Below are 144,179 nucleotides of genomic sequence, written 5' to 3'. Positions count from 1 at the left end.
TATTATTAGGACAGCAATGCTTCAATTTTAAAAAAAACCTAATAGACTTTACCTAAACGATTAAAATAAATCTAACTTCTAAATAAAATAATTAAGTAACATTTAATTAATTATTTAACATATGTTTTATCATGCAATTTTAAGTAAATTTTATTTGATTTTAGTAGGTAAGTTTTACTTATAAAAAAGCAGTAAATTTTACTTAAAAAAAGTTTGTGCAAATTGTTACGAGGATTTACAAGTAAATTTTACAAGTTGTTTTTTTCAGTGTATGTTTTTTTGTTGGATTAAAATGATACTCAGGATTAAAGGAAGATATTTAATCAGAAAACGGAGTCCGTGAATTGTTTTGTCCGACGGACACAGGGCGAGTGGATTGTTTTGTCGGTTACGGAGCGAGTGAAACTGAAACTAAATGCACACTCACACATACTATGGAGTCCATGAAGGCCAATGTAAACATCTAAGATATATATGAACATTTCTCAGATTTATTGCTTTTGTGGACTACAAATGCAAGTTAATGTCATACTGGGATTGCTTGGCAAAGATAATTTACAAACATGAGACCGGATGGATTACACTGTAAAAAATAAATTGTTGGCTCAATGAATTATTTTTTAGTAACTAGTTCCACAGAAATTTTACGTTCACTCAATTTCTGACTCCAAAGTGTTACCTGGATTGATGTTTTTTAGTTGGCCCAATCTTGACTCAAATATAAAAAAGTATGTTTGCTCAACTAGCTTTATAGTTCATTCAACTAAAATGTTTTAATCAGTTGAATCTTTAAAAACTTACAGCAAAGACTCTGTCAATTAAAATTTAAGTATTTACTCAATGTTTTATGTGTTACTTCAATTAATACTTATTATTTGGGAATTTTTAATAAACTTTTTAAAATTATTTATCAAATAATTTATGCTGGTGTTGTTAACAAATAATGAACTTCAGTCACATAAAAACAAAAGCTTTATTCACTTATCATACAGACTGAACATACAGAATTAAGTCTTTTATAAATAGAAGGCAAAACAGTCCAAAAGCATTCCAAAGTCAGTCAGAACATCTTCAGAGCCATTTAGAAGAACTTCTTTCACCATGTATCCATTTGGTCTGCCTTTCCATCATCACCGCTCTGGTTTGATAAACAGAGGAATATAATACATACATAAATACATAGGGATGTAACGGTATTATAAATTTCGTGGTATTGCGGTAGAAGATTTTCCCGGTAACACCGTGGTCACATGATCGGTAAAACGTGAGGTCTTCCGGGCAACACGTGTAGTTTTATTCCGGCCAAGTAAAGCGAGTGGAGGGACGCGGGAACTACAATTCCCATAATCCCATGCGTGCTACTCTGACACCTCTCTACAAGTGGAGCGGCAGGAGAAAAGGAAAGGGGGAGTTAGACAGAAAGAGAGAGTCGAGGAAACTCATGTGGAAGACACACGACAGCAAGGAGGCGGTTTGGCAACAGCTGATCTGTGACTGGAGAGTGCATGGTAGGAGGTGGAGTAGATTCCGGAAGTGATCCGGAAATGGAGGATGAAATGTTTGAAGGGGATGATGGCGGGAATGGAAATAATGAATGGAGTGTTGTAGAAAAACGGAAAAGAAAGAAAAATAGCGCATCTGAAAGCGATAGTGATAATGGACCTCGTCTGACAAGAAAAAGGAAAGAGGAGTATAAGGTAGTAATGAAATTTGTAAACGGATCTTTCAGTGTTGTTAACCCGCTGAAGTTATCCAAAACAATAAAGGAAGTGATAGGACTGGTTGAAAGTGTTAAGAAGTTAAGAGATGGTAGATTGCTTATATATTGTAAAGATAGGGTGCAACAAAAAAGGGCTATAGGAGTTAAGTCAATCATGGATCAAAATGTAATTTGTTCAATACAGGAGGAAAAGAAATGGGTTAAAGGAGTAATAACAGGGATCCCTACAGAGGTAACAGTGGAAAAGATTAAAAAAGGTCTTACTGGAGCTAAAGTGATTGATGTAAAAAGGCTAAAATGTAATCGAAACAATGAAAGGGGAGACAGCCTCTCCGTAATGATTCATTTTGATGAGGAAAGACTGCCAAATAAAGTCATGTTGGGATATATGAGTTTCTCAGTAAGGCTTTTTGTACCCCCACCTTTGAGATGTTATAAATGCCAAAAGTTCGGGCATGTAGCGGCGGTATGCAGAGGCAAACAGAGGTGTGCGAGATGCGGTGGAGAGCATGAATATGGAAAATGTGGGCAAGAAATTAACCCCAAATGTTGTAACTGTGGAGGGGATCACAGTGCGGGGTATGGAGGGTGCAAGGTGAGGAAACATGCGGCTCAAGTACAGAGTGTCAGGATTCAGGAGGGATTGTCATACTCTGAGGCTATTAAAAAAGTAGGACAGAATTTGGAACCAGGAGACAAAAGTAAAGAAAGCATGCAACGAAAGACAGAAATGGCAATGGAAAGTACAAAAGAGAAAGTTGGGATTAAGGATAATGTTGCATTTGTTACTTTTATGGCTGAAGTAGTTAATTGTTCGGCACAAACTGAAAGTCGGACAGAAAGAATTAAAATTATAATCAAAGCAGCAGAAAAGTACCTAGAGATCGAAGGTATTTCAGTGGATATGATTAACGAGAAATTAAAGATGCAAACTACATACACTCAACCAGGATGTGGTGCTATATAATGGTGTTGTTAATACTTCAGTGGAATGCTAGAAGTTTAATAGCTAATGGCCAAGAGTTTAAAAAGTTCATCTCTGATTTAGAAAATAAACCTGATATAATATGTGTACAAGAAACCTGGCTCAAACCTCAATTAAATTTTATATTACAAGGGTATGGGGTAATTCGGAAAGATAGGAAACAAGGTAATGGAGGTGGGGTAGCTACGTTTGTAAAGGATGGTGTGGGATACAGGAATGTTGAAGAGAATTTAGATAAAGAGGTGGTAATGATGGAAGTTTGGGAAGGGAACCACAGTACTAAAGTTATAAATTTTTATAATCCATGTGAAAAGTTAAGTAAGGAAGTATTGGAGAGTATAAGAGGTAATATAAATCAGAAAGTAATATGGTGTGGTGATTTCAATGCTCATAATACTTTGTGGGGGAGTATTAAGACAGATTTCAATGGGCAGATTGTTGAAGACATGTTAGATTGGGGACGGTTAGTGTGTGTTAATAATGGATGTTGTACAAGAATAGATGTATCTCATGGACGTAGGTCAGTTTTAGATATTACCCTAATGTCAGAAAATCTAGCAAGAATATGTGAATGGAATGTAAATAAACAAAGCACAATGGGAAGTGACCATTATCCTATATGGTGTAAATTTGGTATGGACATTACCCAAACTTTGCTGGACAGAGTACCAAGATGGAAATTTAAGGCAGCTAACTGGGAACTATTTACAGAATTGTGTCATAATAGGATGTGTGAAATGATTTTAGGTAATAATGGCGTTGAAGAGTTAAATAAGGAAATAAGTGAAGTCTTAAGAACTACGGCAGAGGAAGCAATAGGGAAAATAAAGAAAACCTTAAATAGTAAGAAAGCAGTACCATGGTGGAATGAAGAATGTAGTAAAGCAGTAAGGGAAAGAAATAAAGCGATGAAGAAAGCCAGAAAATCTATTTTGTTTAGTGAGTACATTAACTTTAAGAAAGCACAAGCAGTAGTAAGGAGAGAAGTAAGAAAAGCTAAAAGAAATTACTGGAGAGAGTTTTGCAATAGAATAGGGGAGGATATTGAAATTAATGAAATTTGGAATATGATAAGGAAGATGGGAGGGATTCAGAAAAACAGCAATGTACCAGTTTTAGTAAATAATGGAAAAATAGCAATAAAGGATAGTGATAAAGCAGAGATGTTAGTGGAAACTTTTGTTAAGGTGCACAGTAATGAAAATATGTCAGAGAATATGAGGAGGTATAGAGAACAGAAAGTTAGGGAGAATTCTCACATATATGTTAAGAAGAAGTCTTCAGGAAGTTTGGTAGATACAGAGTTTAATCTATATGAGTTAAAGAGAGCACTTGTGGGGGTCAAGCGTACTTCTCCAGGCAAGGACGACATATGTTATGAGATGATAATGCATTTATCTGATTTATGCTTAAATATGATTCTAAGACTTTTTAACAAAATATGGGAAACTGGGAATTTACCTGCAGATTGGAAACATGGGGTGGTAATACCAATAGCCAAACCAGGAAAAGACCACTCTCAGCCAATTAATTATAGACCTATTGCGCTGACGTCAAATTTATGTAAAGTTATGGAACGGATGGTTATGAACAGATTGACCTATGTAACTGAAAGTAGGAATGTTTTCTCTGCATGTCAAAGTGGATTTAGGAAAGGGAGAAATACGATGGATTCAATATTATGTTTGGAAACTGAAATTCGAAAAGCTCAAGTTAATAAAGAAGTGTTAGTGGGAGTGTTTTTTGATGTAGAAAAAGCCTATGATATGCTGTGGAAAGAGGGGCTCTTAATGAAACTGGAAAGCTTGGGAATTGACGGAAGAATGTATAACTGGATTATGGGTTTTTTATTTGGAAGAACGATTCAAGTACGGGTAGGAACTGCTTTTTCTCAGATTCTTCCAATTGAGAATGGAACTCCCCAGGGAAGTGTGAGCAGTCCTATTCTTTTTAATTTAATGATTAATGACATTTACCATAATGTAGATTCTGGAATTGGAAGGTCTTTGTATGCTGATGACGGAGCACTATGGAAAAGGGGGCGAAATGTTTCGTTTGTAGAAAATAAAATGCAAAAAGCAGTGAATGAGGTGGAAGAATGGGCAAATAACTGGGGTTTCCGATTTTCTGTGGCAAAAACACAAGTGGTTTGTTTTTCGAAAAAGAAGAATAGTCCAAGATTGAATATTAAAATGTATGGGTATAAGCTGGAACAAGTAAATGTTATAAGGTTTTGGGGTTTGTGGATGGATTCTAAATTAAATTTTAGAATTCACATTCAGAAATTGATAGATAAATGCAAAAAAGGAATAAATGTGTTAAGGTGCTTGTCAGGAGCTGATTGGGGGGCAACGTGTCAGTCATTAAAAAGAATTTACTATGCTGTGGTTAGGTCAAACATTGATTATGGATGTTTAGTATACAGTTCTGCGAACAAAACAATACTTAAAAAGATTGAGGTTGTTCAAAATCAAGCTTTGCGAATATGTTGTGGTGCATTTAGATCATCCCGATAGTTTCACTACAAGTTGAAATGGGAGAACTGCCTATAGAAATGCGTAGGCTCCAGCTGAGACAAAGGTATTTGTACGGTGTAAAGGGACATCAGGAAAATCATCCAGTTAGAGCACTTTTGAAAGATTGTTGGGAGTATGAATATAAAGAAATAACTAGTTTCGGTTGGGTGGTAAGGAAAGAGATAAACAATTTGGAGTTGAAAGATCATGTAATAGCTCCTTCTGTTGCTATATCAGCAATTCCCCCTTGGTTGTTTCAAATGCCTTCAATAGATTTACAAATTCACAAAATATTGGAAAATTTGGAGATGAGCTTACCAACTGAGCTGGTAGTTCAACAGTATATTACACAAGAGTATTATGCTGTACTACAGGTATTCACTGATGGCTCTAAGGATCCAGAGTCTGAAAGAACGGCAGCAGCAGTATATATTCCTGCTTTTAAGACAAACATTGCAAAAAGACTATCAGATCAAGTGTCAGTTTTTACTACCGAACTTTTAGCTATTATAATAGCTCTACAATGGATTGAAGAAGTCCAACCAGAAAGAACTGTGATATGTAGTGACTCAATGGCTGCTCTCACTAGTCTAAAAAGTGGAAAATCAGAATCAAGGCAAGACTTAATATTTGAAATACTACAAAGTCTGTTTAGAATCAGGCAGTTAAGGATGGAGGTACATTTCCTTTGGGTGCCTGCTCATGTGGGTGTGGATGGTAATGAAGTAGTAGATTTGCTAGCAAAGAAAGCTTTAGATCATGCACAAATAGATATTAAGGTAGCTTTGAGTAAAACAGAATTCAAGAGCGTGATTTCATTTGAAGTAAATAAGAAATGGCAAAAGATGTGGAATAATGAAACTAAAGGAAGACATCTCTTTCAGATACAGGAGAATGTTGGAAATGGGAGGAAGTGGTATGGAAATAGAAAGAAGGATGTCATTATCTCAAGACTAAGAATTGGACATACAGCATTAAACTATAGTCTATTTAAAATAGGTAAACATGAATCGGGAGAATGTGACAAGTGTGGAGAATTAGAAACAGTAATACATATTATTAAGGAGTGTTCTGCATATGAAAGGGAGAGATTTCAATTAATACAAGAATTACGATGTATGGGAGTTGAACATTTTTCTTTAAAAGTATTGTTAGGAAATGAGGGTAGGCAATCAAGAATTCAAGAAGTGTTATTTAAATATTTGAAAAACATAGGAATAATAAACAGAATTTAGGTTTTAAATAATTTTATTTTATTATTATTTTTTTTTATTATTATTATTATTATTATTATTTTTTTTTTTTTTGCATTTCTTTCTTCCAAATCTATGCTCACTCCACACTCCAGATCAGTAGGTGGCGGTAATGCACCTTTTTCGTTGGTTTGCCAAACCGCCATAAAACACCAGAAGAAGAAGAAGAAGAAGTGGAGCGGCAATGGCGGAAGCAAAAGAAACACGAATTTTAAATCTGGTGTGTCGAAAAAGTTCGCGTTCGCTGTGACAAGAAACGAGGAAGGCCAAAATGTGATGGACATTCAAAACGAGTGAGTAAATCCGTGAATGAGCAGAGTGTGTATGCCGTTTCGCAATTAGAAGGTTGCAGCCTCCTTAGGTGGCATATGCAGGCTGCATCCGTCATTAAACGCCCGGTGTATTTAAGTTAACTGAGTATTACATTCGCAAGTCATAAGCGTGTTACAATAATATACGATTAAATAAGAATAATAGTCAACTTGAAAAATGTTAATATTTTGAAATAAGACGGTCTTCATTACGTATGCAGCTTACAAATGCGACCCATAGAGGCTGCAGACTTCCGATTGGGAAACGCGCCCCTGTATTAAGTGAGCTGACCTCAGCTCTTGGTCCAGCTACAATAAGTAAGCTATTTTCATTTTTTACTGGGTTGTTTTTGTTTTCAGGAATTGACCCATCTTAAAACCCATCATCTTTTCTTGATTCTACAATCACAACCGTTGCTTTCATAGAAGTACCAAGCATTAGCATTAATTTTAATAATAATAAAAACTAGGTAAATTGAGGGAGTCACTCAATTCTTAAAACCTGACTGATTAGGAGTTGTTTAAAGTCGACAAACTAAACCGAAACTTAATTTTTTTGTCCTTTTTATGAAAATTGTAAACACTTCACTACACTTTGTACATTACTAGCAGAAACACTTATGGCAGTTTTTCGAAGTCTTCATTTGTTTTTTCCTTCCTGCAAAGTTTCAATAATTACCGTATCGTGGGCATCATACCGAAATACTACCGTACCGTGAATTTTTGATACCGTTACATCCCTACTACATGTTTAATATAATAAAGCTTGACTGTGAAAGACTTTATACCCTAAAATTGCCAAATTTCCCTCAGACATCACACGTAATTGAATTAAACACTATTGGGCAGTTTTCTCGTACAGGGCTTATCACTGACTAAAATACTGACATCTCTTAACATATGAGTGTTATTGTTTTGTCTCAAAATGCACGCCAGTATTGTATTTTATAAGGTTTGTTTGTAAAAATGTCCCAATTATAATTAAGACGCAGTCCTAAACCCTGTCCGGTAATCTTAACTAAAATAGCTCCACTTTAACTCGGACACATAACATAACCCACCTTTATATAACTTATATCTTTACAAAAACGTCGAGTATTTGCGTCTTTGCCAATTACTATAGTCTAAAATTAACATTTATTTACAAACACTTACCTGACGTGAACTTGTGGAAACGGCTGATGACTTGTGTCGTTGTGGGAAACAGTGAGTGATGCCAGCTGTTTGCGTGCGGATTGATCTCGGATGAAATGACCTGTGATCCAGATCCTTCCGAGTTAAGACATTTTAAATTAAAAACTCACGCACATACTGTACATACACACACGTGCACACGGCGCACACACGGGTATATTTAGAAGTTTTATTTAAGATTGTTATGACATTGGGACTATTTCTCCACCCGCTCCTTCAGCTCTGAAGTTCAAATTCGCATGCAGTCCGGTTATAACAAATGTAAAAGATATGAAACATCACTCAACATCGATATCAATTAAGTGCAATTCTAAAATATGATTTAAAACATAACCCTTTCATTATTTAGTATGAGAAATTAAAATGAATTAAATCACGTCTAAATGCCACAGAGATATCAGAGCCAGCAGTCGATTTCTGATGGGCTTGCCGAGGAGAGGCTGCGCTGGGCGGGTTGTGAGTGCTTGAGCGACGGTGATTTTCTGGAGCTCATCTCCGTCCGAAAGTTTTCGAGCACATTTTTAAATAGACGCTATCTTTATTAACCGACCGCAGATTTAAACTTAAAGCACATACATTCACGCCTGAACAACTCTTACAATTACATTTTGTGACCAAATAACAGTAATATTATGAGCATTTTGTTGTCAGGAAACATAGCTGTCATAAGTCCACATATTGACCAGATTTGTCTTAATTAGTTCAGTCAACATAGCCATTCTGAATGTTGACTGGATTTGAAAATAACCTTTCATTTAATATTTTAAACACAGATTTATCTAGACTTAAAATAATATGTCTTCTCAACTAGCTCAAACAAAAAAATTGGTTAAACTTGTATATTTTTGCCCGTTCAACATTTCATTAATTGGATTTTTTACAGTGTATGACTTGCACACAATTTTTAAACAAAAGTTAGATTTAGATTTTTCATGTTCATTCTATATGCACTGTCAGCCATGATGAAGTTTACTGATTCATTGCGCCGCCCACCACGGTCCTGCGACGTTAAATCAGAAATGTCTTGTCTGTAAGTGTTATTATTTTTACAAAATAGAGTAACAAACTCATTTAAATTTCAGTACTTTGTAACGCGTTACTCCCATCACTGCTTAAATGTAATATTTGCTTCCAAGTTTCATCCTTACCTTCTCAGCCCCCTACTCAAACAATTGATCTATGTTTGATCATGATGGCAACGAAATGCGATTTATCGCGTTTACACTGTGACCTGTACATTTTTCTCTGGAGCTGAAGCTTTTCTTTGACCTTCTCTAGTTTTGAAGTTTTACGTATAAATTACGTCAAATGTCTATAATAATAATGTGCATAAAGTTTGTGCTCTTATATACAGTACAGAAACTACAAGCAGGTTTAAATCTTCATTTTAACGTAGGGGTGTAACGGTACGCAAAAATCACGGTTCGGTGTGTACCCCGGTTTTGAAGCCACGGTTCGGTTCATTTTCGGTACAGTAAGGGAAAAATGCAAACATTAAACTGCAGGTTGTTTATTACTATAAACTTTTTTTTACAATTTCTTTACACTTTTTTAAACACTTTTTATTAAAATATAATACAGGGCTCGAAATTGCGACCATTTTGGTCGCATATGCGACCGAAATTTAATCTGTGCGACCTTAAAATATATTTGGGAGCATTTGTGCGACTGCCCATTTTGTTGTGACGCGAGTTGATTGTGATCCTGCGTGCTGGCGCTGTCCCAGGTTCAGTGTTCTCTCCAACGATACATAACCAATCAAATTTCACCATTAAGTTCTTGCGTTTAATGAAGACCGCAGATTGGCTAATATGAGCGTCAGTCATTCCTTGTTGCCGTGAACGCGGAAATGTGAAAAGACGAACGCGTCGCGAGCATAGAGACAGAGCGCCGTTATGCAAATTTGAAAACCACGCCCACCGGGGGGGAAATCAATCCAACCGTCTCCATTGACTTTGTATTGCGAGAAGCCGCCTCCTTGTCATTTCTGGCTTTAAACAAAAAACTGAATAATGCCTAAAAGCTGCTGTGTGACAATATGTACAGCTAACAAGCCAAATAACCCAGAAATAAGTTTTTAATAAGCTGTCGAGCCGTAAAACCCAGTCTTTAAGGAGAATAAAGTGGATCGCCGACTACGTTTCCCCCTAGTGGACGCAGTTCTACTAATAGAAGTACTATGAAAAGTTGCCTGTATCAATTTTTGTGTCTTTAAACGCTCGTTTTTTGGGGTCCACAGCTTATAAAAACTTATTTACAGATTAAACTTAAAAACAGAATAATACCTAAAAGCTGCTGTGTGACAAGGTGTACATCTAACACGCCAAAAAAAATAAATAAATAATTTTTTATAAGCTGTCGACTTCAAAAAACGAGCATTTAGACACAGAAATGGAAACAGGCAACCCCCCACAGCACTCCCATTAGTAAAACTGCGCCCAATAGGGGGAAACGTAATCGGCGATCCACTTTATTCTCCCTAAAGGCTGGGCTTTACGGCTCGACAGCGTATAAAAACTTATTTCTGTGTTCTTTGGCTTGTTAGCTGTACATATTGTCACACAGCAGCTTTTAGGCATTATTCAGTTTTTTGTTATAAGCCAGAAATGACAAGGAGGCGGCCTTTTGCAATACAAAGTCAATGGAGACTGTTGGATTGCTTTCCCCCCCGGTGGGCGTGGTTTTCAGGTTGTGACGCGCTGCGCTCTGTCTCTATGACGAGAGCGAGCCGATTACAGCCAAGGTTACTGTATTTTTTGACGACGATCCGGATTCAAATGTAACTCCACCACCGGAAAATACGAGTTGACGTTAAACCTTTCAGAGAGAGTGGCTTAAAGATTTCGAGTTTCTCCGCTATGAAAATGTAACTTACAGTGTTTACTGTAAATCCTGTAAAACGGCGTTAATGGCGGAATCAAAACATTTTAAGCGCCAGACGTACCTTGCTTAAACATGGCGAAAGTGCCAAAAACACAAGACGTGTCATGACAAATGTGTTTATTATTGATGGAGACACCGACCTGTCTGTCAGTGTGTTTGATGGTGTATGTGCGCATGTGCTGGTGAATGGACATTCGACAAACATCCTTGTGGTCCATGTTGCTGTGGAATACGACAATGCTGATGGTATGTTTTTATTGTATTTTTTAAAACATTGCCTATTTAGTAGTAAAAGCATCCTGGTAATGCAGTTATCAATACAAATATATATTAGCCTTCTATATTAGGGTCACTTTTGTAATGTCACAATTAATCAGTGTTTTACGTGTTTGCTAGATTTTCTATGCAATCTTAATCATGTTACCTGTAATTGTTAAATTATTATTGCTGCTGTACTATTTCAACAGCATTTGGGTATTAATTTAGGAATTTATGCAGCAAAAAATAAAATAAAATAGAAGACAAACTTTTAAATGCTGGCCATAGGATGTGTAAAGCCCGGTGGTGGTGTTTTATTTTTAATAAAATAAATCTATTAACATTTACATTGTAGTTGTGGTGCTTTTTAATTTTTGGATGGATGCGCCTAAATTTTTGCTGGTGCTCCTAACTCTTTAAAGTTGGGAGCACCAGTGCTACCAAATAAAAAAGTTCATTTTGAGCCCTGTAATATATAAAATGAAAAAAATAATAAATAAAATACTACTGCAAAGTTCTTTTTTACATTATTTTATAACAGTAGGTAACTCTTTTCTTAACCTTCTCCTAAAATTGTTCTACTTAAACCTTGCACTAAACTAACAAATTAAATTCCTGAATACATTTATGAACAATTAGCCTACATTTTTGCCACCAAAAATGTTCTGTTTTGATTTATTTTGGATTGTTTAACTCACAGTATTGAATTGCTATGTACCATCTCTGTATAAAAATAATATTACTGCTCTATGTGTAACTGCATAGCAAGCAACATGATGATATACTTATTATACACTCATATTGAGATTAGTGAGTTGCATACATAGCCATCTTTGATCTTTTGCACGTTTCTCCTAATTTTTGCTTGTGTCGTTAATGTAACCTGTGACTTAAACTTACGAACCCCTCTGCAGCTGAGTAACATCTGAGTTACAGCTCTTCTCTGTCCCGACCAGCTGATCGCACTGTGACAATGATATGATTGACGTGAGGTGCAGATGAAAAATCTGATCACGCATTCCTTATTCTCGCTGTCACAGAAAGCGCGTCTCATGATTGCGTAGCAGCGAAAGACGTGCATCCTCTCACGCACTTTTGAAAAAACAAAACAGCGCGTTGACACGCGTTTAACATGCGCTTTTAGACACGACAAGTAAACGTTTACATCAATAATCAAACAAATATACAACTAAGTAAATAAAAATCTTTTTGCGGGCCGAATTATGTTATATGTTTGACAGAACACTTGCGCTGAACGCGGAGACTTCCGCCACTTAATATGTTCGTGTGGAAACGCACATATTATGTTCCGCACAGGCGCACACAAAAGATTGCATCCTGCCTTTCGGTGCACGTGTGCACCGTGCCGAAAGCCCTGAACCCGAAACGGTCCGGTACGAATACACGAACCGTTACACCCCTAGTTTTAACATTTCAGAAAAATTTTTATGTGCAGCACTATTCACCGATCAGCGATAACATGATGACCACCTGCCTAGTATTGTGTAGGTCCCCCTTTTGCCACCAAAACACCCCTGTCGAAGCGTGGACTCCACTAGACCTTTCTATCAGAACCAGCATTCACTTTATCAGCAATTTCAGCTACAGTAACTCGTCTGTTGGATCGGACCACATAGGCCCAGTGGCGGATTTAGCAAATTGGGGGCCCTAGGCGAAGGTATTTTTTACTCCAAAATTAAGATGGAAAGCAGAGGTCACACAAACGTCAATGGGGCAAAAACAGCCACGAACAGTAAATGAGGAAAAAATTATTTAAATCTGATGCTGCCCAAAAACTAGCAATGCATCAAAGCCAATGTTGTTACTAATCTTTCACATACCCAAGACTGTGATAAAAGGTTTAAAAAATCCAGTCTACAATCACTTTACATTAAAACTATGTTTTCTTTGATGTTTTTCTCACAAACATAACAAAAGGGTTGTGAATTTTACCACAGTGTATTGTTGAGTTTTTGAAAAATGTTCAAAGCATTTTCCCAAAATATGTGTCAACATAAGATTTTTCACCAAATATCATTCCATATGCTGAAAGTTGTGGCCAAATTAAGACTCAACAGCAACCCATAGTGGCGGAAACATCCCCAACATAACATCAGCAGGGCTCCAGACTAACATTTGAGAGAGGTTGCACTGGCGCTTGGTGGCGCTGGGCCTCAATTTGGTGGCACCAGTCACTGGGTGGTGTAAAAACAAAAAATAAACACTAAAACTAAGTCCAAACATGTTTAATGCATTAATGATTCATTAAAACCTAAGTCCAAACAAGTTTAATGCATTAACAAATTAATTACAAATACAAATAATTGTATTCTTTATATACATTAATTATTTTTTTTTACTTTACCATACTTATTATTTTAACATATATTTGCCTTACTGTAAACCATTAAACTTACAATCAACTTTTTATTACTTTGTTGTAAAAGCTTTAGGTTACTTTAACACAGACTTGAGTAAAGAAATCACATTCTTGTGCTGTAATCACTACAAAATGTCTCCATGCACTCTGATATCATTTGGCCAGGACTTGTAATCTAAGGTACTGAGCACAATGTATTACGTTTTTTCTGACTTCTAGCGTGAATACGCAGTGTACAGCGCTATTTTTAGGCTTTCATTGATTAAACTAAAGCAGCTGATCACCGCCTCTTTTATTAGTGTCATTTTGCGAGCGTGTGGAGGTTGTGGGGAGATTATTTCATCAACTGCGCGGAAATATCAGAGAAAGCTCTTACATACACATAAAAAAAACACTGTGCAGCATCGGTAATTACAACACCGGACTCTGACATCACATAATATTAGTTCGCGTTATTTTAAACCCGTCATTTCTCCCTAAAACGAAAGCAGAGGCTCTCCCCCGCAGTCTAGACCACCCCTCAAAACAATCAGGGCAGAAGCGGTCGAAAGTGGACAAAAGAGACGGGTTTAGAGAGGTGATATGCACCTGAGCTGTTGTATAAAGGTGGGGGAGCGGGCAACAACAGGAAGAGTGACTGAATGCGTCGCAGACGTAATCGCCTGCACATTATATTAATATAATTGTTTTTAAATTTCACAGTCCAGCCAGTGCGACATTTAATAAAAAATAGTCGCATAGGCAGGGAAAATACTCGCAAAATGCGACTATTTACTCGCAGTCTGGAGCCCTGTAGGGTTACATTAGTTTTTTTTCTGTAGTAGCATTATTTACTTCACCACAAAATAATTTTTATCAATGTAGGGCTATTACATGCCGGTTGACTTACCAAAGCCCCATTTTCGCGTTTATATTTGTCTTTAAGTCTCTGTTTGTGTACTTTCCCAGTCCCCGTGTCACTTTGTGTTTATCTTTCGCGCCACAGCGCGCACCGTTATGGACTAGTCCATTTCATTGTGTAAGACGCCACCCAATTGGCCCAACGTCGAAGTCCAATGCGTGGTGAAGGGATCACGTGTTCTTTCCTTCCGTAGCGCTTCTAGAAGAATAATTCCATTTATTTAATTTATTCCTTTGACCTCTGTGGTTAAATTATAATCTGACTCCAATTTAATATAGTAATAATTTAGTGTATTATTCCAATTATCTGTTGATCATAATTTAGATATTGATTATTTACAAATTCCCATAGTCTTAGTTATTCGTTCATTAGGGACCCGGTATCGCACAGAGTATACGCCGGCCGTTGCGTATATCTCACGGACACAAAATTGTCAGTCTGATCTTAGTCAGAGGTTGCCGGGAAAACTAATATTTTTATGTCTGGCCGCTCCATGCTTGCTCCGATCATAAAAATAGTTACTTTAGTTTAGCTCTCATGCAACTTGCTAAGGCAGGTGATAGACATAAATCTGAGAGTTTTAATGAATGTGCCCCATGCTCCATTCAACATCAAAACACTAATGTGATCATATCCTGACAGAATAATCTTGTGGTAATACCAGACTCCTTCTAATCTACTAGTCATAATAATTTATGAAAGAATTAAAATAAATCAATACAATTTCTGAAGAATTAAAAAGAATCAATAACAATTTATTATACCAGGCAGGTTCCAGCTTAAAGAATATAATATAATACAGAATATGATTCAATTTCAATTAAAATGATCAACAGTTGCAAAAGTTACAAAGTCATACCTGGCAATTGACACTCTGGCTACAGAGTACTTCTAGCTTTCAACAAGATGGCGCCGATGTTCATGGCATGCCGTCGGTCTTGGAGGCTAGTACTTGTATTGTTTGTTATTTATTGTTCTATTTTGGAAGAAACACGATCGGCAGTATTAATATACGACAGGTCAACTATCCTAAGTTTGCAGATCAGGTCAAAAAATCTGCTGGGAAATGGCTCAAATGGCTCATATTACCCCCCTCCCCCGCTCCTATCGTCGATACCTGGTTTCTTACGGCGGTGGCCGTGTTCGTTACCGGTGAAGAGACAGAAGAGGAAACGCGGAAAACGGGGTGGCTATGCTGCAAGGCTAAAGTCCTACCTGGCTGTGCGGTCTGGTGCGTGGCCTTTAGATCGTCGGGAGAGGTTTTTGGCCAGAAACTATTCTGTTCGCTGGCGTTCTCTGGATTTATTATACGAGTGGAGTGATTCCCAGGTTCCAGCGACGATAACCTCTGGAGTTCATGGGTCTCCACGTATTTACCATCGAGGAGTGTGCCTCAGCCATCTTCGTACTTTTCCTCGGGCGCAGCAGTCGGAGGATCAGATGGATAACTCCGTTCGATTAAGGATGGGTCTGTTAAATTCAAGATCGGTAGTAAATAAGACTTTTATACTAAATGACTTTTTTATTGCGCGTGAGTTGGATTGTTTATTTATCACGGAAACTTGGCTTACTGCCAATGACTCAAGCCCTCTTGCTGAACTTTTACCTACAAATTGCTTATGTTTAAACTCACCTCGCTTAACCGGCAGGGGTGGCGGATTACTTTCTATTTTTAAAGACAAATTCGCTTATCATCAAATAGCGTAATATAACTACAGAAGTTTTGAGCTACAGTTATTCACACTTGAACTGAAAAACCCTCTGTTGATTGCCGTGTTATATCGCCCTCCTAAATATAATGCAGACTTCCTAAATGAGTTTTCAGATTTGTTGGGTGAACTGCTACCAAAATACGATAAACTGTTAATTCTTGGAGACTTTAATATACATGTGTGTTGCACTGTAGACTCTTTAGCAAAAGAGTTTCTGATGTTGATAAATGCTTTCGATCTTGATCAACATATAAATGTACCTACCCATCAAGGTGGACACACTCTCGATCTTGTGCTATCACATGGGATTTCTCTTTATGACCTGGAGGTAGTGGATAACGGGTTTTCTGATAATAAATGTGTTATGTTTTCTATTCCTTCGCCGTCAAACTCTGTCATTTTTAAAAGACAGGTTCGTAAATCACGATTGATAAACTCTACTACAAGTACAGTTTTCTCATCAGCCTTCTGTGATATTATGCAAGTTGTGGATATAAATCAGTATGAATTAAGTGCAGGGGAGCTTTTGTCAGAGTTCAATTCTACGTGTGTGAATGTTTTAAACACAGTTGCTCCAGTAAAGGTTTTAAAATCAAATGTAAGGGCCGAGCCGTGGATTGATGACAATGTTCGCTCCTTGAGGCAGCTCTGCAGAAGAGCAGAGCGTAGATGGAAGAAAGATAAACTTCATGTGTCTTTAGAAATATTAAGGGAGTCACTGTTAAAATACCAAAAGGCATTGAGAGCAGCAAGATCCAGCTATTTTACAAAACTTATTTCAAATAACTACCATAGACCAAGAACTCTTTTTACGGCTTTTAACTCTATTATAAATCCACCCAGTTATGAGCATCCTGCAGTATCAAAAGCTCTGTGTAACGACTTTCTTACATTTTTTGTCAATAAGATTAGTGACATTAGATCGGGTATTTTCTGTCTTTCTATTGACCCTTCTATCTCTATAGCTTGTGTGACAGAATTCAAGAAGTTTGAACCTATTTCGCTCTCTCATCTACAAGAAATAGTAGGTCAGCTAAAGTTGTCAGGTTCCATTATGGATGCCATTCCCTCATTTTTTTTAAAACAAGTATTTGATGCAGTGGGACCTTATCTTTTAAATATAATAAATCGATGTCTGGAAACCTGTACAGTACCAGAAGAGCTGAAACATGCAATAGTGCGGCCACTTCTAAAGAAACCAAATTTAGACTTAAATGTTTTGGCAAACTTTAGACCTGTTTCAAATTTACCTTTTATTTCAAAGATTTTAGAGAAAACAGTGTTGCAACAACTGCAGAGTTTTTTGGATAAAAATAAGGTTTTTGAGATTTTTCAATCAGGTTTTAAAAAGTATCATTCCACAGAGACTGCACTCCTGAAGGTCCTAAATGATGTTTTAATATCTGTTGACTCTGGGGTTAGTACCATACTTGTACTGCTTGATTTGAGTGCGGCGTTCGATACAATAGACCATTCTATCCTTCTTGCCCGCTTAGAGCATTGTGCGGGTATTAAAGGTGCTGCTCTAGAATGGTTTAAATCTTATTTGTCAAATAGGAAGTTTACTGTTAACATTGGGGAATATTCGTCAGAGGCGGCCGCTCTAACATGTGGTGTTCCTCAGGGATCTATTTTAGCTCCTATCCTCTTTACATTATATATGCTCCCATTAGGATCCATTTTTAGGAAACATGGGTTGTCATTTCATTGCTATGCAGATTACACCCAAGTTTATTTACCCCTTAAACGTAATACTGATGGCTTGGAAACACTTAGGGTTTGCTTATCTGAAGTGAAAGACTGGTTATCATTAAACCTCCTGAATTTTAATGAAAATAAAACTGAAACAATAGTTTTTGGTGCTATAAACTCCCCTAATCAAATAACATTAGGTAATTTAACTATACCTGCAAAGCCTTGGGTCAAGAACCTGGGCTTTGTTTTTGATGATGGCTTAAAATTTAATAAGCAAATAAACACAGTGGTTAAATCATGTTTCTTCCAGTTATGTCTTTTAGCTAAAGTTAAACCTGTTTTATCTTTTAATAATTTTGAAAGATTAATTCACGCATTTTTAACATCAAGACTTGATTATTGTAACTCACTGTATTTTGGGATAAGTCAAACAGCATTCTCCCGATTACAGACTGTACAAAATGCGGCGGCAAGACTTCTGACAGGAACAAAAAACGAGACCATATTACTCCTGTACTACGCTCTCTGCACTGGTTACCTGTACGGTACCGGGTTGATTTTAAAATTCTCCTCTTAGTATTTAAATCTCTTAATGGTATGGCCCCTCCTTATCTCTCCGATTTGTTGACTGAACACTATCCAGTCATGTCTCTTCGGTCAGCCAATCAGAGACTGCTACGTATTCCGAAAACAAAACTGAAAAATAAGGGAGATCGTGCTTTCTCGATAGCTGCCCCCAGACTGTGGAATGCGTTGCCTGTTAGTATCCGCTTTTCTCCTTCCATATCGGTTTTTAAGGTTAGGTTGAAAACTCACCTTTTTGGATTAGCATATGGTCCAGGATGAAATATGTTGTATATTGATCTTGTGTTTGTATGGTGTTTTACAGTTGTGATTCTTTTTTTATTTATTATGTATAATTTTTTAGAGTTTTTATTGATGTGAAGCACACTGGTCAACTAGTGTTGTATGTAGTAGTGCTATAGAAATAAAGTGACATTGACATTGACATTGACATTCTATCATGAATATAATACACCCAAAATGGTGTAGGAAGATTCTTGTTAAAGGTTTCTTCCATGATGTTTGAATACAAACAGAGTGTGGAAGCTCCTGGTTACAGGATGCCTCCATAAAGTTTGAATACACACAGAGTGTGGGAGCTTCTGAGTACAGAATGGCTCCCAGAACATTTTGCCAGGCCACCTTTTATACACAGCTTGAGACAAAGGCATAAAAACCCAGTTTGACCTGTACCAAGTGATACTAAAGTACACCTGGTCAAAATCCAGTTTGACCTGTACCAAGTGATACTAAAGCACACCTGGTCAAAATCCAGTTTGACCTGTACCAAGTGATACTAAAGCACACCTGGTCAAAATAGCCAGAAGTATCTGGCAAAACCCCACCTCTACAAGAAATGCATATTTTATCCTAAGTTCTAAAACCATGATCCATCTTATCTTAGACTTATAGAAATGAGACCTTTTTACTCATCGCACCATGACCTTTAAAATGAAGCCAAACATGAATATAAAATTGCAATCTCAGAACCACAAAATATGTATACATTACATCATATATTTCAGCAGAAACTCAGTGATATGAGCCTAAAGGCTAACAGTGCAAAAGCCTTTGTGATGAAGAGATTAGGAGCACCAAGAATTTCATGTCTGTAACCAGTTCCACCTAAGAGTCAAATTTGGGTTAGCAACACCACCTGAGGTTTAATTGTTTTACAGTGTCTCTTCATTAATAAACTTAAAGTTTATTATATTCCAGCTGTACTACAATTGTGAAAGAAGGGGGTGTAAGTGTTTAGTGACAGAACATGAACTGGACATTTTAACTACTATTTCAAAGTTTCAACGTATTTCTTAAGAATATTAATACAATTTACAATGCTTTTGAAGTGTTCGTGATGATAAGGGTTTTATTTATTTATGTAGGCTATTTATTAGGTTGGTTTGGGGCCCCCCTAATTTGACCGCTGGTGGGGGGCCCCAGGCGGCCGCCTACCTATGCCTCTATTGGCGCTTTTCCATTGCATAGTACCCCACGGTTTGGTTTAGTTTGGGTCGGGTCAGCTTACTTTTGGGAGCTTTTCCATTGGGATCACTTCGTAGTACCCGATACTTTTTTTCGTACCACCTCGGTTGGGGTTCCAAGCGACCCGAGCTGATACCAAACGTGACGCGTAAACACTGTAGTTCACTGATTGGTCTGAGAGAATCGTCATCGGCGCCGTCATCCTATTATGTAAAATATTAGCTTTAGCTTAAGCTTGCTGCTAGCTTGCGCTGTCTCGAGCAAACATGTTGTCATCTGTGCTCTGTTTTAAGTTTCCAAACACCCTTTTAGCGATTAAAAACATCCACAGGTTGTGAATCAGGAACACATAAAAGTTTTTTCCAGACTTGCAGTTTGTGGCGGCACATTCGCGACGTGCACGTCAGTATTATTTATGCTTTAATGCAACTTCATTGAGGCTCAGCGGAGCGCCGTCGACAGACGCCACGGGTGTTTGAACAGAAACTGTTATGTGAGACAGAGGTAATTATAAACGCGATGTGCAAAGTAAACTTCTATTTGTGGTGGCCAATTTTAATTTTGTGGCGGCACATTCGCGACGTGCACGTCAGTATTATTTATGCTTTAATGCAACTTCATTGAGGCTCAGCGGAGCCGTCGACTGACGCCACGGGTGTTTGAACAGAAACTGTCATGTGAGACATAGGTAGTTATAAACGCGATGTGCAAAGTAAACATCTATTTGTGGTGGCCAATTTTAATTTTGTGGCGGACTGATAAATAAATAAATGTATGGGAATGTACAAGGACGCTCTCTCTTGTATGATGTCACAGCCGTATGCAGCGCAAATATAACGACACGCCTATAATTCCTCCCACTGCGAAGTGATACTAAACTCAATGGAAAAGCTAACCACGCCAAAGTGAGGTGAGCTGACCCGACCCAAACCAAACCAAACCGCGGGGCACCACGCAATGGAAAAGCGCCATATGGTAAGACCGCCTCTGCATAGGCCAGCTGTTGCTCCCCACGTGCATCAATGAACCTTGGCAGCCCATGACCCTGTTGTCGGTTTACCACTTTTCCTTCCTTGGACCACTTTTGATAGATACTGACCACTGCAGACCAGGAACAGCCCACAGGAGCTGCAGTTTTGGAGATGCTCTGACCGATTCATCTAGCCATCACAATTTGGCCCTTGTCAAAGTAGCATAGATCCTTACATTCTTCCTGCTTCTAACACATCATCTTTGAGGACAACTTTGAGCAGGAAAAATGGGCCAGGGTAAGAATCTGTGTGACTTTGACAAGGGCCCAATTGTGATGGCTAGACGAATGGGTCAGAGCATCTCCAAAACTGCAGCTCTTGTGGGGTGTTCCCGGTATGCAGTGGATCAGTACCTATCAAAAGTGATGAACCGGTGACACAGGGCCAAGGCTCATTGAGCGAAGACGAGTTACTATAGATGAAATTGCTGAGGAGGTGAATGATGGTTTTGGTGGACGGATCTGGTGGAGTCCATGCCTTGACGGGTCAGGGCTGTTTTGGTGGCGAGGGGGGGACCTACACAGCAGGCACGTGCACACATAGACATCAAAGGCAGCTTGAGCACCTGCCCTTTTTATTCCTGAAGAGAAAGTGCCCTTTTTTTCTGGGGTGCTTTTTTATTTTTTAAAAATAATATGATCTTTATTCACAACTGATGTATGTCTGTTTCTTGTGTTTTTTTACTTATTACTTATTTAATTTAATCTGAATTTATTCAGGAATCATTTAAATGAGATTTAAACTCTTATAAAAAGAAAAATAGCGCTATTTGTGGTACACAAACGGTTAACAGATGAGTCCCGCCTCCAAAACTCACATTGCTAATATGATTGGCTTTACCTTTCCTTAGTCCCGCCTCTCTAACCTACTTCGCTTTATGATTGGTTGTCTATACAGTACTCGAGTATCGTAGGCTGCATTTGCACTTGTAAGAAGCCAAAGCTCAGCCTGAACGAGACGCGATGTGCATGATTAGGCAGCAGCAGGCTACCGGTAAGTGTGTGAGGAAGCATTTTTATATTAACAGTTTGATGCACAAAATATGGGACACGTTGTTACACATAACGATTCAGGGACATTGTTTTCCACGACAATCCCATATTAAGCTGAAGAGTTGCAAACTTGTAACCGTATAGTGTATGTAAGTAACCTGGTAATACCATCCTCTGCTATTTTGCTTCGCTTCATAGACAGAGTCTGGCTGGGCATAATTGACAATCGTTTTCCTTCTCGTGGGAGGGGCTTGTTTGAAGTTTAAAATCATTGGTCTAAACGTAAGCCAATCACACATAACATTTGGATACGATGTGCTTTATGCGCCGGATCAGCCGCATCGAATCTCTGCTGTAAAATACACGTATGATGTGAAACCAACCCATCGAGCGAAATACCAGAGTTAACATGGCTATGAACGACTTTAGCAGATTATGTAAAGTAAATCGGGCCAGAGCTAGTTGAACACTATCCTTACGGTGGCTTTCCACTCACGTCTAACGGGAGGAACACCCCTCTCTCCTCTCAAACTCTTCCACCAGACAACCATAACCATATGTAAATTAAATCTTCCTACCTTATTTTCTGGTTAATCAGGAATGTCACCAAAGAATGCTTGCCCACGCGTCCTCCACCATTAACTGTGAACAATATAATTCCCTTCCATGATTTCTCGATCGTTGTGCACGTCAAGCTGTGCTGCACACAGTTTCTCGCTGACGATCGGTAAAGTTGATAAATTAAACTTTTCCAAAAACTTGTCGGGAGTAGGGCAACAACATAATCTCCATTCAAATGTTTAACAAACACTTTTCTTGTTCGGGTTTAAGTTGGCAAGTGCCGGTTCTCCACAACAGAGCAAATAGCTTTCTGTGTCTCCATGTCCACAACAACCGTGATTCGGCGTTTAGCGTCTACGTCACGGCTCTCAGCCCGCCCTCTGTTCGTTGATTGGACGGTCGTTTTGAGACCGGGGGAAAACGGTTTGAATGGGAGGTATCTCAGACTGAGTACAGAAGCGTAATGAAATTTAGCGGAAGTACGAAGTCTGACGTAGTCAGGCTAGTATGTAAGCACACTGCTCATAAAATAATAAAGCACAAACAATAAAATAATTGCTAACTGCAGTAGTAAGCTTTTTTTGCATTTTTTTTGTAATGGCTGTTAAATAAGTAGCCTATAATGTGTTATACTGGAGTGCTGGAGTAGATTGGGAAGAAATCTGATGGTTTAGTATTTTACTTGCCCAGTCTGAATTTTCACTGACATCACAAAAAAGTAAAATATAAACTACAAATAAAATAGGCCTAATCTATATTTGTTGTTTCTGACATGTGTAACTCTAATAAATATGAAATCTAAGATAGATTAAAGGTGCCAAAGAATGTATTGCCATAATATGTTAAATTGTTCTTTGACAATAACATAGAAGGTATGTGGCTTTATGAAGTGCAAAAATTATCCAGAAAGTTTTTACATGTCTATTTACAACCCTATAATTTGTTATTTGAATTAAATGGTCTATTTTGCCCTATTTAAAAGGGTTATGAATAATAATGTTGAGCTCTGCTCTGATTGGCTTTGCTCTGAGGCTCATGCCAGAAGCTCACATTAGTAAACAGACCTTATATGTTGAGCCCTTATCAGACAAAAATACAGATTTTGAGTAACAACTAATTGTTAACTAATAGAACTTCAGCTAAACGTTAGCATATAGCATTTATTGGCATGTAGCGCTAACTCAGGAGTCACAACTTTGTTTTTAGCATTTTAACCAATTTGTAATTAATGTGTAATGTAATGTTTTCATGTAATGTATATATACTTTTTTGTTTAAAAAAAGAAAAAAAAATACATAATTATGAAAAGTGCCCTTTATTTCACTTGAGCCCCTGCCCCTCAAAATGTCTGTGCACGTCCCTGCTACACAATATTAGGCAGGTGGTCATAATATTATGGCTGATCAGTGTATGACTTTCACCAGTTTAACAGCTAAATTGTTTTCACAATTACTTGCATGTACTAGAAACGGAAATGTGAATGTGGGCAATAACACGTTACATAACTACATCTAAATGTAAAATACTTTTCCATGACTCATTATTACTATTTACACCCTCCTTGAACACGTGGATTGGGTGAAAATGACTATGTAATACAAAATAAACAAAAAAGAAACGAAGAAATGCTTTACTGGATAGAAAAAAGGGAGTTTTTATGAGATGTGTTTTGATGTCCAGTCCCACTAAATAACCCTGGAATGTTTTATGTTTAACAAAAACCTCACCTATCACAGCAAAAGTGTCTGTGCAATAAATACAAAAGAATGGATTTAGGTATTGATATTAGACATATGCTATACCAACAATTTTTCACAAACATTTTTTTGCAATCTTCCCTTGTTGTTAGCAGTGTTATTACAGTTTTTCTCAGTCGCTTTGGTACATTTCTCGAATCATACTCACAATTTGCAAAACAGTAAGTGCATTTCTCAAAACAATTTGTACAAATAGTAAAACATCATGGATAACCTGCAAAAGCCACTCTTTTACTCAAAATACTTAGTTCATCTCTCAAAATTAAATACCTGTGTCAATGAACATGTCAGTGCCATCAGAATGACAAGTCCTTGTTTTATTGTGTACGGATAAGACAGTCAAATTGTTTAGTCATTTTGTCAATATAACAGTTTACTCTAAAGTGATGTTCTGATGTAAACTATGACTAAAGTTTTGACGACAAGTATTGTAAATTGTAAGTTACACCGCTTAGTGTAAGTTATGTAGGAGTTTGATTGCAAGAGACTGGACAAGATTTACATTTACGCTTTTACTGTTTGTACTGCAATTCGTTGAAAGACCATGTCATTGCCATACAGAAAGATAAAGACAGCACTGCAAGCACTGCATAGCATAAAGAGAAAAAAAAAACAAAAGTAGAAATGTGAACATGATAGATGTCTGAAAGATGTCTAACCATAGCCCAAGAATAGATGATGCATATACTTTTAGAACATGTAAAAGAAATGAAAGCAAACACCTTGAACCATGGCCGTAGCCAGGGTTTGAAAATTACCGAGGTCCACGGTGGGGTGTTAAGGGTTAACAAATGCTATCCCAGGTGGAAAAAGTGCACTTTAATAAAATACACTTTTAAGTACACTTAGTAAATGTACTATTTTTGTGCACTCCTTTTGAGGCTTATATATCACATTGTTTTTGGTACTTCTTAAAATTAAGTGAAGAATATCTAAAGGGCTTTTCACACCTGAAATTGTTAACCCTGGGTTATTCTTAACCCAGGGTTAACGGAATCCTGGGTTATTTTTTTCATGTTTCACACTGTTCAAACTTAACCAGGGGTTAAGAGATAACCCTGGGTATTCATAATTTGACGTTTCACACTGTGCATTCCTAAACCCTGGGTCAGGAGTCTCCAACCCAGTTTCAACACACCTGTCTGTAATTATCAAGCCTTGATTAGCTACTTCAGCTGTGTTTAATTAGGGTCATAACATTCTAACCCTGCTTCGTTTCACACTGCATGCGTTTGGCACCACAATGTGGGGTTAACACCACAAATGCGGTGCTAACCATGCTCCAGAGCAGGGTTTCATAACCCTGGGTAAAAAGCGGTGCTAACACCGCTTTCAAATTACAGGTGTGAAACGCTCCTTAACCCAGGGTTAAAAGCGGAGTTTAGAATGAAGATAACCCAGGGTTAAGCGCAGTGTGAAAACCCCTTAAGTGTTATTTTGAGATATCATTTATTTCAATAAAATCTAGTTGGTACTGGTATTCTTACTTTTTCAGGTTAACTGAAGTACTGCTCAAGTAGAACTTTACTTTTAATAAGTATATTTGTAGCATAACTTTACATAACTTACAAATGTACTTGCTAGTATTTAAGTGGTTTAAGTACATTGAAGCATATTTTTACCTGGGATCTAAAATATTCTGTTTTAACCTTTTTACACTTTGGGTAAACACTCTCTGTTTTGGAGGATGGACTGGGACTGCTGGATTATTTATTACTTTTTCATGCAACAATGTTTATTTTTGTGATCATTTTAATAAGCAATATTATATAACAAAAATGTTACAAGATTTTAAACAAGAACTACTTGTTTAGTGCTCTTATTGTTTTCAGCATGACTTCGTTAAAGGTTAACTTCTAAATTAAATTAAATAACAGAATTGTTAATGCTTATGTTTTGTTGAGATTAGCTTTACCGTTTTACACTACGTGTTTTAACATATTTGGCATATTTTATTTAAACCCAATTCTTCTACGTCTTTGTACCAGAGTTATTTTCTGTTTTTCGATAGTGTTGTTGATACTGTTGATACTCTTACAGACACAATTATGATGATTACTGCTTTTCTCTTACCGGATGTAGTATCAGCAATAACCTGCTCACGCTGAATGATGCGTCTTATTTCATAACTTTCAGTTTCCATGTTACCAGATATTACAGTTGTTCTCAGTCGCTTTGGTACATTTCTCAGATCAGAATTGAAATTCTCAAAACTGCTTGTTCAATTCTCACATCATTGTGTCACTTTTGCACATCAAAAAAGCAGTTTCTCATTTCTTTGAACAAGTTGCAAATGCTTTGGTACATCCATGCAAATGATTATGTACAATTCTCTGCTTTTTCCTACATTATCAGTTGCTTATGTCATGTTGATCAAAATGTATTATAATGGGTCTCTGTTGAATAGTCTCACCCCCCACAACATTTAGGCATCAGTTCATAGTATAAGTCTTTACATGCAAAATGGTTGAACATGTTGTCAAAATAAAGGATAAGGTCAAACATATTTTTATACATTTCCATTAGACATTTTTTCTAAATCTGTCCTGAATTGGTAAATTGCTCCTATATGTGAATCTTGACTTTCTCTAAAAGACAGGAACGTCCCCAGCAAGCAAAAACCGAGACGTTGAAATGACTGCTAACTATTGACCCAATATAGTCTGGCTATGAGTAACCCACTTCTACCCTAAATAACCTTGAATTTGATTACATGCCATTTTTGCCAAAAGAACTAGAAGATGTATGATATTCCAACATGTAAGCAAAGTGTGTTCAAGGTGTTTGCTTTCATTTCTTTTACATGTTCTAAAAGTATATGCATCATCTATTCTTGGGCTATGGTAAGACATCTTTTAGACATCTATCATGTTCACATTTCTACTTTTGTTTTTTTTCTCTTTATGCTATGCAGTGCTTGCAGCGCTGTCTTTATCTTTCTTTATGGCAATGACATGGGCTGCGTTTCCCGATAACGTTCTCCCTTAGCGCGCTACGAAGACTCTTAAGTTAAACCTTAACTACAGGTTTACCTTTTCTAGGCGTGTTTCCCGAACTGTACCTTAGCGGGTTTCTTAAGGTATACTTTCTTACGTACGACGTTACCAGGTGCTGTCCATGGCGATGGTGCTGAATAGGTTGATATCGATTGCTCGACAATCAATTGTTCACTTTATGTAATAGGTACTTCGCTGCATTACGAGAGAGCGGTGTTATTTATTAAAGAAACATTTCAGAAATAGTTCAAGTTACATTTATTAGGAATATCTGGTAAAAATATTTCAAATTGCAAACAACTAAATATAAACCTTGTGTAACAAGGTAGCAAGAAAGAAGGGCGGGGGAATGTGAAAGCGATCTCTAATCCCAGTACAGATTGATAATAAGCCGCACTTATTTAAAGGACAGGCGAAGGCGCAGGGCAGCTGGGGTCCTGTTAGCATTTGCATGTTGCTCAGCTTGTGGCCGTGTGGGATCGGGAGTCCCCGTGTATCTTTCTATGTATGAGACGGTAAGCGTTTATTACGGATACTGTTTAATTGCCCTTTTAGGTATGTGTGTTGGATGTATGCTTATCTGGTTTAAAAGTGCCCGGATAGGGGTTTTTGGTTACTTACCTGTGTGAATGCAAGTTCTGGTGTGGATGTAGCCATTAGTATTATGATAAAGCGTAGGCATCTGTGAATGAATGCACCATATCGGATGAATTTGTACAAGTGGTGATGAGTATTTTATTGTGTCTTAGAATGTGATAGTTTGAAGCTCAGGACCATCGTGTATATGAATTTTGCTCTGCTAAGGTATGTTTTGTTTATTTCTTTTGTTTGTGTTATTGGGATGTTTTATGTATGAAAATGATTTATTTCATGTAGAATGTGGGTGTTTGATGTTCTGGACCGTCAGGTGTCTGGTTGGTTTCGCCCTGTTAAGGTATGTTTATTTTTTAGTTTTGTTTATTTGAATGTGACTAGCACTCATGAAATTATCTATTTTGTTATAGGTTGTTGGATGATAGTGACTAGTCGCTGTTCTCTTTAGTTTTTTTGTTATTTACTTTACTTATAAAACTGACTGCTCCCAGTTATGAATGTTTGTTAATTCCCTAGCCAGCTTGTGTTTTGTTTTCTTTTGAATCATTTAGGTTGAGTTATTTGGTTTGATTGCTGGCTAGGGGATTTTATTATTTTCTTTTTTCTTCCTTTTTATAAGTGTATTTTTTGGGTTTTCCCCTTATACCCTTTGGTTATACCTCTCGGGTAGCTTCCCACCATTTTATGTGGGTAATCCGTGGCAGGGATATATAAGAGCCATAATGTATTTGTGCCTCATGGTGTGGTATATTGATTTGATTTGAGTGGGTATCACTAATGATTTATGGTGGCTTTATCTGGTTAAGGTTGCTGTGGTTTGAAGTGTGCAGTGTAATTACTCCTCCCTGTGGTAATCTCTACTATTCCTTGCCCGTTGATGTATACCCGCTGACGGTGGCTACCCTTGTGGGCTGTTTCCGGTCCGGGTGGATGACCCAATTTATTTTAATACTTTGTTAAATAAAGTATAATGTATTTTTCTACTATTTTATGCTTGCTGTAGTGACTTTTTGTATGCATCTCCATTCAGCTCCATTAGGGGTGCTACACTTTGGCGTAGTCGGCAGGATTGATTATTTTGTGTTTTGGGGAGCAGTTCAGTTGTTCTTTTGTTGTTTTTTTTTGTTTTGAACCTAGAGAACAGCGGCTAGAAGGATCAGTCTCTTCTGCATCGTCGTCTGGTGGTCGCTTGGTGCGCTTTCAGAATGGATGACGAGTTGCAACGACTACGGGCCCAAGTGGAGCAGCTTACGTTGGAAAATCAAAGACTTTTGGGCCCAAGTCAAGGCGGGGATGCAGGGGAGGGACAAGCTAGTGGGGGGGAGGGACAAGCTAGTGGGGGGGAGGTTGCCTCCTCCCGTAGAGAACAAGCTGTGTATCTTCCCAGAGAACGTAAATGTCCCAAGTTTTCTGGATCTTCAGTCGCCGGGGCACTGTCTGTGGAAGAATGGATTGAGGAGGCTCAGAGTTGTATCAGGTCAAGGTACATGTCTGAATGGGATAAAGCTCTCTTTCTTTTTGATCACTTAGAAGGGGAGGCCCGTAATGAAATTAAATATCGGCCTCGGGGGGTAAGGGAAAATTCACAACAAATCTTTGATGTTTTAAAAGAAGTGTATGGATGTTCAAAATCATATGTGTATTGGCAGCAAAAGTTTTTTGATCGGAAGCAGAGGGATGGGGAGTCATTATATGAGTTTTCACATGCCCTTTTGGCTTTAATGGAAAGGGTGGAGCAGTGCAAGCCAGGTGCTATACCCAATACCGAGACTGTTGTGAGAGATCAATTTTGTGAAAATGTGCGTGACCATATGCTTCGCAGGGAGCTGAAAAAGCTGGTACGAAGTAGCGAGACTATGTCGCTCTTAGAGATACGACAGGAGGCCATTCAGTGGGTTGATGAAGGACAACCTAACAGAGATAAGCAGGTACGCCCTACCCCATATACTTATGAGACGCATGTTACACCTAGTTGTGAAGCCCTTTGTGTTCAGCCTCCTACAGAGCTGACAGAACTTAAGAATATAGTCCTGAAACAACAAGCGCAGTTGGATTTGTTGGTGAAGCACCTGGCTCCTGCTGCTAATAAACCTTCTGGTCAGAATAACCGATTTAAACGTGCACCTGATGGTAGACCAATCTGTATTAAATGTAATCGACCTGGGCATATTGCTCGCTACTGTAATACTGTTCTTGATACTCTTGAGGGGGAACTAGTTCGAGAACCCTCTAGGTTGCCGGAAAACTTGTAACCCCCAGCGTATTGAGCCATACGCTGGGAGGGAAGGTAGAGGGCTCCTGTGCAGATTCTTCTGTTTACGATCGGTTAGTAGGACCATGTCCTGCTTTAAGTGTGAAGATGGATAATGTAAATGTCCCATGTCTATTGGACACCGGTTCTATGGTCACAACAGTGACCGAGAGTTTTTTCAATAAATATCTTTCTCATATAAAAAAGCAGGATTGTGAGTGGCTTGGGTTAAAAGCTGCTAATGGACTTGATATCCCTTATATAGGTTATGTGGAATTAGATGTGAATGTTTTAAATCAGTGCATTCCAAGACGGGGTATCTTGATTGTAAAAGATCCTATAAATGCAACATTACAAACTCGTAAGATGATCACTCCAGGTATTTTGGGGATGAATGTTCTGAGAGAGTGTTATCAGAGTCTTTTTGATCAATATGGGGCTAGTTTATTCCGGACCCCGCTAATACAATCGGCCACTCCAGGGTTTCGGCGTGCACTTCGGCAGTGCGAGAAAACTGAGGCGGTTCTTAATTCAACAACTGCATTTAAGGTAAAAGTTTTAGGAGATCATCCTGTTTGTATTGCTGCTGGAACTCTTTCTATGGTACCTGTGACATGCCCCCAGCTCCCCTTAGTAGAATTTTTGTTAGAGCCTTTGGGCCCAGAGGAGGGTACACTCCCTGAGGGGTTACTTGTTTCTCCAGCCCTTCTACAAGCAGAGTATGGTACATTATATGCTCCTATTACTAATGTTAGTTCTTTGGATGTTTGGCTTTTTCCACGGAGAGTAGTCGGTACAGTACAGGTGGCTTCAGTGGAGGTAGAGGCCCCAGACTCTCTGGCCTTTTCGGTTAATCAGACTACCTCAGAACGTGTGGCTTTTATAGCCACTCAACAGGTTTCGATAGACAACACTGTAGAAAGCTTGAAGTTTCCTTCATTTGAAGGGTTAACCGAAGAACAAGTTATGCAAGCAAAGGCTCTGCTTCTTAAGTACTCTCATTTGTTTTCTAAAGAAGAGGGAGACATAGGGTGTACTGAGCTGATTGTCCATGAGATTCCATTACAGGATGATATTCCTGTTCGCCAGCCTTACCGTCGCCTTCCTCCATCACAGTATGAGTTAGTAAAAAAACACATTAAACAGCTGTTGGATAGTCAAATTGTTAGGGAAAGTAGTAGTCCTTACTCTTCCCCTATTGTTGTTGTGACTAAGAAAGATGGAAGTATACGGTTGTGTGTTGACTACAGGCAACTAAATGCAAAAACACGTAAGGATGCCTACCCACTTCCTAGAATTGAGGAGTCACTGGACGCATTGTCAGGTGCAAAGTGGTTTTCCAATCTCGACTTAGCCAGTGGCTATAATCAGGTGCCAGTCGCGGAGAAAGATAGGTTCAAAACAGCCTTTTGTACACCTTTTGGCCTATTTGAATTTAACCGTATGCCATTTGGTCTCTGTAATGCGCCCGGTACATTTCAGCGCTTGATGGAGCGCATGTTTGGTGACCAGCGGTACCATTCAGTGTTGCTTTATCTTGACGACGTGGTTGTGTTTTCCTCTTCTATTAGTCAGCATCTGGTTCGATTGGAGGAGGTGTTTTCCCGACTTGAACGACAAGGGTTGAAAATCAAGTTGTCTAAGTGTAATTTTTTTCAGGAACAGGTTAAGTACCTGGGGCACGTGGTGTCTGCTCAGGGAGTGGCAACCGATCCCGATAAGGTGAGGGTGGTACGGGAGTGGAGACGCCCTACGCATTTGGCAGAATTACGATCGTTTCTCGGGTTTGCCAGTTATTACCGTCGCTTTGTTAAGGGCTTTGCTTCTTTGGCTGCGCCACTGCATCAGCTGGTAAACCGGATGAGTGGGTCTAAACGGAAGGGTAAAACCCCAAAGTTACCACTAGTGTCAGAGTGGAATGAGGTGTGCGAGAATGCCTTTGAATCCCAGAAACAGTGTTTGATTACAGCCCCAGTCCTGGCCTATGCTGACTTCACTAGGCCTTTTGTGTTGGAGGTTGATGCCAGCTATGGAGGGCTGGGAGCTGTACTTTCTCAGGAGCATAATGGAAAACTCAGGCCTATTTCGTATGCCAGTCGGGGTCTGAGGCCCACCGAAAGAAACATGGATAACTATAGCTCCATGAAGCTCGAACTTTTGGCAGTGAAATGGTCAGTAACTGAAAAGTTTCGAGAATACTTATTAGGAAGTAATTTTACGATCTTTACTGATAACAATCCGCTAAGTTATTTGCAGACTGCAAAATTGGGTGCAGTGGAACAGAGGTGGGCTTCTCAATTGGCCTCATTTAATTTCACCATAAAATATCGCCCAGGTCGTAGTAATGGCAATGCAGATGCCCTGTCGAGGCAATATTTAGAGAGGTTTGCGTCTGGGACTGACATTCCGCCGGTTTTGGCGGGGTCTCAGTCTGGAGAGGCATTGCGAGAGGTGGAGTGTGGGGAAGTGGTTGCCCTGGCTGGGCGGAGTGTTGGGGACATTTCCTTACTTCAGGAGATGGACCCAGTGGTTGGTCCAGTGTTAAAGTGTTTTCGTTCTGGATGTCAGCCTAGACCCGAAGAGCGAAATGTGATGTCGGTAGGGAGTAGGGAGTTGTTACGACATTGGGATCGGTTAGTGGAGAAAGGAGGGGCATTACATCGTGTAATACGAATGCCAGGAGAGTGTAAAGAGACCTTCCAGGTTGTGCTTCCCCAGTGTTTGCAGGATGAGGTACTTCAAAGCGTGCATGATGGCCATGGCCATCAAGGCATTGATCGTACCTTTCAGTTGGTTCGTAGTCGGTGCTTTTGGCCAGGCATGACGAAGAGAGTAGAGCAGTGGTGTCAACAATGTGAAAGATGCATTTTAAGTAAGGCAGTGCAACCAAAGATTCGGTCATTTCAGGGTACACTTCAGGCCTTTGCCCCCATGAGGTTTTGGCAATTGATTTCACTGTCTTGGAGCCAGCAAGTGATGGTCGAGAAAATATACTGGTTCTTACAGATGTTTTTTCCAAGTATACTCAAGCTATTGCGACTAGAGATCAGAGAGCTAGTACTGTCGCTCAGATATTGGTGCAGCAGTGGTTTCATCGTTTTGGACCACCAAGTCGAATCCATTCCGATCAAGGGAGGAATTTTGAGAGCATGGTGATTCAGCAGTTGTGTAAAATTTATGGTGTCCAAAAGAGCAGGACCACTCCTTACCACCCTCAGGGAAACGGGCAGTGCGAAAGATTTAATCGCACCCTCCATGATCTGTTGTGGACGCTGCCCCCAGAACAAAAGAGGCACTGGCCCCGTCATCTTTCGCAGGTTGTTTATGCTTATAATACCACTGCCCATCATGTTACCGGTATGACTCCCTATTATCTGATGTTTGGATGTGACCCTAGGCTCCCAGTAGATTTTCTGTTGGGAAGGGGTGTTACAGATGATAATTTGGGTATCACTGAGGACTGGGTGCAGGGTCATCAGGAGAGTTTAAGGGTAGCACATACTCACGTAAGGCAGCAATTGCAAGAGAAAGCAGAGAAGCGGAATAAACCACACAATGAGAAAGTAAATGATAAGGGGTTAGAAGAGGGACAGCTTGTGTACCTGAGGAATCATGCTAGGGGAAGGAGTAAAATTCAGGATTTTTGGGACCCATGTGTTTACAGGGTGGTCAGAGGTCCTTGTGGACAGGGGGCTGTATATTCTGTTAGACCGGTATCAGGAGATGGCCCAGTTAGGACAGTACATCGGTGAGAGTTGAGGAGCGCTATACGAGAATCAAGTATGGATACATCCGACTTGCCAATCGAACCAGATGCTGCTGATTTAGCTTCGAGTTCATCAATAGATGAGGATGAGATGTCCAGGGAGCCTCTTGTGGTGTTGTTGGAAGATCAAGTAGAGTATGTGGATCACCAAGATGAACCAGGGACTAACATTGACCCCGTAGGTGCTAGGGAAGAGGTAGAGCAGCCACAAAGTCCGGCTCCCTTACGGCGGTCAGTTAGGACTTCTGCCGGTTGTCATTCTAATCCCTACAGGTTGCCACGTTCTGTGGTAGCAGAGCAGTCAAATAATAGTGAAGAAAGGTAGGATTTGTGTTTTTGTTTGTCATTGGGGCAATGACAAGAATTCTAGGGGGTGGATTGTAACAAGGTAGCAAGAAAGAAGGGCGGGGGAATGTGAAAGCGATCTCTAATCCCAGTACAGATTGATAATAAGCCGCACTTATTTAAAGGACAGGCGAAGGCGCAGGGCAGCTGGGGTCCTGTTAGCATTTGCCTGTTGCTCAGCTTGTGGCCGTGTGGGATCGGGAGTCCCCGTGTATCTTTCTATGTATGAGACGGTAAGCGTTTATTACGGATACTGTTTAGTTGCCCTTTTAGGTATGTGTGTTGGATGTATGCTTATCTGGTTTAAAAGTGCCCGGATAGGGGTTTTTGGTTACTTACCTGTGTGAATGCAAGTTCTGGTGTGGATGTAGCCATTAGTATTATGATAAAGCGTAGGCATCTGTGAATGAATGCACCATATCGGATGAATTTGTACAAGTGGTGATGAGTATTTTATTGTGTTTTAGAATGTGATAGTTTGAAGCTCAGGACCATCGTGTATATGATTTTTGCTCTGCTAAGGTATGTTTTGTTTATTTCTTTTGTTTGTGTTATTGGGATGTTTTATGTATGAAAATGATTTATTTCATGTAGAATGTGGGTGTTTGATGTTCTGGACCGTCATGTGTCTGGTTGGTTTCGCCCTGTTAAGGTATGTTTATTTTTTAGTTTTGTTTATTTGAATGTGACTAGCACTCATGAAATTATCTATTTTGTTATAGGTTGTTGGATGATAGTGACTAGTCGCTGTTCTCTTTAGTTTTTTTGTTATTTACTTTACTTATAAAACTGACTGCTCCCAGTTATGAATGTTTGTTAATTCCCTAGCCAGCTTGTGTTTTGTTTTCTTTTGAATCATTTAGGTTGAGTTATTTGGTTTGATTGCTGGCTAGGGGATTTTATTATTTTCTTTTTTCTTCCTTTTTATAAGTGTATTTTTTGGGTTTTCCCCTTATACCCTTTGGTTATACCTCTCGGGTAGCTTCCCACCATTTTATGTGGGTAATCCGTGGCAGGGATATATAAGAGCCATAATGTATTTGTGCCTCATGGTGTGGTATATTGATTTGATTTGAGTGGGTATCACTAATGATTTATGGTGGCTTTATCTGGTTAAGGTTGCTGTGGTTTGAAGTGTGCAGTGTAATTACTCCTCCCTGTGGTAATCTTTACTATTCCTTGCCCGTTGATGTATACCCGCTGACGGTGGCTACCCTTGTGGGCTGTTTCCGGTCCGGGTGGATGACCCAATTTATTTTAATACTTTGTTAAATAAAGTATAATGTATTTTTCTACTATTTTATGCTTGCTGTAGTGACTTTTTGTATGCATCTCCATTCAGCTCCATTAGGGGTGCTACACTTGTATATTTTATTTTATATCAAACCCATGCAAAACTCGCAACTTCATGTCCAAAAGTATAATGCATAAACTGCTTCAATGCATCCATTATTCCTTCACCTTAAAGGATAATTTATATTAGGGGTTCCCAATAAATGCGTTGCACAGGGAAATAAGGTGGGTCGTGCAAGTCACCTGGCTTGGCATTACACTTAAAATGTAGAAAAACAAATTGTTGTTCATTAGTTCACGTGTTTATGTGTTTGGACACTGCGCAAGCAGCGCGTTTACAATGCGGATAACGCTTAATGGACGCATTTCTGGAGCCGCGCCTGTCTGTTAACCTTAAATATAACATAAAATATATATTATATGATATATAAATATATAGTATGATTGTTTTAGGTTTAAGCTTTGATTAGTTTTAATGTGGAAAATTTGTTGACCTTATACAAGCAATTATCAAGTGGAGCATTTTCTTTTTAATGTTTATAAAGAATATGGCAGTTGCCTCAAAGTTATAAAACATTAAAAAAACTTCGATGCAAAGTCGAATTAACATCAATAATAATATTTAGGAAAATCAACAATTATGATTTTGTGATGAATGTGCTCCCGAGTGGCATGCAATTTTTTTTAACTTGATTTGTTTTATTTGCAGCTAAAATAGCCGGTAAACTAAAGATTTAACGGATATGAAATGCACAAATAAAATAGTAAGATTCGCTGTGTAGCTGCCTGCCATAGTTTCACCAACTCCTCCACCCAAAATCTTTTTTTAATAGTTTCTTTAGCCTGTAATAATAGTTCACAGCTGATGTTCCTTTGGAAAAAAATATAAAAAATCTAACCATCATCAGTGTAATAATGTCTAATTATGTGAATGTTTTATTCTTTAAATAAATAAAAAATGCCTAATTTAACACGGAGTGTACTTCAACTTTTTTTAAAACAGATATTTAGTTATATAGACTGCAATCTACACAAGCTTTTATCACAGTCATGGCCCCTAGCGGAGTCAAGTGGGATAAGGTATAGCTAAGATTGCTCCAGACCAACCTTCCGAACGAACGACTTACAGAAGTGATACGTAACTAAGAACGTTTCGGGAAACACGTATTAACGATAAGGTACAGCTTAAGGTACAACTTAAGAACGACGTAGAGCTAAGAAGGTTTCGGGGAACGCAGCCATGGTCTTTCAACGAATTACAGTACAAACAGTAAAAGCGTAAATGTAAATTTTGTCAAGTCTCTTGCAATCAAATTCACACATAAGTTATACTAAGTGTAACTTACAATTTACAATACTTGTCCTCAAAACTTTAGCCATAGTTTACATCAGAACATCACTTTAGAGTAAACTGTTACATTGACAACATGACTAAACAATTTGACTGTCTTATCCGTACACAATGACACAATGACTTGTTATTCTGATGGCACTGACATGTTCATTGACACAGATATTTAATTTTGAGAGATGAACTAAGTATTTTGAGTAGAAGAGTGGCTTTTGCAGGCTATCCATGATGTTTTGCTATTTGTACGAATTGTTGTGAGAAGTGCACTTACTGTTTTGCAAATTGTGAGTATGATTCGAGAAATGTACCAAAGCGACTGAGAAAAACTGTAGTACAAAAAACAAGCAAAAATAATTGGCCTTAAAAAACAAAATTCGTCCAAACCTTGTATTTCAGAAATAAATCCCTAACACTAACCTACACCTAACAATCACTTTATAGATTGTCAAAGTGTCACATTAATTGCAAAAACACTACATCTAAAGAGGATTTTTAACAATGGGATCTGGCAACACTGCAAATTCTGTACCCGCACCGTCGCAGCTTAAGCCAATCTTCGTCATTTTACACTAAACTATACAGTAAAGTGTCCAAACTTAATTATATATGTGGATTCGTTTTGAAAAACAAAAAAATTACAGAGGTCTGGACCTCTGTGACCTCATAGCTGGCTACGGCCATGCCTTGAACACACTTTGCTTACATGTTGGAATATCATACATCTTCAAGTTATTTTGGCAAAAATGGCATGTAACAAAATTCACTGTTATTTAGGGTAGAAGTGGGTTACTCATAGCCAGACTATATCGGGTCTAAAGTTAGCAGTCATTTCAACGTCTCTGTTTTTGCTTGTTGGGGACGTTTCTGTCTGTTAGATAAAGTCAAGATTCACCTGGGAGCAATTTACCAATTCACGACAGATTTAGAAAAAATGTCTAATGGAAATGTATAGAAATATGTTTGACCATATCCTGTATTTTGACAACATGTTCAACCATTTTGCATGTAAAGACTTATACTGTGAACTAATGCCTAAATGTTGTGTGGAGTGAGACTATTCAACAGAGACCCATTATAATTTTGATCAACATGACATAAGCAACTGATAATGTAGGAAAAAGCAGAGAATTGTACATAATCATTTGCATGGATATACTAAAGCATTTGCAACTTGTTCAAAGAAATGAGAAACTGCTTTTTTGATGTGCAAAAGTGACACAATGATGTGAGAATTGAACAAGCAGTTTTGAGAATTTCAATTCTGATCTGAGAAATGTACCAAAGCGACTGAGAAAAACTGTAAAAACTCTACTGTAAACAAAAACTTTTATAAATATTTTATTTAATATCCTCTAGAGGGCAGCACACTCTCAGAAAAAGCGGTCACTGGGACAGTACCCTTTCAAAAAGTACACCTTATACCCAAAGTCTTATCACCTCGAAGGTGGTTCTTTAAATCAAGACCAAAATTAGGGTTCAAGACAAAAAAATGCCAGAGTTATATTAATTTAAATGTGTACATTACATTTTCACCAACCCCTCCCACACACACAAAAAGGCCTGCACCAGTTAAAGGATTACAGTTGTTCTCAGTCGCTTTAGTACAATTCTCAGATCAGAATTGAAATTCTCAAAACTGCTTGTTCAATTCTCACATCATTGTGTCACTTGTGCACATCAAAAAAGCAGTTTCTCATTTCTTTGAAAAAGTTGCAAATGCTTTGGAACATCCATGCAAATGATTATGTACAATTCTCTGCTTTTTCCTACATTATCAGTTGCTTATGTCATGTTGATCAAAATGTATTATAACGGGTCTCTGTTGAATAGTCTCACTCCACACAACATTTAGGCATTAGTTCATAGTATAAGTCTTCACATGCAAAATGGTTGAACATGTTGTCAAAATACAGGGTATGGTCAAACATATTTCTATACATTTCCATTAGACGTTTTTTCTAAATCTGTCCTGAATTGGTAAATTGCTCCTATGTGAATCTTGACTTTATCTAACAGACAGAAACGTCCCCAGCAAGCAAAAACCGAGACTTTGAAATGACTGTTAATTATAGACCCAATATAGTCCGGCAATGAGTAACCCACTTCTACCCTAAATAAACTTGAATTTTGTTACATGCCATTTTTGCCAAAATAACTTGAAGATGTATGATATTCCAACATGTAAGCAAAGTGTGTTCAAGGTGTTTGCTTTCATTTCTTTTACATGTTCTAAAAGTATATGCATCACCTATTCTTGGGCTATGGTTAGACATCTTTTAGACATCTATCAAGTTCACATTTCTACTTTTGTTTTTTTTTTCTCTTCATGCTATGCAGTGCTTGCAGTGCTGTCTTTATCTTTCTTTATGGCAATGACATGGTCTTTCAACGAATTATAGTACAAACAGTAAAAGCGTAAATGTAAATTTTGTCCAGTTTCTTGCAATCAAACTCCCACATACTGTACACTAAGGTGTATCTTACAATTTACAATACTTGTCGTCAACACTTTAGTCATAGTTTACATCAGAACATCTCTTCAGAGTAAACTGTTATATTGACAACATGACTAAACAATTTGACTGTCTTATCCGTACACAATGACACAATGACTTGTTATTCTGATGGCACTGACATGTTCATTGACACAGATATTTAATTTTGAGGGATGAACTAAGTATTTTGAGTAAAAGAGTGGCTTTTGCAGGTTATCCATGATGTTTTGCTATTTGTACAAATTGTTTGAGAAATGCACTTACTGTTTTGCAAATTGTGATTCGAGAAATGTACCAAAGCGACTTAGAAAAACTGTTAACAGTCCAGGTGTGGGGTGTTTTCTCTTATGAGAATTAATTATGGTTTTGCTAATAGTAATCAATACACCAATAATAACATGGTTACTACACTTTTCCCACAAAAATGGTTCATTTTCGTAAGGGTTAGACAACTAGTTAAAGGAAAACCCCACCGTTTTTAATATATTACTATGTTCTTACCTCAACTTAGACACATTAATACAAACATACCTATCTTTTTTCAATGTGTGCACATTTAATCTTAGTACAGCACCTCATGAATGTTTTAGGATTTAGCCAAGTCCCATTCATTCCTTAGGATCCAAACAAAAGTTTTATTTTGTGCCACTTACTTGTGTAACTACTCATGTAACAGTTTTTAAATAGGGAAAACATGAAAGTCTTTGGTGGCTTCTAAATTCATCTCTTTTTTGATCCTAAGGAATGAATGGGGCTAGGCTAAATGATAACACTTTCACGACACGCTGTACAAAGTTTAAAAGTGCACACATTAAAAGAAATAGGCATTTATTAATTTGTTAAGTTAAGGTGAGAACATGGTAAAATATAAAAAAAAACAGGTAAGCAAGCGTTGGTTTACCTATTAATATTATAGAAAGCGTTGTGTAATTGTGAACTGAGAAGTAGCCTATATATCTGTTGCGAAATTTATTGCTGAGTTTAATAGTTAAGCATGAGGTTTATGTGGGCTTTTTGTATGTTGTAAAGATTAGTACAGGTAGTATTTGAGCACATATCATGCTGTTTTCAGCACAGATTTTTGCGAATTCCGGGACCTGCACCTGCCTCGTCAACCCTCTGCTTTAATACACTTTTGCACTCTGCAATTTGCCGTTTCTGAAATAATGACAGTATATTATAAAGATACTTTAAAAAAAAATACAAAGAGTATAAAAGTCATCGCCCAAAATATTTGGTATCTCCTTATATTCCTGGACATCCTCTTACAGATTCCTCTGGATTTTCTGGATGCATGCAGTGGTTCATAAAAAAATCACACAAAAAAAAGGGCAAGAAACTCAATTGCTATCCCCCACAAGACAATACATAAAGGCATAAGTGCAAAATCTTCAATTAAAATAATATGAAAATTTAACAAATGTATTACGTTTTTGTTTTCTTGTCCTCTGATTTATTTATTTCTCAGGTAAAGCAGTATTAGAATTATTTTTATATTTACTGTACAATGATACATAATTTGTATACTTAGATGGATAGTTTACCCAAAACTTAAATTCTGTCATAATTTTCTCACCCTCGTGCCTTTCCAAACCTGTATGAGTTTCATCAAGGAAGTCAATAGGTACCATTCTCATGTTCATTTATCAAATTACTGTATCTTCTACAGAATAAAGAAACTCATACGGGTTTGAAACAGCATGAGAGTGAGTAAATGACAGAATTTTGGTTTTTGGGTAAATTATCCATGTAAGTGAAAAGTTGTTTGCTTAGCCAACTTGCTCATTAGAGCTGAAAAGCCAAAGAGATCCAGATCAGTTCAAACAAATTAGACAAAGTTACAGTAAGTATAATATGTATAAAAGCATGTTAATTAAAATATTGATGCTATTTTTCCATAACATATACATGACAAAGTTGTATTCTTTAATATTGACTAAAATATATGTTTGACTTTTGTATTTTTCTGATGGGCAGTAACGCGTTAGAAGTAATCCGATTACTTTTTTCAAGTAACGAGTAAAGTAAGGGATTACAATTGCAAAACCAGTAATTAGATTACTGTTACTTCCCCGTTAGCAGGCTGCGTTACTGCGTTATTTTTTAATCTTGATTTTGTTTCGTAAGACTCTCTCGTGTCGTGACACGAGTCGAGTGACAATGACGTATGAGCGCCACACCATCAGTCACTGCATTGTTGAAAGTGAGAAGACAACATGGAGCACGGAAGAGAACAAGACTATGCAGCGTTTAATGCTTGGAAATACCGACATTGCTTTGAGTTTAACCCAGTTAAAGGTGACAAAAACATCAGCGTCCGCTGTACACTTTGCGTGGGAATAAAACTTTTATCCACAGCTAAAAATTCCAAGTCAAATCTAAGCAAACACCTAGCAAGCCGGCACAGGAATCTGAAACTTACTGAAAATATTCCTGAACCCCCAGCTGACATGACCGCTGCGGCTACATCTATACACGTTCACGCAAAATCTGATGTAAAACAACAGACTATATATCTGTATTTCATGGATTATACGCATTTGTGGACAAGCTGACGTGACCGCTGCGGCTCCATCTCATACACGTTCACGCGAAATCTGAGGTAAACAACAGACTACTATATTTCATGGATTATTATTATTTCCTTTATTTAACCAGGTAATACGCATTATACGCATTTGTGGACAAAAATTGTCATTTGATGAATTTTATTAGACTGATTTTATGGATTATTCACACATCTGAAACAGAACCGGATTCGACTCGCGGTCGTTGTAAGGTAAGAAGTCCCGTTTATATTTTGCATGTTGTCATCTGGACTTCTGTAACAAAATACTACATTTAGAGCATATGTATCTCAAAACAGAGACCATACACTGATGCTAAACCCGTAGACCTTTTAAACGATGTATAGTAATGTTGATATTAATATTATTAATGTTTGTAGACAGTCGGCTATATAGATATTGTTAGCAGGCTTAAAAAACGAATTAGTGTGCGTCGAGAGGTTAAAACAGAGAATGTTTCATTTGATTCAATTTTAGATGAAGGAATATGAAAAAAGAATAGAATTAGTCTGAAAGGTCTTGGCCCGGTTGCATAAAGCGCCTTCAGTTTTTCCCTTAAGTTTGACACTTAAGGGGTAAATTCCCCTTACCTACAGTAAGAGAATAATTTAAGGGTGTTGCATACAGTACAGTATAATCCCTTAAATGCTTCTCTTAGGTAAGGGTAATCGTTAAATGTTTCACGACAGCGACCCATGTTTATAAAATACTATTGTTGCCATGGAAATGCAACAGAAAAAGCTTAAGGTTTTTTTTTTTTTGCAACACCCTTAAGTTTAAATGAAACATAAGGGTGAATTTAAGGGAAAATTACACTTAAGGTGCTTTATGCAACCGGGCCCTGTTGCTTTAAACTGTAGCATATTCAGGTCGTGCATCATGTTTTTGAAAAGTAATTAGTAAAGTGACTAGTAAAGTAACTAATTACTTTTGAAAATAAGTAATCAGTAAAGTAACAGGATTACTTTCTTAGGAAAGTAATCAGTAACTAATTACTATTTCCAAGTAACTTGACCAACACTGGTTATTAAGCACATTTTTATGTTATGTTGAGCATTTTCATTAGACATTTCCATAAATGTTGAGATCTTCCATGTTGGTTTAATAGTCTTCATAATCCTCAATCTTGAAGTATAAATTCAGAAACAAAGAGGTAAAATCAGTCAAAAAGATTTCAGACACTATTTGAGGTCAATTCACAGAAATGATGTAAAGTAATTGTAAATATCGATTATATACTTACAGGGCAGGATTTTCTCTGACTAAATTGCACAGGAGACAATAAACAATTGAAAAGTTAATAAATCATTAAATGAATTATTTTTAAAGTTAATTTATTTAAAGATGTTACATCTGATTAGTATAAAGTTTGAACATTTTTATCTGCCAAATGTCAAAGAAACATATTCAACTTTTCAGTAAACATACTTTAGCATACAGTAATCATAAATATCTAACTGGCACTTACTAAAGGTGCTTAAAAAAATAGTAATACTCATTTTAAGTTGTGGAGGCTGCAATTATGTTTTGTTCATAGTGCATTCTGGGTCGATGACGTGTAATTGTTGCCTCAAAATATTACTGCAGTTTACTATAGTAAATACCATTGCATCTGCAGCCGGGCGCAGTTGCATTCCACCGACTGCGCTACAGAAAAGCACGATTGGAACAGACTTGCTGAAGACACAGGTTAATGCGCATTGGGCCGGGGATCGTCTGCAAATTGTCTAATCTTAAATTCCTTTTCAAAAATCTTAATGCCTTGCAAATTAAAATCTTTGACAATAGCTAAAGTGAGCATCTGAGTTGTTAGAATAAAAAAATTTGGAGATAAGGGACATCCTTGACGAAATCCTCTAGACATTTTGAAGCTCATTTCAGATCCCAACGATACCGAACTAGATATGTCTGAATACAAAATTTTAATTATGTTGCAGAATTGATCACCAAACCCCATTATCTTAATTGTTTCAACAATAAAGCCATGTTCTAACAAGTCAAAGGCCATAAAAAATCAAGGAATAGTATTAGACTCTCTTTTTCTATTACTTGACTGTAGTCCAACATATTGTCTTGTATGAAAATGTATATTTTTTTCCCTTTATAAAGGCAAATTGGCATTCCCAAATAACGAGGCGATTGGCATATGGCTCTCCTGATTTTGCCAAGTGGATGATGTCCTCAGGGCATATACAAGAGCTAGTAGTTTGTAATCCATTCCTAACAGGGTTATTGGTCTCCAATATCAATAGAAAGCAGATCTTTGTTGGTCTTTGGAATCAATGTAATGAGACCACACTTCATTGTGGGAGAGAGATTTAGATTTAAAATACACTCACAAAGGGTTTCAAATAAAAGCTGATGTGTATCCTTTCAACAACAAAAATAAAAAAAAGAAAAAAAAAGAGATTCACCGTTAACCATTTAAGCCAGGTGATTTTCTCTTGGCCATTTGATTAATAGCTTTTTCCAACTCCTCAATTATTAAATCATCCTCAATAGTATTTTAAAGCTATCCTTAATTAAGTCAATACAACCTTGAAGTGCTTGAAAAAAAGGATTTGCAGCATACCTTAGAGTAATTAGAATAATATAAGTTCTTAGAAAAATCTCTAACTTCCTTGTTGAATTTCCAAAACTGAGTTTTGTGGTCGCTTGTTCTTAATTATGGTAAGGATTAAATTCACTGATAAATGATCAGTCAGGGGAGCTGCACATTTAGAAATATTATGAATACAGTTAAATGGAATAAGGCAGTAGTCCAACCTGGAGCACTGGCCATTGTTAGATGCGTTGAACCATGTGTATTTTCTAACTACAGGATTCTTAAATCTCCAACAATCAATCAAATTTAAATTTAAACAAAATCATAACACCAGCTAAATGAGATTTACAATGGCTGAAATAAGCAGAGTCCCCCCCACACTGAATTTTCCGAAACTGTGTGTCCTCATATTCAGAATGGGTTTCTTGCAAAATAACACTGACTACGTTTACATGCTGTAAATATTCGGGTTATGGTCAGGTTAAGGTCGGGTTTCGGGTTTCTGAAACATTCGGAATAACGCGTTTACATGCGTGAGCAGAGAGAGTTACCCCTGTATACATGGAATTGGCAATATCCTGATGTAAACTGATTAAAAGGTAAATGCGGTGATTTTGCGTGGCTCACTAGTGCGCTATGCGGTTTTACCGCCTTCATTTACTAAAATAAAAGTATTATTTAAATCCAGAACAAGCTGCTTTTTTTCTGAAAAAAAAATTAATTGAAGAACAATTTTCTAACAAGAAGGTTTTTAAGTGCAAATTTACAGAGCATCGGTAAATAGAGAACACAACCGTGTCTTAAAGAAATTAAAATTAGACAGTATTTATGCACCTATAAATGTACAAAACGAATGCAATAGCTTACAGAAGGCAATGAATATTTATTTATGGCATTTTCAATCATATTAACATCTATAAAGTTTGAAAACGAATAAATCATTATTTTGGCTAAATTAAGGTGGATGGATAATTTTTATAATTGTCATCCTTTCAGAACAAGCTTATATGCTATCTATAATAACTTACATTATATCCTGAGTGTTACTTCCCGAAAATATGTAGAAATACATGCAAGTAAAAAAGTACAGAACAAAAATGTTTACCTCACGCGGATAGAACGAAGCCGTTAATTAAGCGGACTGAGAACGTGCAGAAACAGTCGAGTCGGCAGATGATCATCAATGTTTATGTTTCACGCAGATAGCTACTGTTGATGATAAACTTTCATATCTAAATGTCAGGTATAAATAAGTATTCAGTCAGTTAATAATAAAGCCACCGGCGTTATTGCAACATCCTTATCCACGGAGCGGACGCTGTATAGCCTACAAAGAAAAAACCTAAGGTTTTTATTTTAAGTGGTTTTAATGCTGGTAAACAATCAGTTATATTATGCCGCTTTGTATTTGTGTTAATTAGTTAAATTAAAGTAATTGTAATCTTAGAAACTGCATCAAGATGCAGACGACGCTACAGTTATTCTGTCATCTTTAACTTTTACACACATTCACTGTATTTAAACGAAATATGAATAGCATAGTATTACATTTTGAATTCAAATTCACACAAAAAAAGTTACCCTCATAACTATTGATATTTGGCCTTTATTATACATGTATGCTTTGAAAAACAAGAATAGCTATATATTAATTTAACATGAAAACCGCGGTTGTTGCAATTGGTTTCCTCCTCGCTCTAAAAGTGTGGCGCATCTCTCTCGCCATGCTACTCCCTCCCGGTTTTTTGGCGCATACAAGAAGTTCCTCTACTCAAAAGACCAAGATTCCTTGCGAATAGAACATGTGCAGTACACAAATCAATGTTCCTTTTGATGGGAATATCCCGATGCGCGTTTACATGACCAAAATTTCGGGTTAGAAAAGAGGTAACCCAGGGGTAATATTCGGGATTTTAAAAACAGGAATATGAGCATATTCGGGTTTTTGCCGGTGTTTACATGGACGTGCGCGACCGGGTTATTGCAAATATTCCGGATTTGAACGGGTTATTGGCTGCATGTAAACGCAGTCATTGTTCATCTTCTGCTTCTTACAATAAAGAAAAATTGCCTTACTTTTGACGTTATTATTTTCAGTCCCCTTACATTTAACGGTAACAAGGACAACAAAAAAGAGTCTATATATGCACAAACAAATAGAAAATTAACCAAGAGAATGAGCAGCAATGAGAAATCTTACTAGCTACACAAAAACTTGTAGTAATTTGTATTAGCCCGATAACACTTAAAAACATACCTTAGAACAGTACCAATAAAGCAAACAAAAAAGTCAGACCGGGTCCAACTTCTTGTTATCAATAAATACATAGCCTTCCTTCAGGTATGCATGCTTCCCCCTCCAATGGGCCTCCTGTACAAAGGGCCACAGTTTAGCATGGGCTAGTCTGTCTTCCTTGGAGAAGTCTTTCTTGAAGCTGAAGTGAAAATCTTTACAGACAGCATTCTTGTATTTTCTCCAGACTTCATCCCGCAATGTACGAAATGTAACTGAATGATGACAACTCTGGAGACGTTGTTTGAGGAAGCGGCACTCTCTATGTTACCAAGCCTGTGCATGGTATCCACGGTGTCACACAGCCTCTTCACCGACAAAGGAATAATCCGAGTCAAAATCCCGATGACTCCCGGACATTCTCGTCATCTTCTTTAGGCAAGCCGATCAACCTTAGTGTTTATCACTAAGGTTGTGTGTTTATCACACGCGTTCTTCAAAATTGCATTCTCTTTTTTAAGATGCATTAATTGGGACTGCAGTTCAGCTATGTATTTCTTATTATTGTCAATAGCTAATGAATTGTCCCCATTTAGCTTTTCAAAGTGTATAAAGCGCTGAGTTTGGTCTTCCATTTTTTTTAAGTTAGCTTGTGTACCACCTGGAGAATTGCATTTGCCTTGTCTTCTTTAGCATGATCATTAGGAACTAAATCATCTTTAGCAAGGTCGTCTTTTTAGCAGACAACTTTGTGTCAGTTTGGAAAAAAGTTCCGAAATATATAAGTGAACATCACATGACTGGCATTTCCAATGTCTTTATACAAGCAATGCTAAGAAACTAAAACTTTGAGTGATACACAACAGAGCTTTGCTATGAACTGTTACATAAACTTCATGTGGCTCATGTTACCATATAACTTTAAGTCCAACAAATGTGAATATGTCTTTCCACTTCATGGTTTTGTACTGATTTTTGCACCGCGTTTTTGGACCCCAGAGTGTTAACTTTGTTTTCTTTGGACAAGGCCTTGTCATGTTATCATGTTATCATTTTATGCCACTTCAATCTCCACAATCACGTCTTCACTGCACTCATAAAGAGCACTCAAGTTGTAAACATTATATAGCTATTACAATCCATGGCCCTGCCCAAATGGCACACTCGTTACTTGTGGTCCTCCTCAGAGTGCAGACTTTAAAGACCCTTGATGCGAGTCCACGTGGGTGCACCGGAGTCGTGTTGTGGGACAGACTCAAGAGTCAAACCGGAAATAGGAAAGAAAGTTGCCCGTCAGTGTGAACTCCTCCCTTCCGTCGTTGGATTGGTCTGATTGCTCTTTCACTAAGAACTTCTGAGTTGGTAAAGTGCGCGAAGCCTGCTGCAGTCTGGGCTTCGTTGGAGACTGCATCAAGGGGCAAAGGGGGCGCTGATGAGCACACTTTAAAGCGTAAAAGCGTATGTCACACGTCGGGGCTGGCTGCTGCTATAATAATGCCACGCCCCTTTTAACTTCCACCTCGAGGAGGTGCCCAAAGCCAACCCAATGACCAGACAACACAAGTGCACGTAAGTATAAAAGCATAAACTTTATTTAAATTAATTAAAATGGATATGGGAAATGGGGAGGGGGACGGGAATTAAAACTAGACTCTTTGTCCTGCCCTCCAGGTGGGCCGTGGTCGGAAGAGTAAAGGGGGGGGGGTTGAGTGTCCGGGGTCCAAGACACTGCGGGGGATGTGGGACTCAGGCTCCTCCGCCTGGACTTAGGTTCCCGTGGCACCCTCCTCTTCCTCCTGGAGGCAGAATGAACAACAAGATAAGTGTTGGGCTCGTAGAACTTCCTTCGTTACGTACCCTTTTTCGACTAACACCGTTTCTCTTCAGTACGTGGTGCTGGCGGGTGGTTGTCGTAAGCGTTCCTTTGACTCACGTATATGTCTCTTCTCTCCTTCTTTGCAGACTGCCGCTAGAACACAGGAGATCGGTTAGTTACACTGCGATTGACTCCCTCTCACCTTTCCTGCCCAGAACAACGTGCAGTAAGTGCAGTACAGGTAAGGTTTTGTTCGTTCCTTTCTCCACTTTCTTTCTCCGCAGGCTGCTAACTGGGACACAGAGGATCAGGTAATTAGACTGCTGAGTTACTCTCACCTCTTCGGCTGGGAGCAACGTATAGTAAGTACGGTACAGGTAGGGTTTTCCTCGTTCTCTTTCTCTTTCTCTCTCCACAGGCTGCGGGCTGGGACACAAAGATACGGTTATCCAAACTGCTGGTTTGCTCTCACCTCTCCACTTGGGACGACGTACAATAAGTACGGTACAGGTAGGGTTTTCCTCATTCTCTCTCTTTCTCTCTCCACAGGCTGCGGGCTGGGGCACAAAGATACGGTTATTTAGACTGCTGGTCTGCTTTCACCTCTCCACTTGGGACGGCGTACAGTAAGTACGGTACAGGTAGGGTTTTCCTCGTTCTCTTTCTCTCTCTCCACAGGCTGCGGGCTGGGACACAAGGATACGGTTATTCAACTGCTGGTTTGCTCTCACCTCTCCCCTTGGGACGACGTACAGAAAGTATGGTGCAGGGACAGTTTTCCTTATTCACTCCCTCTTTCTCTCTGCAGGCTGCGGGCTGGGACACAAAGATACAGTTATTCAAACTGCTGGTTTGCTCTCACCTCTCCACTTGGGACGACGTACTGTAAGTACGGTACGGGTGGGGTTTCTTATACACTTCCTTTGTTCTACTCCACACAGCAACGCTCTTGGTCAGATGGCAGTCAAATTTCATGGATGTTATACTTGGATTGAAATGTGGTGGACTTACAGTGACCGGGGCTCTCTCGATTGGCCAGGTATTTCGAGACTGTTTGGTGATAAAGCGTCGGGGACAAAACCTCCCAACGGCTGTTGCGACTGCAGAGGGGAAAATGCTATGCTGTCTCACCGAGCCGAGCGCTGCCCTCTCCTCTCCACTTCCTAGACTGTAGAGCACTGGACAGGGGCGCCCCTTGGAAGAGGCCTCGGGACAGGCGGGATCTACTCCACCTCACTCTGCAACAGTAGGCATTATATAGATGAATGTACAAGCAGCATTAATCTTTAGTTGTACTCACACAGCCTCTAGCGGTCCAACTCTTCACCACCACTCTACAGAACAACCCAGATGCAAAGAATGACTGCTGACAAACACCACAGTAATACTGCACATCCAGAGCTCGCTCACAGCATATGCCAGGTAATAACAACTGACACCGGCAGCCTCTTCGTTCTCCCACGGCGAGGTTAGCGAAGGCGGGGGGTTTCTGACAATACACACACAGCAGTACACAGCACCACGTCAAAGTGAAATTTCCACAACAACAGAGACTCACCCACCGCACTCAAAGTGAACACTTAGGACGCCCCCGTCTTCCTCCACTTCGCCGGAGTCCGTTTGGCTGTGTTTAGCACGGCCCAGTCAGCATTCACGTCGCTGTGATAGCCCCAGTTTGTCCTCCTCCGGCTCACCCACCACACTATTTAGGGGTAGGGCCGTCCTCCTTTTCCTGGAGTCATTCGCTGCGACACAGGTTAGTGTACAATGTGTCCCAAATTCAATGTTTCATACTCACAATCACTGCAAGTTCTTCTCTAATGTTCTCCTCTTTAATACACACAGGCGATTATCTCCAGCCACACAGAACGAGTTGTTTCTTCCCCCAACAGGGCTGTACAGCGATTTCACTTATGTCACAATATCTTCAGTATAGCAAACACTCACGCTAACTCCGCTCCTCCTTTTGTTTCGTTGCAGTTTCCAGTAGTCTCCGATCGTCTTCCAACCACGATGGTTTACTACGTCCCACACAGCCACGCCAGCTTTAGCCTGAGAGGAAAACAGCCCAACAACAAGTGCACCAAACGAGCCCAACAACTGAACACAAACTGTGGTTTTAGATGATCCTTTATACTGCCCTGTTCGTCGTTTACTCCAATCATCAGCCGCTAATGTTAACTAGACACACCTGCGTTCAATTCGCTGATTTTCCGTCTCGCGGCGCTTACCGGAAGTTCCAGTGTTCGTCTTTTCCCGTCCGGGCGGAAACACTTCCGGGCGGAACCAAACTCTCCAGATTTCGGTTCCGCCCCTGGAAAGATCGTCACCGTGTGACACGTACAGATGGGACACCCTATAGACACGTAGACTAAGCGAGCATGCGCAATTTAAGGCTCCACAACTGCGTCCGGCTGCAGAATCCAATGAGCCAGCCTCTCCATCACGAGAGTTTTTTGGCACATATCAGCATGACATCAGAGCAAGTTGGACATAACTCAGACACTTTTCTTACCCCCATGCATTTCACGGCGATCACCAGTGATTGATTCTGGGCAGAATTTGCTCATCTCAAACAAGCCTAACTTCTTCGTGTGATTTCTTTAATCGCTGTACTTTGATGTCATTGGCCTGTCAGTTCTTGTGGCGCCACACCAGTCTGCTCTCCAGTCAATCTCACGCCACCGCAGTTATTTGATTTCATATGCCAATCGGATCGCACAGATCGGCATGATGTAAGGATGGGAAGTCCGAATGATTCACAAGTTCTTTATGTTGATTTATATGTTATTCTATTCAACCTGTTCCTGACTCGAAAATCTCTGTATCGTGCCTTTTCAGTAAATGCATGCACAGTATTAATGGTTCATCCGCGTCTGATAGAAACAAGTTCTTGATTCACTCTGGAATTCCAGTATGTATACTGCACATGCTCAGTATCAACAAAGTTCACCGGGTCAGTCAGTGTACCTTTGCAGAGAGCTCCTATTAGTTTGATACATTAGATATCTACTGATTACTCTCACTTATTCAGAATCGAAATGACTTTCGAGCACATCTAAAAGTCAGTAACTTGTGGATCATTGCTGTCTCAAGACACAAACTCTTTTAAACAATTCAGTACGATTTGGTTTACTGATTCAACTCGTTCACTGAAAAGAACCGGTTCAAAAAAAAAAATTTGTTCATGAACCGGACATCACTAGCAATGAAGTCAAACACAACAAATTTATAGCCTACTGTATATGAGGTTCAACCTGCCAAAATGGAGCATGCTAATGGTGAGTGCTTTACATCTAAATTGAATAAAAGTGTGATGTTAAAGGTTCTTTAAAGAAACGCACAGTCAAAAAATGGTTCTTTTATGCCAATATGATGCACTCTTAGTATAGACAGATACTTCAATATTTTATAAAACAAATATACAGTTAAATAGTTTTGACTCCCACAGCTGCATACAGATCATTTGAGCTGTAAACAACACATGCATTAAAATCACAACATGAAAGGTGAAGTGTGATATTGTATGTTTTAATAAATATATTTATGTATATTAACTTCATCCCTTTGCTTGATTCTTTTACACTTATACAGATGCCATTAGATCAGCAGACATATGGTTAAAAAAAATCACTATAAGAAATTTTCTGAGATACTGATTCTGGGTTTTTCCTTTGTTTTCAGTTATAATCATCAAAATTAAAGAAATAAACATTGAAATATATCAGTCTGTGTGTAATGAATGATTACAACTCTGTATGTACAGTTTGTATAGTATAAAAAACATTACATCTGTGGAATGTCCCCACAACACATACTGTACAAAATATATTTTATAAAATAAATGTCCAGGTTACAGTTTTAGAGACTGACTGGTTTAAAATGCACAATACCTCTTTGGTGATGGTTTACAGTCTTTTGGGGACTTTTTGACTCCCACAGCTGCATACAGATCATTTGAGCTGTGAACAACACATGCATTAATATCACAAAAAGAAAGGTGAAGTGTAATACTGTATGTTTTTATAAATATATTTATGTTTACCCACCACGCAAACCACGCAATTGCATGGGGCCTGCAGGCTTGGGGGTTCCCTACTGGCCACAAGTAGTTAACTTATTTAATGATTTCTTATTTTATGATTGCGGGCAGAGTTATAAAAAGGGGAGCGTGGTAAGCATAGCTTCGAAAGTATGTTGCGTTCATTCAGACCCACATCTAACGTGCGAGCAAGATATGTGCGAGTATGCGTGCAGAATAACACTCGTGCACAGAAAAGCATACTTGCGAGGGCGCATATACATATATACAAAAAAGACTCCACGCGAAAGCACCCCTCTGCACCAGTGCCGGTCTTTCCTATACGCAAAGTACGCAATTTGCATAGGGCCCCGCACCACTAGAGGGCCCCCTTGATCTCAGAATTATTTAAAACCATTATATCAAAGAAAAATTATTATTATGTTTAATGAAAACAAGACGCTATAATTTAAATAATTTGCAAACTTCCGAATTTGTGCGGGTTTTTAAAAATACTTAATGATTTCTTAAATCACTGATATGTACTCGGACAACATGCAGGCAGTTTCTCAATCCGAAGGCTGCAGCCTTCAGAGGTCACATTTGTAGGCTGCATATGCATCATAAAAACGTATTTTAGAATATTAACAATTACAATGTTGACTATTATTCTTGGTTAATGGTTAATTGTTATATTATGCTTATGACTTGCAAATGAAATGCTTATTTAACTTAAATAAATCAGGCTTGATGACGTATGCAGCGCGCATATGCGACATGATCCCGAGGTTGCAGCCTTCAAATTTAGAAACGGCCGCGTGCATGACGCAGAAGAGTGATTTGGTAACGATGCGCATATTATATGCCCACCATTGATTTAAAACAAATCTATCCGTCTGGGGCAGAATAAAGGGGAAAAACGTAAAGCAAGGGAACCAGATAAAGGATTTGCGCGAGCAGATTAAGTCAATGTAAAGACACGCGTCCTAGCATGGGGCGATTCAAATGACGCGAATTGGGTGACGAAATTGCCGCGAAAACACGCGCTTTTCCCTTTGAACTTCAAGAACGCGCTCTCGTGCAGGATAATTTGACGAGAGAGAGAGAGAGAGAGAGAGAGAGAGAGAGCGAGAGAGAGAGAGAGGGAGGGAGAGAGAGAGAGAGAGAGGTAAGAATGGTGCCCACGTCGAGAAAACTTAATAGAAGACTTGAAATTTGTAAAGGATTAAAGTATATGTCACTCGTTTAATTACAGTATGTTAACTGGATAACACTGGATATAACTCATTGTATAGATAATAAAATAATGTATTTTGATTACACAAATCAAACCTAACTATATGATTGTAGCTGCTGACCAGCATAGGGAATCTCTATGGCTAATTTATAAGACATGTTGCTGATACAGTACTGTGTGTTGTACCTTATCTTGTTAATTGAGTCTTTTTGGGCATCTTATGCCTAGAATTATTCAAGGAGATTGATTCTTTTAACTTCCTTTAAAGTTTGATCAGTTGTGCATAATGACATGTGCAACAAATGGATATAGGGTGTCAAACTCATAGATTTGCAATATTTAAAATCAGACACTATTTTTAAAATATTTGGTGTCAACCTCTGTGACAGCTTTAAAGGGACACTTCACCCATTTGCATTAAGCTTTGTATAGTTAGAACTCCAGCATGTTTTTGAATGGTCGTGCATAATTTCCTCAGTTGCCGACGAGACAGGAGAAATACAGACTTCAGTGTTGCACTTCCTTCTTTCAATGACGTAAAAATCATCATTTTGCATCATTGAAAGAAGTAAGTGCAATGTCTTTGTTGAGGGAATGAGACTACAAACACCCCTTTTCTCTGTAAAATAGGCACCAAATTCTAAATCTATGTTACATTTCGACTACAAATATAACACTTTCAATAAAGATTAATGTTTCTACGGGTGAAATGCTCTTTTAAAGCTGAAACTTATCAAATCCTATCAGAGGTCCAGAATGTCATTGAAACACACCAGTGGCTTTGCTGTCATCAGTATTAAACATGTTACCCCTCGAAGTACCCCTCCCCACAGAGCCCCCCCCCACATAACAAATCCCAATTTAACCCCTGTGTATTAACAGTATGTATTTATATGTAATTTAATTTGATTCATTACATTTATTTAGATCAGGTAAATTTTTTAGTGCATCTCACAACACATTTTAAATCAAAACAACTTATCAGCAAATACATGTTTCATATTATAATCAGCAAGTTTATCAGTCAGGGTTTCAAAGTAATGTGCATATGGGAATATTATACAGCTATAAGATAATACACTATGTGGTTAGTTAACAACTAACTAACAGCAACATTGACTGGGTTTTACCCAGATAGCACAGGTATGTCTGTGAGATGTCTGGTAAAGATCTGGAGATCTGGAATACATCTGGTGTGTAAAAACATCTTATAAAGGAAAAGAGCTGCTTTACATACATTCTAAATCAAAAAAGTCTGGCAGACATCTTCAATATGTCTATATGACATCTTTTAGGAGACGTCTCACAGACGTATTGCAGATGAGAAAACAATTTAAATAAGACATCTTGCAGATGTAAACGCAGACATCAAATAGACGTCTCCGAGATGTATGTGTGCTATGCTATCAGGGTCTGAATGCACTGACAGAGGGCCCCTCACAAAGCTTTGCTTAGGGCCTCCCAGCATCTAGGACCGGCACTGCTCTGCACGCACAAATGCTGTCACACATTCAAGTGCTGGGATGAGCGCTCCCTCGACTCTTTCTGTGCACTTGCAACTGCACAACATTCACTCGATTTTCAAGTTTAAGGCTTTGGGCTTCACACCTGTAATTGGTGGTTTGGTGTGATCAGTGACACGCAATCTTTTGTTTCATACTCATCGTGAAATAAAGGAGGAAACATAATAGGCTATAAAGACACCAGGTTTAAATCACGCAGAAAATATATAAATCATATTCTGTATCTTATCAATGGCATCAATATCTTATCTTTAGTGCATGTCTGGTCTATATGCTTGTTGTATCTCACAGTAAGTTTGTTTCTGCAATATGAAAATGAGAGCTATGTGATTCATATTATAATAGGCACTACTCTTATTTTTTAAACCAAGAATTTTTGCCTTATACCAAACTGTAAAAAAAATGTAGCAGTTGAAAATAAAATAAATCTGGTTCATATACTGTATGTCCAAATTAGTTCTATATACTCAATATTACTGTTGTGCAATTTATATAAAAAACTTAAGGCAATGTTGGGGCATGGGGGGCCCCAGGTCCTTGAACATTGCTTAGGGTCCCCAAAATGGTAAACACGCCATTGTTATGTATATTTACTTCCTCCTTTTGCTTGATTCTTTTATACCTATACAGATGCATTTAGATCAGCAGACACAGATCAGACACAGATGCATGATGACCCATTGTATGTCACCCTTTTACCTACATTTTTTAGATTGTGATAAGATTGCTAATGCAGAAAGCAGTTTCTAGGCCTTTTGTCATATAATAACTTATTAAGCTATAATTCACACATACGTAAACCTAGCTCACCAGATGCTATATAAGTATTGTTAGTTTAGGTTAAGGCAGTGCTTCTCAATTCCAGTACTCGAGCCCCCCTCCTACCAGAATGTTTTAGATGTCTCCTTATATGAAACACCTGATTTTACTCAACAGGCTCCTTTATTAACACACTAACAAGCTGTTTAACTTAATGAGGTGTTTTTATATGACATCTAAAATGTTTTTGGAATTGGAGAACCACTGGGTTAAGGGGTAGGCAACGGCGGTCCTGGAGTGCAGATGTTCTGCAGAGTTTAGCTCCTGCTCTAATCAAACACACCTGAAATAACTAATCAAGGTCTAAAGCAGGGGTCACTAATCCTGCTCCTGGAGGGCCGGTGTCTCTGCAAAGTTTAGGGCTGTTTCTCAATATGTGTTCTTCAGCGATCTTGCGTCCTCGTGTTCTCGCTCTACGTCATCATTAACAGTCGAAATTCATTCCAATTCTCAAGAACGCAAGTACAGAGGATGCATAAAAATACCCGGATGTGTTCTTGATATCGAGGATGCATCAAGTACAGACTTGCGCGCTGAAATTGCTTCACGTCCCAGAAGTCATTGCGGCAAAACAATGGTGGAGGTCAGGTGACCAACAGGAAGATCGCACACATCTCAATTCTCATAAGTGCGTTCTGTGTTCTCGCGACCTTCTAAGTTCGTTCTTCCGAGGTGGCCTGGCAAGTTCGATCTCCACAAGGACGCAAGTCCGTTCTTTGCGTTCTTGGAATTGAGAAACACCCTAGCTTCAACCTTATTCAAACACACCTGAAACACATTAATTAGCTGCTTCAGGTGTGTATGATTAGGGTTGGAGCTAAACTTTGCAGAGACACTGGCCCTCCAGGAGCAGGATTGGTGACCCCTGGCCTAAAACGTCACCTGTAGGAGAGGTTTTATCAAGGTTGATGCAAAAATCTGCAGGACATCGGCACTCAGGACTGATGCTGCCCACCCCTGAGATAGGTAATGAATTAACTAATACAATTGTAAACATGTTTTGATATCTGAAAACTTTATGCTGCAGAGTTCCCTAAAGTGGGTAGGGCTGCTTGCTTGCATAAAAGGTGTGAGGTTGTCAGCATGAACTTCTCTGTAATTATAAAACTTCAAATACGCAACACATTTTATAAATGTACACCCACACCAATCTATTTAGTTTGTGCCTTTTAGCAGCTCCACACACACACACATGTGATGTTTCTCGAAAATCTGAAATAGCAGAACGTTTTCTGTCAGGGTTGGGTTTAAGGTTTACGGGAAGGGAAGGGAATAGAATGTACAGTTTCTACAGTATAAAAACCAATACATCTGGGAAATGTCCCCACAACACATACTGTACAAAAATATTTTATAAAACAAATACAGTTTACAGTTTTAGAGACTGGGTTAAAACGCACAATACCTCTTTGATGATGGTATGCGGGCTTTCTGGGACGTTTTGACTGCCACAGCTGCATACAGATCATTTGAGCTGTGAACAACACATGCATTAATATTACAACAAGAAAGGTGAAGTGTGATATTTTGTGTTTTTATTAGGGCCGGGACTCGATTAAAAAAAATAATCTAATGAATTAGAGGCTTTGTAATTAATTAATCTAAATTAATCGCATTTTAATTGCATATAAATATTTGACCTGAGAACATTAAGAAGTAATTTTTTTACATGGATTTTTAGTATACACTCTTAGAAAGGATGTGTTAATTTTTTACACATCATTGTGCAATAAGCTTTTAACACATGTGTAATTTTAACACATTATGTGTCATTTTGTGTTCAAGTATAACACATGTTGTGTTAAAAGTAACACAAAATGTGTTGTTTCAATAATAACACAGAGATGGGTGGATTCCAGGACGACGCAGTTAGTGTGTTGTCCCAGAATCAACACTAATGTGTTGTTTTTAACACATTCGTTCTAATAGTGTACCATGAATAATGACTGAATACATAAGCTTAAGCAACAAAATATTGTTTATTTTTGTTCAACCAAGTCGTTGTACCCGGAGTTGGGCTAATGTCCACGCTAGCTGCTGTATGTTTTGCATTGAGATGCTCGATGTGCTGCGGTGATATGTGAATTCCTTGTTGCATAGCTTACACACAACCATGCTCTTATCGACGCTTACATACGTTCGTTTTTATAAAAAAAAAATTCCCATCCACGGGGCCAACCAAAGCGATCTCATCAGCCTCTTCGTTCAGGTTCACTGTGGTTTGTTGTGGTCTGAAGTCATGAACGCTACAGTAGTTGGTGCTCCAGTATAATCGGTCCGCCGAAACTCATGACAAATGTTCCGCGGTGCAAAAACAAGTGCGATTAAAATGCGTTAAAAATGTTTAACGCGTTATTTTTGTGTAATTAATTAATCTTAATTAACGCGTTAAAGTCCCGGCCCTAGTTTTTATAAATATATTTATGTATATTCAATTCATCCCTTTGCTTAACTCGTTTACACTTTTACTTATACATTTAGTTCAGCAGACATATGGTTTTAAAGAAATTACTACAAGAAATCAGACACAAATCCATGATGACCCCTTGTATGTCACAATTTTACCGACATTTTTTAGATTGTGATAAGGTTGCTAAGGCCGAGAGGAGTTTCTAGGCATGTACTAACTTATTAAGCTATAATTCCCACATACTTAAACCTAGCTCACCAGATGCTATACAAGTATTGTTAGTTTAGGTTAAGGTGTAGCCAATGTCGGTCCTGGAGTGCCGATGTCCTGCAGAGTTTAGCTCCAGCTCTAATCAAGCACACCTGAAATAACTAATCAAGGTCTAAAGCATCACCTGAAAACCACAGGTAGGAGAGGTTTTATCAGGGTTGGAGCTACAATCTGCAGGACATTGGCACTCAGGACCGATAATGCCTACCCCTGAGTTAGGTAATGAATTAACTAATACAATTGTGAATAGATATCTGCAAACTTTATGCTGCAGAGTTCCCTAAAGTGGGTAGGGTTGGTTGCTTACACAAAAGGTGTGAGGTTGTCAGCATGAACTTGTATACATTTCTGTATTTTTAAATCTTGAAATACACAACACATTTTATAAATTTACATCCACACCCATCTATTTGATTGGTGTCATTTAGCAGCTCCAAACACACAAGTGATGCTTCTTGAAAACATAAGTTGGTTAACATCTATATGGTTACACATAACATTTAAAATGCATATTGTACCTTTGTTCAGGCTTTGATTCTTGTGGATTAGCAGGTGAAGACCTATAATTAATATTGTCAGTGTTATATAACCGTATGAAAAGCTATACATGCTCAACACAACTACATCTTGTCAATATATGAATATTTAATTCTGACCTAAGTATAACCGTGATGTAACACACATGTACCTGTTACACTTCTTGTATATGATGACTCCAGCAAACATGCAAGTGAGAAGAAAGACAAATGAGGGGGCTAGAATGTAAAGCACAATTGTCTTCAAGTCAAAGTGCATCCCATCAGGTTCATTCTGGGAAACAGCTAAAGGAAGTGAAAGAAGGAAGTCATTTATTATTCATTATGATGTATATATCATATAAAAAGCTACAGGACACATGTGAAACACACAAACATACATATATTTTCTTGGACTGGAGTCATTGGTTTTGGAGGCCCTGTAAAAGAATCTGCAGACAAAAATCTATAAGTGAAAAGACACAAAGGAATTGTACACACTAAAGGAAGTAAAAGAAGGAAGTTTTTTATGGGTCATTATGATGCAAACAGCTACAGGACAAATGTGAAACACATACATTTATTCTGGACTGGATTCACTGGTTTTAGAGGCTCTGTAAAATAATCTGCAGAGAAAAATCTATAAATGAAAAGACACAGAGGAATCGCACACATCATGTATGATGTCTTGAAATCACTCACGTTGTACATGCAAGTCGACAGATGCTGTGATTTTCTGTCCAGGAATATTTGTAGTGCAGATTAATTTCTTCCCATCTTCTTTCTTTGTCCCCAAAAAGGTTATGGTGGAAAAGGTGGCCAATTCAAACCTGGTAAGTTGCTTCTTTCCATGTTTGACTGGCATATTCTCATAGTTCCAGGAGAGGATCGGAGGATTCTTCTGACAGGAATGGTGGACGGTACAAGTGAAGTTCATTCCAACATCCTCTATGATATCTGCTGCCAGTTTAGGCTCAATGGTTATATTATAATAGACACCTGAAATTAAATTATAAGCAGTTGGCACAAACATCAAACATGATTTAAAGCTGCATTTGAATAAATGTAACTTTTACTTTCATTAATTTTACAAATAGTTAAATGCCCAATGTCTTTAAATTCATTGTAAACTGACTGTATCAGACGGATAAAACAGAAGCAGGTATAGATGTATGCTTTTGAATGCATTCATCATTTTTATTTACATTTTGCACTTAGTGATTTCATAGCTGTTGCTGTTCTGCCTCCATGATGTGTTACAGTACACTCGATATCTGAGCGTTCAGCCTTCACAACACCGGTGCGTGTCAGAGTGATTTTCCATCGACCATTTTCCATACGGACATCATCTATTTTATCAGATCCTTCAATACCCTTCAGAATGATGTTTGGTTTGCTGTATGGACAGGTGTGTAAGATGTAACACACTACTGTAATGCTGTCACCGGTCTTTAAACCTCCGTAAATATTAATGATGGGCTGCTGTGGATTTGCTACAGTAGGGAAAATGTTACAGTTAGGCAACCGATGATACAGCTGTAATGAAACTTAAAACCAAAATATTACATTAAAAGAACATGTATAGTATTCACGTACTGTCAACAATAATCGTGGATGTGACATCATAAAACTTATAGGTGCGCCATCCAATATTTTCTGGGTCAATCCATGCATATACTTTTTCCCCACTGTGGGATGGATTCACGCTTTTGATCAGCAGACTACAATCCCGATCTGAGTTTGTAGGGTTATATAAATCAGTTTTTCCTCTGAACTTGTCAATGACACTGTCTGGATACCAGGGATCATAAACTAAAGGGAAGCCTTTCGACACCCACTGATACCACACAACTCTATGTGGGTTAGTAGGTGGGTTTGAAGTGTAAGAGTAAGAGCACGGTATAACCAGACAGGAACCTTTGAGGCCACTAATTTTTGTTGGCAATTTCACTTCCCATGCCAAAGTCTCATACAGCAGAACACCTGTGAGACAAAACATTAAATAATATTACAGTTTTTTTCGATTGCTAAACGACAGTGGCCTCAACTGGAGTCACATGTGCAAAACTCAGTCTGCACAGCAGCAGTTCATGTGGACCAAACTCTAGTTCGTTTTTCATTGCTTGGAACACAGTTTTCAAAACTCTACACACTTATCCCATGACTTTAACCACAACCTGCACAACAATTTACAGCGCTTTGTTCAAATGCTATCACACTGCTATCAAAACTGTGAACAACACATTCAAAACAGAATTGATTTCAGCGTTGTGCCTTTCAAACACTGCTGATTGCAATTTCATATAATTATATAAATATAAATATATATAATATAAATATTAATAAATGTATATTCTGTTTTGTTTAACAAAATGACAAAACTCTTGCAGGTTTGAGGGTAAGAAAAAAGCATGAGGGTGAAAAAATGATGACAGACTTTTAATCTTTTGGGTGAACTATCCCTTTAAGTATACAAATTATGTTTATTATGTATTAAGGACAAAAAAGTAATACATTTATGTTGCATTTTCATCCTATTTTGAGAGAAGATTTTGCACATGTGAGAGAGAGAGATAGAGAGAGAGAGAGAGAGAGAGAGAGAGAGAGAGCTCAGAAAGACTAATTTTGGAAATGGAACAAGGAAGATGGGTCCTTGGAGGGAGAATGGTGGCAGGGAGTGGCCTGATGCTAGAAAGAGGGAGGATTAGCCCCTCATTTATTTGTTCGAATTATAGTATGTACTTTTAGTTTTTTTTCTCATTACTGTAATTCCGTAAATTACTACAGATTATAGCAAGCAGATTAGATTAGAATACAGATTAGCAAACTGCTAATTTTCATTTACTTAAAGAATTGTCATGTTCTAAAAATTTCAATAAATCATGTGAAAAATAAATCAATCATTCTTTGAAGAAAGCATTACTTTGTATGAAGTCATTGAAATTGTTTAAACTGTAAAGATGAAAATGTTGTATTGTCTGTATTGGTGTTTGATGTTAGTGTTTTTCCTCTTAGTGTGTTGTGAGTGACAGTGTGTGTTATCTCAGTGAGGGTTGTGTTTAGTGTTTGGCTGCACTGAGCTGTTTTGAGCCATGTGTTAAGAGTTGTGTTGCTTGGAGTGAGTTTTGCGGGTAATATGAACAGTTTAGCCCAGTTAACTGTAGCTAGTGCAGACTGTAGTTAGTGTTTTGCACATGTAGCTCCAGTTGTGCTGACTGTCGTTTAGCAATCGAAAAAAATCTGTAATGTATTAATGGCTGCCTGTTAACACTCTGGGGTCCAAAAATGTGGTTTCGTATTTTGACGTGTTTATTCCTCATCAAAGCAGAATCAACTTAAAATACTCCATCAATAATAATCATACACTTACGTGTTTGACATCATTTGAAACTGTGAAGGGTCTTCTTTAATTTGTGTACATTCACAATAACATCAAATCTTTGTGTTTTTGTCAAATAAAGAAAATAAACAGGATGTGCATTCAAACATCTCTGTCTCCACCCACTGTCTCTCAAAACACGTTACAAAAATCTATTGAAACTACCCTGAAATGTCTACTTTTAAATAAACTAATTATAATCGAAAAACAATTGTTTATAAGCGCTGCGTTGTTTACGTGTGAGGAGACGAGACCAAATATAAGAGCATGTCAGAACCTCTGCCAGTGTCCCAAAACAAGTTAATTGGTTTAATTTTTAGGGAAGGCACTGTAGGGACCATGGAAGATATATCTTGTCACATGCATACAATGTGCTATGTTCGAGAAGAGCATGGTTATGTAATCCAACCAATCAGCACTAAGATGTCTCTATATATATCCGTCCCTCACCTCTGTCCCTTAACACTTTTTTGCAGCATCTCTCCTCCACCCATCACCTCACTCTCTGGTGTTATATCTATTCCAGTTAAAGGGGGGGGGGGTATTCTGAATTCGAGCTAAAATTCACTCTGAAAGCACGGCAAATATGCTTTATAATCATATTGATTACATTTATAATGTGAACTTGTTAATGTGAAATTTAATATATCTTTTTCTTTCATTTAGCATACTGGAACATCATATAAGTTATGAACATACAGTGTAAGGTTTAAGGTATGAATATATATTTCATTCCTTTCTGGTCGAAGGTAGTTTCAACTGCTCTTTTTTTCAATAAACAGAGACACAAAGAACGAATTTGTGCACAAAATATTATGAAACAATAACTTTTGGCCTAATATGTAAAGCAAAACAAACTTTAAATGTTTACTGAGAAAAGTTTACTCTGCCTAAACTGAAATAAGTTTATTACTCAGTTTAAAGTGGATTAGTTAAAATACATGTATATAAAGTGAAATCTCTTGCCGTATAAAATGCATGAATAGCAGTAAAGTGAAACGGTACCTTGAAACAGAAGATATATCAGTCTTTTCATCTCTGGATCACAATGCTTCTTCTAATATAGAAAAATCCCACCTACAGTATAAACTGCAAACAAGCGCAAATGTTAAAAACATTTCAGTACAATGTAACAGTGCACATCTCATGACCTTCACCAGTTTACCAACTAAAGTGTTTTTTTTCACAATTGTTCCCATTATGGGTTTATGTTCCCTTCACCATTAGAAAATAAGACGTGAATGGGGACAAATAATAGATTTCTTTAATACAATTAAATGAAATATTCGCTTCCATGTAAAAGCTTACCTTCTCAGCCCCCTGCTTAAATAAGTGGACTGGATGAGAACCAACTGAAACAAAATAAAATAGAAGAAAGTGATTAAAGAGTAATAAATGCTTCTCTTGTTCAGCAGAAGAAAGAATTGTGTTTTTTCATAAGTTAAAAGTAGTTCTCTGATGTCCACACCCACAAAGATAAAAAATATTTCGTTCTTCTTGGATTGTGGTTTAACAAGTTCAAGTTCAAGTAAAAGTTTTTGAAAAACCAAAGATGGCTGTAGGTTGGGGTAATAGAGATGTCCTTTTGGATGTATTTACAACAAGATTTGCAAACTGTTGAAATGTTTCAGATGAGAAAAACTGTGAGCTTTTGAAAGCATGCAAGCAATGTGACAGCGGTTCTCAAGTCAAGAAAAGGTTATCACTTAACAGTTCTCATGTCACCAGTATGCAAAACTGCAGAGGTGTTTCTGCCAGACACATGCACATGAAGAGCATAATGAATAAAGAAGAAAGCAGTGTAAAAGGTCAACTATATTTTGTGCTCAATGCTGTTTAAATTTTAATCGCAGGTGACCTTAAATATTTTTTACTATGGTACAGTATTTTTGTGTGTTATGTACCTAAATAGATATCTTTTTTGTGATGTACGGTAAAGCCAGAGATAATTTTCCACAATGAGGGCAATAAAGTTAACAACAACAACATATACATTTGGGTGAAGCCAACCAGCACCTAAATGGGGAGAAGTGTATATCTTTAATAATAAAAATAAAGTTTATTGAAAATATGGATACTATAGCTAAATATTAAGGGGGTGGGTTTAATGGATCTAATTTAATGCATTCTGACTTATTTATACATTAAAAGAGTTAGATTCCTCATGTTAAAAAGTAGCTAAAACAATTTAGCTGGTAAACTGGTAAAAGTCATGACACACACCGATCAGCCATAACATTATGTCCACTTGCCTCATATTGTGTAAGTCCCCCATTTGCCCCAGAAACAGCCCTGACCTGTCAAGGCATATACTCCACTACACTTTTTATCAGAACCAGCATTCAATTTTCAGCAATTTCAGCTACAGTAGGTCGTCTCTTGGATTGGAACATAGGGTGGTGGATAAGCCACACGCCATTGGTGTGAGAAACGGGGTTCTAATCAATTGTGACACATCATTGTGTCCCTGAGCAAGAAACTTAACCCCTAGTTGCTCCAGAGGCATGCAACCTTTGACATATATAGCAATTGTAAGTCGCTTTGGATAAAAGCATCAGTTAAATGAATAAGTAAGTCAGGAAGGAACACATGGGTCAGCCTTCACTCCCACATGCATCAATGAGCTTTGGCCGCCGATGATCCTGTACAGTAGACAGACAAGTAGACAGTAGACAGACAAGCTACTGTAGCTGAAATAAATGTATATAACCAAATGACATAAATAATAAACAGAAGAACTATAACTTGGAAAAGTAATTGAAGTAACAAATTCATAAATAATTGTTTATAAAGAAAATGTTAACACTGAAAAAAAAACATACAGAAAATACAGCGTACAAGCCACTTGTTACAGATTCGCCAGGCTCCTCGCTGACTCCCCATCAATGATCCACATCACCTGATTACTAATCACCGTCACCTGTTTCCAATCACCTGTCTGCACTATAAAAGACTGACTCACACTCTCAGTCACTGTCCGGTCTTGTTACCGATTGTAGCTCTCAATCAAGGTTACATTTGTCCTTCGACCTCCCCTGCTGCATCACCCTTTTTCTTAGTAGCCAAGAAAGATGGCGGACGCCGACCCTCTATTGATTACTGGGGACTTTACAAAAAAATTACCAAAAAGAAATTCCTGCATCCCTTTCCTCTCGTTCTAGCAGCCTTAGAACATCTACGAGGTGACAAGATATTCTCTAAGCTCAATTTACGAAGTGTGTATAATCTCATCAGGATTTGAAGTGAAAATAAGTGGAAATTTGCTTTTGTGATCCCTACTGGCCAGTTTGAATATTAAGTAATGCTGTTTGGATTAATTAATGCCCCCTCCATTTTCAAGGATTTCATGCATACCATCTTCAGAGACATCCTGAATCATTATGTATTGATCTACATAGACAACATCCTCATTTCATGCATCCCCAGAAGTTCTTAAACACTTCTGTCATGGATATTTATCATTGTTGTCCGTTTCTCCAAGTCAAACCGTCTGATACCCCCAAAGGTTTACCGTCTGCCATGAAAAGTGCAAAACTAATATTCCAGTATGTGTTCAGATATTTACCCAAAGACACTGTCTCTGATAGAGGTCCGCAGATTATTTCTAAAGTCTGGAAATCCTTCATGAAGCTCCTAGATGTGACAGTAAGCCTCTCATCTGGTTATCACCCACTGAACAAACAGAAAGAAAGATCCAGAAAGACAGTTGTTTCCTCTGAACCTTCTGCCAATAGCACCAGAACTCCTGGATCCAATTCCTTGCCTGGGCCGAGTACGCACAGAACTCCCTTCGACAGAAAGCCACAGCTCTTACTCTGTTTCAGTACGTACTCTGCTACTAATCACTATTGTTCCCCTGGTCCAAGGAACTCTCTGCAGTCCCTTCGGTGCAGCATTGATTCCAGGAGAGTGAGAGGGTGTTGGACTCAACTCATCACCACCTGCAGGGGGCTGTGAGATGTCAGCAGCACATAGCAGACACCCACTTTTCAGGGACACCCACCTACCAAGTTGGACAGAAAGTGTGGTTGTCTACAAAAACCATCCACCTGTGTCTCCCCTGCAAGAAGTCCCAGATACATCAGCCCATTCACTATAATTAAGAAGGTCAATCCGGTAGCATTCAAACTCCAGTTTCCCCCTCTATATCAGATTTACCCTGTTTTCATATTTTACAATTCAAGCCATATCACTAACCTGTTTATACCTCTCCCTCTAAATAACCTGGTGAAGATGCCCCCCTTGAATAAGAGATTGGAGTGTACACAGTGTGGGAGTTCCTGGAATCCGGACGCCAAGGTGGACAGCTAGAATACCTTGTCTTTTGGGAGGGGTTTGGACCTGAGGAACGTTCCTGGGTCCCCCGAGATGACATCTTGGACCCAGAACTGTTGAGTGGGTTCCACACTGCCCACCCAGAGAAACCCGCTTCCCGTGGCAGAGGTCCGCCACCTCAGAGTTGGAAGTCCCAACAGCCCTCAGGAGTGGACCATGAGGGGGGTACTGTTACGGATTCGGCAGGCTCCTCACTTACCCTCCGTCAACAATCCATTTCACCTTTATACTTATCACTGTCACCTGTTCCCAATCACCTGTCTGTACTATAAAAATTGTCACACACTCAGACACTTGTGGCCTGTTTTTAAACCCTTACCATTTGCTATACTTCATTATCCATCTCATCTGCATATGCTCTGCTGTGTATTTTAATAAATAACCATGTGGTTTTACTTTGAGGCTGTTTACACTTGGCCTTAACATGCGTTTTCGTCGATCGGATCACAAGTGGACAACGTTAATGCCAGGTGTAAACAGTGTTCAAATCGTTTTGAGCTCGTACACTTTCGACCACTTTCAACCACATCCAGAGGTAGTCGAAATAGTGATGGAAATTTTAGTTCATTTAGGTGACTCGTTCATTTTCAGTTCGTTCACCAAAATGATTCGTTCAGACTCGTTCACTGATTCGTTCAGTGACCATTTCTTAATTATACATAAATACGCCAATAGGTGGCGAAGATGTGTCATTATGTGTTTTAAGACAATGAAAGACTTTTTGCAAAAACTCATTAGTTTTTAATAAAGCTCAAATTGTGAAATACTAAGCATAATTTTATCAAGTTACAGAATATATTAAGACACACGTACAATTATAGTCCATATAATCTGGATTTGTTGTAAATAAAGACTCCCGTGCATGGCTCCTCTGGTTCAGTCAGTGATCAGATCCTTGTTCACGAATCATATAATTTCGGTCATGTCGTTCAAGACTTCGTTCAGACGCAGATGACTAATTTAAGTTCAGTGAAAGGGTTGATTAAACTATATAGATATATAAAACTATATTAAACAGAAATACCAAAATTTTCAACAGTAATTACCATTATCATTTGTATTAAGGTAAATAGTCCGCCTAAACATGGTTACTATAACTTTACTAAAATAAAACCACATGATTCTTTCACAAGATTGTTTACGTTGCACTTGCTTTCTATACGATCCCTCTCATTCATTAGGTTGTAACTTGTACAGTCATTCAGTTTGTTTAAGAACGCGATCTCTCTCACTCACTCTCTCTCGTTCGTTCAGACTCAAAACAGCGGCTCGGTCAGTGAAGGGCGTATTCATTCAGTACGTTGAGCCAATCATATGCTCGGCCACAGCTTATACTTGATTGCCATTGGCTCGTAGTTTTGTCACTCTTTGAAGGCGGAAAGAAAGCCGCGCTTCATTTGTTCGTGCTCCTCAAGAAGGGAGGGAAATTTCAGTGAACGAGAAATATGAGTCAATGGATGGCGTGAACGAGAACGATTCGTTCACCTAAAAGATTCGTTCAAAAAGAACGATTCGTTCACGAACGTAACATCACTAAGTCGAAACCACTTTCGATCGGATCGCTTTGGAGTTGCGGAACGCATATGTGGTTGAATGCGTTCGAACAGTCACACGCGACCGCCTTCTCTCCGCCCATTTATCTAATCTGAGGTATTAAACACTAGTTTTATGTCTTTTTTTACTTCTGGCGTGAACATACGGTGAACAGCGCTATTTTTAGCATTTCATTGATAAACCTAAAGCAGCTGATCTCCGTAGTTTCGTTTTGAAAGCGTGTCAAAAGTTGCGCGATCCTATTTCATCAATTGCGCTGAAAATTCAGAGAAAGCTATTACATACACACGTACAAAACTCCGTGCAGCATGTATACTTGCTAAACAAGCAGCAGACTGCGACATAATATTTGTTCGCGTCCATATTAATTACTCCAGCTCGGGTTTGAATGACAGCAGAGACTCGCCCACCGTCTCGACAGACCACCCCCTCACAGTATTCAGGAGAGAAGCGGTCGAAAGTGGACAAAAGAGACGGATTTAAATACCAGGTGTAAACGTAATGTGTCTCTCTCGTCCACTTGTGATCCGATCGATGAAAACACATCTTAATACCAAGTGTAAACAGCCTCTTTGTTGTCATCTCCATCTGTGTATTATAACACCAATCATGCCAGGCATAGTACTTACAAACTTCACACTTTTTAACCATCTTCTATTGTCTTTAGCTGTGCTACCAGAAACTCTACTACAGACAAAAACGTTTATTAATATTTTATTTCATATCCTCTAGAGGGCGGCACACTTTTAGAAAAAAAGTTACAAAAGCAGTCACTGGGACAGTACCCTTTCAAAAGTCCTAAAGACTACATATTGGCACCTCAAAGGTACAATATCAGTACCTAGTGGTATTTATTAGGAAAGGTACTGTCATAAGCTTTCCTAGCTTGCAAAAAGTAAGACCCTCTAGGCATTAGTATTTGCCATTTCTAAAATAATAACAGTATATTATAAAGATACCTCGATGAAAAAATGTGTCTACTACAAGAAGAAACTAATTTGCTATCGCCTATGAGACAATATCTATGTGCGTGTTTGTGTGTGAGAGTGCACATGTGCAAAATCTTATTTTAAAATAGGATGAAAATGCAACATAAATGTATTACTGTTTTGTCCTTAATACATAATAAAACATAATTTGTGTACTTAAAGGGATAGTTCACCCAAAAGATGAAAGTCTGTCATCATTTTTCAGTAGTTTAGTAGTTTGAATGTTTGTTTTAAAAAAAATTAAACTTCATTTTTAGAGTGACTTTAAGGGCCAAATTGTGATGGCTAGACAATTGGGTCAGAGCATCTGCAAAACTGCAGTCTCAATCCTGGGGTCTCATTTATAAAACTGTCCATAGAATCCTTACTAAATATCTACGTACGCACAAAAGATGAAAATGGCATTCGGCAAAAAAATATTAAGACTTATAAAACACAGCAATGTTCCCTTTATAAATCACAGATCACCTGCAATTGTGCGTATATGAATCATTCTCAGATCCCACCCTGCAATTAAATTCTCCCGACAATTTTTTTTATTTTTTTTATAGATCGCAACCTTTAAGTAGACCCGTTTACAGACCCGTTTTTGTGTTTACACAAGCTTTATAAGTAATTTTCTCACCCTCATGTTTTTCTAAACCTGCATGAGTTTCTTTATACTGTTAAACACAACAGAAGATATTTTGATAAATGATGGTAACAACACACTTGACTGCCATAGTAGAAAAAAATAACAAGGAAGTCAATGGGTAATGTGCTCACCATCATTTATTAAAATATATTTAACAAAACAAGGAAACTGATACAGGTTTGAAACAGGTGTGAGTAAATGATGACAAAATGTTATTTATTAAGCCAAAGAGAGATCCAGATGCCAAACAAATCAGACAAAGTTACAGTAAGTATAATATGAATAAAAGCGTGTAAATACAAATATTGATGCTATTTTTATATATAAAATATATATAATAAAGTTGTATTTTTCTAATATTGACTATGTTTGACTTTTGTCTATTTCTTTTGAAAACACTGTGCACATTTTGGAGGTGATGTGGAGCATTTCCATTAGACGTTTCCATAAATGCTGGGATCTTCCATGTTGGCATAAACATCTTCATAATCCTCAATCTTAAAGTATAAAATCACAGACAAAGAAGTAAAATCAGTCAATAACATTTTACTATTGAGGTTAGAAAATGTGTGTTAATTTACAATTAGTAATAATAATGATTGATTATATACTTACAGTGCAGGATTTTCTCTTACTAAATTGCACAGGAGACAATAAACAATTAAAAAGGAAGTTAATAAATCATTACATGTGAATTTTATAGTAAATTTATTTAAGGGTTACGTCTGATTAGCATACAGTTTTTATTTTTATCAGCCAAATGGCAAAAAAGCATAAGTTTAACTTTTCAGTAAACACACTTTCGCATTATCATAAATATCTAACTGGCATTTATATAGATGCTTACATTATTTTTTACAGCAATGCTATAGAAGAACCATTATTGTTTCAACAAAGAACCATTCAGTCTAAGGTTCTTTAAAAAAAAACTTATACATTAACTATGAAGCCTTGTATGCTTAAATACTTTATATCATTTAGTAATAGAAGGCAAATATAAGCACATAAATTTATAGAAACACATAAAAAATATATTACTTCAAAAAATCCCAACATGTAATACTCATTTTAAGCTGTGGAGGCCCCATTATGTTTTGTGCATAGTGCATTTTGGATCAATGACGTGAAATAGTTGTCACGAAATATTACTACAGTAAATAACATGGCATCTGCTATAGGTTGTTTTTATTTTGTTACTCTCTGGTTCATATTTTGGCTGAACAGAAGACGTTGATGTTTTTTTGTATTTTTAATGGCATGCAAGTGCCAAGACCACATACCAACATTTCTACTGTCTGTGAGCATTCATAACTCTCATTTTGAAGATGTATTTGCCCTTTTTACTTCACTGTAGTGTTTAGAAAACGGGTTTTGATTGCAACTTGTTAATGTCGTCATGTATTGTGGTGTAAACATATACATTAACATTAACTATAACATTAATCATTTCACATTAATATAGCCAATTTCAAGAGTGGCAATGAAAACAGAAGCACAAGATTCAAGTGTTACAAGTAACAGTCACTTTACTGTGCTAAACAACATATTTTTCTCACTGTACATGTTGTTAAAGATACAAAATGGTCACTTTTAGGAACACACAACACTTCAAAATATAGTCAACATTTAAATTGGGTCAAAAAAGTTAATCAAAGTTGTCCTACGACAAGAACTTGTATAGGCCCCTTCAAGGTTTGTAAACATTGAATGACTATCGGGTGCGCCCACAGCATGGGGCCAAACTGTTCATACCACCCAGGCTTTATAATTTAATTTAACAGGGCTGAAAAATGATGACTTACCTCAAATGAAGTGAGCACTACAAACACAAGCCTCTTTGATATTTGCATTGTCCCAGTCTGCACGTTAATTACTTGCAGCCGCAGATGTTGTATTTTTTTTTGTTTTTGAGATTCTGCATGAATCGCGAAAACTTAACGGAAGACCTGGTGCGATTTTCAAAGCCCACGACGTAAGTAGGCATTTTTAACGATACCGAATAATAGTCAACTCAATCTGCTGTAATGGCTTTTCTGACCCCGACATGCAGTGGGAACCGCCTGTGACGTGAACCGTGAAGGGGTCTATTAGGTACTGGTTTTAAGACATCTTTGTGAAAGGAAATCTATTCGCTTTATTGTATTTTCTGTTACTTTTAGTGAAGTTTTATGTTGTTTATCATTAGCATATAATCTCTGAACTTTTGATCCCCCCAAAATGTTTAGATAATACCATAATGGGTAAATATTGTACAGAACACATGCTGGGTTAATTATAACTCCATAATGGGTTACATAATGACCCAATGTTGGGTTGTTGTTATGCAACTATGGGGTATAATAACCCAGTAGTTGAGCTAAAACAACCCAGAATTGGGTCAATTTTAAGCCTACGCTGTGTCTTGTCCAATATTTACCCATTATGGGTTAAAAATAACCCAACGATTTTTAGAGTGTAGAATAGCAGGCACATGTTGCAACAATATCAGCGTGACAATAACATGACTAGGGAATCCTCCTCTTCAGTATGTCTCTATCATCTGATCCTTCATCTCTGGGTGCGAAAAAGTCCAGTATAACATTGTTTAGGGCACTGACATCACCAGGACTTATCAGACTGAGGCAAGCATGTTTATCATTGAAGTAAGCAGCTACTCATTTAGACTCGTTTTTCTTGTGTGCTCCGCAATCTTATAAGAACTTTGTATAAAAACTTTGTGTGGCATAAGTACTATTCGGACGGGATTAGTTTTACATAGGGAGGTGGGGTAAAGCAAGTTTTATCAGAGCTTCTCAGTGATTTTATTCCCGTCCGAATGCTCCATGTCAGTAAATCATTACGGACAATGTCAGTAAAGATTACGGCGACTTTTACCTTCTGTAAAAAGGTCCTGAGAAATTACCTCAGGTAATACTAATCCAGTGCGAATAGACCAGCTGTAAATATACACGTAAATTGCGTCATTTCCTTTTAATTTGCGAGTTTCTTTTAAATATAAAAGCGCTTTAAGAAGCATTTACTTGCGTTCTAGGCGGAAAAACAAATCAGTGGCAAGTCAGTTCCTAAATAACACGACACAAACATTTTTTTTAAAAAGTGAAATTTACTTCTCAGAGGCACGGAACTGTTTCTGAAACTAACGTTCTCCCCAAACTGAAATTAAACATAGTGTTTCGCGTTTTCCTGGTCTGTGTCATGTTGTTTGCAGATGTGATATCAGGAAGCAAGGTAATGTGCACGTGACGACGAGAGGTGACGCACTGCACAATCGAGTTACCCCTCCCACTTTTGAATGTTTTACTGAGATTTCTAATCCCGTCCGAATTGACCATCAATATCACAGATGTCCTGTGGTAAAATTACATTATGACATCTACCCCTGTAAAACTAATCCCGTCTGAATAGGGCTATAGTCTACACAGGACTGATGAGAGGTGTGCATTGATTATGTTGATAGTCTGCCACAAAATCAAAAATGACCAGCACAATTATGTGTGCACATTGCGTTTATCACTATACCTGACTCACATGACAGTTTCTGTACAAACACCCATGACGCTAGTCGATACGCTTTGCTAATTGCAAAAATGCCATGCATGCGGACATGCCCGTCACGGATGTGCCGCCACAAACTGCAAAGAAAACACTGGTATGGTGTTTTTGACTCTCAGCCTGTGGATGTTTTTTACTGCTAAAAGGGAGTTTGGGAAATTACAACAAAGCACAGATGACAACAGGTCTGCTCGATACAGCACGAAGGTAAAGCTACTCTTGCATATTTTTACGTTATGTTAGTATTAGCTCAGCTCGCTTGGAACCCCAACCGAGGTGGTACTAAAAAAAGTAACGGGTACTACGTACTGTACCAAGTGGAAAACCCCCCAAAAGTAAGCTGACCCAACCCAACCCGTGGGGTAGCCTACTATGCAATGGAAAAGCGTCATTTGTTGTGGAAAGCAAGGAGCGACTGTGTTTCACTCCCAAGGTCTGGGCAGAACATTTAAGACGCAGTCTTTTCAGCTGGTCACTATAAATCTCTATTTTTGAATTTTGCCTATATATTTTCAGAGATGATATACAAGATGTTACAGAATAGTAAATTAACGAAAACCCATTTAGACAAAAATATATATATTTTAATTTTTTTTTCAGAAGAACATATATACACAAACCGAAAATCTATAATTTTTCACAAATTTATCACAAACAGAAATCATTCAACAGATTACCGTATTTTTCTGTCTATAAGCCGCGTTTTTTTTCATAACTTGGCTGGTGCTGCGTCTTATAGTCAGGTGCGCCTTGTACGTCAGTATGAATAAATTTTAACATTTATGAAGCAAGAGGCTAATACTCCAGTGCGGCTTATAGTCTGGGAAGTACGGTAAACCATCACCGCACTGCCATCTATTGGACAGCGAAAATATGTTAACTTGGTTCTTGGTTAAAAATAAATGGTTCTTAAATGCCAATAGGTTTCACATTTATTTTTACGAGACAGACTTCAATCTATTATTTTGCACAAAAATATTTTATAAAACAAATTTACAGTTACAGTTTTAGAGATTGACATGGATTTAAATGCACAATACCTCTTTAGTGATGGTATACGGGCCACAGCTGCATACAGATCATCATTTGACCTGTGAACAAAGTAACACTCAATCACAATATGAAAGGTGAAGTGTGATATTGCATGCTTTTATAAACAGACTCATGTAAATTTATCCCTTTGCTTGATTCTTTTATACTTATACATATGCAAGTAGATCAGCAGACAAAGTAAATACCAACACCCATATGGTTTCAAATAAATTACTATAAGAAATCAATCACAGAAAAGGATGACCCCTTATATGTCACCCTTTGACCTACACTCACCCAGTATTTTTTAGAGTGTGATAAGGTTGTTTAGGCCTAGAGTGGTTTCTAGGCAAGTTCACATAACTTAACTTTAATTCACACCAACTATATAAATATAGCTAACCAGAGTCGAAGTGACGCTATCTCGCTCTCACACATAAGACACGTTCAGTCATTAGAACACACTATATGTGATTATATTTTCATACTAAACTTTTCATAACTGTTTTAAAAAGTGATCATCATGCAGAACACAAAACGCATTCATTAAAAATTATTTTAAGTTGTAAATTTTGTTGGAGTAAATGCTAAAATTAACATGAACTAAGATTAATACATGCTATACAAGTATTGTTCAGTTTAGGTAATGCATTAACTAATACAACTTTATTGTAACTATGTTTTGATATCTGCAAACTTTATGCTGCAGAGTTCCCTAAAGCGGGCAGGGTTGCTTGCTTGCACAAAAGGTGTGAGATTGTCAGCATTAAGTTGTATACGTTGTACTTCTCTCTATATTAAAACTTCAAATACACCACACGCAACACATTTTAGAAATTTACACCCACACCCATCTATTTAGTTTGTAGCTTGTCTGGACCACACGCTCCCCACTTGCATCAATGACCGCCCATGACCCTGTCGCCAGTTCACTGCTTTTCCCTCCTTGGATCACTTTTGATAGATACTGACCACTGCAGACCGAAAACAGCCCACAAGAGCTACAGTTTTGTATATGCTCTGACACAGTCGTCTAGCCATCACAATTTGGCCCTTCAAAGTAGCTAAGCTCCTTATGCATGCCCATTCCTGCTTCTAACACATCATCTTTGAGGACAAGTTTCCGGAAAAGTCCAGGAAAAATGAGTGTCTGCAGAGGTGTTCCCGGTCTGCAGTGGTCAGTACCCATCAAAAGTGATACAAAATTATTTTATTAATGTATCATTTAGCGACTACACACACACAGACAGACAGACAGACAGACAGACAGACAGACAGAGACATATATTTGAACACAAGTTGGTTTACATCTACATATAATTATACATTACATTTTTTTAAAATGCACAGTGTACCTGTGTTTAGGCTGTGATTCTTGTGGATTGGCAGGTGAAGACCTATAAATAATATTGACAGTGTTATATGGCCGTAGCTATACATGCTCAACAAAACTACACAATGTCAAAATATGAATACTTAATTCTGACTTCCTAAGTATAACCCTGATATAACACACATGTACCTGTTACACTTCTTGTATATGATGACTCCAGCAAATATGCAAATGAGAAGAAAGGCAATTGAGGGGGCTAGAATGTAAAGTCCAATTGTCTTCCAATTGTCAAAGGTCAGCACATCGAGTTCATTCTGGGAAACAGCTAAAGAAAGTGAAAGAAGAAAGTCATTTATTGGTCATTGTGTCTTGTAAATAGCTAAAGGACAAATGTAAAATGCATACATTTATTCTGGACAGAATTCACTGGTCTTGGAGACTCTGTTAATGAATCTGCAGAAAAAAATCTATAAGTGAAAAGACACAGAGGAATCGCACACACTAAAGGAAGTAAAGATGAAGTAATTTTTTTGTCATTATGATGTATATATCATGTGAATAGCTACAGGACAAATGTGAACACGTACATTTTTTCTGGACTGAATTCACTGGTCTTGGAGGCTCTGTAAAATAATCTGCAGACAAAAATCTATAAGTGATAAGATACGGAGAAATCGCACACACTAAAGGAAGTAAAAAAAGGAAGTCATTTATTGGTCATTATGATATATATCAGACTCCTGCACGGGTCCATATTTGGAGACCTGCTGCCGCCCATACCCGCAAAGTTCAACACAAGATCTGACCCGTCACCTGTTATAATATCAAAATTAAATCCGCACCCACCCAGACCCGTTAATATTTGGTCCGTTACTCAACCCATACCTGCACCCAATTAAAGTGCTTTATTTTTAATCTCGTACCTCAACATCACAACAAATGGGCTAATGAAACAGGTTAAAGTGTGCTTTGTTTTGCGCCATTCAAGTAGCCTACAATCGGCACCTAAATAGGCTATGGAACCTGATAACTATACACAAAAAGACCTATTAATGAAAAAAAGAACAAGAAAAAATACACAAAGTCTCGAAATGCTTTCTTAGAGAAGACGTTCCCAGCTTCCGGTTATCAACGGCAACACTTTATGCAACTCCTGCAACGCGCTCGCTCCAACTAGGCCACGAGAAGCATCAACAAAGGTCGCACTGTCGCAGTGGTGGTGATGTGATGAGTCTAGTGATGAGCGAGTCACTCGAAACTCGGATCATTTAACCCGATCCCTAAAATGACTCGAGAACCATGAGTCCTTAGTGACCATTAACCCGAGTCAGTTGAGTCCTCTCAGATTTTGCTTTAAAAATGAGAAATTGGATCAAACACAAAGCTCTTCAAATGTTTACAACAGAACTACAACACATAACTCTACATAAGCTGCCATATGTTCTATAACTTGCAACAACGAGTTAATTTACATCACCAAATGTTGACTGGGGGTACCGAGTGAGCCAAAAGCACACTCGTAATTTTCTGCAGCTCCGAGTCCGAGTACAAAGGGATGCGTGCGCGCGACAATGAGTTGGTCGTCGGCTCGGGGATTCACACAGAGAGTGACTCAACTCATAGAGCTTGAATCCTGGACAAGGAGAAACGAGCCTTGCTCGTGTTATTAACCCACTGACTCATGTAGGCTAATCTGTTGCAATATTTGACTGGCACAATGTTTTGGGTAGAAGCTGCAAATGTTTAAAAATTTTAAATACGAGGACTGTTGCAGCAGTGCTGCTGTAAAGATCCGCCACCGACGAACGTACACGGCTCCTCTTGTTGACTGAGTCACTCAGAGTGACGTGAGTGGTTCACTCACAGGACCCGTGCAGGAGCGGGCGAGCGGCTCTGTCTGGGACTCACTCACAAGATCATGTTCTTGCGCGGATGAGTGACTGTGTGGCTGCATTAACCGAAGCCTATCGTGGATCTTGTAAGTCAGTCTGAAACAGGACACGTTCCTCTCACGTCCCAATTCAACAAAGCCTCACATCTTTAAACGTGGTGTTGATATACTGTATTTGTCGTTATGAAATTAAACTAAACACACACACCGAACTTTTACAATTATGTTATTGATAATGTTACCACGGACATGCATGTTTTTTTACAAGTTCCTCAGATCACATGAGCCCTTTTTTGGGAGCAGAGGAGTCGTAGACTCGTAGCTGCATGCGTGATCTGAGTTGCATTAGTATTAGCGATTGGAACTGGGAGATTTTGACCAAGTGATTCAAGTGACTCAAGTGACTCGCACAACCCGGATCATATTAGTGAGTGACTCAGAATAACCCGAATCCTTAAAAAGATCCGGGTTGACCATCACTAGATGAGTCAAATGTCATATGTTGTGTGTGTAAAGTTAATTTAGACATACAAATATTGCACATATTTTCATTCGCGCTACTACCCGCCCGCACAGAGTTAATTCTCCGCCTGCGTACCCGACCCGTTGCAGGACTCTGATGTATGTATTATGTAAGTAGCTACAGGACAAATGTAAAACACATACATTTATTCTGGACTGGATTAACTGGTTTTGGAGACTCTGTAAAAGAAATGTAAAAATGTATAAATGATAAGATACAGAGGAATCTCACACATCATGTATGATGTCTTGAAATCACTCACGTTGTACATGTAAGTTGACAGATTCTGTGATTTTCTGTCCAGAAATATTTGTAGTGCAGGTTAATTTCTTTCCATCGTCTTTCTTTGTCCCCAAAAAGGTTATGGTGGAAGAGGTGGCCAATTCAAACCCTGTAAGTTGTTTCTTTTCATTTTTGACTGACATCTTCTCATAGTTCCAGGAGAGGATCGGAGGATTCATCTGACAGGAATGGTGGACGGTACAAGTGAAGGTCTTTGCAACACCCTCTATTATATCTGCAGTCAGTTTAGGCTCAATGGTTATACTATAATAGACACCTGAAATTTAAATTATAAATAATTGGCACAAACATCAAACATGATTTGAAGTTACATTTGAATGGAATTACAGATGTGGCTCAGAGAGAAGAATCCCACGAACACTTTCGGCATTCTCTGGGATTCTGCAGAATGGGGGATTATTAGCATGGGTGCCAATCGAATTTTTCCCCGACCACAACATTTTTAGGTTGGGAAGTTTGGTCTGGTGTTGATCCGTTGTGGCTATGCTCGACCAAAAGCTGGTCGAACCAATCAAGTTGGCAGAAAGGGCTTTATACAATGATTGACAGATGATCAACAGTAACGTAAATCAACCACGTCACCAAAGAGCCCCTGTGTTGATTCCGTTTACAACAAAGACGGCTGCCGCTAGAGAACTGAGATGTGAAGATTCTGCCATCGAGTCTGTTCTAGAAGATATCAACAGCACATTGATTTTAAAATAGATTTTTGTTTTTGCAGTCTCTCCTATGGGATTCGACAAAAGTTTAATTTATCTGGCTCCGATAGTCACTAAGTAGATGGCACATGAGGAAAACCCAGTGGTTGTTGTTTTTTCTCCTTTGGTCGCACTCATGGAGGACTACGTGAAAAAAGCAACTGGGCATCATGACGAAGCAACTTGGCGTGCACGACAACGTGGATATAACTAACGGTCTTTGCCAGCTTGTAAGCACGTGGATGAAGTTCATTTAACTTACAAATGGTAAGAGATAGTCTGATGGTATGACTTAGTAAATATCTCACAATGTCGTGATATAAATGAAATGCTGTAAACATAGTAGATGTCGATGTACGTTCGCTAACTCAGACTTAGTACAATCATAATGTTAGTCTCATTGTAGTAAAACAACTAGTAGTTCAGGTCAGGCTGCAAAAGGACAGATGCCATTTCAACATACATCACACACTCGGTTGCTCTGATTGGTTGTAGGTCTATCCAAAACCGACTCAAAAGCACATAATTTGTCTTATTTTTTTCTGTGCACTTAGAAGAGATGTGATGTATAACTGAGTCTTATAACAAACGAAGACCTTTGAAGAGGCTGAGAGCATTCCCACAATATCATTAACTAATTTATCTAATTTTACATTTAGTTATTTTACTTTTTACATTTCCTTATATAAATTTCTACAAATAGTAAAAATGTTCAATGTCTTTTTCAATTTATGGTGAAACTGACTGTAACACACAGATAAAACAGAGGCAAGTAGAGATGTATGCTTTTAAATGCATATACATTTTTTACTTACATTTCGCACTTTGTGATTTTGTAGATGTTCTTTTTATGCCTCCATGATGTGTTACAGTACACTCAATATCTGAGCGTTCAGCCTTCACAACACCGGTGCGTGTCCGAGTGGTTTTCCATTGACCATTTTTGATATCGACATCATCTATTTTATCACGTCCTTTAATACCCTTCAGAATGATGTTTGGTTTGCTGTATGGACAGGTGTGGTAGGTGTAACACTCTACTGTAATGCTGTCACCGATCTTTAAACCTCCAGAAATATTGATGATGGGCTGCTGTGGATTTGCTTCAGTAGGGAAAAAATTTACAATTAGGCAACCGATGATACAGCTGTAATGACATTTTTAAACCAAAAATATTACATTAAAAGAACATGTGAAGTATTCACATACAGTCAACAATAATCGTAGAGGTGACATCATAAAACTTATAGGTGCTCTTTCCAACATTTTCTGGGTCAATCCATGTATATACTTTTTCTCCATTGTGAGACAGATCCACGTTTTTGATCAGCAGACTACAATCCCGATCTGAGTATGTAGGCCTATATATATCAGTTTTTCCTCTGAACTTGTCAATGACACTGTCTGGATACCAGGGATCACAAACTAAAGGGTAGCCACTCGACACATACTGATACCACACAACTCTACGTGGGTTAGTTGGTGGGTATGAAGTGTAAGAGTAAGAGCACGGTATAACCAGACAGGAACCTTTGAGGCCATGAATTTCTGATGGCATTCTCACTTCCCATGCCAAAGTCTCATACAGCAGAACACCTGTGAGAAAAACATAAGATAATATTAATATATTAATGGCTGTCAGTTAAACCTGACAATTTAACATTAAAAAGAAATTGACACTATCAACAAGCTAATTGGTTTGATTTTCAGGGAAGGCACTTTTATGTAAATGCATGCAAATAAAACAAATTAAGTTTTTTTAATGAAGTTCGAGAGAAGCATAATCATGTAATCCAACCAAACAGCGCAATAAGGTCTCTATAGCCATCCATCACCTGTGTCCCATAACAGTTTTTTGCAGCGTCTGCTGCACCCCATCACCTCACTCTATGGTGGTTCATCTATCAAAGTTAAAGAAGGGGAAGTACACTGGGCTTGGGCTTAAATTCTGAGCTTTGAGCCCTCCCCTCGGACAGCATGCTGAATATGCGTTATCATCATATATCATTAATGCAAACTTGTGAGTCTGAAATTTAATATAACTTTTGCTTTCATTTAGCATACTGCAACATGTCATATAAGTTATAAACATGTGGTTTAATGTTTAAGATTGAAATTAATATATATTGGATTTTTATGGTCAAAAGTAACCCGCAAACCTGTGTATTGCTCAGTTAATAGTGGATTAGTTATATGAATACATGTATATAAAGTGTCCTCTGACAGAATCACTTGTTCTATAAAATACACAAATAGAAGTAAAGTGACACAGTACCTTGAAACAGAAGATATATCAGTCCTTTCATCTCTGGATCACAATGCTTCCTCTTATATAGAAAAATCACATTTATAAACTGCAAACAAGCTCAAATGTTAAAAACATTTCAGAATATCACAAACACAATATGCAGAACTATGTAACAGTGCACATCACATGACTTTTAGTTTACCACCTAAAGTGTTTTCACAATTGTTCCCATTATGGGTTTATTGGGTGAAGCCCTTTACTATTTTTAACAATTAAATGTAATATTCACTTCCATGTTTCAACCTTACCTTTTCATCCCCTGCTTTAACAAGTGGACTGGATGAAAACCAACTGAAACAAAATAAAGTAAAAAAGAGTAATAAATCCTTTTCCTGTTCAGCAGAAGAAAGAATGATGTGTTTTTTATAAGTTTCAATATGTGTTTTGCTAAGATGTCCACGCCCACAAAGATCAAAAGGATTTCCTTTTTCTTGGTTTTGTGGTTAAACAAGTTCAAGTCCAAATTAAAGTTTTTTTTAAAAACAAAATATGGCTGTAGATTTAGGCTTGGGTAATAAAAGTGTTCTTTTGGATTTTTCTTGTGTATTTACAACAAGAAGTTGTATGCAAATTACAACATTTCAACTATTCAAAATAGTTCAAATGTTTCAGATGAGAAAAAATGTGAGCTTTTGATAGCATGCAAGCACTACTGTGTCAGCGGTTCTCAAGTCAAGAACAGGTTATAACAGTTCACATGTCACCAGTACGCAAAACTGCAGAAGTGTTTCTAACAGACACACGTACATGTAGAGCATAATGAAAAAGTAGAAAGCAATATAAAAGGTCAACTATGTTTTGTGCCGAATGCTGCTTAAATTTTAATTGCAGGTGACCTTAAATTATTTTTTTTACTATGGTACAGTATTGTGGTATGTTATGTATATGTAGCTAAATATTTTTTGTGATTTATGGTAAAGCCAAAGATCATTTTCCACAGTGATTACAAATAGAGTTAACAACAACAACACATACATTTGGTTGAACCCAGCCAGGACCTAAATTAGGGAAATTTCTTTGATAATAACAAAAAAAGCTTATTAAAAATATGGATATTATAGCTAAATATTGAGGGGGTGGGTCTAATGGATCTAATTGAATGCATTTTGACTTATTAACACATTGAAAGAGTTAGATTCCTTATGCTTAAATTTAGCTTGTCTGTTGGTTCAGGCCACACGGGCCAGCCTTCGCTCCTCACATGCATTAATGACCCTTGCTTTACCTTTCTTGGATCACTTTTGATAGGAACGGACCACTGCAGACTGTTAACACCCCACAAGAGCTGCAGTTTTGGACATGCTTCTGACCCAGTCGACTAGCCATCACAATTTGGCCCTTGCTCAGATCCTCGCGCTTGCACATTTTTCCTGCTTCTAACACCAGCGACAGGGTCATTGATACAAGTAGGAAGCGAAGGCTGGCCCATGTGGGCCAATCCAACAGACGAGCTACTGTAGCTGAAATTGCTGACAAAGTGAATGCTGGTTCTGATAGAAAGGTCTAGTGGAGTCCATGCCTTGATGTGTCAGGGCATCACACAAATGGGTCTGTGGAACAAATATAAAATAATGGATTTAGGTATTGATAATAGAGATATTTCAACCAAAAGTGGGTATTTTTCACAAACAACTTGCCTGCAAACCTGAAATAACACTGTGTAGACTCGAGTGCCCTGTCAGTTTTTAACTCAAGCGGAAAAACAGCCAATAAGAATTGATAATGTACAACTGGACCCGCCATTGGTCAACTTATGCAATCGAAACACAATAAAAACAAATAAACTTAAATTACTATTTATTTGTCAGTACTATAGATGCATATCAGTTAAAGATGTGATAATAATACTAAATTTAACCTATCGCTACACAAAATTATTGAAAATTGAAAATTATTGAAAATTATAAACCAGTGAACACACCACAAATTGAGGACATCTACTAGTTAAACATTGGGTTACATTGGGTTATGCGATAAAAAATTGAAATAAAATGTAAAATCAAATCTAACTCTATCTGACTCTATCTAACCCTATCTGGGACTCAGCTTCTTGCAGGGGAGACACATCCCCTCTCTAAGCCCATGGTGTCATCATAAGCTGATAGCTTTAACCTTAACACTGGTTTCAGTATATTATGGTAGGTGATGATAAGGGCTCGTTCAGTCCAACCACTAGTGGCTGCTAGCATGCAAAATTTCAGTGTATACTTGGCAGCAGACAACTTTCCCTGTTTAAGATGGTCCCGCAAACAGTAGAACCACCAGCTGAAATACCAAATATCTCTTGAAAATAATCCATGAAGTCCTGGATGGTATGAACAGATGATCTGTTTTGCTGCCAGATGGATTCAGCTCACCATAATGCCTCTCTGGTGAGTAAAAATATGATAAATGCTATCTTGAAGATTAAAGAACAATGCAAAAGAAAACCTTCACATTTCTTCACCAAGCCAGAATAGGGCAACGGGTTAGTCATAAGAGCTGTGACTGTCTGCGGTAACATGGATCTGTGCTGTGACTCGTGTTGTAGAAGTGCGAAGTAATGCCTGGCATAGTGTGTACACCACTTCCTGAAATGGGTCTGCAGTGTCTGTTGACATGTTTATGGTTTATCGTCCAGACTTCTGTTATGGTAGACAGATGGATATGACAACGGAATACAACCAAATGGGTGTTTATTCAAACATACAACAGGTGAGATGGATAATGAAGTATAGCAGATTGTAATGGTATTGATAACAGGCAACTCCAACACAAACAACACATAACACCAATAAAGCCAGACATAGCAATCCATATTTTGCACTTTGTTCTCTTGTCTTTAGCTGTGCTACCAGAAACTCTACTGAAGACCAAAACTTTTATCAATATTTTATTTAATATCCTCTAGAGGGCAGCACACATTTGGAAAAAAGCTATAAAATGGGTCACTGGGGCAGTACCCTTTCAAAAAGTAAACCTTTGTCCTAAAGACTGCATATTAGCACCTCAAAGGTACATACTGTATCAGAACCTAACGTTATTTATTAGGAAGGGCACTGTCCTAGTGACAGCTTTCCTAGCTTGCAAAAATTAAGACCCTCTAGGCATTAGTATTTGCCATCTCTAAATTAATAACAATATAATTATATTAGGATACTTTGATCAAAATGATGTGTCTACTGCAAGGGGAAGAAACTAAAGTGCTATTGGGTAAATTATCCCTGAAAAGTTGTTTACCTAGCCAACTTGCTCCTTAGAGCTCAAAAAGCCATAGAAAGATCCAGATGCCAAACAATTTAGACAAAGTTAGAGTAAGTCTAATATAAAATAATGTGAATTAAAATGTTGATGCTATTTTTCCATGACACATCCATGACAAAGTTATTTTATTTTTATTTTTTTATTTTGAATACATGTTTGAATTTAGATTTAATCTTAAAGTATAAAATCAGAGACAAAGAGGTGAAATCAGTCAATAAGATTTCAGACACGATTTGAGGTCAGAAACTGTGTGTTAATTCACTAAAATGGTGTTATGATAATGATCAATTATATACTCACAGTGCAGGATTTTCTCTGACTAAATTGCACAGGGGACAATAAACAATTGAAAATGAAGTTAATAAATCATTTAATAAATACATTTTAATGTAAATTTATTTAAACATATTACATCTGATCAGTGTTGGGCAGTAGTGTCGCTACAAGTAGTGAAGCTACTGGTTTAACTACATTTTTCAGTAGCTTGGTGGTAGCTTTGTAGTTTCTAAATCAAATAGCTTTTCAGTAGCAAAGCTCTTTTTTTGACCAAGCAACAATTTCCCAAACCTTTCCGAGGTCATCCTTTAAGAATAAGCACCCACGTTTTGAATTGACAAGGGACGTCATTTGTATGTATTTTTGAGTTGTGCAGCATTCATTCATAAAAACCTTTCCCAACTTCATTCTGTAAAGACTCTATGCTATTCTACCTCTTATTGGGTAATGCTCACTGCCATCATCAGTTTGATAAGTTTGTTTAAAGGATTAGTCGATTTCCTTAAAAAAAAGAAAAAAAATCTAGATAATTTACTCACCATCATGTCATCCAAAATGTTGATGTCTTTCTTTGTTCAGCCAAGAAGAATTTTTTTTTTTTTTTTGAGGAAAACATTCCAGGATTTTTCTCATTTTAATGGACTTAACAGTTTTAATGCAGTTTAAACGAAGCTTCAAAGGACTATAAACAATCCCAAATGATGCATAAGGGTCTTATCTAGCGAAACGATTGTCATTTTTGGCAAGAAAAATAAAAATATTGCACTTTTAAACCACAACTTCTCTTCTTCCTTCGGCTGTTTGACGAGCCAGCGTGACCTCACGTAATTGCGTAATGACTAGGGTTGGGCATCGAGAACCGGTTCCAAATGGAACCGGTTCCAAAATAACGATGCCATTGGAATCATTCAGAAAATTTGTTTTCGATTCCGATCATCGGTTCCAAACGTGCAAGTTTTGGTTTCCATAGCGGCCACCGTATTTCCGGAAGTGCTTGCCGCGCACGCGCCCACTTGTTCTGTTGCAGTCATGGAGCACGGTAAGCGACGCTCAAAAGTGTGGCTTTATTTCACATTAAAAAAGCCTGGGTCGGCACAGTGCAACACATGTGATAAACTTATTTCTTGCACGGGAGGATGCACTACAAACATGACTAAACACCTACGCCTGCATGGTGTACAAATTAACAAGGACTGTAGCATGTTCGACGTGCTGTGCAGGTCAACGGTCTCGTCCTCCTCAGGCAACCCTGCGCCAACAAACATTACCTCGTCGTCACAATCAGATAAGTGATTGTAGTGTAACAAATGTTACCTTTTTATCATCCGCCTCGGCTATCGTGACGGTAGTTGTAACAGTTTACTCGGGTTTGTTTACACGCAGTGATGAGCAGACAACGTTGTTCCGAAGCACATTTTTTTTATTTCCAACAAAACAGTCTCCATTGCTTTCTTATCAGGTTTACATCATCTGAACACCCGGGTGGCAGGGCAAAACTTGCAAATAAACTTGAGATAAACATGAAAACAGCTTGTATTTCCTTCTGTGTGTATCACTATTAACAACGCACATGCGAACACAGTGCTCCTCGACTACATTACCCAGAGTTCAGCACGGTCTGCACTACAAGCCCCACATTCTTAAAGAGACAATACCCATTTTCCCGTAACACAAAGCGCTTAACCAAATTGCTAGTTGTGGTGAACAACAACGTTCCTAATTTTCTCCTACATAAGCTGCAGTTCCCAAAACTAAAACTCATTGAATCAAAATAAACATTTCCTCTGTGAAATGAGCCTGTGTCATGTTTTGACTCCACCCCTCAAAGAATCGGAATTGAGAATCGAAAAGAACTGAAATCGAAAGGAAGAATCGGAATTGGAATCAGAATCGTTCAAATCAAAACGATGCCCAACCCTAGTAATGACGTGGAAAGGTCACGTGTTACATATATGAAACGCACATTTGCGGACCATTTTAAACAATAAACTGACACAAAGACATTAATTATTATCATTTGACATACAACACACTGACATACAATGTCGGAACGGTCCTCTTTCCCCACGCTTGTAAAAACTGGGGCGTAGTTTCCATACATCATCCGTGGCCTCTTGACCTGATGACGCATTATGTGAGGTCGCACTAGTGCGTCACAGGACCGGAGAAAGACGAGAAGTTATGGTTTAAAAGTGCATATTTTTATTTTTCTTGCCAAAAATCACAGTCGTTTCGCTAGATAAGACCCTTATGCCTCGTTTGAGATCGTTTAAAATCCTTTGAAATTTTAAACTGCATTAACACTGTTAAGTGTTGGGGTCCATTAAAGTCCATTAAAATTAAAAAGATCATGGAATGTTTTCCTCAAAAAACATAATTTCTTCTCGACTGAACAAAGAAAGACATCAATATTTTGGATGACATGGTGGTGAGTAAATTATCTGGATTTTTTTAAGAAAATTGACTATTCCTTTAATACAGTCAGGATCAGGTCAGGGCCAATCAGGGTCAAAAAGAGGTCAGGTCTCTTTGCCCTGTGTGCCAATTTTAAACAATGGCGGAGGAAGCTCCAGTCCCGCGTCCACCTCCGAAAGCTTCAGAGCTAATGCTAAGCTAATGCAAAATTACTGACAAGATTAAACCAACTCCACTATTTGTTGTTGAGTAACTGTCTGAGGCGCTCGGTGGTTTGTCAGATGTGCGACAGCAATCACATCATGCATCGGGAGAGCAACATTCACGTAATACTTTATCAGAAATCAGAGCATCGTCTCACAATTCAAGCATTTCCTAAGGTAGATAACAGTGTAATAACAGAAACTCATTTTAATGTTGTTAAGAAATAATGTTAAAGCAACTATGTAGTTTTTTTTTACCTTTAAATAATTTCTCTAAAATTATTTCAGTAATAGAACAACTTTTAACTGGACAAATTGTACTGTTGCTTCAACCTGAGCAACCTCCTAGTTGCTACAAGCACACTCTGAAAGTGGCAGTGGAGGGTAGAGCACACAGCCCCCCCCCCCCCCCCCCCCCGCCTGCAGAACAGTGTCTGATACCAGGCACTGTTGCGCTTTTCAACCACATGGGGGGCTGTAAGTCATTTTTATATGGAAACTACACTGTGTTGCTTTAAAAATGTAAATGAATCACATCCCCACATATCTTTATGTAGCCTATATAGTCAGAAACTATAAGCATTACAAACTGGGGCGGTTTCCTGAACGAGGTTTAGAAGAATCAAGGACTAGACCTAGTTATAACTTATATTTGGTCATTTAAGTGTTATTTAAAAAAATATCTTACAAGAAACAATAATGGTGTGCATCTTGACACAAAACAATGGCACGGATATATGTCAGTACAAGGTGTTTTTAAATTAAGGCAGCTTAAACTTCAATTTTAGTCTGGGAATAAGACAAGACCTGTCCAGGAAACCTCCCCATAATGTGAAGTACCTAGGCCTATTTTATGCTTTAAATGGGCCATGGCATGAAAATCTGACTTTTTCCATGTTTAAGTGCTATGATTGGGCCCCCAGTGCTTCTATCAACCTAGAAAATGTGAAAAGATCAACTCAGTAACTTAGTTTTGGTAAACCATTCTCTACAAGCACATGAGAAAATAGGTCGTTGAAATTTGGCTCTCCTTGTGATGTCATAAGGAGCTCTTATTATAATAATACCACCCCTTAATCTGCACTATCCAATCACAGCACTGTCACTTAGTGCAGAGAAAAATAAAGAGAAAAAATAATTCACAGCACAATTGAGCTTCAATTGTACCAAACCGCTTATTTGGATCTAAAAGGACACACCCAAAACGGGACATTTTTGCACACACCTACAAAGTGGCAATTTTAACCACTTATATGTTATATGTTATAATAAATTATCTAGAACCTTTTCCATCGCAAAGAACAGAAAGATTCTTCAGATGTTAAAGGCGGAGTCAATGATGTTTGAAAGCCACTGTGGATATTTGAAATCACCTAAACAACCACGCCCCTACCCCAATAGAATCTGGACCTTCTGTTGATAGACCCGCCCCACGCATACGCAACCCGGCATTTGATTTGTTTTGATTGGCTATAAGTGTGTTTTGGTAGTCGGCCCGTCTCCTTTTACAACGCGTTTTTCAAACATCGTGGACTCCGCCTTTAAAAGGTCCTTTATAAAACCACACTGTACAAACAAAAATGGTTCTTCTATGCCAATATGATGCACCTTTGTTTTTAAGACTTAAGACAGATAGTTGAGTCTACTATAATACTGCACAAAAATATTTTATAAAATTTTTTTCACTTTACAGTTTTAGAGGCTGACATGGTTTAAATGCACAATACCATTCTGGTGATGGTATAGGGGGTTTAGAGAAAGTCTTGTGTGCCGCAACTGCATCATTTGACCTGTGAACAGATTAACACATAGATGTATTTACTTTATCCCTTTGCTTCATTATTTTACACTTATACAGATGCATTTTGAAGAGTACACCTTTTTACCGAGTTGATACCTCAAATGTACATATGAGTACCAAAAACATACATATACCTAAATGATACATTGACCATTTACTTGCAATTCTTTCTGAAAGTTTTGGGCAGAAGCAGAGAGACAGAGAATGGTGACATACAAGGGGTCATACAACATTTATCTATCAGCATACGTACCTGCAAGTTTACATTGTTTTATATAATTTGTAGAACAACTGGCTTTTTAGCAAGACAAAACAATTCAGTCAATTTATGGTATGGCTGATTTAGGTGCACTCTAAAAATGCTGAAATATTGCACAGAACACACTGATGGGTTAAAATGACCCAATGCTGTGTTGTTGTTACCCAATCATGGATTATAATAACTCAGCAGTTGGGTTAAAACAATCCAGCATTGGGTTGACAAAACCCAGCATTTTTTAGAGTCTGGTAAGGTTGCTTAGGTCGAGAGCGGTTTCTAGGCATGTTTTCATCACTCAAAAATAGATAAAAAATGCTTGTTGGTTTAACTTAATAAATATATGACACATTTCCACACAATTTAACTGATGATGATTGTCAGCATGAACTCGTATACTTCTCTGTATTTTAAAACTTCAATGACACCAGGCGCAACACATTTTAGAAATTAACACCCACACCCACATTTACTTACTGTACACAAGCTTAGATGCATTAGATGCACCACTTTCAAAATGAGATAATGATATTAACTGAATGTCTCGGCACATATTATACAATCATAAAATACTTATTATTTGAAGGGATTTGAAGCAAAAGTATTTGATGTTTGTACTGTACCTTCGTTCCAGCTGTGATTCTGGTGGATTAGCAGGTAAACACCTATAAATAAAATTGACAGTGTTATATGACTGTATGAAAAGCTATAAATGCTCAACAAAATTACACCATGTCAATATATCATAAATACTTCATTCAGACTTCCTAACCCAGATGTAACACACATGTACCTGTTACACTTCTTGTATATGATGACTCCAGCAAATATGCAAATGAGAAGGCAGGCAAATAAGGGGGCTAGAATGTAAAGTCCAATTGTCTTCAAGTCAAAGGTCATCACATTGGTTTCATTCTGGGAAACAGCTAAAGAAAGTGAAAGAATGAAGTCATTTATGCGTCATTATGATGTATATATATCTTGTAAATAGCTAAAGGACAAATGTAAAACGCATACATTTATTCTGGACAGAATTCACTGGTCTTGGAGACTCTGTAAATGAATCTGCAGTGAAAAGACACAGAGGAATCGCACACACTAAAGGAAGTAAAGATGAAGTATTTTTTTGGTCATTATGATGTATATATCATGTAAGTAGCTACAGGACAAATGTGAACACGTACATTTGTTCTGGACTGTCGTCATAGGTTTTGGAGACTCTGTAAAAGAATCTGCAGACAAAAATCTATAAGTGAAAAGACACAGAGGAATCGCACACACTAAAGGAAGTGGAAGAAGGAAGTCATTTAAAGGAATAGTCTACTCATTTGCAATATTAAAATATGTTATTACCTTAACTAAGAACTGTTGAATCATCCCTCTGTCATCTGTGTGTGTGCACGTAAGCACTGGAGCGCGCTGCTACGCTACGATAGCATTTAGCTTAGCCCCATTCATTCAATGGTACCATTTAGAGATAAAGTTAGAAGTGACCAAACACATCAACGTTTTTCCTATTTAAGACGAGTAGTTATACGAGCAAGTTTGGTGGTACAAAATAAAACGTAGCGCTTTTCTAAGCGGATTTAAAAGAGTAACTATATTGTATGGCGTAATAGCACTTTTGGCAGTACTTCGACTCGGCGCAGTAACACCCTCCCTCTCCCATTATGAGAGTGAGAAGGGGAACGGACTTTTCAGGCGAGTCGAAGTACTCCCAAAAGTGCTATTACGCCATAAAATATAGTTACTCTTTTAAATCCGCTTAGAAAAGCGCTGTGTTTTATTTTGTACCACCAAACTTGCTCGTATAACTACTCGTCTTAAATAGGAAAAACGTTGATGTGTTTGGTCACTTCTAACTTTATCTCTAAATGGTACCATTGAATGAATGGGGCTAAGCTAAATGCTATCGTAGCGTAGCAGCGCGCTCCAGTGCTTACGTGCACACACACAGATGACAGAGGGATGATTCAACAGTTCTTAGTTAAGGTAATAACATATTTTAATATTGAAAATGAGTAGACTATTCCTTTAATGGTCATTATGATGTATATATCATGTAAAGAGCTAAAGGACAAATGTAAAACACATACATTTATTCTGGACTGGAGTCATTGTTTTTGGAGGCTCTGTAAAAGAATCTACAGATAAAAATCTATAAGTGAAAAGACACAGAGGAATTGCACACATCGTGTATGATGTCTTGAAATCACTCACGTTGTACATGTAAGTTGACAGATGCTGTGATTTTCTGTCCAGAAATATTTGTAGTGCAGATTAATTTCTTCCCATCGTCTTTCTTTGTCCCAAAATAGGTTATGGTGGAGAAGGTGACCAATTCAAACCCTGTAAGTTGTTTTGTATCATAATTGACCGGCATATTCTCATAGTTCCAGGAGAGGATCGGAGGATTATTCTGGCAGGAATGATGGACGGTACAAGTGAAGGTCTTTTCAACACCCTCTATGATATCTGCTGCCTGTTTAGGCTCAATGGTTATACTAGAATGGACACCTGAAAGTAAAATTAAAATTACAATCTCTTGGCACAAACATCAAACATGATTTAAAGCTACATTTGAATAAATGTAACTTTTACTTTTACTTTCCTTCGTTTCACAGTTTAATGTTCACTGACTTTTTCATTGTGAAAGAGGCAAGTATAGATGTATACTTTTCAATGCACATAAATGTTTTACTTACATTTTGCACTTTGCGATTTTGTAGATGTTCTTTTTATGCCTCCATGATGTGTTACAGTACACTCAATATTGGAGCGTTCAGCCTTTACAACACCGGTGCGAGTCAGAGTGGTTTTCCATTGACCATTTTTGATATCGACATTATCTATTTTATCAGGTCCTTCAATACCCTTCAGAATGATGTTTGGTTTTCTGTATGGACAGGTGTGGTAGGTGTAACACGCTACTGTAATCCTGTCACCGGTCTTTGCTCCTCCAGAAATATTAATGATTGGCTGCTGTGGATTTGCTTCAGTAGGGAAAAATGTTACAGTTAGGCAACCGATGATACAGCTGTAATGACACTTAAAACCAAAAATATTACATTAAAAGAACATGTGAAGTATTTACGTACTGTCAACAATAATCGTGGAGGTGACATCATAAAACTTATAGGTGCGCCATCCAATAGTATCTGGGTCAATCCATGCATATACTTTTTCCCCACTGTGGGACGGATTCACGCTTTTGATCAGCAAACTACAATCCCGATCTGAGTTTGTATGCCTATATATATAAGTTTTTCCTCTGAACTTGTCAATGACATTGCCTGGATTCCAGGCATCACAAACTAAAGGGTAGCCTTTCGACACATACTGATACCACACAACTCTACGTGGGTTAGTTGGTGGGTATGAAGTGTAAGAGTAAGAGCACGGTATAACCAGACAGGAACCTTTGAGGCCATGAATTTCTGATGGCATTCTTACTTTCCATGCCAAAGTCTCATACTGCAGAACACCTGTGAGAAAAACATTAGATAATATGAATGTATTAATGGTTGTCTGTTAAACCTGACAATTTAACATTAAGTTCCTGAAGCTCAATCAGAAGAGATTGATACAATCAACAAGTTCATTAGTTTGATTTTCAGGGAAGCCACTGTAGGGACTCTGGAAAATACATTGTCATAAACATAGAAATTAAACAAATAAACTTTTTTAACTAAGTTCAAAAGGAGGAAGGTCATGTAATCCAGGCAATCAGCATAAAGAGGTGTCTATACATATTCGTCCCTCACCACTGTCTTATGACAGAGTTTTTTTGCAGCATCTCTCCTCCACCCCATCACCTCACTCTCTGGTTGTATATCTATACCAGTTAAAGAGGGTGGAGCACTCTGTGTTATGGCTAAAATTCACAGCTCTGAGCCCTCCCCTCGGACAGCACGCCAAATATGCTTTATTTTATATATCATTAACGCAAACTTGTCAATATTAAATTTTATAATTTCATTTAGCATACTGCAACATGTCATATATAAGTCATAAACATATAAGTTGCGATTTCCCAGACAGGGATTAGACTAGTCCTAGACTAAAATAAATGTAAGAGCTGTATCATCATTCCCCTTTGTTTTGCCTTAAAATTCACTTATTTTATAGTGGATTAGTTATATGAATACATGTACAGTACAGGCCAAAAGTTTGGACACACTCACTCGTTTTTTATTTATATTTTTTCCACATAAAAGAATAATAATAAACTCCTCCAAACTGGCATAACACAAATGCAACTGTGGGAATTATGTTGGTGACTTAAAGCATCCAAAATAAATCAAAACTCTTGGCCTGTAATGTATATAAAGTGTCCTCTGACAGAATCTCTTGCTCTATAAAATACATAAATAGAAGTAAAGTGACACGGTACCTTGAAACAGAAGATATATCAGTACTTTCATCTCTGGATCACAATGCTTCCTCTTATATAGAAAAATACCACTTATAAACTGCAAACAAGCTCAAATGTAAAAACATTTCATTATATCCCAAACACAACATGCAGAACTATGTAACAGTGCACATCTCATGACTTTCATCAGTTTACCACCTAAAGTGTTTTTCACAATTGTTCCTATTATGGGTTGATATACCCTTAAATAAGAAGTGAAAGGGTACAATAATATGTTTCTTTAATAAACATAATATTCGCTTTCTTGTTTTAACCTTACCTTCTCAGCCCCTTGCTCAAACAAATGGACTGGATGAAAACCAGTTGACACAAAATAAAATAGAAGAAAGTAAAGAAAGAGTAATAAATGCTTCTCTCATTCAGCAGAAGAAATAATTATGTTTCTTATAATATGTGTTGTGCCGTGATGTCCACACCCAAGGATTTCCTTTTCCTGGTTATGTAGTTAACAATGTCTTATACCAATGAGTTTTGAAAAAAAACTAATACATGGCTGTAGATTCAGGCTGGGCTAGCAGAGATGTCATTTTGGGTGTATTTTCAACAAGAACTTGCAAACTAGTTGAAATGTTTCAGGAGAGAAAAATTGCAAGCTGTTAAAATTAAGCATGCAAGCACTCCGTCAGTGGTTCTCAAGTCAAGAACAGATTATAACCATTCTCATATCACCAGTACGCAAAACTGCTGAAGTGTTTCTGTCACACAAATGAACACAGTTAAATGAGAACCGAAGAAAGCATTATGAATTTAAATATGAAACGTTATGGCAACCATGATTGGAGTGAATAATGTCCAACTTAATGGCATCAATTACATTTTAATTGCAGGTGATTGTATTGTGTGTCATGTTTATGTAAATAACTTTTTTTCTTGTGATGTATGAAGAAGCCAGATATAATTTTCCACAACGGGGACAATTTCGTTAACAACAACTTAAATTTGGATGAAGCCAGCCAGGACTTAGGGTGTGAAATGTAAGTTTTTTTTTTTAAATAAAGCTTATTGAAAATATGAATACTATAGCTCAGGGGTAGGTCTCCTGGTCCTGGAGGGCCACAATCCTACATAGTTTAGCTCCAACCATAATCAAACACACAACATTATTTGCAAGTAATACTAAAGACTTAGATTCGTTTTTTCAGGTGCGTTTAACTCATTCCCCGCCATTGAGGAGTTATCTCGTCAATTATTAGTTAATATTTAACTAATAATTATGCCTTTCTGGACGAATTTCAAAGTGAAAGTGTAATACCGCTTTTATCCACTGGATGGCGCCAAAACCGAATTTATCAAAAACGGAAGTTAAAAAGAAGTAATGATTTATTTTAACAGCCTTTATGTTTGATAGTCATTCTGAGTCTGATATCTAACATAAATTCTTTTACAAAAACGCAATTTTTTAAGCTTTTTCCTCAAAATGTTGTATTTTTGAAGAGAAATATCCATATTTCAGTGGTTAAATTAAGTGGAAAAAGTAAATATATAATGAAACGTTTTTTCCCCATTTTGTTTGTTTGTTTGTTTGTTTATTGTTTGTTTGAAAGCAAAGGGTGTGTTCTTTAATTTGATATAATTTGTATGTTTATATATTTATAGAAGATAATTTTTCCTGCAAGGAATTTTGTGAAACTTTTGTTAAAATCACAAAAATGCAGGTGGGCAACTTTTCTCAAAAAGGCTGGCGGTGAATGAGTTAATTATGGTTGGAGCTTTTGCAGGACTGTGGCCCTCCAAGACCAGGAATGGCCCATTCTATAGATGGTTTCAGCAGTAACAACACAAACAAGCGGCTTGGTCAATACATAATTTCCGGTATGACAAAGCTTTTTTGATAATGATAAATGGAAGATTGTGTCTTAAGCTTTAAACTATTTGAAATAGTTGTGTATGCGTCCCATGGTTGTAAAAAGTACCAAAAGTCAACCTTAATATAATCAATCTACTTTTGAGAACTTAATAGTGCAGAATTTGTCTTCCTAACAGTGGCTTTACATTAATTACAAATATGTCATCTTTTGTGTAATTATCCTTCCATTCAAATTGTACTTCAAAAAATCCCATACAACGAAGAGGGTGTGTCTATGCATAGGCATAGCATTTTCTCTTGGTTTTAGTTCAACTCTTTGTGCAAACAATTTGTGATACAGTTCTTCTCCAATTAAATGTATTCCACTGCCAGTATTTATGACCATCTTTAGTTTCTATCATTAACCCTTATGTTCTCTTTTCCTTCTGGATCAATTAAATACACAAAATCATTAGAATTGTCCTCTATACTGCTCTCACAGGTTTATCTTTGCAATGCGATCTTTATCCTTATATTTGTCACTTTTATGCTCCTGTGAGTTGTTTTTCTTTCTGCAAACATGTGCATAAGTCTTTTTGCAATACAAGTTGCTGATATTGCACTACAGTCATCTGCTTTGTGTGTTGTCAGTCCACATCTTTAACACTTGATGTTGCTGTTACTCTTTTCATGTTGTCGTCTGCCAGTATTTTGCTGTTTCATTTTAGTGTTGGCTGCTTTTGCACCTTTTGTGTAATACACATTACTGTGCTTTAACTTGACATTGTTTTCTGAAAGCACTTTAGACTCTGCTTGGGCTGATTCAAAGATTTTAGCAACAGTTAATGCTATTTCCAAATGTAAGCCCTTCTTCTTGTAGCAGTTTGTCTCTTAATCATCTATGTCCACATTTCTCTACAAGTTGGTCTCATATCACATTCTAAAGTGCCAAACTCAAAAGATTTGGATAGATCCCTCAACGTATTGACAAATGCATCAATCGTTTTTCTTGTAGTTTAGATCTCAACCTGAATTTGTGTCTCTCCAGCACAACATTTTTCCTTGAGTAAGCCATCCAATGCAGCTACAGATTTTGTATATGACTCTTTAGGACCGGAAGTAGTGAACATACTTTAATGTCATCACCGGTCTTTGTGCCTCCATAATATTATTAATGATGGGCTGCTGTGGATTTGCTACAGTAGGGAAAAATGGTACAATTAGGCAACCGATGATACAGCTGTAATGACACTAAAAACCAAAAATATTACATTAAAAGAACATGTGAAGTATTTACACACTGTTAACAATAATCATGGAGTTGACATGATAAAACCTGTAGGTGCTCTTTCCAAAATTTTCTGGGTCAATCCATGAATATAATTTTTCTCCATTGTGGGATGAATCTACGCTTTTGATCAGCAGAATGAGAGCATAAAATGTATACATGTCAACACCCCCACTTGCTCTCACATTGTTATTTCATCATATCCCAGCACATATATACAAAGTTCATACATCAAACATAAACAAATTAAATTTCATCAACTTAAACTTTGTTGCTGGTTTAATAAGTACATCTGCAAACATCTCTTCAGTTGGACCGTACTAATTCTGCCTTCATGAATTACTGACCTCACAAAATAGTATTTAATATCAACATGTTTACATCTTTGTCTATACACAGGATTTTTCGCCAAAGCTATACTGCCCTACAAAGGCTAAGTGCAGTAACTACGCAAACACTGAAACTGAGAAAAATGCCCTTAAAGTTTTTACACCAGCCAGTCAAACATGTTAATGCAATTTTGGCCAGGAGACGTTGTCACAAGACACAACAGATCTCACAAAGCCCATTTCAACTCAGTTTTGACCAAATGCGTAGTTACTGTGCTTTGGCTTTGTAGGGCAGTATAGCATCCTGATTGTATTAATTCCTAGACTATAGATTCATACATTTTACCATCAATGTTTTGTAACAATTGCTGGAAGTATAAACACTCCTGTGTAGTTGTGGCAAATGCCATATACTCAGCCTCAGATGTGGAAAGTGCAACAGCTGTCTTTTGGTCTTCCATGAGACCAATGGACCATTTCTATTTAGGCTAATGCAGTAACATGTAGTACTCAGTCTATTAATAACATCTGCTGCCCAATTTGCATCACTGTATGCATGTACAGTCTTGTTCAAAATAATGGCAGTGCAATGTGACTGACCAGAATAATCAAGGTTTTTAGTGTATTTTTTGTTGCTACGTGGCAAACAAGTTGCCAGTGGGTTCAGTGGATTCTCAGAAAACAAACAAGACCCAGCATTCATGATATGCATGCTCTTAAGGCTGTGCAATTGGGCAATTAGTTGAAAGGGGTGTGTTCAAAAAAATAGCAGTGTCTACCTTTAACTGTACAAACTCAAAACTATTTTTTAGCAATCCTGTGAATCACTAAACTAATATTTAGTTGTATGACCACAGTTTTTTAAAACTGCTTGACATCTGTGTGGCATGGAGTCAACCAACTTGTGGCACCTCTCAGCTGTTATTCTACTCCATGATTCTTTAACAACATTCCACAATTCATTCACATTTCTTGGTTTTGCTTCAGAAACAGCATTTTTGACATCACCTCACAAGTTCTCAATTGGATTAAGGTCTGGAGATTGGGCTGGCCACTCCATAACATTAATTTTGTTGGTTTGGAACCAAGACTTTGCCCGTTTACTAGTGTGTTTTGGGTCATTGTCTTGTTGAAACAACCATTTCAAGGGCATGTCCTCTTCAGCATAGGGCAACATGACCTCTTCAAGTATTTTAACATATGCAAACTGATCCATGATTCCTGGTATGCGATAAATAGGCCCAACACCATAGTAGGAGAAACATGCCCATATCATGATGCTTGCACCTCCATGCTTCACTGTCTTCACTGTGTACTGTGGCTTGAATTCAGAGTTTGGGGGTCGTCTCACAAACTGCCTGTGGCCCTTGGACCCAAAAAGAACAATTTTACTCTCATCAGTCCACAAAATGTTCCTCCATTTCTCTTTAGGCCAGTTGATGTGTTCTTTGGCAAATTGTAACCTCTTCTGCACATGCCTTTTTTTTAACAGAGGGACTTTGCGGGGGATTCTTGAAAATAGATTAGCTTCACACAGACGTCTTCTAACTGTCACAGTACTTACAGGTAACTCCAGACTGTCTTTGATCATCCTGGAGGTGATCATTGTCTGAGCCTTTGCCATTCTGGTTATTCTTCTATCCATTTTGATGGTTGTCTTCCGTTTTCTTCCACGTCTCTCTGGTTTTGCTCTCCATTTTAAGGCATTGGAGATCATTTTAGCTGAACAGCCTATCATTTTTTGCACCTCTTTATAGGTTTTCCCCTCTCCAATCAACTTTTTAATCAAAGTACGCTGTTCTTCTGAACAATGTCTTGAGCGACCCATTTTTCTCAGCTTTCAAATGCATGTTCAACAAGTGTTGGCTTCATCCTTAAATAGGGGCCACCTGATTCACACCTGTTTCTTCACAAAATTGATGACCTCAGTGATTGAATGCCACACTGCTATTTTTTTTAACACAACCCTTTCAACTAATTCAACTAATTGCCCAATTGCACAGCCTTAAGAGCGTGCATATCATGAATGCTGGGTCTCATTTGTTTTCTGAGAATCTACTGAACCTACTGGTAACTTGTTTGCCACGTAGCAATAAAAAAATATACTAAAAACCTTGATTATTCTGGTTAGTCACATTGTACTGCTATTATTTTGAACAATACTGTATAAAGTTCTCACTTGCACCTTTCTTGTAAAACAGATCTTTGTCTTTGGTGCCTTGCAAATATCTTAAACATGCTTTACAGTATTCAACTGTTCTATAGTTGGCTTATTAAAATATATTGCTAATTTACTCACTACAAAACTTAGGGCAGGCCTTGTACATGTTGCCAGGAAAATTAAGCTACCTACTGCTTCCCTGTATTTCTTGACATCCAGCATTACATTGTACACTGTAAAAAAAGTCTGTAAAAATTACAGGGGGAAACTGTGAAATGGCAACAGCAATAGACCGTAAAATTGAAAACAGTGTATCACTGTTAAATAAAAATCAAATTTCCCTAAATCAAGAAACGGCACAAAACTTTAATTTTACTATCAAAATATGTGTAATTTACGGTGAAGAACTATGAATTGGCTACAGTAATTGACCATAAAACCTAAAGCAGTATATCACTGTAGAAAAAACATCTAATTACCTTAAGTCAAGAAACAGCACAAAACTTACATTTTACTGTCAAAATGTGTGGAATATTACAGTGAAGAACTGTAAATTGGCTACAATAACAGACCATAAAACACAAAACAGTTTATTACTGTAGTAGATACATTGATTTACCCTGAATCAAGAAACAACACACCACCCAAAAATGAAATAGTTCACCCAAAAATGAAAATTCTGTCATCATTTACTCACTTTCATGTTGTTACAAACCTGTAAATGTCTTTGTTCTGATGAACACAAAGGAAAATATATTGAGAAATGTTTAACCAAACCATTTGTGGACCCCATTCACTTCCATAGTAGGAAAAAAGTATACTAGTTTTTCTCGATTGCTAAGACACATTTCTTGAATGCTGATCTCCTTTTCTCTAAACTGTGAACACAAAACCCAATTTTCAAGCTACATTCACAAAACCTCAGACTCTTCTTGCAAAACCAAACTTTCACCTCAAAACAGTTTAATCTGTGCTCAAAACTGAACTGTGTTGTCAAATCGTGCCCCGAATCAAAATTAAAAACACTACGGAACAGTCACTAAACAATACGTAGAAAAATAGAAAAACACAATGCTCAGGACATAAAGCTCGAGAAATAAATGTTTATTGTTCACTGTAGGCTAAATGCATGTTGCAAAACAAACAAAAAAACCTGTGCATTTAGTACAAAAAGACAAAACAGAAATCTTGTGCCAAACATGGTCAATCATAGTAGCTCTGATTTCATCAGATATTACTTTCCTTTGTCTTCGCTGAACACCTTGACCTCCTCTCACACAAACTCTTCCTCTCAGATTTCTATCCATTACAAACCAGTGCTCTTTGAACTGGCTGTATTGTATAGAGACAGAGCGCCGTTATGCAAATTTGAAAACCACGCCCACCGGGGGGGAAATCAATCCAACCGTCTCCATTGTCTTTGTATTGCGAGAAGCCGCCTCCTTGTCATTTCTGGCTTATAACAAAAAACTGAATAATGCCTAAAAGCTGCTGTGTGACAATATGTACAGCTAACAAGCCAAAGAACCCAGAAATAAGTTTTTATAAGCTGTCGAGCCGTAAAACCCTGTCTTTAAGGAGAATAAAGTGGATCGCCGACTACGTTTCCCCCTAGTGGACGCAGTTCTACTAATAGAAGTACTATGAAAAGTTGCCTGTATCCATTTTTGTGTCTTTAAACGCTCGTTTTTTGGGGTCGACAGCTTATAAAAACTTATTTACAGATTAAACTTAAAAACAGAATAATACCTAAAAGCTGCTGTGTGACAAGGTGTACATCTAACACGCCAAAAAAATAAATAAATAATTTTTTATAAGCTGTCGACTTCAAAAAACGAGCGTTTAGACACAGAAATGGAAACAGGCAACTTTTCATAGTACTCCTATTAGTAAAACTGCGTCCAATAGGGGGAAACGTAATCGGCGATCCACTTTATTCTCCTTAAAGACTGGGTTTTACGGCTCGACAGCTTATAAAAACTTATTTCTGTGTTCTTTGGCTTGTTAGCTGTACATATTGTCCCAAAGCAGCTTTTAGGCATTATTCAGTTTTTTGTTATAAGCCAGAAATGACAAGGAGGCGGCCTTTTGCAATACAAAGTCAATGGAGACTGTTGGATTGCTTTCCCCCCCGGTGGGCGTGGTTTTCAGGTTGTGACGCGCTGCGCTCTGTCTCTATATGTTCCCTCACATCATTAGCCACAAGTTTGATCAATTTTGAGTTGTTGTGTTCAAGTGGTGACACTTGTGCTTTAATTGTGCTTGACTTTTGTCACCTGTGCTCACCATTATGCAGCACGGGTGCATCACAATGAAAATGTGTTGGCAATTTGTGTCTAAAGAAAATCCCTGCTGAAATAACCAGCATACCAGCAAGACCAGCATATGTTGTGTTTTGGTGCTGGTCTGCTAGTGAACACCAGCTAAACCATCAAACCAGCATTAGCACCAGCATTAGCACCAGCTAAACCAGCAACAAACCAGCATTACGACCAGCTAAACCAGCATTAGCATCAGCATCCCATGCTGGTCATACCAGCATATGTTGTGTTTTGGTGCTGGTATGCTGTGACCACTAGCTAAACCAGCATAGACCAGCATAATTCCCATGCTGGTTTGATGCTGTTTTTTTCAGCAGGGATTTGTGCTTATGGTTTTGCCAAAAGAGTGACTGATTCAATCAGTGGGTTCAGGCAACTGAGCATTTGGTTCAGACAATAGGGTTTAGTGTTTTAGCAATTGAGAAAATCAGTTTGAAGCAGTAAGCATGATGACTTAATGGCCGTTTCTCAATACGAAAAACGCATTTGCAGGCTGCATACGTTATCTAAACTGCCTTATTTCAGTGTATATTAACAATTATAAAGTTGAAAAATATTAATCGTAAATTGTTGTAATATGCTTATGACTTGCGAATGTAATGCTTAGTTCATTTAAATAAACCAGGTTTGATGGCGTATGCAAATATATAGCAAAAAAAATTGACTGCACCCTCACTTGCAAAATAATTTTATTTTAACCAACGTTTCGTCAAATAGCCTTCGTCAAGGTATGTGATGGCGTATGCAGCCTGCATATGCGATATCCAGAGGATGCAGCCTTCGAAGTGAGAAACGTTTCACTTTGGCATCAAAATAGTGTGACACTGGAATTTATTATTAAAAATCTCATTTATTAAAGCCATATTATTAGGAGAGACCGTAAATACGTTGTTTGAAGCAGGCGCCTCGAAAGACGCCTCGAAAGAAAGTTTGAGGCTACACACGCTTAGACCAGCGTGGCGCGAGGCTCCGTGTGCAGACTGAAAAGACGCTGAGAAAAGAAAAGCATCTCGACTCGGACAAGAACACCAGACAAAGGTAATATATGTATTTTTTGTCCTTATAATTCTACCTGACTGCGCTGCTTTTCTTCATGTAAGTTAGTGATTATATTATTAGCTAACCCAACTTGCTGGTGTGATACGTAGGCTCATATATACATTAGGCTAACATTGCGATGTACCATGCTTAACGTGTTCTTTGGGTCGTGCAGTTCAGACATTGTAATTGTTTATTCGAGTTGTTTCCCATGCTTCTGGGAATACGTCTTGTACCCAGGGATTTGAACCCTCAGCAGTGTTTTCAAATGTAAGGCGTGACATTAGACGTTTGCGCCTTTTTTCTCATTCAGTGGCAGACAGTGCTTAACGTTAGTTGTGGTACTCTATCCGGGTGGTTGTATCGACCATCGACAGTAAGTCTTTTAGAGGAACAAAGTTTTTATTAAAAAGTTACTCGAAACTTGGTTGTTGTTTTCTTTTTGTTTTAGGTGAGTTGAAGTTTGCTATGTCTTAACACGGTGCATCTCAACATTTTTGTGTTGCCCTCAAAGTTAAATGTAGCTTTAAATGTTGAATTGTTATTTCTGTGCAAAGTCAGTGTATACATTTAGAAGCTTATTCTTTATTGCAAACTTCGTCACGATGAACGAACCACATTGATAATTTTCCCTCGCTTCTGTGAATACTGGATATCTTGTATCACTTATATTTGAACCTATCATATGCCAGCATTGTTTTTTGAAAATAGCCAGGTAACGGTTGACTCTTTTAACTAGAAGAATTGCGCCTTTTTCTGTTCAGTGGCAGGGCTCACTTTGTTTAGCTAGTGCTGCTCGGTCCGGATGGTTGTATTGAATGTCCTGCTTTGGTGAGGAACATTTTTTTATTCGAGAGATAACCTTAAATTTTTGCTAAAGTTACTGTTTTTTTGTTGTTGTTGAAGTTTGCTACATCACGAATATCTTATCAAGCTGCATCTCAAGTTTTGTATTGCCCTCACAGTGAAGTTAAATATAGCTTGAAATGTTGAATTGCAATTTCTGTGGAAAGTCAGTGAAGACAATCAAAGGTTATGTTCTTCATTGCAAATTGCATCGAAATGAACCACATTGTTTATTTAAGTGTTGTGGTGCCGGTTGCGGTAGGGCATTTGTCAGATATGGAGCATTTAAGGCACATTTCTACCGCAAGCATAACGTACCTGCTGCCCCTGTTAGTGTTAGGGCTGTTGTTAATACTTATAGATGCCCAGTTGCATTGTGTGAACACCAATGTCAAGAGATCAAGGATCTGTTAACACACTTGAAGGAACATATTGCTGAAGGATGTGCAGTAGGTTGTCCAGTGACTGGATGCAAAGGTGTTTTCAATATCAAATCTTCATTTACATCTCACATGTCGCGGAAACACAGAGATTTTTCAGATGGCAGTATCAGTGACTTGTACAGAGAATCTGCATCTCAGTCATCGGTTGCAACTGTTGTAACTGAATCAGATAGCTTTGGCCCTCAAGTGAATGAGGTAGAGACAGATGAAGGTGATATGGATATAGCAGAAAATTTTAGTGATCTTTTTCTCAGAAATGTCAGTTTTTTTTACTTAAAATTACAGGGGCAGTTTATGCTACCTGCTTCGACCATTCAGAATATTGTTGAGGAGATGCAAAACATTCACGACTTGGGTCAGACATATACTTTGAGTAAACTTAGTTCATTGTTAAAAAATGAGACACCATTGTCAGATGAGGACATCACCAAAGTTTGTGAGTCTGTTAAAGGTTTCGATCTGTTTTCTGCATGTCATACAGGGCCGATGAGGACAGCATACTCAAGAACGCAGTCTTTCAAAAAAATGTTCAACTTTATTGAGCCTAAGAAATTGTTTTTAGGAAGAGACGAGAATCGGAGAGACAGGTTTGCCTATTATGTTCCAGTGAGGGAGACTTTAAAATGTTTGTTATAGTCTGATCTATGGTTGAGTTGTGTATCAGGAGCGCACTCGACTGAGACTTCTGTGGATGTTCTAAGCGACATTAGTGATGGTCAAATATTTAAGAACAAAGATTTTTTTGTGCAAAACCCATCCTGTTTAAAGTTAGTGCTATACCAGGATGCCTTTGAAGTTGTAAATCCTCTAGGCTCTGCAAAGACCAAACATAAAGTATTAGCTGTTTATGTGTCTGTTGCTAATCTGCCACTTCATGTACGGTCTGACACAGACCACATGTCACTTGTTTTATTGTGCAGAGAGAAAGATTTCAAAGAATTTGGCCATGCTAAGGTGTTCTCTGAATTTCTAGGCGACTTGAAGGAATTGGAGGAGAATGGGATAGTGACATCTCATAAAACGGTAGTCAGAGGGACCTTGTATTGCATTGCTGGCGATAATTTGGGCTCGCATTGCATTGGTGGTTTTTCTGAAAATTTCAGTTGTTCTCAATATTTTTGTCGGTACTGTCTCATAACTCGATCTGAATTTCAGGGTGATGATCCAAATCTGTGTGGACCAGAGCGCACCATTGAGAAGTACGATTCTGCCATTGAGCGCCTCCAGACTGAAGATACATCAGAAGGAGTGAAGTTCAGGTCAGTTTTCAACTCTTTAAATTACTTTCATGTTTGTCAGCCAGGTCTGCCACCTTGTCTAGGCCATGACATCTTTGAGGGCATTTTGTCCTATGATGTTGCACTGTGTCTTAAGTATTTCGTAAAGACAAAGAAATGGTTCACTTACTCCACTCTGAATCGGCGCATTAATCAGTTCAAATACTGTGCATCTGATGCTTCTACAAAGCCGTGTACAGTCAAGCCTCTAGCAAAGAAACTGTCAGGACAGGCCATACAGAACTGGAATTTTCTGAGGCTGCTGCCCCTTTTAATTGGTGACCTAGTGAAAGACACAGCTGATGATGTTTGGCAGTTGATTCTGCAGCTAAAAGACATTGTGGACATGGTATGCGCTCAGAAAATCTCTGTGCCTCAGGTTACATTTCTTGATGTTCTAATTCAAGAATATTTAGAGTCAAGAAAAGCTCTGTTCCCAAACACTAAGCTGAAACCCAAGCATCATTAGGGGTCAAGCCCAGAATGGGCGAAGACCCCTATTGTATTTGTTAGTTTTCTTATTATTATTATGTTGGCTTTGAAAAAGCCAACATATTGTTATTGCTTTTAAACTTATTATTATTATGTTGGCTTTGAAAAAGCCAATATATTGTTATTGCTATTAAACTTATTATTATTCTTTTTCTCCCCCCAAAATTTCGGCAACTAACTCGTCCTAGGGCTTTCAAGCTACATGCACCAAATTTTCCACAGACCTTCAGACTGGTCTGACTTAGTGTGCTATATCTTTTCTAACTGATGGGACCTTCCGAATTCCTAAACGGGGGGCTCGAACACCCCAAAATTTCCATTGACTTAACATTGAGACAAACTTTGACGGGTCATAGCTGTGAGTGAGAAACTTGTAGAAACTTGTGGCTTACCACATTTAAGGAGGCTGACAGGCTCTGTAAGAACATACATCACAATGGGGTGTAAGCTATACCCCTGGGGTGTAAGAGGCCCCCAAAATTTCCCATTGACTTATAATGGGGCAGGAAACATGCCCATATAAGGGAATAAAAGTGTCCCAGATGGAATATCTTTACGTTGGAGTGTCGTAGAGACATGGGGGTGGGCTCATTTTACTCAGTCATCCAATCAGTCTCTTAGGACTGCCCCAAAGCTATTTAGCCACGCCCCTAGCAACAATTTTGGGTACCCTAGCAACATCTCCCATAGACTACCATTATAAAAAGCCCAGATGGATATCTTTACACCAGAGTGTCATAGAGACATAGGGGTGGGCTCATTTTACTCAGGCATCCAATCAGTCTTAATAGGATTCTTATTGAGGAATTAAGCCACGCCCCTAGCAACCAAATATGAGCACCCTGGCAACATAATAAACAAAGCCTTATATCTCTTGGTCTGAACATCATAGAGACATGGGGGTTGGGTCTTTGGGTCATGTTAGCTTCATGCTAGCTCCATGCTAAGTCATACTAGCTTCATGCTAGTTTCATGCTAGCTTTATGCTAATTTCATAATAAATCTTGCTAACTTCATGCTAAATCATGTTAGCTTCATGTTAAATCTTGTTAGCTGCACGCCAAATAGTGCTAGCGTCATGCTAATCATGTTAGCATCATGCTCATCATGCTAGCTTCACGTTAAATCATGCTAGCTTCATGCTAATCATGCTAACCTTATGCTTACTTCATGCTAATCATGGTAACCTCATGCTAGCTTCATGCTAATCATGCTAGCATCATGCTAGCTTCATGCTAATCATGCTAGAATCATGCTAGCTTCATGCTAATCATGCTAGAATCATGCTAGCTCCATGCTAATCATGCTAGAATCATGCTAGTTTCATGCTAACATCATGCTAGCTTCATGCTAATCATATTAACATCATGCTAGCTTCATGCTAATCATGCTGGCATCATGCTAGCTTCATGCTAATCATGCTATCATCATGCTAGCTTCATGCTAATCATGCTAGCATCATGCTAGCTTCATGCTAATCATGCTAGCATCATGCTAGCTTCATGCTAATCATGCTAGCATCATGTTAGCTTCATGCTAACCTTATGCTTACTTCATGCTAATCATGGTAGCCTCATGCTAGCTTCATGCTAATCATGCTAGCATCATGCTAGCTTCATGCTAATCATGCTAACATCATGCTAGCTTCATGCTAATCATGCTAACATCATGCTAGCTTCATGCTTATCATGCTAGCATCATGCTAGCTTCATGCTAATCATGCTAGCATCATGCTAGCTTCATGCTAACATAATGCTAGCTTCATGCTAATCATGCTAGCATCATGCTAATCATGCTAGCATCATGCTAATCATGCTAGCATCATGCTATCTTAATGCTAATCATGCTAACATCATGCTAACATCATGTTAGCTTCATGCTAATCATGCTAACATCATGCTAATCATGCTAGCATCATGCTAGCTTCATGCTAATCATGCTAACATCATGCTAACATCATGCTAGCTTCATGCTAATCATGCTAGCATCATGCTAGCTTCATGCTAATCATGCTAGCATCATGCTAGCTTCATGCTAATCATGCTAATCATGCTAATCATGCTAGCATCATGCAAGCTTCATGCTAATCATGCTAACATCATGCTAGCTTCATGCTAATCATGCTAGCTTCATGCTAGCTTCATGCTAATCATGCTATCATCATGCTAGCTTTATGCTAGCTTCATGATAATCATGCTAACATCATGCTAGCTTCATGCTAATCATGCTATCATCATGTTAGCTTCATGCTAATCATGCTAGCATCATGCTAGCTTCATGCTATTCATGCTAACTTCATGTTAATCATGCTAGCATCATGCTAGCTTCATGCTAATCATGCTAGCATCATGCTAGCTTCATGCTAATCATGCTAGCTTCATGCTAATCATGCTAGCATCATGTTAGCTTCATGCTAATCATGCTAACATCAGGCTAACTTCATGCTAATCATGCTACCTTCATACTTAAACATTCTAACAGCCAGATAGCCTACTAAACTAAACTTCTGTCAAACCGTTTTAAACGTTCAAGCTACGCTTTTTCAAGCCAACATAAAGTTTGTCTTCAAACTTTAATATCTAGTTATTATTATTCTTTCTTATCCCCCAAAATTTCTGACACTAACTCGTCCTAGAGCTTTCAAGCTACATGCACCAAATTTTCCACAGACCTTCAGACTGGTCTGACTTAGTGTGCTATATCTTTTCTAACTGATGGGACCTTCCGAATTCCTAAACGGGGGGCTTGAACACCCCAAAATTTCCATTGACTTAACATTGAGACAAACTTTGACGGGTCATAGCTGTGAGTGAGAAACTTGTAGAAACTTGTGGCTTACCACATTTAAGGTGGCTGACAGGCTCTGTAAGAACATACATCACAATGGGGTGTAAGCTGTACCCCTGGGGTGTAAGAGACCCCCAAAATTTCCCATTGACTTATAATGGGGCAGGAAACATGCCCATATAAGGGAATAAAAGCGTCCCAGATGGAATATCTTTACTTTGGAGTGTCGTAGAGACATGGGGGTGGGCTCATTTTACTCAGTCATCCAATCAGTCTCTTAGGATTGCCCCAAAGCTATTTAGCCACGCCCCTAGCAACAATTTTGGGTACCCTAGCAACATCTCCCATAGACTACCATTATAAAAAGCCCAGATGGATATCTTTACACCAGAGTGTCATAGAGACATAGGGGTGGGCTCATTTTACTCAGGCATCCAATCAGTCTTAATAGGATTCTTATTGAGGAATTAAGCCACGCCCCTAGCAACCAAATATGAGCACCCTAGCAACATAATAAACAAAGCCTTATATCTCTTGGTCTGAACATCATAGAGACATGGGGGTTGGGTCTTTGGGTCATGTTAGCTTCATGCTAGCTCCATGCTAAGTCATACTAGCTTCATGCTAGTTTCATGCTAGCTTTATGCTAATTTCATAATAAATCTTGCTAACTTCATGCTAAATCATGTTAGCTTCATGTTAAATCTTGTGAGCTGCACGCCAAATAGTGCTACCGTCATGCTAATCATGTTAGCATCATGCTAATCATGCTAGCTTCACGTTAAATCATGCTAGCTTCATGCTAATCATGCTAACCTTATGCTTACTTCATGATAATCATGCTAGCATCATGCTAGCATCATGCTAATCATGCTAGAATCATGCTAGCTTCATGCTAATCATGCTAGAATCATGTTAGCTTCATGCTAATCATGCTAGAATCATGCTAGTTTCATGCTAATCATGCTAGAATTATGCTAGTTTCATGCTAACATCATGCTAGCTTCATGCTAATCATATTAACATCATGTTAGCTTCATGCTTATCATGCTAGCATCATGTTAGCTTCATGCTAATCATGCTAGCATCATGCTAACTTCATGCTAATCATGCTAACATCATGTTAGCTTCATGCTAATCATGCTAGCATCATGCTAGCTTCATGCTAACCATGCTAACATCATGCTAGCTTCATGCTAATCATGCTAACATCATGCTAGCTTCATGCTAATCATGCTAGCATCATGCTAGCTTCATGGTAACATCATGCTAGCTTCATGCTAATCATGCTAGCATCATGCTAACTTCATGCTAATCATGCTAGCATCATGCTAATCATACTAGCATCATGCTAATCATGCTAGCATCATGCTAGCTTCATGCTAATCATGTTAGCATCATGCTAACTTCATGCTAATCATGTTAGCATCATGCTAGCTTCATGTTAATCATGTTAACATCATGCTAGCTTCATGCTAATCATGCTAGCATCATGTTAGCTTCATGCTAACATCATGCTAATCATGCTAGCATCATGCTAGCTTCATGCTAATCATGCTAACATCATGCTAGCTTCATGCTAATCATGCTAGCTTCATGCTTATCATGCTAGCTTCATGCTAATCATGCTAACATCATGCTAATCATGCTAGCTTCATGCTAATCATGCTAGCATCATGCTAGCTTCATGCTAATCATGCTAGCATCATGCTAGCTTCATGTTAATCATGCTAGCATCATGCTAGCTTCATGCTAATCATGCTAGCATCATGCTAGCTTCATGCTAATCATGCTATCATCATGCTAGCTTCATGCTAACATCAGGCTAACTTCATGCTAATCATGCTACCTTCATACTTAAACATTCTAACAGCCAGATAGCCTACTAAACTAAACTTCTGTCAAACCATTTTAAACGTTCAAGCTACGCTTTTTCAAGCCAACATAAAGTTTGTCTTCAAACTTTAATATCTAGTTATTAGTTATTCTTCTTCTTCCGCCATTGCGGTCTATGGCAGCCCATAGAACCGTACATAGGAAAGTTATGAAATTTGGCACACTAATAAAGGACAGTCCAAATATTATCCACAGCAAATTTGGAGTCTCTATCTCAAACCCGCTAGCGCCACCAACAGTCCAAAGTTGCACTTGTGTTTCTGCTTATAACTTCGGATCCATATGTCCTAGAAACAAAATTCTTGCTTCCTCTGATTCCTTGGCTCAAGACGCTTCGATTGGACCCTATGACGTCATTTTCCGTCATGAAAATTTTTACACCATTTTGAATTATTCGTAAAACCTACTTTTGCGAACTCGTCCTAAAGCTTTTGCCCGATTTCCATGAAAATCGGTATGTAGCATCTACAGACCCTCACGGCAAAAAGTTATGGAATTCATGTCAATTCGTCAATCCGTTCCCGTAAACCGCGTCAACGAATTTTACGTATAGCGCAAAAAAACGGATTTGAGGCTGTATCTTCGGCAAACTTAAGCCTATTGACACTATACTTGGTACTTGTGATGCCAGTCAGGAACTACGGGTGCCTGCAGAGTTTCGTCATAGCGCCACCTAGTGGTCAGACTTATGCTTTACACGCCTATAACTTTGGCTCAGATTGACGTATTTTCACGGGACTTATTTCTTTGGAGTTCTGAATAGTTGCCGAGTCCAACGATACCAAACATGCCAGAATTCGCCTTACGGTTAACCCTGCGCAGCAAAATAGCGCTTAAAAAACACGCGCGAATATCTCCGCGAGCGTTTTTCCAATCGACTCGAAAACACCATAGGAAGAAACTAACCTTACCTTCTGAACAAAAAGTTCTATTGCCATTATATTAAAATTTTCATCAGAAATGGCTGAAAAATGCAAAAAACGAAAAATTACCTTCAAATTTTGTGTTTTTTACACATAAATGATTGTAACTTCGTAACGAAAAGAGATTTTTTCACCAGATTTGATACGCTGATGCATGAGCACATTCTAAGGCTACACAAACAAAAATTGTATGCTTGCACCACTAGATGGCCTTATAATTGAACAAAACCTTTGATAACAAGCCAGCCCTATGGTCATACAACTGTTTCTCCACTAAACTAAAGTGCATAGACATAAAACTAGCTAGATGTAAAACAATCATGACCTGATGTTGCATGCACAATTTTGTCATAGCGCCACCTACTGGTTTTGAGATAGAATATGGTATTTTTGCCTAAAACTATTGCAACAACACATCTAAAACCACGAGTCATCATGGATTATTCCTTTCATGGCTTTGACTATAATCACTGGTGTTTGCCAATTCACTCCCTAGCAACCATTGAGAATACCTTATCAACCGTTTTTGCAAAAGCTATATCTCTGCATCAGAACATCGTAGAGACACTGGGATGGTCTCGTTTGACTAATTAAACTTGTTGTAACATGATGTGACCCATGTTTTGCAACTGCAAACACCACTCACATGCCCTTCAGTGCTCTAATGTTCCATGATTGTCAATAACAGAAGGACGATTGCAGTAGACAAGAACTTAGATTATTTTTGTTGATAACTTTTTTGTTTTTTCATCTAAAATTATTAGGTTTACCTAGGTTCTTCAATCTGCTTATCCAATCTCAATTTTACATCCTTCTGTGCCCTTTTCGGCTTGACCCCGGCATTGCTGCTTGCAGCTATATTTATTTACGTCATTATCCGGCACTCATTTTAAAATTTGGCCCTTTGATCAGACTCTGGACGATGAGATTCGAGAGCAAGCACAGTTATTTCAAGACATGTGCAAGGAATTTAAAGAATTTCAAAAACCTCTGCTTTACTCTCTCCGAAAGACATCAAATGCTGCAGGCTTACCTCTCAGCAGGATCACTTGGCCAAGTTGTCCTGCAAGTCAAAGACAGTTCCCCATTTTACCTGGAACTCTACAGTCAAGCCATTCAAGATGCAGTCAGACAGTTTGGCTTCACTGATATTGACACACAGGTCACAGTAGAAATGTCTTATAAGGGAACATTGTACAAAAAAGGACAATTCCTTGTGACTGGTAATATGGCTAACGTGGAGTTTGGTGAACTAGTGCTTATTTTGATGAAAAATGACACTATTCATTTTATTGTGTCAGTGTACAGTGCTGAGTTCTTAGCTCATTTCCATATGTACTCAATTAAAAAGGACAATGAAAGGATGCACTGTCTGAACATCATTGACTTAACTGATTTCTATCCATTGCCATCTTACCAGAAGGATGGATATCAATTGGTTCCATTGAAACACAGTGTGCTGTCACAATAATGAATGCCTTTCTATGGTCTTTCATTCTTATGTAAACTGAACTTAATTCACTTTTTCATTCTTAGAAATGGATATTTCAGAGCAATACAACATCAGAAGTTCCATTACTAAGGTGTTGCCAGACCTCCCAGACCCAATTCTAAACCTTGTGGAGGAGACACTACAATCATTGGGGGTTGAGACCACTGAGGATTTTCACTTTTTACAGGAGGCTGATCTTGCATCAGTTTTACGACCAATACAAGCGAGAAGATTGGTTGCTGCATGGAAACAAACCAGTAAGTACAAATAAACAGAATTTACTTGAACATATATCAATGGTTCAATCACCATTTGTTCATTTGATATTCAATAGAAATACCAAACATTAGTTTTTATGCTCACAGAAAAAAAACATGTTGAAAAACGAGCACAGGTGCAAATTTGATTTTGAAAACTGCTGCCTTATGCCAACGACGCTGGTGACTTTGGATAGACCACCATGTATACTTCACATATTGTAATTTCACGACTATAAGCCACAATTTCTACACAAAATTTGCAAAAAAATCTATATCTCTGCGGCTTATACACATTACGTTTCAATCATCTTCCATCATATTCTCGTCAGAACAGTGAGCAGATTCTATGATAGAAATTTTAGATCTTCTCCAGGCAGAAGATTTTCATCTGTTTGATATTTCATTTGCAATTCTGAATATCAAATGAACTAATGGTACACAGACCACCAATCAGTTTAATACATCTTTAATTTTATTATTTTTTGTTTTACAGTTCAGAGCCCTGAAACCCACAGCCAGTCAGCTGTCAGTCCTTCAGTCTCACCTCTCACCTCTTCTAACTCCACTCACTCCTCACTCTCACCTTGCACCTCAACCAGCAATCTGATTAGAACTGCAGATTGGGTTGACAGCTTTCAGATTCCATGGGGAACATTTCCTGAAGACTTGATGCAGTGCTTGGAGAGAGGGAAAAGGCCAAGCCCACGTTTACGGCGTGAAATGATCCGGATTGTTGTCTCTGCAATGATGAACACTTGTGCATCTCCAAGTAAACTAGAGTCTACAGAAGTTGCCAAAAAAATTGTTGCCAAGTATCCACAGTCCCTAAAAGATGTCATAGAAGGTGAGGTAGTGGGAGCAGGATATCACTCACTAGTCAAACAGCTACAAGCCCGCATTGACAACGTGAAGCGGCCTTCAGCATCAAGGATTAAGAGGCGTAAACCGGAAACGGGTGACTCAGACACAGATGAAATCCCAGCTGAGCAAAGGGCAGTTGTTCAGGACACATATGGCTGCATAAAGTGGAATTTGAAGTTCATGCCAGTCAGTGAGACATTGGAAAGCCAACAGGAGAAGAAGGATAAAATGAAGATGCTTCGTGAACAGCATACTTTCAGTCCAGAAGAGGTAAAAGCCCTTATGAAGTGCACTTACTACTCCCAACGTCAAGCAATAAACACAGGAACAGATCTCCAACACCTAATAGAAGAATGGCCTTTTTTATTTGAAGAAATTGGGATGACCGTCCATTTCCTAGAGCTCACAGGACTACCACTTAAGGATACTTTTCTCAATAGTGTAGAAAAAAAGGGAAAACGGCTTTTGAACTTTATGACAACTGTCTGTGCAGACAAGACCAAACGGGTCTTGGAGACTGCAATAAAGCTGAAATTTCTGAGAGGGCCGTTGGAGGGCAGCTCAGGTGACATCAAGGATATGGTGCTGCTTATTCTCTCCTACTTCAATGAAAAAGAGGAGCACCTCTTCCACTACGTAGAGGAGACATGCCTGGCAAATGAAGTCCAAGTGGAAGGCTTGCCTGTGACCCCTTGCATCATTGTATGTGGTAAGTTTATTCCAGTTTACTGAAGGGGTCTGTATTGACATGTTGCATAAAATACACGGTCAAGTTTAAAGTGTAACTCACACCAAAATGCATCCTGGGGCGCTGTTCTGAATGTACTACAGTCAACCTTTTGTTTAAAAGCATAATTATGTCCAAAGTGCCACTTTTAAGCTTGTCCATGTTGTCGTTTTCAGGTCAAATGGCTTTTTGAATGGGGAATCTTGGGGACACTACTATTTTGATACATGATCGCATCAAAATCCCTATTTTAAAAACACTAAGAAGGCTCAACACAACATGAAACTTTGAAGTATCATCAGTGTCTCTACACACGAACTTGAGCATTGAGAACATTGTTAGTGTACACATACTTTACTAAAAAGAAAGGTTTTGAACAACTAACTTGGTTTTTCTCCTGGCCGCCAACTTGCCAGTCAAAAAGTGAGTTGTTCAAAACCTTTCTTTTTAGTAAACTCTTTGTACACCAACAATGTTTTCAATGCTCGAGTTCATGTGTACAGACACTGATGATACTTCAATCAAAGTTTCATGTTGTGTCGAGCCATCTTAGTGTTTTAAAAATAGCAATTTTGAAGCAATCATGTATCAAAATAGTAGTGGCCGTACTATTCCCATTCAAAAGGACATTTGACTAGAAAACGACAACATGGAAAAGCTTAAAAGTGGCGCTTCGGACGTATTTATGCTTTTAACCGAATGTTTGACTCATGTACAATCACAAAAACACCCATCTTGGCAAGAGTTACGCTTTAAAAATGCTTGTACTGAGAAAGTAAAAGATCATGTAATGTGATTCACTACAAAACAGTCTGCTCTGTTCTGTTATTGTGGATCATTCAAAACATTTTATATTTGCACTATTGAATGGTAATAGCTGATGTGCTGTTCTTTGCAGGAACCTGCTGCTATGGTGCAAGGCAGTTCATGCTCAGCATAGACGGCAAGATTGTGAACGACCAAATTTCCAACTTCACCACTGCAATCTGCTTGATGTTTGGTAGCTACTACTGCCTGAACATCCACTATCCAGTAGATCTGGGTTCCACGCTTGAGTTCCTTCAGAGGTAAAGTGTGTGTATGCACATTGTTTCTTTTTATTTACACATTTAAAACAAATCACTATATTAATTTAAATGTTTGTGTTCACAAAGGTGTTTTTTCAACATCAACCCTGAGAGGGGCACAAAAGTTGAAACAAAGAAGAACAAGAAGCAGCTGACAGTAAACCCGAGAGTCCTCACCCTCATCGCTGATCTCGCTGATCATGAGTGGAGACAGACAAATTAAACTGTGATGTACATTTTGATTGCCTACCTTTATTATTTTGAAAATGGAAAATTCTAGTTGCAAATTTAGATTTTAATGTAAGTTTTACATTAGTGAAGTGTTACGGGATTTAAAGTAAATTGGCATACTGTACATTTAAGATGTGTTTGTGATCGTGATTTTTCATAATACAGTTTCAAGTGTAAGTGCGGAGTAATTTTAACCCAGGGTCTTTTTTCAGCATGACAAAAGGTCGACCAGCCCTTCAAGAGACATATTTCGTTGATCAGAGTTTGACTGTCTTCGGTGCTAACAGCTCAAACAGCGCTAACATTGCAGTGCTAAGGGCGGTGCGCCAAACTAATCAAAATCGCATCATTAAACTGATCAATGAAATCTGTCTCTCAAAGGGCTAGGTTAAAATTACTCTGGACTTATACTTTAAGTTCGTTATTTTTGTAATTGTACAACACAAACAGTTTGTTAAGTGTGTACCACCAGTTTGTGTTTATTGGATGGAACGACTGTAAATCCTCAAATAATAACTATGCAAATGTTAGATTAGTGTTCTCAAAGGGCTGGTCGACCTGTTTTATGCCGAAAAAGACCCTGGGTTTAAATTACTCCAGACTTGCACTTTAAGTTTGTTATTTTTGTTAATTGACAAACACAAACAGTTTGTTTAGTGTTTGCCACCAGTTTGTGTTTATTGGATGGAACGACTGTAAATCCTTAAATAATAACTATGCAAATGTTAGATTAGTGTTCTCAAAGGGCTGGTCGACCTGTTTTATGCCGAAAAAGACCCTGGGTTTAAATTACTCCAGACTTGCACTTTAAGTTTGTTATTTTTGTTAATTGACAAACACAAACAGTTTGTTTAGTGTTTGCCACCAGTTTGTGTTTATTGGATAGATCTACTGTGCAAATGTTATATTAGTGTTCTAAAGTCAGTCTTTTCAATTACTATGCTGGAATTAGATTTTCTGAACATTCTCCAGACTGTAACCAACAACTTTAAGAAAACTGCAATAAAATACTGTGATATATGATACAGTTGTGATGTGTTTTTCATAGTGAAAGAATGTAATGGGGTTAACAGAATATGTGGTATTTCACATTAGTTTACTGTAAACAGCTTCACATTATTGATGTTGATTAGCAGTAAAATAATGTGATAGATGATACGGTTGTGATGTGTTTTTTTCATAGTGAAAGAATGTAATGGGGTTTACAGAATATATTTTGTTTTTTCACAGTAGTTTCTCGTTAACAGCTTTACATTATTGATGTTTTTTTAGCAGGAATTAACCTTAAACAAGTTTACAGTATATTTGTTTTTAATAGTAATTTACCTTAAAAGCAGCTGTTTTAAACTGGGAAATTTATAGCTGGGAATAAAGCTTACCGTAATGTCCTTTACATTGTCACCGTATTTTTCACAGTGAAGTTCTGGCAACCACAGCTGCCAGTATTTCACCGTAAATTTTACAGATTTTTTTTTACAGTGTAATTTAGTTTTTGCTCACAAGGGACAGATCTGGGTTTACAGTTTTGCATGCCAAATTTTTCAAGTGGTTTCTAATAGGGGTGACCCCGAATAGTCAAAGATTCGATGCATCGATAGGAGAAGCCTGATTCGACTACCAATCTCACAGTGGAATCGTCGCATATGTGTTATGAAATGAGGATCATTCAATTTTGGCCGTATATGTGCACACATCTGATTTCACATATAACAGCTTTCTCACAATATATTAATATACAGCATATTATGATAATGCTGCAAATAGTATGTGAAGTAACAGCTTTCAATAAATATTTTTAAAATGCGTTAATATATTAATCCAACATCGTGACCGGGCTACACGGAGGTTTCTTCGTTAATAAACAATTGCCTCTTTGTTTCTACATTTAAAAGACAAAGCTGGCAATTATATTATGTCTATACTTCTCTATTCTTTTAATAATTTATTTTATTTTATTTATAAATCACTCTGGGTTATCTGATTTAACTATTTGGCTTGTGTTTTGTTTCTGTGCACTTGAGGTATTTTGCATATTTGTTCTGCACTTTGTTACTTCTGACCTTATTTTATTAAAAAAAGTATCTATTATAAACGTAAATTCTGATCTAATTTAAGTCTGTACATTTTGGATAGCTTTTCGTTGTATCGATGTTGCGCTATTGCGTGCTGGCTATGCTTGCGCATGTAATTTAGCCGAACGGGCTAGGTGCTCTGCGTCTCATATTTAGGAGTTCATCAAACTAAACATTAAAAAACGAATGTTTTTCGACGGTTATAAGTTTTTAAAATGTATTTATCATACATTTTGGTTATCTTGTCAAAAGTTAAACTACAAAACAGGTAAGCCGGTTTTTAAAATTTCGGTTATGAAACGGAAGTTATCTGCACCGAACCTATTTCTGCCTGACACGAATGTCTTTCCTTTGTTATTTTTTTAGGTTAAGTTATCAAAATGTATTTTTGTTTGATGTTCTGTAGATCGAAAATGTTATGAGGAATAAATAAACAAATGTTGCCTTATATATTTTACCTTAAAAAAAAATAAATATATAAATGCATCGTCAGTTTTGTCTTCGTTCATCATTTGAAAGACAGTTTTGGTCACTTTAACAGAAAGTTGTTTATGTGTGCTGCTTGTGAAAGAAAATAAAAGTTACCAATTTGTACCTGGTCTGGCCCCCTCCCAACCCATGCACACAAACATAGATGATTCGACTATCGGTCGACTATGGAAAGATTCGACAATTCTGATTCGAATATGTAAATCCTTAGTCGAGGACACCCCTAGTTTCTAAACATACCCATGTTGTGACATTTTGACAAAATCAACATCTTGCTCAAAGTTGATGCCAAGAAAATGTGTCAGTTTTCCTAAATCCTTCATTCTAAACTTTGCATGAGCATCTGTTTCACATCTTTAAGCACATTCATATCACTGGCAGCAGTAATCAAGTCATCAACCCAATAATTATATAAACTTGCTCAGTTTTTGTAACTTTTGTGTACACACAATGATCAGCTTGGTTTTGAACAAACTTGTTTTCACATAGATATTCGTGTAATATTATTTTCCCGTTTCTGCCAGACTGTTTAAGTCCATACAGTGATTTTTCTAGTTTATCTTGTAACCCTCTGGCTGCTTCCATATAAATCTCACATTCTATTGGCGCATATAAATATGCTGTTTATACATCCATCTGATTAACAATCAAATCTTCCTAGTCATGCTAGCAGTTGAAGAAAAAGTCTCATAGTTCACATCTTTCTCTTGACTGTACCCTTTCAACATATCATGCTTTGTACTGATCCATCACTGTTTTTCTTAATTGCATAGACCCTTTTACCCCTCACTACTTCTTTACCATCAGACAGGGTTCACACCAGACGCAGTAGACGCAGCAAGCGCGAGTGATTTACATGTTTAGTCAATGCAAAGATGCGATTAGGCATCCTGCGGCGCGGTGCGAATTGAACGTTGAACGCGAGTTAAAAAATCTGAACTTCAGTGGAATTCCACGCTGCGTTAACCAATCAGGACCTTGCTGAAGTAGTGACATATTTACAGGAAGCGAGCGGAGTGGCGCAGTCTCAGTGGAGTCGCAGAAGCCCCTCCCATGACGCAAATTTCTGCGTGAATATCTCGAATGACTAGAATTTCACATGCGAATGAAGCAAGTGAACTCAAATGTTCAAGCGGCCAACTACACGCCAATAGCGCATTTTTGCGTTTCTTCATCCATAGCTTTAAAGGGACTGTAAGTAGGATTTTAAGTGTTTTATTAGTCAAAATCAATGTCTTTATTAATAAATGTGTCTTCATTGGTGTCAAATGACTTCTGACAGTGATCTGACTTTTCTTTGTAAGCTTAGAATTTATTTTCTTTACTTACATTGAACGGGAAGTCTAACGAGGCGTCCATGTCGTTCCACCATACTGATAAACTATAATAGCAGAGAAGGCCAAAAAGCACTAGCCAACTAATGCATTTCCACAACACGTTTCATTCAGAACACGTGAACCAGCTGAGATCAGTGAGTACATAACGGCTACCGTAGTTGCAATACACATTTGGAAAAGCGAGGCGCTAGAGAGCACTATTTGTTTGAATGCAAAATACAATTAAATGTAAATCCTACTTACACTCACTGGGCGACTTTTGCAATAACGTTAGCTCTGTGTATAAGCTAATTACTCTGGGCTTTCCTTTGCCAGCATAATATTCCCGAAGAATCTTCAATGCCGCTCTTCCATCGTCTGCTGCTTTATCGTACACGCTATATCCGTTTGTGACTTTTATCCAGCATCTTAACACTCAAACCTTTCTACTCTGCTCTGGGCCATAACCTGTTAACAGAGTATGCTCAAATAACAGACAAGAAGATTTTGTCTTTACCAACCGCGCAATCGCTCTGACTGGTGCATTTTTATTAAAACAGAAAAAAATAGAGAAAATAAACAAAAATAAAAATACAAATGAGAGCATACAGTTTATAAATATCAACAGCATGTAAATTAAAATATTGATGCTATTATTTCTATGACATATAATAAAGTTGTATTTTTTTATATTGATTAAAATATATGTTTGACTTTTGTCTTTTTCTGTGTTAAACAATGTATTAAGCACATTTTGGAGATGATGTGGAGGATTTTCATTAGACATTTCCATAAATGTTGAGATCTTCCATGTTGGCATAAATCTCTTCATAATACTTAATCTTAAGAGACAAAGAGGCAAAATCTGTCAATAAGATTTCAGACACTATTTGAGGTCAGAAACTGTGTGTTAATTCACTAAAATTGTGTAAAGTAATATAATGATCTATTATATACTTACAGTGCAGGATTTTCTCTGACTAAATTACACAGGGAACAATAAACAATTAAAAATAAAGTCAATATCATTCAATAAATTATTTTAAGGTAAATTTATTTAAACATTACATCTGAATAGCATACACGTTTGAATATTTTATCTGCCAAATGGCAAAGAAATATATATTTCAATTTTCAGTAAACATACTTAATCGTAATAATCTAACTGGCACTTAATAAAGGTGCTTAAATGGTTCTTAACAGCAAGTTTTGGAGGTGAACCATAGAAGAACAATTATTGGTTCAACAAAGACTACCGAGCCTCGGACCCCGGAATTAGCAATTTTATTAATTTGTTCCCTCCTTTAAGTTAAATTGTGGGCACGTTTTATTAGTTCCCAACTTCATTAAAACCATTGAGACATTAACATGACGCTTAATGCAGGTCAACATATCAATACAGTGCTATTAAAAGATTAAATTCCTTATTAATGACGCATAGTACAATATATGGTTTTATTCATTCCTGGCCAGAATTTCATAAGAAACATTGGAACATTGACTCTTACATAGCTTAATGCATTAATACAGTACTATTAAAAGATTAAATTCACTATACATTGTGAAATGAAGCATATACTACATGTGTTATGTGAAAGCAAGGCAAGACAAGGTGGCGGATCCAAACGTAATTTCATTAAAGGTAGGATAATCCACAGAACAAGGGGTAATCCACAATAATAGTCCGAAAAACAGGCAAAGGTCAGTGACCCATCCAAAACCAGATTAATAAAACCAACAAAGAAGTGACAAGAAAACCTTGGATGGGAACATGCACATACGCATATCCAGCCTCTGTGTCCAATTGGATAGACCAAAACCAATCACATTGATGAAGATGACGTATGCAGAGCTATATCAGACTTTTGCCGGATCCAGTCGGTAAGACAGCGATAACATCTTTTTTTAGATATAAAGGCTTCGAGTGTTGTTTATTGCTCAGGTTTTAACAAAAAGGAAACGTTTAAATCACTTAAAACAGATGCGATAGCTGATTTGAACGAGTGATGTCCCACGGCGGCATCCATCTTTGTAATATACAAAAACTGCTTCACCGTCGCTGAGCTGTCGTCATCATGTAAAGCCCACCCCAACGTTTCTGATTGGTGTCGCGATTTCTCTGCATTAGAAATGGGCTTGAATGGCCTCTTTGCCAGACTACTTACAGAGCAAATCTGAATTTGCCAGAAGTTGTCTGGGTTTTCCCAGGCGAGTATGTTTGTAAAAAACTACTTAAATGTCCTAAAATATCTAAAGCCTGGTCCTGGAAAAGCCTGTTCCTGGATTAATCTAAACCCTGTCCATGAAACAGCCCCTAAATGTAGTATTACTCATTAATAATAGAATTACTTTAAATGGCACTAGATGAATGCATTAGGCTGCAAACAAGTGGCCTGATGGTTTTAAAGGCGGAGTCCACAATGTTTGAAAACGCTTTGGAAAAGGAGACGGGCCGCCTACCAAAACACACTTATAGCCAATCAGCAGTAAGGAGCGTGTCTACTAACCGACATCCTTGCCGAGTTGCGTATGTGTGGGGCGGGTCTATCGACAGAAGGTTCAGATTCTGTTGGGGTAGGGGCGTGTTTGTTTAGGTGATTTCAAATATCAACATTGGCTTTCAAACATCGTGGACCCCGCCTTTAATGAACTTCTAATTTATAAAATGTGCCAACGATTTATCTTACACAAGGGAACAAATAAAAAAAATGTGCCCATGATTTAGCTTAAACGATCGAATGAATTAAAAAAAATGTGCCAAAGATTTAGCTTAAACAGGGAACGAATTAATAAAACGTGAACAAATTGCTAATGCGTCACCATGATTAAAGAAATGTCATGAGGGGGTAAATTGGTCAGGCTTTAATCTAAAGAACCTTTATACAGTGCAAAGAACAGAAAGATTCTTCAAATGTTAAAGGTTCATTATGAAACGACAATGTACAAACAAAAATGGTTATTCTATACCAATATGCACCTTTAGGTAGTTTAATCTAGTATAATACTGCACAAAAATATTTTTAAAGAAATGTACAGTTTACAGTTTTAGAGACTGATATGGGTTTAAATGCACAATACCTTTTTGGTGATGGTATATGGGCTTTAGAGAAAGTCTTGTCTGCTGGAACGGCATCATTTGACCTGTGAACAGATTATTTACTTTATCCCTTTACTTGTTATTTTATACTTATACAGATGCATTTCGAGAGAGAGAGAGAGAGAGAGAGAGAGAGAGAGAGAGAGAGAGCAGGGTGACATACAATGGGGTCATCCAACATTTATTTATGGGCTTACCTGCACACATTTACATTGTTTTACATTATGGTATGTCTGTTTTAGGTGTACTCTAAAAATGCTGGGTTATTTTCACACCATATGTATATATTATCCTGAAGGAGGGAACGGAGACGTCACGTCGTGACCTACGAATTGGGAACTCGCTTAGAGAGACCAATCTGCTTCGTATACTACTAAAACGCCAATGAACTTGCCATTGAGATATTTGCATAATGCTGGCGCCGCCCCGCCAGGTGCATACATAAGCCGCAGGTGCAAATATGGAAATTAACTTCATTTCGCTGAGAAAGCCGGAAAGTGTGACCGGCCGATAAACAGCAGGGAGCAGCCCTGTGGCGACGGGACGTGACGTCTCCGTTCCCTCCTTCAGGGAACGAGGGTAACATACGTAACTGAGACGTTCCCTTTCAGTTGGTCACTACGACGTCACCAGAAATCCCTACCAAAATGCCACTGAGGGCTGACCTCTTCCAGTGTCTGCGTAAAGCCCTCCGGTTCCACTTAAGGAGAAGGAGAATTAGGTTTTAAGGCAGAAGGCCGGGCACTAGATGTTCCTTTAACCCCACAGTAGTGCCAGCGACTGGGAAGCGCCCTATCTGAGCAGTATAGGAACGCTGCGGAAGCCACCGCCCCGTTAAGGGCTATTAGTGGGCGAAAGTCAACCGTAGTTGAGGTATAAATGACAGCCGTGGCTGTGTAAGCAAAGCAGTGCTCTGCTGAGGGAAACGTGGGCTAGTAGGATTAACCCCACGGAAAAATACTCACAAAGGAACCCGGTGAGACGCAATGTGGATGCCCGAGCCAAACACATAGGTTCGCGAGGATGCAGCTAGTGAGAGGCTGGCAGAGGATGCTCCGCAACATCAGGCTGCCAAGGCAGCGGAGGAAGACAAATCAAACCATTACACATTTTTGCCTAGATGGCCTTCCATATTGGTACTCAATTTGGAGCACCAGTCGGAGGCTGCAAGCCAACCTGCGAGCCTGTTCTCTGTGCTTCCCCTAATGAGGAAAGTACACGAGAGGAGACAGGCTCGACACGAACACTGTAAAACCTAATGAACGTATTAGGTGTCGCCCAACCAGGAGCTCTGCAGATGTCTGTTAGTAAGGAACCACGAGCGAGTGCCCAAGATGAGGCAACACTTCTAGTAGAGTGAGCTCTCAATTTAAATGGACAAGGAATGCCCTGCAGATTATAAGCAAGGGCGATAGTATCATGGGGAGAGAGAGACAGCTCGAATGGTGTACTTAGTATTAATATGCCCACCCCATGAACGCAGAGTGAAAAAACGGTCTAAGGCGAGGGGAGATGGACACATGAAGTACACGTCTTACAGGTCTAAGGCTGCGAACCGATCTGAATATTGAAATACAAGCCTCGTCGTTATCATTCTAAAGGATCACATTTGTAGAGCCGGTGCGTAAATCAATCGGTTGTAACCCGCCGCCTATTATGGGTACTATGAGATAAAGGCTGGAAAACCCTATCATCATCTCGGTAAGAGGGACAGGCTCGATACGTCCTTCGCCAGCAGGACATCGACTTTTGCACACAGTACATGTGCATCGGACGCTTTCACTATAGTGAAACGAATGCCCGAGAATTTTGGGGGTGTGCCGGTAATTGTATTTCATAACCGAGGCGGATCGTGTGTAAAATCCAACGAGACGGACTGGGAACTGAAGCTAAGCACCCAGGAACCGTACGAGGAGAATAAACAACACTACCGAAGTACCCGCGGTGGGGCAGCGAAGCGAGACAGGTGGGACTGCCGGTGCGTCTGCTGTGACAGCATAAACATCTACAGTATGTCTGTGTGTGACACTGACCTGAGCCCGCTGAGGGTGACGGTTGTCTGGTCTCCTGCGCGGAGAGCGCAGACTCTGGAAAACACCCGCTGGCGATAGAGGAGAGGTAGGGTGAGCTGGTGTGTGCCCGCTCACAGCTCTCTCGATCCTCCGGAGACCTGGAGAGGGAAGAGGAATGCACTCTTATGTGTGGTTAAGTGGGTACCGGCTGGACAGCCGGTGGAACACATAAAAACCAAGAATTTTCCACCCGACCCTCTACCGGGGGAAGGAGCGGATCACCGTCTCCTGAAGAGTGATCCTCTGCCACTCCGGGTCGCCCGTCTCTGGCCACTTAAACTCCCGATTTTCACGAGAAGCGGCTAAGCGGGCGGGGGAAGCTGCTGACGACTGGTTCTCCTGTGCTGCCGAGATGGGGTTCGAGGAGGGGAACGGAGGTGGCCACCGCAGGATGCAGACGGCGAGAGGCAGACTGTGGAGCCGGCGTTGGTGGACCAAGGGCAGCTCTCTTTTGCCGGGGCACGACCTAGGAGATCGCCTCAGTCTGCGCTGCGGAGCTGTACGACTCCCCGGGCTCGCCGAAGAGGCCGGTCTGTGAGACAGGAGCATTGAGGAAGTTGTTCTCGTCTGCGTCCGTCATGTCAGCCAGACACAGCCAAAAGTGGCGATCTTGAACCACTGTGGTGGACATCGCATGACTAAAGGTCGCGGCCTCCCTCGTGAATCTCTAAAGCCTTCGCTTGGTGAACCTGCAGCAACGTTATTGCGTGCAGGGCTGAGGCCGCCTCTCCGCATGCCTGATGGGCAGCACCCGTCACCGGACGACTGTATACAAACACGGGAGGGAAGGGTTGGGTGGTCCCTCCAGGAACGCAGCTGCATCGCAACCCCCCGCCCCACTGAAGGGGTCCCCGCCCTTAGCGGCTCCGTTGGTGAGGGAGGTGAGGGGTGAAAGCTGAACGGCCAAGACGGCCGCCAATCACGTCAGCTCTTCGTGCCGTCGGGAAAGAAAGGCACAGGAGGTGAGGACCTAGAGGCCCGAGCAGCTCCGCAGTACCAATCATGTGGGCGGTACGGTTCGGGCGGAGAGGGGTTAACCCCTCCAACTCGACCGTTTCCAGGCGCTCGAGCGGGCACGGCCGCCATCTCCGGTACGACTCTGCCTCGGAAGGAAAAATGGGCACCCCTCTGATGCTGCAGAAGTGACGGGACCAGAAGGAGCTCCAATGGATTCGGCAGAAATCGTAGAACATGACTCTGCAGTCTCCACCGGAGCCTCAACCGGCTGAGGATGAGAAGGCCGGTAGGTGGAGGACGCATCCTCCATCCTACTCAGCGTAGTTATTCAAAGAACGTCCTGCGAGCGCATGACAGCCGCACCATGGCGCCGTCAGCACTGCAAAGGCGCAGACATCATTCCCGTAGAAAAGACAGTCGTCTCGGCAATCCAAGAGGGTTCTGCTCTCACAGAGAGAACAAAAACTCTCCACGAATGCAGCCTCGGAGTGCTCGATGCACAAGCATGAAGACAGCACTCGTGACCGTCACTGGAGCCCTTATACTTCTCGCATCCAAGATTGCACGGACGAAAAGCAATCCTGAAAAGGACGCTGATCTCCGAATATACGAGAGAGTGGCTTTCTTTAAAAAGACACAGAGCTCTCACGTATCACTCTTTTAGGGAAATCACTCTTTAGGTGCTCAGCTGATGATGCGCACAGGGAGAGGCAACGCACACACTAAACTTAAAACAAAAAAGATCCAGAGCAGTGGAATACTGTGAGCGTCCGCTGTGTCAATCAACTTCAGCAACCGTTCCCAGAAGAGCAAGTAGCTTCTCAGTAGCAGATAATGCCGGCTTTCAAAGCGAAAAAGCTAATTTCCATATTTGCACCTGCGGCTTATATACGCACCTGGCGGGGCGGCGCCAGCATTATGCAAATATCTCAATGCCAAGTTCATTGGCGTTTTAGTAGTATACGAAGCAGATTGGTCTCTCTAAGCGGGTTCCCAATTCGTCGGTCACGACGTGATGTCGTAGTGACCGACTGAAAGGGAACACAAAGTGTTGTTCCAAAAATAACACAAAGATGTGTTGTCTTTAACTAGACACAAGATGTGCTATTTTAACACATTCATTTTAAGACTGTAATTAAAGGGGGTGACGTTTATAAAATGGCATTATTCAATTATTTGTAATCATTAATTACATTTTTCATGTACTGTTAAGGTTTGTAAGTTTTCTTAAACTTCTTTTGTAAAATTAACTAAAGTATTGATTGTTGAGATTACATATCCTTAACATATCCTTATAACTTTAATTTGACTTAAAAACACACAGAACTTAATTTAAACATTTACTGTCTTTATTTGCCATGAGAGAAAAGCATGGAAACTTAGTCATCTTCATAGTTTCAGTTAGTCGATGTTGTCCATGTTGTGATTCTGTCTGTGTGTTTTTTTATGTTAATATTTCCCTGTCATGATTTGTTTTATTTTGCTTATTGTTACCTGTGTTCCTTGTTTATTGTATTATGTCCTGTTTATTGATTGGGATCTTGTCTTTGCTTATGGTTTTGATTTACATAATATCTTGTACTGTTTTGTTCTTACTCTTTGTATACCTTGTTTTGATTAGTGTCTTACCTGTGCTCCCTGTGTTAATTCTGTCTCCGCCTAGTCATTTGTTACCCTGGTTATTGTTTACACAACCCATCCCTTGTTTGTTGTCTTAGTGATTTATTGTTTCCGCTTACCTATTGGTCATTGCTTTGTTTATATTCACTTCCGTTTCCCCTGTTCTGTACGGTTCATTGTTGCATGTTTCACGTATGTTACGGTGTCGCCCCGAATTGTTTGTTGCTTTGTTTTACCTTTTGGGTTTGAATAAATACTGCATATTGGATCCGCTCTCTCCTGTCTTCACACAATTGTGTGCAGCGTCGTGACAGTCCCATTACAAATGGATTGAGTAAACTTCCAACTCATCTTAATTAATTAAACTGAGCAAGCAGTTGATCGTGGTAAGGAAGTTAAGTATTTTCAAAAAGAAAAGATTAAGTTATGTCAAAGAGTTAATTATTTATGTCAGTATTATGCATTGCAATTGTGTTTGAAAAAACCTAAAACAAATTAAACTCAACTGCTTAAGCCAAACAAACAACCTCTCTCTCTCTCTCTCTCTCTCTCTCTCTCTCTCTCTCTCTCTCTCTCTATATATATATATATATATATATATATATTTTAGAAATCCGTAGAAATTGCAGCTGGGTTGCCGGTAACTTACCGTAGATTTAAATTTATGTTTTTACAGGCAACATTTTGTCCAAAGTTAAATGAACATTAAACATTTACAAGTCTTTGAAAAACAGCATCAAGCAAAACATTCTGGGAAACAAAATCTGAAGCAAAAAACCCAGAATGCTTTGCATGAGGCTGTTATTGTATAGTTTTATTCTGTAAAGCTAAAGACTTGTTTATATTTAAAATTTATTCAACTTTGAACAAACTCTTGCCAGTAAATAACATACATTTAAATCTACGGTAATTTACCGGCAACCCAGCTGCAATGCCATTGTAATTTCTACAGATTGTTTTTTACAAAGTATATATTATTTTTTAAATGTATACTACAGTAACTTAGCTATAATTTACACATAAACACATAGCTAACCAGAGCAGAAGTGATGCTGTCTCGCTCTCACCCATGAGACATGTTCAGTCATTAGCACAATATCATATGATTATACTGTATTGTATCATATTAAATATTTTATAATTGTTTTTAAAAGGGCATACAGCATATACAATGCATTAATTAAAAATTATGTTACATTTAAAAAAATTAAGAGTAAATGCTCAAATGAACATGAACTAAGATTAATAAATGCTAAACAAGTATTGTTTATTTATTGTTCATGTTAGGTAAGGCATTAAATAATACAACTTTATTGTAAAGTGTTAAGAATATGTTTTGATATCTGCAAATCTCATGCTGCTATCACAGTTGCCTAAAGCAGAAAGGGTTTGCGTGCTTGCACAAAAAGGTGTGAGATTGTTGGCATGAACTTGTTTACGCTGTACTTCTATGTATTTTAAAACTTCAAAAACCAAACGCAACACATTTTAGAAAATAACACCCACACACACATATTTACTAGCTCAGATGCATAAAGCCACTAAACTGCTGACAAAATGAGATAATGGTACTGAATGGTCTTGGCACATATTATATGTTCATACTTTGTATAATTATTTAATTGGATTTGAAGTGAAAGTTTCTGATGAATGTTTACAAACGTACAGAGAGCATTCGGTTAATATCATTTTTAAGTTGGTTAACATCTACATATGGTTATAAATTACAACATGCATTATATAATATAAAAAACAAAATGCATAGTGTACCTTTGTTTAAGTTGTGATTCTTGTGGATTAGCAGGTGAAGACCTATAAATAATATTCACAGTGTTATATGATCGTATGAAAAGCTATACATGCTCAACAAAACGTCTCGGGTTACGAATGTAACCATTGTTCCCCGAGAAGGGAACGAGACGCTGCGTCGCCGAAGCTACGCTTTGGAAACGCCCTCTGCGTGATTGCGTCTGAAGCACGTATGTCAAATCAGTCCAATGGTCAAGTGACATGTCATAGGCAGGTGACGTGGGAACCAGGAAGCTATAAAAGGAGCAACTGGCAATGCCGGCTTCAGCTAGATTGTGCCGAAGCAAGGCATGACAGGGATGCAGGGAATACAGCAGGGAGATGCAGCGTCTCATTCCCTTTTCAGGGAACAATGGTTACATTAGTAACCTGAGACATTCCCCTTTGAGGGAACTTGAGCTGCGTCGTCGAAGCTACGCTATGGGAACGATGTACCAAAACACCATACTACCAAGTGCCTGTCTGTGTGTAAAAACGCGCACAGCTTAAGACATGAGCACCTGGGCTCCAGGCGTAGCACCAACATCTAACTCGTAAAACCGAACGAATGTGAGCGGAGAGGACCAGCCTGCCACATCACAGACATCCTGCATTGAAGCCCCTAGCCACAAGGCCTTGGAGGCTGCCATACCCCGAGTAGAATGAGCCCTGACGGCGATAGGTGAAGGCCGTCCAGTGGTCTCATAAGCCAGAGAGATAGCCTCAACTATCCACTTACTGAGTGTCTGCTTGGTCGCCGGCAGGCCTTTCTTGGGCGAGCCAAAGCACACAAACAGTTGCTCAGACCTCCTCCACAAAGAAGATCTGTGAACATAGGCATCCAGTGCTCGCACTGGACACACCAAGTTAAGCTTTTCCTGATTCCTATCCCTAAATGGGGGAGGACAGAGGGCCTGAAGTACGACAGGTCGTGGCACATTAGTCGGTACCTTAGGCACATAGCTGGGCCTTGGGTACAAGAAAGCCTTAACCATCCCCGGTGCAAATTCAAGGCACGTAGGGGAAACCGACAGGGCCTGAAGGTCACCCACTCTCCTCAGAGAAGTGACTGCCAACAGAAGTACTGTCTTAAGTGCCACAAACTTGACTGGAACGGTCTCAATGGGCTCAAACGGAGCCAAGGACAGACCTTCCAGCACAACGGCCAGGTCCCAAGCTGGGACCCTGGGTCGGACTACAGGCCTCAGCCTCCGAGTGCCACGAAGGAAGCGAACCACCAGCGGGTCTCTCCCAAGGGACTGCCCGACCAAAGGAACATGGTAAGCCGAGATGGCCGCCACATACACCTTCAGTGTAGAAGGAGATAACCCTGCGGTGAACTTTTCCTGCAGAAACTCCAAAACTGTACCAATTGGGCAGTTCACAGGGTCATGCATGCTAGCCCCCTCAGTGGCCAGACCCACAGTTTCCATAACCTGACGGGTATTTCTTAAGGTGAGCCGTCGAGGAGGGACACCAGGTCCGAGAACCATATTCGGTTCGGCCAGAGTGGGGCTACCAACAACAAGCGGACGTTGTTGTGACGAACCCTCTCCAGAACTCCCGGGAGCAGAGCAATCGGGGGAAAAGCGTACAGCCGTAGCCTCGGCCATGGCTGAACCATGGCATCCAGTCCCAGCGGTGCTGGATGTGTGAGAGAAAACCATAGCGGACAGTGTGTCGTCTCTCTGGACGCAAACAGATCCACTTCCGCCTGGTAAAATCTCGTCCAAATGGACTCCACCACCTGAGGGTGGAGCCTCCACTCCCCAGGCCTCAGCCCCTGCCTCGACAGGACGTCTGCTCCCTGATTCAGACACCCGGGAATGTACACTGCTCTGAGGGACAGCAACTTTCCCTGTGTCCACAGAAGGATATGCCGCGCCAATTTGTACAAAGGGCGTGAACGCAAACCCCCCTGGTGGTTGATGTACGCGACTACCGATGTGTTGTCTGTCCGGACTAACACGTGATGGCCCCGCAGGTGAGGGATGAAACATCTCAGGGCGTGGAACACCGCCATCATCTCTAGGCAATTTATGTGCCAGCTGAGCTGTCTGGCCCCCCATAATCAATGAGCCAAATGGCCCTCCATAGTTGCTCCCCAGCCTGTGAAGGAAGCATCCGTTGTCAGTGTAACTCGACGGTACTGAGCCCCCAACATCAGTCCTTGGGAGAGAAACCATGGTCTCTTCCAAAGATCTAAGGCACGTAGACATCTGCGCGTGACCGTGATCAGACGGAACGGGTTGCCCCTCGGGGAAAAACCTTTGGTTTTGAGCCACCACTGTAGCGGTCTCATGTGAAGCAGCCCAAGGGGTATCACATTGGACGCTGCTGCCATGAGCCCCAACAACCTCTGAAATTGTTTTACAGTGTGTGACTGGCCTAACTTCACTCTGCCTACAGCCAAAAGAATGGATTCCACACAAGCAGGAGACAGATGTGCCTGCATTGTTGTTGAATCCCATATAACGCCAAGAAAAGCTGTCCTCTGTACTGGAGAGAGCATGCTTTTCTTTGCATTTAGCCTTAACCCCAGTTCTCTCATGTGGGTCAGCACAGCATCTCGATGCTGCGCTGCAATACTCTCTGATTGGGCTAAAATTAGCCAATCGTCTATGTAGTTTAAGACACGGATGCCCCGGAGTCGTAATGGAGCCAGCGCTGCATCCATGCACTTTGTAAATGTACGGGGTGACAGAGATATTGGTAAGCCACGCCCCCGAAGGGAACCTCAGGAATCTCCTGTGTTGCGGGAGGATAGATATGTGAAAATACGCGTCTTTTAGATCTATCGTCACAAACCAGTCCTCGGATCTGATTTGTGTGACGATCTGCTTTATAGTTAACATCTTGAACTTTAGTTTTGCAACAGACCGGTTCAGATGACGTAGATCTAAAATCGGACGTAACCCCCCGTCTTTCTTTGGAACTATGAAATAGCGGCTGTAAAACCCTGACTCCCTGTTGTGAGGAGGAACACATTCTATGGCTTCCTTGCACAAGAGAGTTTCTACTTCTAGTTCCATAGTTAGAGCCTGTCCAGCACCCACTATGGTAGATAACACGCCTTTGAATTGGGATGGCTGGTTGCAAAACTGAATTTTGTAACCTTTTTCTTTTATTTGCAGAACCCACTGAGACACGTTTGGCAGGAGTTTCCACGCTGCCAAATTTTCTATAAGGGGGACCAGCCTCTCGAGACTGGCTTTTTGTGTACTGCTTAAACTTTTCCCGGGGCCCTGAACCAAACTGGCAGGGTTCAACCTGGGTGATATTAATGCCTCCCTCCTCGGAGAGAGGTGTTGCGTGCCCCGCGCACGAGGCACACAAGAATATGAAGCCGCTGTGCCCCGAAAAAACACTGCGGCGGGGTTAACACACTGGCATCCCGAGGGCATCGAGGAGAGACGGGCACCGTGTTGTGAGGTGACTGCCGGCTCTCCCCGATTGGGGGCTGCCCTCGGAAATATGACACTATGTCCCTCAGGACTTCTTTTTAGCCAACGCCTTCCTCGCCATAATAACAGCCCTCAGGTCTGTTTTCTGCTTGGATGATGTCTGAGTGCGACCGCCCGAACCCCAGTTTTTTTGAGGGGGACCACGAGTGGCAACACTATGCTTTTGCGATGCTCTATATGATGTCGATGGCTGCTCCCGCCCAGCAGCCCTAGAATCAAGAGTACGGCGGGGGAGATAGCGTTCGAACGCCGCCGACTGCTTACGAGCCTCCGCAAATCTCTCGACGACAGTATTAATGGCATCGCCGAAGAGACCGGAGGGCGCAACGGGCGCGTCTAAGAGAAATGCCCTATCTGAGGTTTTAAGCTCGGACAGATTAAGCCATAAATGGCGTTCCGTGGCTACGAGAGCTCCCATTGATCTACCCACGGCTTTCGCAGTCTCTTTAATCGCCCTGAGTGACACATCAGTGACTCGACGAAGTTCTTTAAATATATCAGATGTACCCCCCGCCTCGGTATCTAAATCTTTAAGCAGTTCTGCTTGGTACGCCTGTAAGACAGCTAAGGTATGCAGTGAAGCCCCAGCCTGCCCTGCAGACTTATAAGCTTTACCCACTAAAGATGAGGTTAACCTAACCGGTTTCGAGGGAAGCGAAGGCGATTTTAATGATGACGCCGCAGCGGGGGAGAGATAGCTCGCAAGCGTCTGCTCCACCCGGGGCATCGTTAAATATCCGTTGGAATACATGGTGGCGTGAGGGGTATGAACACGGGCTGAATACGGGGCTTTCCATGATCTCGACAGCTCGCTGTGGAGATCAAGAAAGAAAGGCATGTTAAGCCGCGAAGGTTGATGTTTTTGTTTTAAAAAACGCTCGTCTAACATGCTCTGAGGACGCGCGCTCTGTGTCTCCGCCGGCCAGTCTAATTTTAAGCGAGCCACGGCATTAGTGACAACCTCCATTAAATCATCAAACGCGGGGGACGAATGAGAAGGCTCCTCAGCGTCCACCACATCCACAGACATAATATCGACTTCCTCGGACGACGATAAATGCAAATCTGGGCTCCCGCCTTGGGCGGAAGAAACCGCAGCGCGGGCTTCCGAATCCAGAGACGGGGCACTAGATCCCGCGGGTGAAGGCTGAGAAAGGGGAAGACCCATCTCAAGCTCATCCGCGAGATCTAGTTGTGATCCCCACGATCGCAGCTTCCGCTCTGCCTCGGCAGCAGCGGGGCCAGAACCGTGGGGAACACGCGGCTCACCACCCTCCTCGAAGAGTGCGAGCCGCGAGCGCAACGTACGGAGCGGCATCCTATCACAATGTGCACAACCACCCCTCTCAAGAGATGATCGTGCGTGTTGTGCCCCGAAGCACATAACACAGAGACTATGCGAGTCCTCGCTCGTAATGAAACGAGGACACGGGGAAGCACACTCCTTAAAACTTTGTTTGGACATGATAATGACACACACTCGCTTGCTGAGGCACAAAGAGCTGAAGTTGGCTTGCCGGGTGCTCTTTTTATAGCTTCCTGGTTCCCACGTCACCCGCCTATGACGTGTCACTTGACCATTGGACTGATTTGACATACGTGCTTCAGACGCAATCACGTAGTGGGTGTTCCCATAGCGTAGCTTCGGCGACGCAGCTCGAGTTCCCTCGAAGGGGAACTACAATATATCATGAATACTTCATTCAGACTTTTTCTAAGTTTAAACCTGATGTAACACACATGTACCTGTTACACTTCTTGTATATGATGACTCCAGCAAATATACAAATGAGAAGAAAGGCAAATGAAGGGGCAAGAATGTAAAGACCAATTGTCTTAAAGTCCAAGGTCCTAACATCGGTTTCGATCAGGGAAAAAGCTAAAGGAAGTAAAAGTAGGAAGTCATTTATTTGTCATTATAATGTCTATATATATAATGTAAAAAGCTGCAGGACATACATTTATTCTGGACTGGAGTCACTGGTCTTGGAGATTCTGTTAAAGAATCTGCAAAAAAAATCTTAAAATGATAAGACACAGAGGAATCGTACACACTAAAGGAAGTGAAAGATTAAGTCATTTATTGGTCATTATGATGTATATATCATGTAAATAGCTACAGGACAAATGTAAAACACATACATTTATTCTGGATTGTAGTCACTGGTCTTGGAGACTCCGTTAATAAAGAATCTGCAGAAAACATCTATAAGTGATAAGATACAGAGAAATCGCACACACTAAAGGAAGTAAAAGTAGTAAGTCATTTAATGGTCATTATGATGTATATATATAATGTAAAAAGCTACAGGACAAATGTAAAACACATACATTTACTCTGAACTGTAGTCACTGGTTTTGGAGGCTCTGTAAAAGAACCTGCAGACAAAAATCTCTAAGTAAAAAGACACAGAGGAATCGCACACATCGTGTATAATGTCTTGATATACACTCACGTTGTACATGTAAGTTGACAGATGCTGTGATTATCTGTCCAGAAATATTTGTAGTGCAGATTAATTGCTTCCCATCGTCTTTCTTTGTCCCCAAAAAGGTTATGGTGGAAAAGGTAGCTAATTCAAACCCTGTGAGTTGTTTTTTTCCTTGTTTGACCGGCATATTCTCATAGTTCCAGGAGAGGATCGGAGGATTCATCTGACAGGAATGGTGGACGGTACAAGTAAAGGTCTTTGCAACACCCTCTATAATATCTGCTGTCAGTTTAGGCTCAATGGTTATACTAGAATGGACACCTGAAATTAAATTGAAATAATAAACACTTGGCACAAACATGATTTAAAGCTAAATTTGATTGAATTAACTTTTACTTTCCTTTATTTTATAGTTAAATGTTCGATGTCTTTAAATTCATTGTGAAACTAACTGTAACACACAGCAGAGTCAAGTAGATATATGCATATAATATTTACTTACATTTTGCACTTTGTGATTTTGTAGCTGTTGTTGTTCTGCCTCCATGATGTGTTACAGTACACTCAATATCTGAACGTTCAGTCTTCACAACACCGGTGCGAGTCAGAGTGGTTTTCCATCGACCATTTTTGATATTGACATCATCTATTTGATCAGATCCTTCAATACCCTTCAGAATGATGTTTGGTTTTCTGTATGGACAGGTGTGTAAGATGTAACACGCTACTGTAATGTTGTCACCGATCTTTAAACCTCCAGAAATATTAATGATGGGCTGCTGTGGATTTGCTACAGTAGGGAAAAATGTTACAGTTAGGCAACCGATGATACAGCTGTAATGACACTTAAAACCAAAAAATATTACATTAAAAGAACATGTGAAGTATTTACGCACTGTCAACAATAATCGTGGAGGTGACATCATAAAACTTATAGGTGCGCCATCCAATAGTATCTGGGTCAATCCATGCATATACTTTTTCCTTACTGTGGGACGGATTCACGGTTTTGATCAGCAGACTACAATCCCGATCTGAGTTTGTAGGCCTATATATATCAGTTTTTCCTTTGAACTTGTCAATGACACTGTTTGGATACCAGGGATCATAAACTAAAGGGTAGCCACGAGAGACCCACTGATACCACACAACTCTACGTGGGTTAGTTGGTGGGTATGAAGTGTAAGAGTAAGAGCACGGTATAACCAGACAGGAACCTCTGAGGCCATGAATTTCTGTTGGCATTCTCACTTCCCATGCCAAAGTCTCATACAGCAGAACACCTGTGAGAAAAACATTAGATAATATTAATGTATTAATGGCTGCCTGTCAAATCTGACAGTTTAACATTAAGTTCCTGTAGCTCAATCAAAAGAGATTGACACTATCAACAAGTTCATTGGATGGCTTTCAGGGAAGCCACTAGGGATAATGAAATATATTTTGGCACATGCGTTCTACGTTCAAGAGAACTGTGGTCATGTAATCAGCACAGAGAGGTTTCTCCTCACCACTTTCCCATAACCGTTTTATGCAGCATCTCTCCTCCACCCCATCAACTCACTCTCTGGTAGTATTCTTAGAGGGTGGAATACTCTGTTTATTGGCTAAAATTCTGAGCTCTGAGCCCTCTCCTCGGACAGCACGCCAAATATGCTTTATTATCATTTTACCCTATCAATTACACGTTAATGCAAGCTCGTGAATGTGAAATTTAATTTACATTAAAAAAATAAAAACATATGGTTTAAGGTTTATTGTTGCAATGAATATATCATCGCTGTCCGATGAAAACCAAGTATGTCCATTTTGCCGATTTTGAGATTTTTCGACAGATTGAATGTCCAGGTTCATACAGTATGCTTCACATATAAAAAATGGCTAATGAAAAGATGTGACATCTGATTTTCACATATATTTGGTGTCAAAGCTGTCAATCACGCCGCGTATCTCGCGTTCTGTGGAAGCATCTCGCCATTCTCGTGAAGTTTCATAGCTCAACACGGGATAGCCGAATAAACATAGACTGGTGAGACAATGACTTTCCTTCATCGAGGTAAACATTTCCCCCCTGACGCCAGAAGTACGTGTAGGAGTGACAAAATTACGGTAGGACTGTGCAAACAAAGTATCTGTCTAGCATTATCATGTCAGTGTATTGATTCATTGTCCCATCATAATTTGCAAGAGACATTTAATACATGTATAATTAATATTAAATAAAGTAAGCGTATTTAATAAACTAAGACGTAGGCTATTTAATAAACTGAGCGTATTCATCTGTCAATATGAAACGCGACTTGGCCATTCTAATTATTGATCGGAAGAACGCTTATCCGCCACTGTTACTGTAAAATATGCACGTCGATTTTAACAAAATTTTGGTCAAATGTGGCAACCCAATATCACGAAATTACGTGACTATTTCACGTATGGACCAACGTGAAAATGTCACGTTTTGCCACGTTTGAGAGTGAGCATGTCACGCTTTTCTGTTTGTGTCACTGTCACATATTGGTTACTCAACTTTTTTGTCCTAATTTCTTACCATTGTCGCTTCGGTTTAGGGTTAGATTTACATAAAATGACATCCTTACCTAAACAAACTCTAACCACAACGTCAGGCGACAATTGGTTAAAGTTTAGAAAATATAAAAGAATAAGAAACCAATACTTAAAGTGACAAATACTTAAAGTGACATATAACGCAAGCAACAAATCTAACCCTAAACCGAAGCAACAATGGTTTGAAAATAGGACAAAAAAGTTGAGTAACCAATACGTGACAGTGACACAAACAGAAAAGCGTGACATGCTCACGTTCAAACGCGGCAAAACGTGACATTTTCATGTTGGTCCATACGTGAAATAGTCACGTATTTGCGTGATATAGGGTTGCATGTGGATTATATCATTACACTGGCAAGAATATGGTTACATGTAAAGATGCCATACCAAGTATGACAATGCTACATTCAACTGCTTTTGAAATACAGTTTTTTTTTCACTTTCTGAAAAGTAACCCTTTTGGACATACGTGAGTTTCATCGGGCAGCGACGTTATATTTCACTGATTCACCAGGTTCCACTCACACTCTCCCTCAGCGCTCCACATCACCTGACTATTGATCCTTATCACCTTTCTCTCCTTATATAAGCACTCACACTCAGTAGGCTAACATGACAAAAAAGTTTACTTAGTTGAAAGTGGATTAGTTATATGAATATATGTATATAAAGTGTCCTTTGACATAATCTCTTGCACTATAAAATGCATGAATAGACGTAAATTGACACAGTACCTTGAAACAGAAGATATATCAGTCCTTTCATCCCTGGATCACAATGCTTCCTCTAATATAGAAAAATCCCACTTATAAACTGCAAACAAGCTTAAATGTTAAAGAATATCACAAAAACAACATGCAGAACTATGTAACAGTGCTCTCATGACTTTCATCAGTTTACCACCTAAAGTGTTTTTCACTATTGTACCCATTATGGGTTTATTGGGTGAAGCCATTTACCATTAGAAAACAAGAAGTGAACGGGTGCAAAAGTTTGTTTATTTAAACAATTAAATGTAATATTCACTTTCATGTTTTAGCCTTACCTTCTCAAACAAGTGGACTGGTTGACAACCAATTGAAACAAAATAAAATAGGAGAAAGTAAAAACAAATCCTTTCCCTGTTCAGCAGAAGAATAATGTGTTTTTTCATAAGTTTCAATATGTGTTTTGTTAAGATGTCCACGCCCACAAAGATCAAAAGGATTTCCTTTATCTTGGTTAACAAGTTCAAGGTCAAGTTAAAGTTTTTGAAAAACAAAATATGGCTAAAGATTTAGGCTTGGGTAAAGATCCTTTTGGATATATTTACATCAAGAACTTGTATGCAAACTACAATAGTTGAAATGTTTCAGATGAGAAAAACTGTGAGCTTTTTAGGGCATGCAAGGACTACTGTGACAGCGGTTCTTAAGTCAAGAAAATGTTATAACAGTTCTCATGTCACTAGTATGCAAAACTGCAGAAGTGTTTCTAACAGACACATGCACATGTAGAGCATTATGAAAAAAAGAGGAAAGCTGTGTAAAACGCCAACTACACTGTAAAAAATTGCTGTTATAAAACAGCAAAATTTAACAGTACAATTCTCTTTTTTTAACAAAAACAGAATTATACTGTTAAATTCTGCATTCAGTAAAAAAACAGTTTTCAGAATAATGTGAATTTACAGCCCTGAGAGTCCACCGTTAAAGATGGTGTGTCCCAAATCACACCCTACACCGTCATTCACTATTAGTTTCCTAATGATCCACCTGAAATCAAGTCTATAGCCGTTTCTCAATGTCAAGGAAGGATCCTCGGAAGCCAGAATTTCGAGGATGCTACATCATCGACGTCCGTTCCAATGTCAAGGATCCTCGAAATTTCAGCCAAGGACTGAGTCCTTCGTTCGAGAAATATCCCATATACAGGAAAGGATGCATATTTGTATCCTTCGCGCTCTTCATGCGCTGAAATCACCCACAATCCTATGCGTGCAGCACCAAAAGCACACCTTTCAATCACGCAATGACGTAATGACGTGCACTTGTTAGCCTGTTCCATTTAACGTTTTCTCTGAATGCTTAAAAGGAGCCTCGCCTAGCATCTGAAGGAAGTGACTTGTAAGGACTAGTCCTGCCAAGGAAGTATCCTTGACATTGAGAAACGGCTAATGAGTTCAAATACTGAAGCATTAATGATGAACACCTGCTACTAATAAACAGAATCACTGAAGAAGAGATAAACAAAAAAGAGAAGAGATGGGCAGATTGCGTATTGCAAAAGCTGCTATGATATTGTCCAAACTCAGCAAGAAAGTGTGGGACAGCAATAACATCTCATTGAATACCATACTCAAAGTATACCAAGGATGCATTCTCAACACATTGCTGTATAGCAGCGAAACCTGGACGCCATGCCATACAGGAAAACTGCTTGGAAAGTTTCCATCTCCGCTGCCTGCGATGAATCCTTGGTATAACCTGGGAAGACAAGATCACCAACACATCTGTCCTGGAACAGACAAATTCCCACAGCATGCACATTTTGTTAACTCAATGGCGGCTACGATGGATAGGTCATGTGCCCCGTAAGAAGAATGGACGGATTCCCAAGGATATACTATATGGGTGATTCTCACGAAACCATTGAAACACCACGGCACTAATGATTTTAGCTTTAAAATGTGTAATATAGTAACATTAAAAAGCATCAGAATTAACACAATACTGTGTTCTACCTTGCACAATGTGTGATTTCAACATAAGAATTCATAATTGGAAATTTTATCTCATTTTCTGCTGAAATTCTCATTACCGCAATGTGTCCGGCTGTGTTTGAACATGCGTTATGTTGTAATTTAATCAAATTAACATAAAAATATTAATAAAAAAATGGATGTTTTGCTAGACTACTTTAGATGACAGAAAAAATATTTACTGAATATTCATGTATAATAATAATGAAGAAAAATTAGGAAAATGATGTGTCCATGCCTGATGTTCTCATCCTCCGCAACACTTTTTGAGAACAGTTTAAGCACACATTCAGAATTTTAATAAAGTTAGTTTGATTTTGAGTGACCAAGCACATGGACCAGCTACTTCAAGATGGCTACCAGGTAAGATCATTTTTTTACAGTTAATTTGAAATATTGTCTTGTCAGAATGCTTACACGACATTTTGATTATCATCACCGCAACAGATGCTTATTAAATGTTAATTTAATTAATAGAAGCATAATACTTTGATTTTAAATGCATGTGCAGAATCTCCAAATTATGTTCTTTCAGGTTTGTCATGTCATTTTAAAAATATGTCAGTGTTGATGTTTTCTGACTGTTGCGGTAATGAGATTTTTTAGGACTCATTTGTTAAATTATGTTACAAAAAGTGTTAAATGATAAGTAAAAGTTTTTAAATTAATGTTCCCATTTACTCCAGACTTTGTTTTTCAATGTCTGGTGGGAAAAAAATAAATTTAAGCAATTTTTACATTTCCATGCTTCACATTTTTAAAACCAAGTTTTCGTGAGAATCACCCATATGGTGAACTAGCAACAGAACAACGTCCTGTAGGCCGACCAGCTCTGTGTTACAAGAATGTTTTCAAGCGTGATTTGAAAGCCACTGGTATAAACCCTGATACCTGGGAGTCACTTGCAGAAAATGCAATGCATGGAAAACCACAGTAAAGCCCTATTCGCACGGGATTAGTATTACCTGGTGACCTCTAGTGATTTGTAATAATTACGGAGGTTGTCTGTGATCTTAATCCCGTGCGAATCGGCCATGTCTGTAATTTGTAAAGTGAAAATTCCTCCGCAAATGACCTACCATATTTCGCCGAACACCGAGGTCCTCTGATAATATTAGTCCCGTGCGAATTGGCATCTCTGTAATTTGGCCAGCGTTTGTTACCAGTGCGCCTTTTTATTTATTTATTTTCTCAGTTTCTGTGCCTGTCGCACTGCAGCTGTGAAGCGCACATACAGAGACACATCCCTCTGATTTTTTGGCTTTCATGGTGAAACTTGAGGGCTTTATTAGTATGTTTCTGATTTTAAACTTCTAATCAGTCTCTTTCGTCCATCTTGATGATTAATATTAAAAATATGCAGAACTGTCAATATTTGCGATCTCTAAGCTTAGGTGGGGCTGTAAAGGAATTTCATTTGCGGTGATTTCGGGTGGCTCAATAGCGTTGTATGCATAAGATGCACTGAGGTTGTTTAGGCTTGTTAAGTGCAAATTTACAAAGAATCTGTCAATACAGAACACAGCAGTGTCTTAAAGAAATTACAATTATGCAGTATTTGTGCACGTGTACAGAACGAATGCAATACAGAAGGCAATACATATTAATATAGGACATTTTTAATTTGTATCTATAAAATTAAGTTGGAGAGATCCTTTTTAGTCATTTGGCTTTTTCCATCATTTCAGAACAAGCTTAACTGCAATCCATAATAACTTATATTATATTCTGTGTGTTCCTTGGTTGAAAATATGTAGAAATACTGTATATGCGCGTAAAAAAGTACAGAACAAAAACATTTAGCTCACGCGGAGCAAACGGAAAGCAGTTAATAAAGCAGACTCTCCGTAGATGACGTGCTGAAACAGTCGAGTCGACGGCAGATGATCATCATGTTTATGTTCCACGCAGATATTGTTGATGAAAAACTTGCATATCTTAATGCCCAGGCGAGAGTCAAGTGTTCAGTCAGTTAATAATAAAGCCATCGGCGTTACATGCTGCGGTTACCTCGTCCACGGAGTGGACGTTGTTGATACACAAAAAAAAACCTTGTTTTTATTAAAAGCGGTTTTAATGCTGGTAAGCAATCAGTTATATTTTTGCGCCTTGTATTTGTGTTGATCAGATAAAGTAATTTTAATCTTTAAAACTGCATCTTCAGGCAGAAGACGCTATTCTGCCATCTCAGTTTCACTTTTTTCACAAATTCAATGATTTAACGAAACGATTTGGTAATAGCACCCCTTACAGCGTGTCGCGGTGTTGCGTGATAGTGTTATGCAAAGCCTCAACATTATATTTGGGAGATAAGTCAGTAAATTGAAGTGAAATCACAGGCTTTGCTTATCCCGTGCGAACCGGCCACACGAAACTCAGACATAGGTAGGTAATTTCTAAATCACATTAGGTCCCCAGATAATACTAATCCCGCGCAAATAGTACATAATGGCGCTTTTCCATTGCATAGTACCCCACGGTTTAGTTTAGTTTGGGTCGGGTCAGCTCACCTCACTTTGGCGTGGTTAGCTTTTCCATTGAGTTTAGTATCACTTCGCAGTGGGAGGAATTATAGGCGTGTCGTTATATTTGCGCTGCATACGGCTGTGACATCATACAAGAGAGAGCGTCCTGTACATTCCCATACATTTATTTATTAGTCCGCCACAAAATTAAAATTGGCCACCACAAATAGATGTTTACTTTGCACATCGCGTTTAATACTACCTCTGTCTCACATGACAGTTTCTGTTCAAACACCCGTGGCGTCAGTCGACGGCTCCGCTGAGCCTCAATGAAGTTGCATTAAAGCATAAATAATACTGACGTGCACGTCGCGAATGTGCCGCCACAAAATTAAAATTGGCCACCACAAATAGAAGTTTACTTTGCACATCGCGTTTATAACTAACTCTGTCTCACATAACAGTTTCT

General features: G+C 38.7%; 5 protein-coding genes and 2 long non-coding RNA genes across 8 annotated transcripts; 3 read left to right on the top strand and 4 right to left on the bottom strand.

Annotated features, from left to right (window-relative positions):
- Nucleotides 1–27,673: 27,673 nt before the first annotated feature.
- LOC141361628 (uncharacterized) lies at nucleotides 27,674–30,218 on the top strand. 2 transcript variants are annotated; one of them, XM_073863189.1, is made up of 3 exons: nucleotides 27,674–27,998; nucleotides 28,071–28,128; nucleotides 28,199–30,218. In XM_073863189.1, exon 3 carries the CDS (start codon nucleotides 28,994–28,996, stop codon nucleotides 30,038–30,040), a length of 1,047 nt encoding a protein of 348 aa, XP_073719290.1. In that variant the 5' UTR covers nucleotides 27,674–27,998; nucleotides 28,071–28,128; nucleotides 28,199–28,993; the 3' UTR covers nucleotides 30,041–30,218. The 2 variants fall into 2 exon arrangements, with proteins under 2 accessions (XP_073719290.1, XP_073719289.1); XM_073863188.1 differs by having other exon boundaries at nucleotides 27,982–27,998; nucleotides 28,071–30,218.
- A 3,768-nt stretch (nucleotides 30,219–33,986) lies between these two features.
- On the top strand, nucleotides 33,987–35,448 carry LOC129437385 (uncharacterized). Its single transcript, XR_008642258.2, has 3 exons — nucleotides 33,987–34,383; nucleotides 34,618–34,672; nucleotides 34,745–35,448. It is a non-coding gene; the product is annotated as an uncharacterized lncRNA (long non-coding RNA).
- Nucleotides 35,449–59,850: 24,402 nt separating this feature from the next.
- Nucleotides 59,851–66,999, bottom strand: LOC129438924 (sialoadhesin-like). Its single transcript, XM_073863369.1, has 7 exons — nucleotides 66,832–66,999; nucleotides 66,456–66,575; nucleotides 63,630–63,681; nucleotides 60,842–61,228; nucleotides 60,451–60,738; nucleotides 59,948–60,244; nucleotides 59,851–59,885 (listed from the first exon to the last, which is right to left on the bottom strand). Exons 1-7 carry the CDS (start codon nucleotides 66,997–66,999, stop codon nucleotides 59,851–59,853), a joined length of 1,347 nt encoding a protein of 448 aa, XP_073719470.1.
- A 2,301-nt stretch (nucleotides 67,000–69,300) lies between these two features.
- On the bottom strand, nucleotides 69,301–94,394 carry LOC129438923 (sialoadhesin-like). The gene is made up of 13 exons (XM_073863368.1): nucleotides 94,364–94,394; nucleotides 93,069–93,455; nucleotides 92,676–92,963; nucleotides 92,191–92,487; nucleotides 78,730–79,026; nucleotides 78,611–78,646; nucleotides 76,641–76,688; nucleotides 76,459–76,506; nucleotides 76,243–76,378; nucleotides 76,076–76,117; nucleotides 74,729–74,779; nucleotides 70,752–70,770; nucleotides 69,301–70,633 (listed from the first exon to the last, which is right to left on the bottom strand). The coding sequence occupies exons 1-13, from the start codon at nucleotides 94,392–94,394 to the stop codon at nucleotides 70,571–70,573; spliced, it is 1,743 nt and encodes a 580-aa protein (XP_073719469.1). The 3' UTR covers nucleotides 69,301–70,570.
- LOC129437384 (uncharacterized) lies at nucleotides 85,201–90,637 on the bottom strand. Its single transcript, XR_012367889.1, has 3 exons — nucleotides 90,594–90,637; nucleotides 89,641–89,703; nucleotides 85,201–85,338 (listed from the first exon to the last, which is right to left on the bottom strand). It is a non-coding gene; the product is annotated as an uncharacterized lncRNA (long non-coding RNA).
- A 10,292-nt stretch (nucleotides 94,395–104,686) lies between the features above and the next one.
- Nucleotides 104,687–116,463, top strand: LOC141361699 (uncharacterized). The gene is made up of 6 exons (XM_073863367.1): nucleotides 104,687–104,875; nucleotides 105,773–106,243; nucleotides 113,020–113,215; nucleotides 113,529–113,741; nucleotides 114,238–115,314; nucleotides 116,231–116,463. The coding sequence occupies exons 1-6, from the start codon at nucleotides 104,687–104,689 to the stop codon at nucleotides 116,401–116,403; spliced, it is 2,319 nt and encodes a 772-aa protein (XP_073719468.1). The 3' UTR covers nucleotides 116,404–116,463.
- Nucleotides 116,464–135,854: 19,391 nt separating this feature from the next.
- On the bottom strand, nucleotides 135,855–142,281 carry LOC141361698 (sialoadhesin-like). The gene is made up of 5 exons (XM_073863366.1): nucleotides 142,211–142,281; nucleotides 140,854–141,001; nucleotides 136,834–137,263; nucleotides 136,440–136,727; nucleotides 135,855–136,258 (listed from the first exon to the last, which is right to left on the bottom strand). Exons 1-5 carry the CDS (start codon nucleotides 142,279–142,281, stop codon nucleotides 135,855–135,857), a joined length of 1,341 nt encoding a protein of 446 aa, XP_073719467.1.
- Between the last annotated feature and the right edge of the window lie 1,898 nt (nucleotides 142,282–144,179).

This window comes from Misgurnus anguillicaudatus, chromosome 24, assembly GCF_027580225.2.
Source record: "Misgurnus anguillicaudatus chromosome 24, ASM2758022v2, whole genome shotgun sequence".
NCBI classification, from domain to species: Eukaryota; Metazoa; Chordata; class Actinopteri; order Cypriniformes; family Cobitidae; genus Misgurnus; species Misgurnus anguillicaudatus.
Note: the sequence above shows the minus strand (reverse complement) of the source record. Positions and strands in the feature narration are given on the sequence as shown.

What these genes read in the sequence shown, in the direction of transcription:
- LOC129438924 (XM_073863369.1), bottom strand. Translation starts at nt 66,999, where the DNA reads ATGTCATCTCGGGGGACCCAGGAACGTTCCTCAGGTCCAAACCCCTCC. An exon ending in CAATAGTGATTAGTAGCAGA is followed by an intron (nt 63,682 to 66,455) that starts GTACGTACTGAA and finishes TTTCTATATTAG; the next exon opens with AAGAAGCATTGTGATCCAGA. An exon ending in GAAATCACTAAGTGCAAAAT is followed by an intron (nt 60,245 to 60,450) that starts GTAAATAAAAAT and finishes ATTTAATTTCAG; the next exon opens with GTGTCTATTATAATATAACC.
- LOC141361699 (XM_073863367.1), top strand. Translation starts at nt 104,687, where the DNA reads ATGTCGCGGAAACACAGAGATTTTTCAGATGGCAGTATCAGTGACTTG. An exon ending in GTGATCTTTTTCTCAGAAAT is followed by an intron (nt 104,876 to 105,772) that starts GTCAGTTTTTTT and finishes TCTGAATTTCAG; the next exon opens with GGTGATGATCCAAATCTGTG. An exon ending in TGCTGCATGGAAACAAACCA is followed by an intron (nt 113,742 to 114,237) that starts GTAAGTACAAAT and finishes TTTGTTTTACAG; the next exon opens with TTCAGAGCCCTGAAACCCAC.
- LOC141361698 (XM_073863366.1), bottom strand. Translation starts at nt 142,281, where the DNA reads ATGGCCGATTCGCACGGGATTAAGATCACAGACAACCTCCGTAATTAT. An exon ending in AAATCACTAGAGGTCACCAG is followed by an intron (nt 141,002 to 142,210) that starts GTAATACTAATC and finishes TGTCTGTTCCAG; the next exon opens with GACAGATGTGTTGGTGATCT. An exon ending in GTGTTGAGAATGCATCCTTG is followed by an intron (nt 137,264 to 140,853) that starts GTATACTTTGAG and finishes CAGATTTGACAG; the next exon opens with GCAGCCATTAATACATTAAT.
- LOC129438923 (XM_073863368.1), bottom strand. Translation starts at nt 94,394, where the DNA reads ATGAAAGTACTGATATATCTTCTGTTTCAAG. An exon ending in TGTCAACTTACATGTACAAC is followed by an intron (nt 79,027 to 92,190) that starts GTGAGTGATTTC and finishes TTTAAATTTCAG; the next exon opens with GTGTCTATTATAGTATAACC. An exon ending in ATATACAAGAAGTGTAACAG is followed by an intron (nt 76,118 to 76,242) that starts GTACATGTGTGT and finishes TATTATTTATAG; the next exon opens with GTCTTCACCTGCCAATCCAC.
- LOC141361628 (XM_073863189.1), top strand. Translation starts at nt 28,994, where the DNA reads ATGGATGACGAGTTGCAACGACTACGGGCCCAAGTGGAGCAGCTTACG.